This window comes from Citrus clementina, unplaced genomic scaffold (assembly GCF_000493195.1).
Source record: "Citrus clementina cultivar Clemenules unplaced genomic scaffold, Citrus_clementina_v1.0 scaffold_5, whole genome shotgun sequence".
Taxonomy (NCBI): domain Eukaryota; kingdom Viridiplantae; phylum Streptophyta; class Magnoliopsida; order Sapindales; family Rutaceae; genus Citrus; species Citrus x clementina.
The window spans coordinates 8,622,104-8,766,282 of record NW_006262201.1 but is presented as its reverse complement, the minus strand read 5'-3'; the positions used below and the strand labels follow the sequence as shown (position 1 = coordinate 8,766,282).

The 144,179-nt window shown below is 33.4% G+C and overlaps 7 protein-coding genes, 1 non-coding gene and 1 pseudogene across 10 annotated transcripts; all 9 read left to right on the top strand.

Annotated features, from left to right (window-relative positions):
• The first annotated feature begins 17,640 nt into the window (after positions 1 to 17,640).
• LOC112097852 (coumarin 8-geranyltransferase 1, chloroplastic-like) lies at positions 17,641 to 20,311 on the top strand. The gene is made up of 11 exons (XM_024183447.1): positions 17,641 to 17,827; positions 17,905 to 18,242; positions 18,356 to 18,439; positions 18,546 to 18,620; positions 18,882 to 18,965; positions 19,069 to 19,158; positions 19,403 to 19,501; positions 19,625 to 19,720; positions 19,824 to 19,899; positions 20,021 to 20,116; positions 20,213 to 20,311. The coding sequence occupies exons 1-11, from the start codon at positions 17,641 to 17,643 to the stop codon at positions 20,257 to 20,259; spliced, it is 1,272 nt and encodes a 423-aa protein (XP_024039215.1). The 3' UTR covers positions 20,260 to 20,311.
• A 12,520-nt stretch (positions 20,312 to 32,831) lies between these two features.
• On the top strand, positions 32,832 to 32,938 carry LOC112098767. The gene has a single exon (XR_002905875.1). It is a non-coding gene; the product is annotated as a small nucleolar RNA R71 (small nucleolar RNA).
• A 1,371-nt stretch (positions 32,939 to 34,309) lies between these two features.
• On the top strand, positions 34,310 to 38,994 carry LOC112097851. Its single transcript, XM_024183445.1, has 8 exons — positions 34,310 to 34,313; positions 35,118 to 35,617; positions 35,711 to 35,923; positions 36,205 to 36,375; positions 36,487 to 36,574; positions 36,968 to 37,735; positions 37,931 to 38,065; positions 38,180 to 38,994. The coding sequence occupies exons 1-8, from the start codon at positions 34,310 to 34,312 to the stop codon at positions 38,992 to 38,994; spliced, it is 2,694 nt and encodes an 897-aa protein (XP_024039213.1).
• Positions 38,995 to 42,008: 3,014 nt separating this feature from the next.
• On the top strand, positions 42,009 to 43,062 carry LOC112097850 (zinc finger BED domain-containing protein RICESLEEPER 2-like). Its single transcript, XM_024183444.1, has 3 exons — positions 42,009 to 42,452; positions 42,566 to 42,984; positions 43,032 to 43,062. The coding sequence occupies exons 1-3, from the start codon at positions 42,009 to 42,011 to the stop codon at positions 43,060 to 43,062; spliced, it is 894 nt and encodes a 297-aa protein (XP_024039212.1).
• Positions 43,063 to 55,677: 12,615 nt separating this feature from the next.
• LOC112097684 lies at positions 55,678 to 88,371 on the top strand (annotated as a pseudogene).
• Positions 88,372 to 94,306: 5,935 nt separating this feature from the next.
• On the top strand, positions 94,307 to 96,430 carry LOC18040394 (receptor-like protein 2). Its single transcript, XM_024183443.1, has one exon. The coding sequence runs from the start codon at positions 94,307 to 94,309 to the stop codon at positions 96,428 to 96,430; it is 2,124 nt and encodes a 707-aa protein (XP_024039211.1).
• Positions 96,431 to 99,511: 3,081 nt separating this feature from the next.
• LOC18041009 (beta-glucosidase 44) lies at positions 99,512 to 102,927 on the top strand. 3 transcript variants are annotated; one of them, XM_006431772.2, is made up of 11 exons: positions 99,512 to 99,767; positions 99,884 to 99,942; positions 100,102 to 100,177; positions 100,270 to 100,341; positions 100,431 to 100,518; positions 101,439 to 101,691; positions 101,774 to 101,889; positions 101,983 to 102,200; positions 102,315 to 102,346; positions 102,458 to 102,560; positions 102,653 to 102,927. In XM_006431772.2, exons 1-11 carry the CDS (start codon positions 99,539 to 99,541, stop codon positions 102,925 to 102,927), a joined length of 1,521 nt encoding a protein of 506 aa, XP_006431835.1. In that variant the 5' UTR covers positions 99,512 to 99,538. The 3 variants fall into 3 exon arrangements, with proteins under 3 accessions (XP_006431835.1, XP_024040391.1, XP_024040390.1); XM_024184623.1 differs by having other exon boundaries at positions 99,512 to 99,770; positions 100,431 to 100,508; positions 101,453 to 101,691; XM_024184622.1 differs by having other exon boundaries at positions 99,512 to 99,770.
• A 5,422-nt stretch (positions 102,928 to 108,349) lies between these two features.
• On the top strand, positions 108,350 to 130,098 carry LOC18041464 (UDP-glucose:glycoprotein glucosyltransferase). Its single transcript, XM_006431771.2, has 37 exons — positions 108,350 to 108,685; positions 109,179 to 109,628; positions 109,740 to 109,893; positions 110,461 to 110,632; positions 111,141 to 111,214; positions 113,430 to 113,526; positions 113,601 to 113,713; positions 113,970 to 114,085; positions 114,950 to 115,007; positions 116,093 to 116,245; positions 116,339 to 116,437; positions 116,544 to 116,708; positions 116,976 to 117,044; positions 117,866 to 117,957; positions 118,073 to 118,235; positions 118,993 to 119,127; positions 119,320 to 119,425; positions 119,518 to 119,612; positions 119,721 to 119,833; positions 119,973 to 120,183; positions 120,411 to 120,479; positions 120,918 to 121,075; positions 121,433 to 121,534; positions 123,451 to 123,598; positions 124,864 to 124,920; positions 124,997 to 125,127; positions 125,292 to 125,380; positions 125,516 to 125,862; positions 125,981 to 126,064; positions 126,611 to 126,675; positions 127,658 to 127,760; positions 127,877 to 128,035; positions 128,156 to 128,296; positions 128,436 to 128,479; positions 128,564 to 128,678; positions 129,005 to 129,157; positions 129,400 to 130,098. The coding sequence occupies exons 1-37, from the start codon at positions 108,525 to 108,527 to the stop codon at positions 129,577 to 129,579; spliced, it is 4,941 nt and encodes a 1,646-aa protein (XP_006431834.1). The 5' UTR covers positions 108,350 to 108,524; the 3' UTR covers positions 129,580 to 130,098.
• A 12,085-nt stretch (positions 130,099 to 142,183) lies between these two features.
• LOC18040691 (50S ribosomal protein L18) lies at positions 142,184 to 143,811 on the top strand. Its single transcript, XM_006431770.2, has 2 exons — positions 142,184 to 142,322; positions 143,172 to 143,811. Exon 2 carries the CDS (start codon positions 143,184 to 143,186, stop codon positions 143,565 to 143,567), a length of 384 nt encoding a protein of 127 aa, XP_006431833.1. The 5' UTR covers positions 142,184 to 142,322; positions 143,172 to 143,183; the 3' UTR covers positions 143,568 to 143,811.
• The last annotated feature ends 368 nt before the right edge of the window (positions 143,812 to 144,179 follow it).

Below are 144,179 nucleotides of genomic sequence, written 5' to 3'. Positions count from 1 at the left end.
ATGATATATATGGAGATTGTTTAATGGCAGACATATTCTTATAGCATTTCAAACTACTCATCGATATCAAATAATTCAAAGACAAATAAAAGAGCACACATCATTAAATTTTGTAAAGCAAATGCATTCATAGAAAGTGGAGACATGGATCATTACATAACACTATTTTGTTATCCATAGGAGAATATTGGGGATCCCAGGATCACTTGTTATTGTCATTAGAGACTGAGCGAATTAAAAAGTGCAACTGACCAGTTTGGGGTACTTTGGGGATCATTACATGACAATATTTTGTTATCCTTAAAAGAATATAGGAAATCCTAGGATCATTTGTTATTATCATTAGAGACTTAAGGAATTAAAAAGTGCAATTGACCAGTTTAGGGTACTCAATATCTCAAATACATAAACATTAAAGAAAATAAACAGAATAAACAAAAGGAGGTAGAGTGTTATCACTTTACTAGTAGTACGACTTTTCTCTTTTGGAGCCAAAGATGATTACTCCCGCACCACTCCCATATGTTGGGAGAGCCATCAATACTGATTCCCCAAAGTTGTTGTTCTTCTGTTGCTGGTTTAGTCTAGCTCTGGTATCCTAGGATTCCCTCACCTCCAGAGTTATTGGCGACTTCGGTCAAGAAATCGGCAATGGCTTGAGCTTCAATGGCCGAACGAGGCTGAAAGACCAACTTTTCTAAGCTGGGGTACCCATCTTCACTTTGAGAATTTGGTGATCCAAAGGTACTTCGATCTCATCTATGGGTTTCGAATAGGTGTCATTTGATACTCTTACTATCTTATATGGAGATAATTTGTCTCTGGTGAGGTACGACTTCAACTGAGTGTCAGAAATAATCTAATAGCTTTCTTTAGAGGCAACAATATAGCAAACCCTCGCTGCTTGCTGGTCTCCTTTGATGGTGACAACATCTGCGATCATTGGAATTTTCATAGCTAAATGATTTAGGGATACCGCTGCTTTAGTTTTCGTTAAAAATGGCCTGCCAAGAATAGTATTATAGGTAGTCCGACTATCAATAATAAGGAAGTCAATCATATGATGATACGATGGAGTACTCTACCAATAGTTATGGGCAATGTAACAGTGCCTTTTAGGATGACAATATTACCTGTGAAATCAATAAACGCGTATCGTTCGGAGTGATTTTTGGTGAGTCAATACTAAATGATCGAAGGCACTTTTGAAGATAATGTCTACGGAACTGCCAATGTCCACCAACGTTCTTACCACATTATCAGTAGCAACCTTTAATGTGATTGAAATACTAACTAGGCAACCCAAGAGGGAGTGAATTGTGTTTCTAAAAATTTAAGCTACTAAGAAACTTAATACAATTTAAACAAAGCAATCAAATTTGAAATGAACAAATTAATGTGCAATAAAAAATAAAGAGGTAGGGTAAGAGAGAGCAAACACGAGATTTTTACGTAGTTCAGCCAACCGTGCCTACATCCACGCCTCTAAGCTCACCAGCCTTAAGGATTTCACTAAATAAGCCTCCAAGGCTTCAACAACTCTTACAATTGATTTTGAAGGTGTCAATAGACCTTTACAACAAGAGATTATCCCCAATCTCTTAACCCAAGTATATCCCAACACTTACAATCTCTCAACTTAATCTCACAAAAATGATTACAAATAAATTTCTCTCACATAATGTGTTTGATCACAAATAAAAGCTCAATGTGTGAATGAATGAGATGAATACAAGAATTTAAAGCTCAATGAAAGTTGTATGGTCAATAGTTTACTTAATGACAATAGTTGGAATCGTTATAATTTGTGTTTAAATGAGCCTTTTTATAGTTTGAGCTGAAAACTAGCTGTTACAAATAATTTGCTCGAAGGCGGATCGCCGTTAACTCGAAGTCAGATTGTCGTTTTGACTTGAGCAAGTTACCGTTGGACAGAATTTCAAATTGTCAGATCACTATTATTGAAATGTCGGCTCTCCGTTATCGTCTAACGACTAGCAAAAAAGATGTCGGCTGACCATTTTCACGAAGTCAATTTGCCATTAGTGTCCAAAGGCTAATCTTCAGTTTTGTTCGATATCGATTAGCGGTTATTAAGCTGTCGGATTGCCGTTAGTGTCCAGAGGCTAATCTTCAATTCTATTTTATGTTGGCTAGCCGTTATCAAGATGTCGGTTAGCCATTTGCTACAGTGAACTACTACAATAAACTATTTTTTAAAATTATAAGTTTGCCCCAAAACTTTATAAACTTATACTATGACCTAAAACTTTATGAAACTTGTCAAATAAGTCCATTTCCAGAATTTTAAGCAATTACTTGTTAATTTCAAAGTTTTCAAAACTTTTGAATTAGATCATGAACTTGAAAACAACCAATTTCACGAAATCATTTTCCATTTGAGTATAAAACTTTTACTTTATGAAAATAATGATTTATTTAAAAAAGTATGAAAATAATTTGAGCTTTTAAAACTTAATTCATTTTTAATCTTGTTTGTTATCATCAAAATCATCATTATAGATATATTCATGTTAACATTCTCTCCCTTTTTTATGATGACAAACCTTACAAGATAAATAAAAAAATATGTACTTTTATTCCAAAAAATATTATGCAATTTTTACTGCCCCTAAATATGTGTTCCCCCTAAGTATATGGCCAATCAATTTTTGTCCAAAAATACCATATATCTTCCCTTTTATCATAAAAAAGAAAAGAAATTGAAGCGATTAAAGAAAGAAGTTCAGATATTACCCATTTTGTGGGAGCAAAAATTTTCGGTAGAATCTCCACTTAAAAATGAGCATATCCTCAAATACCAAAAATAGCTAAAACACTCCCATATAAGATTCAATTAATCAACCAAACTCCATATTCATCAATTTTGCAACTAGATAAGCAACATATCATAAAAAACATTACAATCATAATCAAAGCTCAAATAACCAACATGTATGTAACCATTTAATCATCAAAATCATCAAGTTAAATTAAAAATAACTATGCAATCCAAATATCACCATAAAAACTACATGATATCATCCAAAACATAAAACAAACGAGAGGAGGAATGTATGTGCGAAAAACATAAATGCAAAAACTAAGATGAGGGCTACGAGGAGGAACCACCAAGATGGAAACCAAGGGAAGCAAGGATGCGTCGCTGAGCATCAAGAAGTTACTGCTACTGAAATGTTTGAAATTGGGATTGAAGCTGTTGCTGCTGCATGAAGAGGGTATCCACTTTGTCGAAAAGCTGCTGTATGCGATCCTTAGAAATTGAAGGTGCCTCAGGGTGCTCTACTAGCTTGGCTGGCTCCTCATCCTGAGATTGGGCTGATGTAGCCCAGCAAGGTGCACGAGGTCTAGTGCCGAGTCGAAAATCAAGTAACTCATCCTCGAAATAAATATCATTAAGCATTTGGTTATCCTTCGAAGCTACCAAAGTATCTTCATCATAAAAAAGAATAGGATATTGATCCACTTCCCCTGCTTCTAGTGAAAGCCAATTCCCGAAATAATTTCCCTACCCAGTTTTTTATCTTAACATAGATAGGTTCGGTCAAGGGAACGTGAAAATGCCTAAGGATTCTACTGATAATGCTACCATATAGAAGAGACCGGTTAGTCACAGCAGGAGTAAATAACATGTGACGCATGATTGTGAATGCGAGTTTCACTTTTCTTCCACAGATGAGAGAATCAAGTAAAGCAACATCCAATCTAGTTACCTCATCACTGTGACCTTGTCTATGTGTAATCATGTGCTAGAGTATACTATGTAGAATACGGACCTGGAAGGGTAAAAGTTGGGACTGAAAAGACAATGAACAGACGTCGTCAGAGAGATCGCGTCGTCTGCGGATGTTCCTAATGCCGTCTAAGTGATGAAACCCAGTAAAATGAAGCTCCTTCTTAGGAGTGTACATGTCTAGCCCCTCATTAGAGATTCCAAGAATAGTACTAAGCTCAAAAACATCAAACTCGATCATAACACCTTTAACATCTGTCACTATCCTATCTTTTCAGGTAACTGAAAGCTCCATATCAGAGTAAAACACCCTAACTAGGTTTTCATAGACTTGCTCTTCAACATCTCATACTTCATCTCATTGCCTTAGCATTTGAGGAATAGTTCTACCACATATAGTAATATCAGAGAACTCATCAATATCAATGTAAAATAAAGAAGTTACAGTTTTTCTCATGAAGCTTGTGTGGAAACGTTGAGCCATGTGACCATTTGGAAAATGAAGGTTGTCGAAGTCCTGAGAGAGAGGCCTAGAGAAACTAAGATTGGTTGGAGCATCCTGCTTGGTTCGAGCACCCCTCCTAGGTTGTTGTCGTCGACCGGCCATTGTAGTGAACAAACAGGAATTTTAGAAATTAATGAGTTTGTAGGAAAATAAACCGATAGAAATGAAGTTAGAAGGCAAAGGAATTGTATCTAAGATTTCATTTAACAAAAAATTGAAGAAAAGTTGGCCAAATCGAGAGAGAAAAGGTGTGGCAGTTCTAGGGTTTCAAAATAAGGATTTTTCAATTTGGGACTGGGGTTTAGTAAAAATATTAGCTAATTGTTTTTCGGTGAAAAAAAAAACTCAATCACAACATCTCATTTTTTAACACGATCTCTTAGAAAATGATGTCTAATTTCTATATGCTTAGTCCTAGAATGATGCATGGGATTCTTCGATAGATTAATAACACTTGTGTTATCACATTTAATGAGAAAATGATATAATGCAATACCATAATCTCTAAGTGTTTGTTTCATCCATAATGCTTGTGCACAAAAATTTCTAGCCACAATGTATTCTGCCTCAGTGGTAGAAAGTACAACTGAATTTTGTTTCTTGTTAAACCAAGAGGCTAAGGAATAACCTAGAAAATGGCATTTTCTACTAGTGCTTTTCCTATCAACTTTATATTCGGTAAAATTGGCATCTGAATAAAATGTTAAGTCCATATGTGTTCCCCTAGGATACCAAAGGCCAAGACCTATAGTTCCACTTAAATAACAAACAATCCCTTTTACCACAAGCAAATGAGATTCTTTAGGACATGATTGAAATCTTGCATACAAGCATACACTAAACATAATATCAGGCCTACTAGCAATCAAGTAGAGTAATAATCCAATCATACCTCGATATGCTTTGACATCAACTTCCTTACCTTTTTCATCCTCGTCAAGCTTGATGGTCGAGCTCACTGAAATACTTTTTGTCTTTTCATCTTCAAGTCAGAATCTCTTGAATAAATCTCTTAGATATTTGGCTTGATTGATGAAGATTCCTTCTTCAGTTTGTTTTATTTGAAGACCAAGAAAGTACTTTAATTCTCCCATCATGCTCATCTCAAATTCTTTGCTCATACAAGATGAAAATGCCTTACACAAAAACTCATTAATAGAACCGAAAATAATATCATCAACATAAATTTGGACAATGAGAATATCTCGATTCTTATGTTTAATAAAAAGAGTTGTATCGGTCTTTCCCATTGAAAAACCATTATCCAGTAAGAAATTTTTAAGTCAATCATGCCATACTCTAGGTGCTTGTTTTAAACCATACAATGCTTTTGTTAACTTATAAACGTGATCTGAAAAATTTTCATTTTCGAAACCAGAGGGTTGTTTCACATAAACTTCCTCCATAATGTATCCATTTCAAAATGTACTTTTGACATCCATTTGGTATAAAATGAAATCTTTATAACATGCAAATGCTAAAAGCATCCTAATGGATTCTAATCTAGCTACAGGTGCAAATGTTTCATCAAAATCAATTCCTTCTTCTGGGTCGTACCATTGAGCCACTAATCTAGCTTTATTTCTTATAACCACACCGGATTCATCTATTTTATTTCTAAATACCCATTTAGTACCTATAATGGATTGATGTTTAGGTTTAGGAACCAATGCCCACACATTGTTCTCTCCAATTGATTCAACTCCTCTTGCATTGTCATAATCCAAGATTCATCATTTTCCGCATCCGCAAAAGATTTTGATTCAATTTGAGATATGAATGCAGCATGCTCACAAGTATTTCTAAATGATGATCTAGTGGCCTCCTAAAATTAAGTCTTTAGACCGCTACTCCTTAGGGAGTGTTTGAGAATGCCTTCCTTTTGCTCCGCATTTGTTTCTTCACGTTGCTCCTCTTGATTTTCAAGTGGTGCATCCTTTTGGCTATTCTTTGATGAATCTTCTTGTAGCTTTTTATTTGCATCATCATCAACAACAACTTTCTCCGTAGAGGAATGGTTAGATTCATCAAATGTAACATGCATAGATTCTTCCACAACCAAAGCTCGTTTATTGTACACTCTATAAACTTTGCTTGTATTTGAATAGCCAAGAAAAATATCAACATCAGATTTTGGATCAAATTTGTCAAAATTATCTTTTGTGTTTAAAATAAAACATTTGCATCCAAAAACTTTGAAAAAATCAATGTTGGGTTTTCTATCTTTCCAAAGCTCATTGGGAGTCTTATTAAGATAAGGTCTAATCAACACACGATTTAAAATATAACAAGCAGTGTTAACAGCTTCAGCCCAAAAGTACTTTGGCAAAGTATTTTCATTCAACATGATCCTAGCCATTTCTTGGATAGACCTATTCTTTCTGTCAACAACTCCATTTTGTTGTGGAGTCCTAGGTGATGAAAATTGATGCTCAATCCCAAAATCATTACAAAAATTCTCAAATGCATGATTTTCAAGTTCTCCACCATGATCACTTCTAATACAAGAAATGCATTAAAGGCATCATCCTTATTAGTTAAGAACAATACGCATGTGTATCTAGAATAATCATCCACAATTACAAATGCATAATATTTTTCACTTAAACTAACATATCTAGAAGGTCCAAACAAGTTCATGTGAATTAATCGAAGTAGTTTTGAAGTAGAGACATGATTCTTGTTTTTTTTAAAAGTTTTGATCTTTTTTACAAATTGGAAGCTTCACAAATTCTATCATTTTGAAAACTAGTTTTTTGGTAGACGTTTAACCAAATCATTTTTTGAGATTTTTTAAATCAAATCCATGCTAGCATGACCTAGTCTTCTATGCCATAACTAACCATCATCATGGAATGCGGAAAATCACTTATCGATAGTAGATGCACAATCTATATCAATGGTATAAACATTACTACATCTATTTCTAACAAATAAAATTTTACCATCACATGCATTTTCAATAACACATCTCGTTTTATCAAAAACAACTTTATAACCCTTGTTACACAATTGACTAATACTAATCAAGTTGTGTTTCAAATTTTCAACTAAACATACATTCTCAATTAAAGTTGAGGATACTTTACCGATATTACCCATTCCGAGAATCTTTCCCTTTGAATTGTCTCCAAATGAAACATCTCCACCGTTTTCGATTTTGGTAAAACTTAAAAACCATATATAGTTTCTGGTCATATGTCTTGAGCAACCATTGTCCAATTACCATTTATTCTTCCTCTTCTTCAAATCCTGTAAAGAAAATCTTAAGTCTTAGGTACCCAAACTTTTTTGGGTCTTTGAGTGCTAGCGTTGGTTCTTTTTGGAACCCAAACACATTTTACTTCATAATATGCATTTCTTTTAACTGAACGTTTATACTTCATGTGACCATCTTGATTACAAAGGTGACATATAACTTGATTATTAATAGAGGTACCTCCTTTGTCAAACACACATTTTTGTGAGTTAAGCAAGTTATCCAACATCTTTTGCCCATTTGTAAATTTTAAGACAACATCACTAAGTTCTATGTTCTTTTTCTTGAGCATTTCATTTTCTTTCATCAATTCATCAACATGTGATTTTTCATGCTCATACAAAATACTTTGTTTACCTTTAAATGATGCAATTTTATCATGCAACATTAGATTATCTAACTCTAGTCCTTTAATCTTTTCATGTAATGAGTCATTACATTTTTTTTGTAAAACGTCCTTTTCATTTGAAAGTTCTACCATGTTCTTTTTAAGGCATGCATTCATTTTACTAATTTTCATCCACTCATCATGCAATTCTTTAAAAGCATCATGTAATTCATCATATGTAAGAAGATCACTTACTTCATCGAGGTCATCAAATGGATCTTCCTCGATTGCCATGAGAGCTATATTTGTCATTTCTTGTTGCTTTTCATCATCACTTGTTTCCTCATCGCTGTCATTCTATGTGGTCACCATTGCTTTCTTCTTGAGCTTGTTGAGAAGATGACACTCTGATCGTATGTGTCCGGACTTCTTGCACGTGTAAGTAATTGGCTCCTTCGTCTTTTTTTTTTATTCTTGTAGTTTTTGAACCTTCTCCGTTCACTAGTTTTCTTGTAGAATTTTCTGAATCTCCTAGCTAGTATAGTCATCTCCTCATCATCCAGCTCACTTTCCTCATCACTCTCATGTTTTGAGGCTTTGAGAGCAATGCTTTTCTTCTTCTCCTCATTGCCTTTGTATGCTGTCAAGTCTTCCTCATATGAAATAAGAGAACCAATCAAATCATCAATAGGTAAGGTATTTAAATCTTTGGCTTCCTCAATGGCAACCCTCGTAGGTCTCTATTCCTTTGGAAGTGACCTAATAATTTTCTTAATTTTCTCACTATTTGAAAACGTTTTTCCTAAAAAGCTCCTAGAATGTTCACTATGTCTGTAAATCTAGTATATATAGAACACACACTTTCATTTTATTCCATTTTGAACAATTCATATTGTCAAGTGTATGTACTAATTTTAGATTCTTTAACTTGATTTGTCCCTTTATAGACAACCTCAAGTTTGTCCTATATTTATTGAGTACTCTCACAACTAGACACTCTATGAAACTCTTTCTTATCAAGAGGACAAAATAAAGCATTCATTGCCTTAGAGTTTAAATATATCTTTTTCTTTTCTAACTCACTCCATTGACTTAAAGGTTTTGGAATATCATAAAGGTTTTGGAATATCATCTCCTACTTCATTTTTAGCCATTGGCATGAATGGGCCGTCACAAAAAACTTCCCAAATTTCATAATCAAAAGCTTGCACATAAATTCTCATCCTAGTTTTCCAATATGGATAGTCATTACCATAAAAAAATGGTGGCCTAGTTGTGGATTGTATTTCCCTAAAGATAGAGTCATTTTGAGTTGTTATGGATATTTAAATCTAGACGGTTAAGTCTAAACAAGAGCACCAAGCTCTGATACCAAATGAAATTCTAACTAGGCAACCCAAGAACGGGGTGAATTGGGTTTCTAAAAATTTAAGCTACTAAGATCCTTAATACAATTTAAATAAAATAATCAAATTAGAAATAAATAAATTAATGTGCAATAAAAAATAAAGAGATAGGGGAAGAGAGAGCAAACACGAGACTTTTACGTGATTCGGCCAACTGTGCTTACGTCCACACCTCCAAGCTCACCGGGCTTAATGGATTTTACTAAGATAGCCTCCAAGGCTTCAACAACTCATACAATTGACTTCCAAGCTATCAATAGACCTTTACAACAAGAGATTATCCCCAATCTCTTTACCCAAGTGTATCCCAACAATTACAACCTCTCAACTTGATTTTACAAAAAGGATTAAAAATAAATTTCTCTTACATAATGTGTTTGATCACAAATGAAAGCTCAATGTGTGAATGAATGAGATGAATACAAGAATTTAAAGCTTAATGAAAGTTGTATGCTCAATAGTTTGCTCAATGATAATAGTTGGAATCATTATAGCTTGTGTTTAAATGAGCATTTTTATAGTTTGAGCTAAAAACTAGTTGTTACAGACAATTTGCTCGAAGTTGGATTGTCGTTAACTCGAAGTCGGATTGCCGTTTTGACTTGAGTAGGTTACTGTTGGATAGAATTTCAAATTGTCGGCTCTCCCTTATAATCCAGTGACCTGCAAAGAAGATGTCAGCTTACCGTTTTCAAGAAGTCGATTTATCGTTAGTGTCCAGAGGCTAATCTTCAATTCTGTTCGATGTTGGTATTGGGTATAAATACTAATGCTATTAGTGTCAATGTGCAAGTGTATACAACAAGTAATATAATGATAAGTATTCAAGATCGTTTCCACAGGGATTGATGTTATCAGACTTGCTACAACAATTTTAACAGTGCAGATTTTGTTCTAAATTAAAATAAAACAACTAATGAAACTAATATACTAATTAAAATAAAAACACAAAAAATAAAATGCAACAAAGTAAATTATCTCGTCAAACTCAAGGATAAAACCAATGGGAATATGGAGTAGTTGAGTGAATAAACTTTCTTAATGGTTTTGACTATTTTCTAATGGTTGGCTCGGTTACTGCAGTATCTACTACAGCACTGGGCAGAATCCTTATGCTTCCTCAGCCGTCGCATGTTGGATATCTTATATCTATATGCAACCTAACATTGATCAGTTGTTATGTCAACATAAGATATAACATTACACGCTTATGTTCCATTTACCCTACAAGGTGAATCTTTATGTCTAGTTCATCACTAATCTTAAATCAAGCATGACCTTTTTAGGACTCAAGTAAAACTAAATCCAAGAAATCCAATTTAATATCAAGTATTGCTTTGATAGGTTCCACTAAGATAGACCCTTTTGTGGCTCTTCCTTAGCTAATATCATTAAATGGGTGATCAGCCGAAATAATGAATAAAAATAAATTCTATCAAAACAAAATGCTACAACAAACATACAACAACTCATATTTTCAGTCAATAAACCATCAAGATTGTTTATCACTCAACTACAAATAAATTTAGTTCATGATTTGGAAAAGAAAAATAAAGAACAAGGTTTTGACCACGAAACACATCCCCATGAATAAATAGCAAACAAGAAAACAAGAGAAGAATAAGAAAGACTGAGCTCACAATTGATCTCTGTAATTTCTCCTCTTGTGTAGCCCTTAATCTCTCTCTTGAATCTTCTTTTTCTTTTGTTTCTTTGTGGTTTTTCTCCTTGGGTGACAGCCCCTCTTATTCCTTATGATGTGTGCTTCTTTTATAGCTAAAAATTACGGTACACGGAAGCCTAGGGTATGCATAAGTCAGATTAGGAAACTGCAGATCACAATTCTGCAAGTATCCCAAGCGGAATTTTCTCTGTCGTTGTTCCAGGATTGCTACAGCAACGGCTACAGCAACTGCATTGTTCCAGATTTGTTTCAATTCTTTTGTAGCTAAAATCTTTTCCATATTTTGCAAGCCTATTGCATAAACATTCCTTCCTTGAAATTTGGGCTTCCGGACACCTACAATTATGCATATGATTTAACACACAAATTATTCTAAATCAAACAAAATTTATTACAAATAAACTAAGATGAATGTTTATGCAAAATATAATAAAAATACAATGAAAACACATTATTTACTCTCTAAGTATTATTGATTTAAGTATAAAAGTGTCATGATAACTCTTATTTCATAGAGTTATCAGTCGGTTAGCTGTTATTAAGCTATATCACCGTTAGTGTCCAGAGGCTAATCTTCAATTCTGTTTGATGTCGGCTAGCCGTTATCAAGATGTCGGCTAGCCGTTATGAAGATGTCGGTTAGCCATTTGCTACAGTGACCACTACGGTGAACTGTTTTCCAAAATTATAATTTTGTCCCAAAACTTTATAAAAATTTTAAGCAATTATTTGTTAATTTCAAAGTTTTCAAAACTATTCAATTAGATCATGAACTTGAAAAATAACTAATTTCATCAAATCATTTTCCATTTGAGTATAAAACCTTTACTTTATCAAAATAGTGATTTATTTAAAAAAGTATGAAAAATAATTTGAGCTTTTAAAAATTAATCATTTTTTTTGGTTTGTTATCATCAAAATCATCATTATAAATATATTCATGTTAACAGTGATGACCAAAGCGTCGTCATGGGGTACGAGATATCTTCAGCATCTTTTTCTATGAAAAAAATTGAGATAGGATGGAGAGGTACCTCATGGTCATTGAAATGGATTCCTTGGCCAATGATAACAATTGGCAATGGCAATCTATTATAATTTTTATGGCTTTTGGACTGGCTGGCTGAAGTAGGTTCGCGTGCAACCATTCAAACATAAACTTCTTTCTTGGATCCTTGGGGTGCCTCACATTTAGGGTTGGTATGAGGTACATGGTTGCCCTTATCTTACTACATAGACTTCCAGGCTTGCCTCATATTTGTGACGAACACCTTGAAGTGCCCACTGAGAATTAGAGATTTGATTTCCTTACACAAACTGAAGCACTCAGCCGTGCTATGTCCGAAATCCTCATGAAACTCACAATACTTCAGGCTACGCTTCATGTTAAGGTACATGCGCATGAGCCTGGGTGGGTGAAGTAGGCCGCTATCTCAAATCTAGTAGAAGATCTGTTCTAGATAGTAGTTCAAAGCATGACGAGATTTATACTAAGGTTTTTCTAAAGGTTCTGTCAGTCTGATTGAGATGATCTGACGAGTGGTGGTAGGCGGGGCATCTTATCTTAGGGTACTTTAGGCTTCTTAGGTTTTTTCCTGTTTTTCATATCCTCTGCTTTGTCTTCTTGCCATTTTAGGTGTCACTTCTCATCCATCTCGATTTGCTGCAAGGCTCAAGAAGGGCTTCCCCATATGAGAGAGAGCGACACTTTTGAAAGGAATGCCACAACATTCTTAACTGCATGTTTTTTTCAAAGTGTTTTAGTGTGTGTTGATGACCATACATGCTCGTCCACAATACTTCTTGGTGGAAGCGGGCTACATAATTAGCAAAAGCTCATATTCCCCTTACTTAAAGAAGGCAAGCCTGATTGCTGCTTGATCAAGGGAGGCAGCATAACCAAATTCATGAATGAACTCCGTAAGGAGCTGGTCTAGGGAGAATAACCTACCTTTAAAGATTTAACTAAGATTTAGTGAGTCCGGTAAGTGTGTAAGGAAACATCTGACACATAGCCTTGTTGTCGACACCCTTGATAAGCATTTAATCATGATACAGTTCGGTGTGTTCTTTCGGATCTGAGGTACCCAAATACTGGGGTGCCTGAGCATGGCGAAAGTATCTGGGAGAGTTGTTGTCCGAATCTCCATAGTAAATAGCGAGTTGTACCCTACTGGCGTTAGAGTATTTGCGACATTTTACTTTTGAGAAAGTAGCTTTACTTGAGAATCCAGGTGTTTTATTTTTTTTTTAAGAACTTACGGGGTATCCTAGGTGCACCTTGAGATACCACTCCCATTTAAGAAGCTCGCAAGTAGCTAGAGGCTGTATAAGGCTCCTCCCTAGGGGATGTGGGTTGTGACTTAAGTCAGGTACCTGGGGGATCATACCTTATTTCATCGCCTTTAATTCGGGCACTTCAAAGTGTGGGACAATTCGCTTTTCTGCCCATGTTAATAGAATGTCTCGAGTAGTGGGAGGATCTACTGGTTCATGTATTTGAGAGCCTACGGCCCGAAGAATGGCATGAGCAAGTTCTTTAAAGCGTCATTAAGAAACGAGCTCCTCATTAGAGCAAACACCGGTAAATTATTTGACGGACTTGCCCTTATTGGACTGAGTTGTTCTTCTTGCTGGATTGTTGACCTCCACACTGCTGCATCTCTCACTCGTGCAAAATATGTCATCACGGCATAAGAGGGCACGTCAGGTGCCACAATTTATAAGTACACATCGCGATCAGTCTAGTAACCACTGTGGAGGCTTTTTATACACTCCCCACATAGACAGCGCTAATTGTTTTAAGTGGATTTTGAGTTCTTATTAGTGTTAAAAATTATATGTTTATTAAGGGATAAAAATGTTATTTTGTGCTATTAATGTAATTTATATTTGTAATTGTGTAACATATTGTGAATTTCTAATTATTTTTTAAAATATTTGATTTTGTGTATTTTTGTATGTTTATTAGGTAAAAATAATAATTTCATGCAATTTGAGGCTCCGAACAAATGTATGGATGTCAAATTTGGATTTTGGAAGTCTGAGAAATTATGTCATTGTTGAGAACGATCCAAGACTTTTGTTGTAATTTTTTATATTTTTACCACGATAAATGTGGTAATTGTAAAATTATAAGTTTTTATCATGTTAGGTATGGTAATTGTTAGTGGAATGTGTTCGATATGCTTGAGTGGATAAGTTAGGTTTATGTTTTATTAGTGAGATTATTAGTGGGACAAATGTAAGGTTAAAATATAATTAGATTTTTTTATTTGTGTGGTGTGGATTTACCATGTATTAGTATAAATAGAGAGGGGGATGAACACACCTCTAGACGCCTTCTCTTCTCTTCTTTCCCCCCAAATTCTTCTTCTCATCTCTCTTTGTAAGTTATTTTCAATCAATAAAATTAGTTTTATTTCAATTTTCAAATTCCATTTTTAATTATGTGTTTTTCAATTTTAGCAATTTCCTTTATTAAAAAAATGTTTAGCTAAATATTAATAGTTACGGGAAGGTGAAACTCTTAGGAAATAAATATGATTTGTTCAAATTCTATTTTTAATTTTATAAATTAAATTATTTTCTATTTAATTTTATACATATTTTATATTATAAAATTTTGATTTATTGTAGACAAACAAGGGAGTTTGGCACAATAAATTCTTGTTATCTTAATATAAGGTATAATAAAATGGTATTTTGACTTATTGTAGACAAATTAAATTTTGGCACAATGAATGCTTAATCCATCATAAAATTAAAGGGAAAATAATAATAATTTATATAATTAATCTTTTGGGCAATAAATCTAAAAAAATGGCAAAAAGAATTTATTAAGTTTTATTTACTACTAAGAGTGAATCCACATAGTTAAATTAAGTTGTTTATATTTAAGTTTTATTTTCAAATTTTAGATAAAATAAAATAAATTAATTAAATCTTTTTTCTGTGGATCGACCTCGGACTCACCGAGATATATTATAATTAGGCACTCTTATATTTTAGAGTAAATCAAATACTTTTAAGTCGTGTCAAGTTCTAAGAGATATGAATAAAAACCTCACCAAAATAATGAGTTTATATTTTTTTGGGATCAGGGTACCTCACTTAACCATGGTATAGGGAATATTTTAGATTTTAAAAGATATGAAAAAGTGTAGAAGAGGGCTGATAATGGTGTGAGGTGATTTGTTAAATATTTAAAGTTTGAAATTTTATTAGCAATCATGGATAAGATCATGTGCATGATGGCTAGCAAGTGGCAATCCATAAGGAGTGCAGCGACTGCTCAGTCGCGTGTCCTCATATGGACACGAGTCCACTACTTAAATTTCTTATAAATTTCAAAAATATCTTTTGTCTCAATCCCCAAAATAAATATATTCGATGATATTTACCCATTGCTGTCATCTTAATTACACTTAAAATGCTCGTGCTTCTTTACTTTATTTAGCTTTTTCATGAGTAGAATAGATTATTCAGCCAACTAGATGAATATTTTAATTTGATATTATCATCTGGCGTCAGTAAATAAGGAGTAAATTAAGGGCTTATTTGTTAAATATCTAAAATTTGAAATTTTATTAATATTATTTTTTTAAAAAATTAATTAATTATTTTTGTAACTTATGTCTAATTTTAAAAATTATCTTTATTAAATATACTTATTTCTTAAACTATAAAATCTAATTTTTTTGTTTTGATTTACAACGGCTAATTATGTTCAAGATATTTTTTATTTAAAAAATAAAATCTCACTTACATTCAGATATTAAAAAAATAAATATTTCATTCCAACATTTTTATTTAAAGATTTTTGAAAAATTCATATTCATTCAAATTTTAGATAAAAAAATAAACGCAAGCAAAAATTCAGGTGGCATTTACGTGTAATTTAAGTTGACAATGGAGGGTAACTAAATATAATCAAATACTTTCTTGTTGAATGGAGTAAAACTTACTTTTAGGTTTTGTAAAAACTCAAGCAATGGACCTTTGAGGACATGCGAGTGAGTCAGTCGGTTACTTGACTTCGCGGTCGCACACTACTATTCGTTAGATTTGTTTGCTGAATTGTTGAATTTGTTTGCCAAAATCCTAACGGATAGAAATTAGTTGGGAAAAAAAAACAGTGGTGAGAAACTTCATAAAAGGATTAATTTCTGGCATACCTGAGGACCTTGCACTTACAATTGTGAGGGCATCGGTTTGAGCCCCATTGACGCATGTAGGGGTTTATTTCCTTCCTTAATTGTGATATATAATTAAGTAGAGGCAATCTTCTCCATTTCATGCTTCGTAAGTGATCACTTAGCACTCATTTGGTTACACACACACATGTACAAATACACATACACATGCACACTAACTTCAAAAGTTTGGATATTTGACCAATGAATAATTGTATTGCCTTACATAATTTTTTTAATGTATAAAGACAACATTACTTTTAATGATATTGTGTTTCCCAAATGACATGTAATATAAATAGTGTATCCCATTATTTTTTAATAAATATAACCATGTTTTTTATGGTAATTTATAAATCGGTGTCTAAAAAAAACTACTATTGACATGTCTTAAAGAGAATTTTTTGAGAAATTAAAAAAGAAAAAAATATTTCTAGAATATTTTATTTTTTAAAAAAATTTGAATTTGTAATCTCATATTTTAAGGATCACATAATTTATCCAAAATGTTTAAAACTGTAAAAGAAATATAAAAAAAAGCCTATTTCAAGGAAATAACTTAATTACTCCAACAAAAATTAAAAATTTAGTTTTTTTATTTGATTTAAAGATTGATTTTAAAAAAATCATCCTAAATATTTTTTTCTAGTGATTGTTCTGGCAATCTTAAAGGTCAATTCAAAGGGTATAATAAATGTACAACCGTCTTTCCAACTAAAATTGCTAGATTTAAGGAGTTGCCTAAAATGGCACGATCCTAGATTTAATTGCGGAGTGAGTGGAATTTGGGGTGCAGTGACCATTGAGTACTGACAATAGTGATGGCGTCATTTCATTGTCTGTAACCATCAAGATAATGTAAAGCCCAAAACGAACATGTTTAACTATTTCAAGTCAGTGTTCGTTTAATTTTTATATTTTTAAAAATAATTTAAAGTATCTCTACTATTAAATTATTGATACTCTTACTACTTTCTTTTGTTTCTTTTAACTTATTTTTACAATATTACTCTATTACAATAATATTTCTTTTTTTAGATATTATTAAAAAGAGAAAAATTAAATTACTAGTTTAACATCAAAAAATAAAATAAAAAATACATTAATTTTTGTAGAACACTCTGCTGAGGAGATAAAATATTAATTTTTTTAAAAATTTAATAATTTAATTTTTTACAATTTTAATTTTTTTAGACATACATGAGCTTCAACAAAAATTAATATATATCTTTTTTGTTTTATTTTATTTTTGAGTTTAATTTGATAGTATAATTTTTTATTAATAAACAAAAAAAAACATTACTGTAAAGTATAATATTATAAAACCAAGCTAAAAAATTAATAATAATGGCACGAGGGTCAATATTTAAATATAAAAACATTTTGAGCTATTTTTAAAAATATAGAGATTAAATAAGTGCTAACCTCATAATATAGGGACTAAACAAATTTTTCCCTTAAATATAATAATTGAGTCAAACGTGGCTGCCGAGATTTATTTAAGATTATATGGGGTCCATACCTAGTCCGGCGGTGGAGCGTTATATATGGGTATTTTTTCAGAGACTTCCCATCCAAAAAACCAGAGCAAATTTAGAGTCGGACCTTGGGGGAAGAAACAGAACAAAGTCATCAATCATGCTTCAACTGCAGCGTCTAAACTTCTCTCCAAAATTTAATCCTTTGCAAAAGCCTGGTGAGTCTCTTTGTGACCCCAAATGCCATTACTGGTCTTCTTCTTTAGTAAATTTTTTGAACATTAATCATCTTCAGGTTGCCTTAAAACAGTTGCATCGCCATTGACGCAAAGACACACCATCGCAAATACAAGTCCGAGCAACAAGTCCCCATCAATCAAATGCTCCTCCCAAAGATCATTTCATTTACCAAATCAAAACAAAATTGCACTCAATAATGAGGGTATAATTAGCAATAGAGATCATCAGAAACCATTGAACAAACAGCTTGTTCCTTTGGCGTTGCAAGATGGTAATGCATTACAATCCGAGGATGATAACACAGCAGCTGCAGCTCCAAGCTTTTTCGAAGTTGTCAAGAAGAAGCTCATTGCAATCAACCATCTAGTTCGTTCATACACTTGGGTTAACATTGTGAGTTGCTTCTTATACAGAACAAATAATGATATGAAGTTTTTTTTCATTTTCTTTTTTCTTTTAATCCTTTCTAGATTCACAGAAATGAGATCCGAGTTTTGTTTTTGCAGGTTTTTGGGATTATATCAGTTTCTTTACTTCCAGTACAAAGTCTTGCTGATTTGACTCCAAGATTTTTCATTGAAATATTGAAGGTAGATATTATTTCTTAAGCGCTGAGAGAGAATTAATAAAAGTTACAACTGCGTATTGGGAAATGATAGTTTGAATAACATTGATTCGTCTTGATATATATTTCAGGTCATAGTCCCCACATTACTGATGAACACTTTTCTGACGGCCTTAAACCAGATATGTGATGTTCAAATAGACAAGGTATGTACACATATATATATAAGAATGATGCTCAGGTCCTGACGTCTGGATTTTCTAAATTTAAACTAAATCTAGAGTTGCATATATTGTTTGATTCTAGTTTAAATTCGAATTTTATAAAATCCGAACAATCCTATCTGACCATGACTCCATATATGTATATGCTGAGATATTATATATATGCTCCTTTGACGCTTCATATTCTTTGTCTATTTCTTTGTTTGTTTGTTTTTGCTAATAAATAAACTTAATTTGTTAAAGATTAACAAGCCGTATCTCCCGCTTGCTTCCGGCGACTTATCAATGGGAACTGTAATTGCGATTTGTATAGGAAGCGCAATCTTGGTAAGCAAGTACCCGCAAAAATTTTTACAATCCTCTAATAAATAGACTTAAGTCTATTTAATTTGTAACATTTTTAATTCATTAATTGATCCCAATTTTTCAGAGTTACACTTTGGCAATTATGTCGGGATCCCCACCACTTCTCTTGAACCAAATCTTGTTTTTCCTATGTGGATGCGCTTATTCACTGCCAGTAAGTGCCCCAGTTGCATGCTGCTGTAACGCAATTTAATAAACATTATATTGCCCCAAGGGTTTGGTAGAGAAATTTTCAAGCGGTCTTTTTACTATTTACTTGATTTCGAATATTAGAGTAAAAAATTAATTTAAATTTTATCGATCTGCTACCTTTAATTAAAGAAAAATAATTTACAAAACATAATATTAACCCAATCTAAATTAATAGTTTAATTGATTATTCTTAATCCTGATTGCAGCTTCCCTTTCTTAGATGGAAGTCACATACATTTATGGCTCCACTCTGTCTCGTGATTATGATGGGATTGACAGGATTACCTTTTTACATGCACACGCAGGTATATATACAATCGATTCATCTTGCAAATGATTATCAATTAGATTCCATGTCATAATTTTGTCTTTCTCTTTCCATTTTTGTAATTTTTGTGAAGTAGTTTAATTTTGATTCATATATACAGCAATATGTGCTTGGTAGACCTTTCGTAATTACAAGGCCGTTAATTTTAATGGGGGCTATAATGTCCATCTTCGCATTCGTAAACGGACTTCTGAAGGTAATAATTTTAACTTAATATTCCAATTTTATAAGTTTATCAATCCTGATAAATAGAAAATAAATGATTACTAATTTACCTTTTTATGTGATTATGTTAATAGGATTTGCCAGACGTAGAAGGCGATAAAAAATTTGGCATGAATACGCTGTGTGTCCTTTTAGGAAAAGAAAAAGTTGGTATATCATAATTATTATATAATATTTAATTAATTCCCATTACTTCAAAGAGAATTAAATAAATAAATCATAGTAAAGTAATGATTGGCTTACAAATTTTTTTTTTCTTTTCTCTGAAAAGGTGTTTCCACTTTGCGTCAATACGATGTTAGTGGGCTACGGATGTGCTCTTATAGCTGGGGCTTCCTCGTCTTTCATGATAAACAAGTTTGTCACCGTAAGAAATTTAGCCCTGTATATTTTTCATGAATGTGTTGATGATCTTGGTCACTTAAAAATTATTATTAATGATTTTTTGTTTAATTTCTTGCAGATAATTGGCCACAGCATACTTGCTTTGATTTTGTGGATTCAATCTAAAAAAGTTGATCTCGACAATTTTGAATCAACATTTGGTTTTTACATGTTAATTTGGAAGGCAAGTGATTGATTACTCTCTTTTACTTGTGATTACTGAGTTAAATCAACTAATCAATTTCCATTACTTAATTACTTCTTTAATTAGTGATTTAACTTCTGACATAAATATGTTGTTTATTTGCAGTTAACTTATGTTGAATACATCCTTATCCATTTTCTACGATAAGAACCAAAGAAATTAAGAAGGTTGCATTGTTTTTGGAATCTTCGTTTCCTGCTTACAATAATTGCTTGTGTTAAGATGTTGTATTTTCAACTAGCCATCAGTTTAATGAGTTAATTAAGTTTTTTTTTTAATTTATTTGCAATAAAGTGAGCTGTAATGAAAAGTACCCAATTTTTAAAATTGTAATATATGCCGTAATATGGCACCTTCAGATAATATTTTATCTCATAGCTTTAATTATTAATTTTTAAGTAATCTCGACAGAACGAGTGAAGATTTACTAATGAAAACAAAAAGATTTATTTCTATTTATATGTTATCTTATTTATTATTTTTATCTTACCGTTGATACCAAAATTTGGTTCATTGATGTGATTAGGCTGTGAAAGCTCCTTGGGATAGTGCTTTATGACTCCTAAGTTCAGGTGCTTTGATTTGCGAAATAAGAAAATTGTAAGGGGGTCGAGGTTGAAGAAGAGAAAGAGCTTCTAGTCTGCTTTCTATGCTTGAAAACTTCTTACCTTGTAGGTTCACCTTATTATAAATCAAAAAGTTGCGTCTTTGTTAATTAAATTGAATTATTTAATAGAAACACATCTTTTATAATTCTCCTTCGGATTATTTAGGAAAATCATTCTTATAGAGTCATTTGAATTAGAACGTCATCTGATCTCGCTATAAAATATTATTAAAATCTTATTGAACCATTTGTATTAGAATGAGATCTAATCACGCTGCTGTTAGAGCGCAATCTAACTCTGTTGGCTTGGACTAATAATGCTTATCTACCATCTCAATCCGCTTCGGCTACCCCACCATGTCCAATTGGTATCAGAGAAGATTAATGTGAGTCGCACAGCTTTTCTGGCCATCATATCTATTCACCACAAATTAATCATCCAAATCCTCCATCACCATTTATAAAGAAAAGAAAAGTGTAGAAAATCCAAAATTGGACACCCTAGCCACCACCACCGTGGCCATAAAAAAAAAAAATAATAATCTTGTGAGTTTTGCTTTCTCTGATTTCTGATCTACGTTCTATTGATTTGGTTGTGTTTCCATTAGAGATCCACTAATCTTTGTTAGATTGGAATGATAATTTGGCTTAATAAATGGTAAAAGAAAGTAAGCAAAAATACTCTAATTCAATAAACTATTCATGACGCTACCACTGGAATTGGAGTACCATGGAAGGTCTTTCCTCTTTCCATAAAAAATTTAGAAAATAGATAGATTTCTTTTTATATTATTAATGAGAGTAGATTCCAGAACTATGATCAGTAGACTTTTGAGTTGCACAATGTATGTATCAGGATTCTCAATTGACCTAGATTATAATGCAAATGTAGAGTGTGCCAAATCATTTTTCGGAAATTTTTTTTTTTTTTTTGTTTGAACCACGAGGTGGTCCTGAGTGGGCCCCAACTGTGGGAGGTACCTTTAAGCCCGTATCACAATCTAGACTAATCCCCGCTCGCACCGAGTCAGCCCGTAAGGGGTAAAGTATTGGCCAAAGTGGTGACTCCATACGAGAACAGAGCTTGAACCCCTGACCTCTCTTAAGGAGTGAGAGTGCCGAACCACTCACACCAACCAACTTTAGTTTTAGAAAAATTATTTATAATGCCTTTACATTTTCACTTCTATATATAAACGGCTGTAATTAGTTTACATAGTCAACTGTCTTGCAAGTGCGTATTAATTGCGTAGCTTTCCTCAATCTCTTCCGGATTCTATCACTAATGAACAAAACAAAATTTTCAGAGTTAGCAGGGGAAGAAAAAGAGCAAAATATTGACCATGCTTCAAATGTAGAGTTTAAACTTCTCTCCAAACTTCAATTCCTTGCAACAGCCTCGTAAGTTCTTGTTTCCCAAAATGCATTGAGTCTTCTTCATTTCCATGCTTGAATTTCTTTTAATATTTTACTGACCATTATATTAATCTACAGGCTGCTTTAAAACAATTGTATCTCCACTGACAAAAAGACACGGCGCCATCGTAAACAAATGTCCAAGTCCTCAATCAAATGGTTCTCTAAAAGATCATTTCAATAGGGTAAGCCTATGCTAACTTATTCTTTGTTTTGGGGAAAATTTGGGTGCTAACGTGGCCAGTAACTCAATGACACAGGGCGAGAAAAGTAAAAAAAGAGAAGCCACTTTGTTTGACTAGATTAGCTCACAAGAAACTAAGAGATAAGCTCCTAAAGGAAAGGATAGTTTTAGCAAAATACTCAACATCAAACGGTATTATTGAAAGCTAGATTTTGATGATTAAGGCCAACACAAGAACAGTGCACGGAATCATGAGAGAGACATAAATATCTTATTTTGGCTAAAGATGAGGAGCCAAAAAAAATAAAGATTCTACAATCAATGAGGAAAGGCCACATTAGCTGTCCTTTTGATATCACCAATAAAGCAAAATGATCACAGGGCTAAGAGACAACCATGTGCCCAGATATGGAGGCAAAAAAATGGCTGGAGGTTTCTTTACTCCCAAGCTCATTGATATCACCATCAAGAGATCACTAAGCAAAAATGCTAAAATAACCTTATTTATGGAGGACAAACTAATGAAAATTCGCTAGCTGTCCAAAAGTACCAAAATACCCTCAGGAACACTCCTATATAAGCTCCATATTTCAATTTTAAAAGCAATCTCTAGCTCTCTCTCTCTAGCTATATCTCTCTCTTTTTGCTCCATCTAACCCTAGCCCCCCCCCCCCTTTTTTTGTAAATTTGATTTCTTGAGAGGTTGCTTCATCTTCTTCTCTCTCCATTTTTACACTCCATTGAAAATCTTGACCACCTTATCTCTCAAATAAGCTTCTCAACTATTCTTCTCTTAGAAAACTCTCTAATTTCCATAATACTCACATCTCCTTCAAGTTATTATTCACTAAAAACAATCTTAATAAAGTTTTATTGACGCCATGAAGCAGATCATGTAATAATTCAGATACATTGTGGATTGGAGATGAATACTTTAATGGATGTAGGCCAAAAAGCTGAACTACATAAAATGTTGTGCATTCTTTATTGTTTATGCTTATTTTATTCTTATTGTGATAGCTTTGATACCCAAGTTGCATTTGATATATAAACTTACTTAATTATACCATGAGTCTACTGAGATTCGCAGATTAGCTCTCTAGAGCTATCCTTGCATTCACCATAGCTATTCCCTGAGCTCTCCAAAGCTTCCTATATCAACTTTCTAAATTAACTCTCACAAGCTCTATTGAGCTCTCCATGTTATTCTAAATTTTAAACACTCAATTCACCTCCCAAATCACCTCTTGGATAATTGCAACTCACCTCCCAAATCACATCAGCTATTTCTCTTTTCCCAAATGTGAGAAAAACATACCTAAACCAAGCTTAGCCCATTCTCCCCCTAAAATATAAATTTTATTTGTTTTAATCGAATTAACTAGATCCGGTGAGAACAACCACTTAATGATTCGAATCGGATCTTAACGTCAAAATACTTTTTAATATTTTTGCTGACCATCAATCCTCAGCTGCTTTAAAACAATTGCTCTAACAACTACCACAACACTGTTTCATTCCCGATTGTGCTTTACTTCTTTTGTGGCCATCTTCATTCCTCCTCTTATTCTTCTAATGCTTTAGCATCTTCTCGTGAATTTAAAACCTACAATTTAAAACTTGTTTTTAGCACCAATTACTATGATTCAAGCAAAAATTATTAAGTTCAATTAAAATGAATGTTTATGCAAAAGGTAATCAAAATGTAATGAAAACACCTTATTTGTTCTCTAAGTGACCTTAATTCAAGTCTAGAATTGATTTAATAACTCTCATTTCCTAGAGTTATCACACCCCCAAACTTAAACCATTGCTTGCCCTCAAGTAATGATATATACTAACATTTCCCGCAAACAAACATGCACACAACTTTAGCTCTTTTATCTAATTTACAAAGATTTTTCCACCTTCAGATCACAATCCCAATCATACAAAATGCCCATAGTAAATCAGTTCTAGACTTAAGCTTCTTTCTATCCATAGTGTGTGTGTGTTTCCTTTTAATTAAATTCTAGATATGCTGTAACATCACCAAAGGACTGCAGAAATTTCAACAATGATATATTTTATTCATAACAGGGGTAACATAAATTGCACATATTCAAACTGTGATTGTTCTAATATTGATAAACTGGGGAGTAATTAATCTCCTCACTGTAACATTGATCTTTCATGTGAATGTCAATCACTTGTAATGATGATACCCAATTACTTAAACCATGCCCATATCAGAGTTGCTGCAGCAGTAACTATAATGTAATCTTATCTAAAGGTATCTTTTACTCAAGGCTGAACATGGGGCTCATGAACAGACCTCGCTACTCAATGCCTTAGACAGAGGATTTTGTTTTTTTTTTTTTTTGCTACAGCATTGCTCATAACTCTTGCTACCTTTGAACATAATTCTGCATATGAGGTACATACTCAGATCTGGTTACTTAGCAACTTGAGCCATTGGAACAGATTGTATTTCATAGAAATCAGAGTTAATCAAACTTGCTTTTCCTCCCAAACTTAGGATCTGCTCTATTCTTCTGGCTTTGCTCTAGCAGTCTCATACAATTTAACCAAAGTCTACGTGTCAGGACAGAATTTCACTTTCATCTATAACTTATCTCTACTTGGCATTCTCATAATACTGAATAACACTCAATTTATCTTCATTAAGTATTCAAATCCATACACAAATACTAGATAACAGAGCTTCACACAACATAGACATAAACACATACATAAATCACATGCATTCGACACATAAACACATATATAAATCACATGCATTCAGCATCAACTCCCCCAAACTTGAGAGATGATGTGTCCTCACAAGCATACATAACAACAGCTCACACACTGCCAAACAAAAAAATCTTGCTGGGTTTTTTTTTTTTTAATAAATATAAATGAACTAGTAAAGAAAGAGTACTCCCCTGGGGTGGGGACTGCAGCACAGAACAGGTTGCTGTCAGCGCTTCTTGGATGCACTGCGCAGCTTATCCTTTGGTGAAGTTTTTGGGGAGGTGGCTGGCACTGTCTTTGTCTTTTTCACTGCGGGGCTGGTGAGAGGAGTGGTGGATGGGGTTGCTGTAGCAGGACCTTTAGAAGTACTGCTTTTTCTTTTGTAGAGCTGTCGCGGGCTGGCGCGAATGGGCTGGCTAGGAGTTTGCTGTGGAGGAATTTGAGTTGATGCATCAGCTGCTTGGCCCTCAGCTGTGATGGCCGCAATGATGGCCAGTAGTTGGTTGGCTTGTTCAGTTGTAGGCGTAACTTTGGCTACTGCAGCAGCTAGCTCGGCATCAACTTGCTCCAATTCATCTGCAGAGTCAGGAGGTGTTGTCATTTTAGCTTTGCCCTTGTCTTTTCCCTTGCCTACAAAGACTGGAATAGATGGTTCCTCTTCAAAGTCTTCCTCCTCTTCTTCTGGGATAATGTGCTGCTTCCTAGTTTTGGACTGAGTTGGGATGGTTGGTTCCTCATGTTCTTTCTCCGAATTGTCCTCTGTCTCTGAGGGTGAGCTATCAGTCTCAGACTTGTTACCTTCGTCCTCAGGCAGGTCAGATGGTTCAGCATTGTCTGATTCGACTTCTGCTGGTTCATCTGTAGTAGTGGCTTCTTCGCTGGCTTCTGCTGGAGCACCTGTGGTGCTGATATCAAAATTATATTGCTGGAGCAGTGAATCAGAGAAGTTCCTGTAAGTGCGTTTCATGTGCAAAGCAAAGTGGTGTAGTTGGTTGTCCAAGTACTGAAGATAACTCCAAAACCGACCATTTTCCCACTGCTGAGCTTCCACACATTGAGTTATACTGTTGCTGAATGCCTAGATGGTCTGTGCTAAGCCAATGGCTCGTCTTGCTCCTGTCACAGCAGCTGGTTCAGTGGTTGTTCCAGCATTCTCACCTGTAATTCTCTCAATTGTACGTGCTGTAATTGCACCCTCATTCTTAACATGGTCATCTTTGGCATCAAGTCGAACACAAATACTGGTGACAAGTGAAGGAAATAGCAAGGCAGCAGTTCGGTGAGTCTTGACTGCACATTCTTGAATTTCTTTTGCAATGATGCTACCCACATCAATGGGCAGCCCATGAACAAGGATATATAACAAAACCAATCTCTCTTGCGAAACAGTGGTGGGCATAAGCCTAGATTTCAAAAATTTCACCCACACCTTAGCAATAGGCTTTAAATCTATTCTATTAACTACCCGCCCTTCTTCGTTAGCCCATGATGCCCCTTCGATGGTAAGCGTTTTGAAAATGGTGTTCCACTTTTTCGGGGTTAACTTATCACGCAATTTATCATACTCACAAGTCACTTCAGCAGGTAAGTTATAAAAAGCATTGATAACACGGGAGTCTAGTGGGACAAGTGTATTTCTTACCCATACGTTGTGCTGATCAAGGCTTACCAAATTGGCGTAGAATTCTTTGACGACAGGCAGCACAGGATCTCGAGGGTGGTTGCAAAACTCTAGCCATCCTCGCTTTGCTACAGCATTATGAATGGTTTGCACAATTCCCGTGAGTTGGTCTGGAAATTAAAACCCTTTTTTCTTCCAAAATCCGACGCAGCTCTATGAGTTCTTCATATTTTTCTTCAGCGTGGTAACTCTGGAATCATGACGGATCTTTGAGGCGACTTGTTGTTTTCTTGTATCTCGGCATTGCTGTAGCAGTAACAAATCGAGGTTACTGTTCCTAAGAGTAAAAAGAGAAGAAGAGGTTAAGAATTAGGAGGGTTGGATTTTGCGAAGGAGATGGAGAATAGTGGCGTAGAGTACTAAGCACAGTGACTCCTTTTTATAGTGGACTTTTAATTGGAGATAAATACGGTAACTTGAAATAATTGAGGGAATAAAATAATTTGAATTAAATGTGCATATCCCAAAATAATCGGTCAGTGAATTTAAAGCTCTATTTTCGGAGATTTGTTTCCGCAATTTCTATCTATATCCATGCATCCATCTGTCACGATTTTATCTCTAACGGTAAGTGAAAAGCTTCAGCTTTTAATTTACTGTAACGGTAAGATTAGCTGTTGTAGCATCCATTTGCTTATTCTAACAACGAATACATACTCCCCACGAAAGCTTCTGACCCGTGATTCACCTCTGAATTCTGCCACCATACATTGTCACGTGTCAATATAGAATTCAATTGTCACCCTTACTAAATTCAAGTCTAACATTTAAAAGACATAGATATATCAAAGTAAAGTAAAAATAAAGTATGCCGTAATGGAAAAAGGACAAAAATAAATGGTTAACATGAAAAAGAAAAATAAGATTAAATAAAATGGCAAAGAGAAAAAGCTGTCTATAAAACCAAAGGATATCAATATCAAAATTGGTTTGAAGCGGCTGTCTCCTCAATGGGTTGCCTCCCATGAAGCGCTTGATTTAAGGTCCTTCAGCCTGACCTTCTGTTTTTTGCTCAATAGCTGGGTTCCTTAAGGAGTAACACCTCCTTTGAATATTCTGCTGCTGGATGTATGTAATGCTTAACCCTGTGCCCATTGACCTTGAACTCGTGGCCTGTTTGTTCATCTAGAAGATCAACAGCTCCATGAGGGTAAGATTTTAACAGCTTAAACGGGCCAGACCATCGTGACTTGAGTTTTCCCAGAAACAATCTTATTCTTGTGTTGTGGAGTATTGACCAGGGGTGAATTTTCTGTGTTGAATATGCTTGTCGTGCCAGTATTTTATTATCTCTTTATAGATTCTTGCATTTTCATATGAAAATAGTCGTAATTCATCAAGCTCACAAAGTTGAAGTTTCCTTTGCTCTGCTGCAGCATGCATATCCCAATTTAATTTCTTCAGTACCCAATGTGCTTTATGCTCTAGCTCTAGTGGCAAATGACAAGCTTTGCCATAAACAATTCGGTAAGGAGACATGCCGAGTGGAGTTTTGTATGCTGTTCTGTAGGCCCATAGAGAGTTATGCAAATGTAAAGACCAATCCTTCCTTATGGGGTTCACCACTTTTTCTAAGATCTTTTTAATTTCTCTGTTAGACACTTTAGCCTGACCATTGGATTGTGGGTGATATGTTGTTGCTATCTTGTGTCTGACTCCGTATTTCATCATTGCCGCAGCAAATATTTTGTTGCAAAAATGTGTGCCTTCATCACTAATAATTGCTCTAGGAGTGCCAAACCTGGAGAAAACATTTTTTTGAAGAAAAGTCACCACATTTTTAGCATCATTGGTAGATAATGCTGCAGCTTCTACCCACTTAGAGACATAATCTACAACAACAAGGATATATAAGTTCCCAAAGGATGGGGGAAAAGGTCCCATAAAATCTATTTCCTAAACATCAAAAACTTCCACTTCCAGTATGTTAGTCAATGGCATCTCATGTCTGCTAGTTATGCTCCCTATCCTTTGACACCTGTCACAACATTTAACAAATTCATAAGCATCTTTAAAAATAGTGGGTCAATAATAACCTGATTGCATAACTTTGGCAGCTGTTCTGTGACCACCGAAATATCCTCCATATGCTGCAGTATGACATGACTCCAGTATACGAGGTATTTCTTCTACTGCAACACATATTCTTATTACTTGATCTGAGCATAGCTTATATAGATGTGGGTCATCCCACTGATAACTTCTAACATCATGAAGAAATTTCTTTTTCTCTTGAAACTTCAGCTCAGGTGGTAGCAACCCACTTACTAAGTAGTTAACAAAGTCTGCATACCATGGAGATTCTGACTGCTGCAGCATCTGTGTTTGCTGTACTACCAATAACTGTTCATCAGGAAAAGTTTCGGTGATGCCCTTTCTTGTCAATGTACTAATGTCTGCTTCCAGCCGTGACAAGTGGTCTGCCACTTGGTTCTCAGTCTCTTTTCTATCTTTAATTTCCAGATCAAATTCTTGAAGCAATAAGATCCATCTGATTAATCTTGGTTTGGCATCCTTCTTTGAAATTAAATATTTGATGGCTGCATGGTCTGTGTAAACAGTTACTTTGGTACCCACCAGGTAAGCTCTGAATTTGTCAAAAGCAAAACTACTGCTAGCAACTCTTTCTCTGTAGTAGTGTAATTGATCTGAGTTTAAGTGAATTTTTTGCTTGCATAGTATATGGAATGGAAAACCTTATCCTTTCTTTGTCCTAATACTGCTCCCAAAGAATGATCACTAGCATCACACATCAATTAAAATGGTAAGGTCCAATCTGGAGATATAACTATTGGAGCAGTGATCAGAGCTTTCTTTAATTCTCCAAATGCTTGAAGGCACTCTTTGTCAAAGTGAAATGGTTTGTCATGCTCCAACAATGAACACAAAGGCTTAGCTACTTTGGAAAAATCCTTAATGAATCTTCTGTAGAATCCAGTATGACCTAAAAAACTCCTAATACCCTTTACTGAGGTTGGAGGTGGTAGTTTATCTATTACCTCTATCTTGGCTTTATCTACGTCAATACCATCCTTGGATATCTTGTGACCCAGCACTATTCCTTCTTGCACCATGAAATGGCACTTCTCCCAATTGAGTACTAAGTTGGTCATCTCACATCTTTTAAGAACTTCTTCCAAGTTGTGTAAACAATCATTGTATGTTTCTCCAAAAACTGAGAAGTCATCCATGAAAACTTCCAAAGTCTGCTCTACCATATCAGAAAATATAGACATCATGCATCTCTGAAAAGTTGCAGAAGCATTGCATAGCCCAAATGGCATTCTTCTGAAGGCAAATATTCCATAGGGACAAGTAAATGTAGTTTTCTCTTGATCCTCTGGAGCTATAGCAATCTGGTTGTAGCCTGAATACCCATCTAAGAAATAGTAGTACTGTTTTCCAGTAAGTCTGTCCAACATCTGATCTATAAATGGAAGTGGGAAATGGTCTTTCCTTATGGCTTTGTTGAGCTTCATGTAACCCATACACACTCTCCATCCAGTTACTGTTCTTGTAGGAATAAGTTCATTCTTCTCATTAGACATTACTGTTATCCCTCCTTTCTTGGGAACACATTGAACTGGGCTAACCCATGAACTGTCTAATATTGGGTATATGATTCCAGCATTTAGCCATTTGATGATTTCCTTCTTCACTTCTTCTTTCATAATAGGATTTAGCCGTCTCTGGTGCTCCACCGAATTGCTGGAGCACTTTTCTAACAGGATTTTATGCATACATATAGTTGGGCTTATCCCCTTGATATCTGCCATGGTCCATCCAATTGCTCTTTTGTATTTTCCCAACAAATCTACTAAACTCTGTTCTTGACCTGCATCCAAAGTAGAAGAAATGATCATAGGAAGTGTGTTGTTTTGACCAAGATAAGCATACTTTAAATGTGAAGGTAACAGTTTTAATTCAAAACTAGGAGGTGATTCAATAAAGGGTAAAGTGTTTTTACTTCCCTGTCTGAAAGATTCAAGTGTTCAATAAACTTGTTGTGCCTATCAGTTTGCTGCTTGTTCATCCAATCCGTGTGGATTGCTGCAACATCTTTCTCTTCAACATCCTCAAAAGTGGTGACTTTTTCAAGTACATTACTGTAGCATCTGTCCATTCTGTCTGCTACAACAAGATCCACTACACTCAAGAAATTGCAATCTTCTACTTCATCAGGGTTCCTCATAGCCTCTAGTACATTAAATGTGACTTGCTGATCATTTACTCTCATGGTAAGCTCTCCTTTCTGCACATCTATCAGAGTTTTCCCAGTTGCTAGAAAAGGTCTTCCTAGTATAATGGGTACCTCTTTGTCAGCTTTAAAGTCCAGCACAATGAAATCCACTGGAAAAATGAATTTGTCAACCTTCACCAGTACATCCTCTATCTTTCCTTCAGGGTATGTATGAGATCTATCAGCTAATTGCAGGGTGACTGTTGTTGGTCTGCACTCCCCTACTCCCAGCTGCTTAAATACAGACAATGGCATCAAATTAATACTACCTCCCAAGTCACAAAGTTCTCTGCCAACATATCTAGTCCCTATAGAGCAGGGTATTGTAAAACTCCCTGGGTCTTTCAATTTTGTGAGAATTTTACTGTGGAGCATATGACTGCTTTCCTGTGTTAAAGCAACTGTTTCAAACTCTCCCGGCCTTCTTTTTCGTGCCAAAATATCTTTTAGAAATTTCACATAATTTGGCATTTGTTCCAAAGCTTCTACAAAAGGCATATTTATGTGCAGTTGCTTTAGCACTTGCAGGAATTTGCTGAACTGCTTGTCTTGTTTTTGCTTCTAGAGTCTTTGAGGGAAGGGTGGTGGATGTCTAAACTGCTGGTTGAATTCAGGAGGTACCAAACTCTGTTTGTTTAGGGTGGTGTAGGTTGTGGCTATTGGTGTGGCAGCTTCCTTTTCAGCATGATCTGATTGTATTTCTTCTGCAGTTGCTGTAGCTTGACCCAATAATTCAGTGTCTTGATGAGGATTTTGCTGTAGCAGGCTGCCCTTTTGAGTTGGTTTTTGTGCTTAATTGCATTCCATCCCCTTTTTGGTTATCTCAACTGGTATATCAACATTCTTTCCAGATCTCAAACTGATTACTTTGCAGTGTTCTTTGCTCTCTCTCTCCTAGGATCTTCTGTGTTGCTAGGTAGGCTCCCTTGAGTTCTGCTGCTCATTGCTGTAGTTAGTTGTCCCATTTGATTCTCAAGGTTTCTCAAGGACATTGCTTGACTCTGCACAATTGCTTCATTCTTTGCAATATACTCCTTGATCAGTGTTTCCAATGGAGTGATTGGATCCTGACTGATTTACTTTTGCCCTAGACCCTGTTGATGAAAACCAGGTGGCTGTGTGTTTCTATTCCGTCCATTGAATGCTCGAGCATTTTGATTCTGACTGCTCCATGAAAAATTTGGGTGTTGTTTCCAGCCTGGGTTGTAAGTATTTGAATATGGGTTGTTTTGAGGTTGTCGATTGAAGTTACCTATATAGTTTACTGAGGCTGGATTTCTAGGACAATTATCAAAATCATGTTCTTCACCACAGTAGACACAAGAAAGTTCAGTAACTTGCTTTACTGTTGCTGGAGCAGCTGTCATGGCTTTGACCATGTTAGTCAATGAGGTTATTTGAGCTGATAAGGCTGTAATTGCATCAATGTTATGTACCCTTGCTGACCCTTTTGCTGCTAGTTGCCTTACTGAAGGCCACTAGTAATTATTGTTGGCAATTCTTTCCAGAATTTTATAGGGTTCAGTGTAAGATTTGGATAACAGAGCTCCATTTGCTGAAGCATCCACCATTAACCTTGTACTCGGATTCAACCCATTGTAGAAAGTTTCCAATTGAATGCAACAAAAGATACCATGATGAGGACACCTTCTGAGCAATTCTTTGAATCTTTCCCAAGCCTCATAAAGACTTTCATCTTCAAGTTGATAGAAGGAAGTAATCTCATTCCGCAACTTTGCATTTTTTATCGGCAGGAAATATTTCATTAAGAATTTATCAGCCAATTCATTCCATGTAGTGATGGAATCAGATGGTAACGAATTTAACCATACCCTTACTCGATCTCTTAAAGAATAAAGGAAGAGCCTCAGCCTTAAGGCATCTTGGGTTGCTCCAGCAATCTTGAAAGCATCACTTACTTCTAAGAACAATTTGAGATGGAGATAAGGATTTTCATTAGGCAATCCATTGAATTGTCCCACTGTTTGTAATATTTGAAACATCACTGGTTTCAACTCAAAATTTACTGCTTCTACCTTAGGTCTAATAATCACAGGGTGTACAACTTGCGGAGTTAGTACAATGTAATCTCTTATAGCTCTGTCTCTGTCATCAGCCATGTAAATAATATTGTTGTTGCCTAGCTGTCTCCCGTTAGCATGTTCATTCTGCTCTCCTTGAATGTTGACTGGTAGTAAAGGCCCGTGAGGATTCAAATTTTGCGCATCCTGTAAATTATTCATGCTTTGCAGCAATTTCTGAATTCCTTTGTTCTCTTCGTAGTTTCCTGACAGTCTTTTCAATCTCAGGATCAAATGGGAATGCCACAGATCTGTCTTTGCGCATGCATGTACCGATCTGCCAATAATTAGAATGAATCAAATCAAATTTGGCGCTATCAAGATTTACTTTACGCTTCAAAAATAAACAATCAATCCCCGGCAACAGTGCCAAAAACTTGTTGGTTAATTTCTAAAAGCAATTATATCAATGCCAATGTGCAAGTATACACAACAAGTAATAAAGTGATAAGTATTAAAAATCGTCTCCACAGGGATTGATGTTACTTAAAATGCTAAAGCAATCACAACAGTGCAAATTAATTAAAGGCCAAACAAATAATTGTCAAATGATTCTATCGTAACTAACAATTGTGAGAGATGAAAATAAAACAATATTGTAATGAAATAAACTAAGTTAAATGTGTCTAAGATTCAATTGAGGATATAGTAGTTGAATGATCAAACTCTCCTAATGGGGTGACTGTTGTTTACCAAATTAGCACTAGTTGTTACAATAAGTGCTGCAGCAATGGGTAGATTAAATCTGCATCTGCAGCTATCGCATGTTGGAAATCTCATACCTTTAAATCTACTAACAATGACCAGTTGCTCATATATTTATGGTATGGCATTATAACCTTTAATCTCTCTACCCTACAAGGTGAACACCTATGTCTAGAGTGTCACAAATCTTAACTTCAAGCATTGCCCTTATGGGACTCAAGATAACCTAATCCAGGAAACTCGATTTAAGAACAAGTAATACTCTAATAATGTCCGCTAAGGCATGCCCTTTTGCTGCTCTACCTTAACTGAAACTATTAAATGGGTGATCAACCGAAATAACAGTTGTATTCATAAGAACTACTAGAGTATAATGCTACAACATTATCATAACAACATAAAAGAACAGTCACGAACCCATTTGATTATTTATCACTCAATCACAAATAAGTTTAGTTCATAATCTGGATGAGAAGAATAAACATAAACATATTGGTCTCGGAATACATCAATTAACTTAAAGGTAAACGATAAATATAAGTTCAGCACAATGAAAATCAAAGTCAAATAATTCTGCATAATTGTCCACTGTTGCCGAAACAACACTCTTCAATTCTAATCTTCTTCTTCTTCATTCCTTCTAATTATTCTCACGATAATTCCTTGCCGCCTTTCTATGTGGTGCACGCCTCCTTTTTATATTGCAAATTAGGTTAAACTAAAACCCATGAGCGTGCATGTGTTTTAATTAGTAAACATGCAGATCACGACTTTATGGCTGACTCGCGCCTAAATTTTCTCCCGTATTGCCCCCAAATTGCTCTAGCACTCATTGCTCTAACAACTACCACAACACTGTTTCATTCCCGATTGTGCTTTACTTCTTTTGTGGCCATCTTCATTCCTCCTCTTATTCTTCTAATGCTTTAGCATCTTCTCGTGAATTTAAAACCTACAATTTAAAACTTGTTTTTAGCACCAATTACTATGATTCAAGCAAAAATTATTAAGTTCAACTAAAATGAATGTTTATGCAAAAGGTAATCAAAATGTAATGAAAACACATTATTTGTTCTCTAAGTGACCTTAATTCAAGTCTAGAATTGATGTAATAACTCTCATTTCCTAGAGTTATCAACAGCCATTGATGAAAGAGTTTGGCAATGCGTACTCACAGGATATACTTCACCTATCAAAATTGATGAAGATGGTGTAGAATTTCCCAAGCCAGTCAGAGAATGGATTAATGATGAACTTGATGCATCTGGATATAATGCAAAAGGACTTAATGCCACTGTGAGTGGAGTTGATGTGTTTCAGCACCAACTAATTTCTACATGCAAGACATCCAAAGCTGCTTGGGATATACTCCAGAGTACCTTTGAAGGCGACAATACGGTAAAACATTCTAAACTTCAGAAACTTAAATCTGATTTTGAAAACTTGAAAATGCATGAACATGAAACCATATATGAATTTAATTCTAGAATCCTCGTTATGGTTAATGATTTTTTTGCTCTTGGAAAACCTATTTCTGAAGAAGAAATTTGTAGAAAAATCTTAAGATCTGTCCATCCTAGATATCATCCTAAAATTTTGGCCATTGAAGAATATGCTGATATGTCTGTTGTGACTAGGGGTTCGCTTATAGGAAAATTGATGGCCTATGAAACTAACTACTTGAATTTGAATCCCAAAAAAGGAAAATGTATTACTTTTTAGGTTGAAACGGAGACTCCTATCACCAAATCAAGTGAAGATGATGATCCATTTTTGTACGTGGATAATTCTCTTGCACTCATTGCAAAGAATTTCGAGAAGATGTTGAAAAAGAATAACTTCAATAAACCAAAGAAAACTTCAACATCAGTCGCTACAACGGTTCAAAAAGGTTCTTCTAACTCTAATTCTAGATTGTTTGATTTTAACAAACTTGTGAGTATTCGATGCAGATAATGTGGAGGCATGGGACACATACAAGCACAATGTGCCAACTCTCTTATGAAAAAGAAAGCAATGCAATCCACTTAGAGTGATGATGATTCTAACAATAGCATTGATGAAGAAGACCTTGTTGGAGGACTTGTTGTCCATAATGATTGTATTAAACAGGAATCAAACATCAGAGATGCATCCACATCTGAAGCCTCTCATTTAGCTCCTTGCAATGAAGACATTGATTCCCATCTTGACACAATGTGCAACATGTTGCCCAGAATAATGATTCAGATAGCGACATCAGTGACATTGATATAAATGACAAGAAAACATTTCATGAAAGCTACAAGATGATGTTCGCTAAATGGGAAGAAGTCTACAATGAGAATGTGACATTGATGACTCAAGTATCCAATCTTTTAGATGATAAGGCGAATCTTGAGAGTGAGGTAATTTATTATAAGTCTTTACTTACTGACAAAGATGACCAATTGCTTGCAGTGACGACATAATTAGACAATACCAAAAAGTCACTTAAGATGATGAGTTCCGGAACTCAGAAGTTAGACCATATCTTGTCACTTGGCAAATCTAGCTCAGATCATCATGGTCTTGGATATCAACATGGTAAAAACTCAAATTCTCAAGGTGTGTTTGTTAAAGCTTCTTCACAAACAGTTTCTCCACATATAGTTAAACTTCCATATCTTTAAAAAGGTAAAGTTGTTGCTCATTCTTCACCAGTTCATCAAGGTAAGAACAACAAATTTATTCCCACTTGTCATTTTTGTCATGTGAAAGGACATATAAGACCTAATTACTTCAAGCTCATTAAATATATGAAAAAGGCTATGTTCTTTAATTATACTCATGGAAAACCTAAGATGATACCTAGACCTAAGGTTGAGACAAGTGAAAATAAACCTAGAACTACTTGGATAACGAAGACTGATTATAAAGCTTATGTTTCCTTTATTTCCTTGAGAACTTGCACTACTGATTTTTGGTATTTTGATAGTGGTTGTTCTAGACACATGACAGGTGATAGAAGTGCCTTGACCAATTATCAAAAAATTGATCGAGACAATGTAACCTTTACCGATGGTGTGAAAAGTCAGGTGCTCGAAAAGGGAACTTTGAATGTGGAAGGGTTTCCAAAACTTGACAATGTTATGCTTATGGAGGATCTCAAAGAAAATTTACTCAGCATTAGTCAAATTTGTGATCAAAACTTGTTTGTCAACTTTGACAGGAACAAATGTCGCGTTCTTGATGTTGATGGAAATTGCATTTTGGAAGGACATCGATCATATGATCATTGTTATAAATTGACTAGCTTAATTGTTTGTCATAAGACCACTCTTGATGACACAGAATTGTGGCATCAAAAGTTGGGTCACTTGAACTATAGATTATTGACTAGAATTGTGAAAACATGTGTTGTAAAAGGAGTTCCAATGCTTAATAAGAAACAACCTGGAATATGTGTCTCACGTCAATTTGGAAAACAACAAAGGGCATCGCATAAAGCCATTCAGGATAAAACAACATCAAAAATGCTACAACTACTTCATATGGATCTTATGGGACCAATGCAAGTTGAAAGTTTAGCTGGGAAAAGGTACGCAGTTGTGTGTGTAGATGATTTTTCTAGGTATGCATGGGTTGACTTCATTAAAGAAAAATCAGATACATTTGATGTGTTCAGAAAACTGTGTGAAAATGTTAAAAATGAACAAAATTGCAATATTGTCAGAATTAGGAGTGATCATGGAAGAGAATTTGAAAACTCCAGTTTTGAAGAATATTGTAATTTACATGGAATTTCACATGAGTTTTCCTCACCTATTACTCCAGAACAAAATGGTGTTGTAGAAAGGAAAAATAGGGCCTTGCAGGAAATGGCACGAGTGATGTTAAACTCAAAGAAACTTTCAAAGAGATTATAGGCTGAAGCACTTAACACTGCTTGCTACACCATTAATCGTGTTTATTTTCATCCAGGTACTAAGAAAACTCCTTATGAGTTATGGAAAGGTAAAACACCTAATCTAGGTTACTTTCATATTTTTTGGAGTATGTTCTTTATATTGAATGATCGCGAACATCTTGGTAAATTTGATTCAAAAAGTGATGAAGGTTTTTTTCTTGGTTAATCCAATAATAGCAGAGCTTTTCGTGTTTATAATATAAGAACTCAAAATATTATTGAATCTACAAATGTGGTTATTGATGATTATCAAGATTTTGCAGATTATTCAATTGAGGAAGAGATAACCAATCTTTTAGAAAAACCAAGTGTTGTTACAGCTACTCCAGAAGTTCGAGTTATTAAGCAAGGTAAATCTAGTGAACCTCCCTTGAAAGAAAAAGAACCCGTTGAAAAAGACACCTCTAAGGAAACACCAGAGACTGTGAAGAAGCAAGTTTCAAAACTCCAGGCAATCATGGACCTGCAGGACCCAATCAGAAAGGAACCATCATCAAGAATTAAGAAAAATCACCCATCTGAGCTTATTCTAGGTAATCTTGACGAACAAATGGTCACAAGGAAAAGGTATGCAAATATGGTAAGATTTACTTGCTTTGTATCTTTGATTGAACCTAAGAATGTTAAGGAAGCTTTAGTTGATGAATTTGGGGTCAAAGATATGCAAGAAGAATTAGAACAATTTGAGCGAAATGATGTATGGATGCTAGTACCTAGACCAAGTCACACTAATGTTATAGGAACCAAATGGATTTTTAAGAACAAAACTAATGAATTTGGTAACATAGTGAGAAATAAAGCTAGGTTGGTTGCACAAGGCTACACGCAAATTGAAGGTGTTGACTTTGATGAAACCTTTGCACCTGTTGCTAGAATCGAATCTATTCGTTTGATCTTTGCAGTTGCTTGTTTAATAGGTTTTAAATTATTTCAAATGGATGTTATGAGTGACTTTTTTAATGACATCTTAAATAAAGAAGCCTATGTTGAACAACCTAAAGGTTTTGAAGATCCTCATTTCCCAAACCATGTTTTCAAATTGAAAAAGGCTTTATATGGTTTAAAGCAGGCTCCTTGAGCTTGGTATTAAAGGTTGACCAAATTTTTGCTTGAAAATAGCTATAAGCGAGGGGGAGTAGATAAAACAGTATTTATTAAGCAACTCAATCCAGGGATTTTAGTTGCTCAAATCTATGTTGATGATATAGTATTTGGTTCTACTTTTTCTGATCATGTGTAAGAATTTGTAAGTCAAATGAAAAGGGAATTTGAGATGAGCATGGTGGGAGAATTGACTTACTTTTTGGGTTTGCAAGTGAAACAAATGGAGAATGAAATTTTTGTTAATCAAAGTAAGTATGCAAAGAGTTTAGTCAAGAGATTTGGTTTAGATTCTGCAAAGCACTTGAGAACCCCTATAAGTACTAATAGGGGTGGGCAAAAAAAGCTAATTAATTAAAAACTGAACCGAACCGGTCGGTTCAGTTCGGTTTTATGCAGTTTTTTTACCTCCAAAAAACTGAAATAGTAATATAAAAAATAGTAAAACCAATCGGTTTAGTTTTCGGTTTAAAAAATAAAAACCGAAAACCGAACCGAAATCTCAAATAAACCGATTGTTTTGAAAGCTAAAGCTAAAAGCCTAAAATCTAAATCTAAACTTCTGACTTCTGTCTTCTTCGATTCCTGACTTCCCGCTAGCCGCTGCTCGTCTTGACCTTCAGCCAAAATCAAAAATCGAACTCGTGAGTCGTGACCTTCAGCCACAGGCTCGAGTCGTGACCTTCAGCCACACTTCTGTCTTCTTCTGTCCCCTCTGCTCGTCACCACCACTGCAAGCTCGTCACCGCCGCTGCAAGCTCGAACTGGAACTGAACTTAAAATAATCGTCCAAACTAAAACCTAGTATAGCAAGTGTCACTGGTGTTCTTCACATTTTGAGATCACCATCCAGTTATCTGCGACCGTTAGATTTGCTTCTTTACGGTCAGATTTAAATCCGTTAGTGAAGTGAATCCAACTACAGCCACTCTACGGTGAGTCTCTTTTCTGGTCTCAGTTATCGGGTTTGTGAATTTCTGGTAATTTCTGTGCCTTTCTATGCTGAACTGTTATGTGAATTTATGGTATTAGTTGATGTCGCGAAATGACCAATCAAGTCGTGCAGCCATGAAATGAGAAGAGGAATCATCTTGGAGCATTATTGGAAGAGATTTTGTGAATATTGTGTTGCTGTTGTTGAGTGTCAATCAGTGCATCTTTCTTTCTTGCACAAATTGAGGTATGTTTTGGTAAAGGGATCTTGCACAAATTGAGGCATCTTTCTTTCTGTCGAACCTTAGTTGAGGTTCTACTTGGAAGTTTTGGCTGCACCAGTCATCTAAAGTAATTGTTTTGAAACTTTCTGTAAATTGTAGATGAAGTAGCAGCAATCAATAATTATCTATAATTGTATTGGTATTTTGATAAATTTTCAATAGATATTATTTAATTGAGAATTCGACTATTAATAATGTTAGCTAAAAACATTTTATTTTATTTTGATGGGTGTTGTTGTACTGGCTGAGCTATCTTTCAAAAAAGTTATTTTGTCTCAAATTTCCAACGTAAATAGCCCAACAAATTTGTGTCATTATGTATATTTTCTAATATAAATACGTTTCATAATTGTGCAACTTATCTTTCTGTCTTAGTTGATATGTTAAAAAAATTAAATGGAGAAAAAGAAGATCTCACCTTTTTTTTACTGGTCAAGGCAGCTGCTTCTCGAAAAAATACTGTCATTGATATCTTAGGTTTCTCGGAAGGCTCTTTTCCTTTTGTTTATCTTGGAGTTCCAATTTTCAAGGGTTGTATTTTGTCCCTTACCGGGCAAGTTGAGCTAGTTAATAATTTTTTCCCCCCATTGAAAATATTACATCATTTTGCTTTTGTTTTTCTCAGTGGTCTGTCAACCCATGATTGATTTTAACATGTCGAGCGCAAAAAGCACAAAAGCTCTATTGTCCTCCACATAAACTTGTAGCATTTAGATACAACCCTTAGATAATAAAGTTACTGTTTTCAAATCATTGTTCAACGCCATTGTGTACCACTGTTTTGACTGATTCAAGCTTTTAATAAAAAAACCCAACAACATGCCATTGCAAAAACATTTTATTTTATTTTACAAATTTTGACGGATGAGAATTTTCTTTCCATTAAATAACAACTAGATTTTTCATTCACAGCTGTCATTTGGCTGCTTAGATATTTATGTTTATGTTATTGCATGTGTTTGTGTAGAATGGAAAATTATGATGAGGAGGAAGTGCAAGAGGTGGAGGTTGATGATGGAAAAAAAAGGAAAAAATACCTTTGAGATCAAATGTTTGGGCTCATTTTACCAAACTGCCTTGTGGAAACAAAGGAAAATGTCATCATTGCCGTAAAACCTTTGCAGCTAATAGAGGAAATACCATTAATTTGAAGAATCATTTGGATAGATGTAGGTCATATGAAGGTGTGAAGGTTGAAGGGGATCTGAAGCAACAAGTACTTTTCCGTCAAAAGGGAAAAGATAAAGATGATGGAGTTGTTAAACTTAGTGGCAGGTTTAGTTAAGAGGCTTGTAGAATGGCACTTGTGAAGATGATTGTCAAGGATGAATTACCTTTTAGTTTGTGGAGGCTGAAGGGTTTTTAGAGTTCATACAAACTTGTTGCCCAAGATTTGATGTGCCATCGCGAATAACCATTACAATGGACATTCTTGAATTGTATCAGCATGAAAAAGGGTTGTTAAAAAGTGTTTTGGGTGCAAGCAAGCAGAGAGTGTGTATTACCACAGATACGTGGACATCAATTCAAATGTCTAACTACATGGTCATTACTGCTCATTTTATTGATGCGGAGTGGGTGTTGCACAAAAGGATTCTTAGTTTCACACCTATAGCTAATCATAAAGGAGATGGTATTGGGAAGCTAATTGAGGCATGTTTGATTGATTAGGGGATTGAGAGGTTGTTCACAATTACAGTGGACAATGTAAGTGTCAATAAAGTTGCAATAACTTATGTGAAAGAAGAAGTTAGCAAATTGGAGTGTGAATTCAATGGTTTTAAATGGTTTATATATGCATGTGAGGTGTTGGGCGCGCATAATAAATTTGATTGTGCAAGATGGGTTGGCGGAGGTGAATCATTCAATAGCTAGTATTCGCAATGCAGTAAAGTCTATTAGATCCTCTCCAGCAAGATTGCAAAAGTTTAAAACATGTATTGATAGGGAGAAAATCTCATATGGAGGGCTTATGATGTTGGATGTGCCTACTAGATGGAATTCAACATATTTGATGTTGCACAAAGCGGTTGTGTTTGAAAAAGCATTTGATAGGATGAAGGAAGATGATGGACATTATGTTAATTGGTTTGTTAAGTTTGAGAATGAAAAGAAGAGAGAGGGGCCACCGAGCGATGACGATTGGGCAAATGTGACCTTGAAATTTAGTAGCTCTCTTGATGTCACTTCCAATGATTACTTAAATGAAATGGCAAAAGTTCTAATTCATTTGAAGTCACTTACTACTTCTAGTGATGATTTGTTGAGGAAAATGACCCGAAAAAAATGAAGCAAAAGTTTGCTAAATATTGGGGTGATTCTTTTGATCAGGTTAACATGTTATTATTTGTAGCAAATGTGCTTGATCCTAGATGTAAATTGGAGTTTGTTATATTTTGTTTTAGTAGCATGTATGAATCTAGGAAGGTTGAAGAATTGAAATCTAACATTAAGGAGTTGTTGATAAAGCTATATAATAGCCATATTGGTGGGAGTTATGTGAGGAATAGTGGTGGTGTTTGTTTTAGTGATATCCATGATGGTAGTAGTGGTGGTGGTGGTGGTGGTGGTGGTGCTAGTAGTAGTATAATGTCAATTGATCTTTTTTCATCTTTCAAAATGATGAAGCAAAGTTCAAATGATGATATTAGTTCGAAAAATGATGTTGAAAAGTACTTGACGGATGCTAATGAGAGTACTAGTAATGCCCATTTTAATATTTTGACTTGGTGGAAGTTGAATGGGCATAGGTATCCGATTTTGTCTCAGATTGCCAAAAATGTTTTGGCAATTCCAGTATCTACTGTAGCTTCGAAATCGGCATTTAGCACAGGAGGACGTGTTCTTGATCATTTTATAAGTTCTTTAACTCATAAAACTACTGAGTCATTGATTTGCACTCAAAATTGGCTTCGCTCAACTCTATTAGGAGAACGGATAATACAACCTACTCAGGAGGAAACTGAATTCTATGAAGTTATTGAAGCAGGTAATATGTTACTACTATATTTTGATATGTTGTTTTGGTTATTTCACTCTTAACTAATCATTCTAGTATTTTTGTTTAATTTGTTAATGTAGAATTTGGTAGGCCAATAGTAGCTCAACAAGAAGAAGCAGCTGAGGAGTAATTAGGATTTGGGAGCTGATTGATGTTTATTGCTTTTGTAGTTTTGTTAAAGTTTAAAAAACTTTTTGCTTATTTATTTTGAATTGAACTTGTTATTTGAACATGTTATGTGTTCTTGAACATACTTAAAGACATATTTTAATTTTTTTTTGGTTAACTTTTTATGTTTGTGGTAGATTTATTAATTTAAGGTTTTAAATTTAAAAAAGCCCAAAATAGGCCCATAATCGAAATAATCGAACCGAACCGAATCGAATCGAATTATTTCAATTAATCGAGTATTTGATTATTTCGGTAATTTGATTAATCGCGATTATGATTTTAAAATAATCGTAATCTAACGATTATGAAAAATTTAGTAAAAAACCGAACCAAACCGAACCGCGCCCTGTTAGCCTAAAGGGCTATACATAATGTAATTTTGCTGATAACAAACATATGTATTAAGTGATTTAATAATTATTATATTTCACATTTTCACTAGTTTTTTAAGGATAATATTTATGCAAGTGAAATCAAGTTTGAAGACACTCAACGGACAACGACGACATCAAGAATATAGTTTAGAGCTCAACGAACAAATTAGTGCGATAAATTCTTGTAAAGCCGGTATAATTTAATTGATGCATGATTTAGCATTTGAGAAGCTCAAGAGATTAATTTAATTAAATATTTTTCATACACTAAAAGATTTTATTTTTATAAAGTAAAGTATTTTGTGGAATTGAGTAATTTGGACTTAAATGCTAAGATTTGAAATCTTTGATTTTAATAAGTATTAAATTTCAGAGTTGGACGTTTTTACAAACATTTAAAATGTTTTGAGCCATACTATAATTTATGAATATTTTGGACTAAAGTAAAAGGTTTTGAGAACTTTGAAAAATATGAGTATTATGTTGAAAAAGGACCTTTGTGCGAAATAATAACATCTTTGGGGCCATATCATAATTTCAAAAAGTTTGGGAAAGACAACTATTCTTAGGAAATTCTGAAATTGAACCTATTTGCAAAGTTTTATGAAGTTTTAGGCCTTAGTATAATTATAGAAAGTTTTGGGCCAAAGTGTGATTTTAGTGAACAATGTTACTGTAGCAAAATTCAAAAATAACGGTAATATCACTGTTCCTGAGCGGCTAGCCAGATAAATCAAACAGCTAACTGCTTGGGCGCGGAAATTTGCCTATAACGGCTAGTTTTCGGACTTTAACTATAAAAACTCAACTCAAACTTCATTCTAAAAACTAATGCAAGCAAATATAAGATCATACAACATATATTGAGCTTCCAAAACGTAAATCATCATAGATTGAATCATTGTTGAGCTATTATTTGCGTATCCACTCTTAAAGAGAGTTTTTGTTGTAATTTTCATTTCTTATCAAATTGTGAGTGTACAAGTGTGAGAAAAACTTGTAAGTCAATTGTAAACATTTGAAGCCTTGGGAGGCTTGGATAGTGAAATCCTCAAGCCGGGTGAGCTTGGAGGCGTGGACGTAGGCGGGGATAGCCGAACCACGTAAAAATCCTTGTGTTTGTTTTCTCTTCCCTTACTCTTTTAATATTATGCTTGATTGAATTTATTGTTTTTGATTTGATTAAGGCAATAGATAAATTGTTGTGCGAATTGTATTGCATAAATTTTAAAATCCCAATTCACCCCCCCTCTTGGGTTGCATAACTTGCATTTCATTTGGTATCAGAGCAAGGTGCTCTTGTGTAGACTTAATCGTCTAGAGTTAAAGATCTATAGCAACCCAAATTAGCTCAACCATCATGGAAGGTCAATCTACCACTAGACCTCCATTTTTCAATGGAAATGATTATCCTTATTGGAAAACTAGGATGAGAATTTATTTACAAGCTTTAGATTATGAAATTTAGGAAGTTGTTTGTGATGATTTATTCATTCCTAGAAAGAATGCTTTAAGTGAGTTGGATAAGAAAAAGATATCTTTAAATTCCAAGGCTATGAATGCTTTATTTTGTGCCTTAGATAAAAATGAATTTCATAGAGTTTCAAATTATTCTAATGCTTATGAAATTTGGAGAAAACTTGAAATTGTGTATGACAAGACTACAAACGAGGAGGAATTTCATGAAGTGTCGAATTTGGCACTTATGGCAATTGGAGATGAATCGGATGATGAACTTGATGAGGTAAATGATCTTCCTACTTATGATGAATTACATGATGCGTTTAAAGAATTGTATGATGAGTGGATGAAAATTGGTAAAAAGAATGCATGTTTTAAAAAGAAAATGGTAGAGCTCACAAATGAAAATGAAACTCTAAGTGCAAAGATTATATGCCTAGAATTAGAGAATAAAACATTGCATGATAGAGTTGGATTATCAAATGAGAAACCTAGTACTTCACATGAGCATCTAGAATTATATGTAGTTGACTTGAAAAATGAAAAGGTAAACAAAAAAAAATTACAAAGAAAAATAAATGGAAAATTAAATTACAAAATTTTAAAGAAGAGAAAAAGAAAAGAAATACTAACCTTTAAATGTAGATTCACTTTTTTTTTTCTTTTTTTTTTTAATAATAAAAAAAATACAAGAAAACAAATAAAAGAAATTATTCACAAATAATGAGCTTAATGAAATTGTGTTAAAATTCACAAGTGGTCAAAAGAACTTAGTGTTGTGCAAATTTTAATGTACTCGCAAGCGCACGAATCTATTGTAGTATAGACTAATGGTGATGAGTGTCGATCCCACGAGGAGGTGGATTTTAATTATATATAGAATTAATTTTGTAAATGGGTAGTTGGATTTATGGTGGAAATGATTTGGAATATGCTAATACTTAAATTAAAATGGCGAGAATAAATTCTAAAATTGGAATTGCAATGGAGAGAATAAATTGAAGAGAAAATCTATTAAATTGACGTACTTGGGTATCTGGATCCGTATCAACATGCATCATGGGCTAAATAATCCGTATTAATGCCAATTAAATCATGAGGGGGGAATCCACACCTCATGAACCACGCTCTAATCAATATGGTGCTAAGGGCTTATCGTGCCAAATAATAATAACCTTGTACTAGAGGGCCGGTGTAACCAAGGCGGTATCTAGACAAGACTATTATTATTTGTCGACGAGAAGTCAAAACATCCACAAAAATTAGAGGGGAAGAGAAAATAAATTTACCAAATTAAGCCCATGACACATGTTGAGACTTCACCTTCAACCCAAGCTTGAAAGAAAATTAGCCACTCATAGTTGAACTAGGGGCAAAATGGGAATTTATTAAAATACAAGGAAAATACAAGATGGAGAGGGAATTACAGAAAATGGATCCCAAAAATGGATTCAGAGATATCAAATTAGGGGGGGGAGGCCCCCTTTTTATAGATACATGGAGTAAATCATGGCCATCGGATTAAAAATAGTTTGGACGCTCAGGATTGCGCCACGTCATCAGTCAACAGTCCACGGTTTGACCACGCGGATGAACAGTAACACGGTTTGACCCGACTTTGAACAGTAACGCGGTTTGACCCGGATGAACAGTAACGCGGTTTGGTTGAAAATAATCCTGTGTGATGCATGCACCGTACGCGAGATTTTTCGTCCACTGATATGCTGCCACGTCACCATCAACAGTACATAAGAATTTTAGTCCAACAGGATCGTGACACCTCATCAGTCAATGCCACATCATCGGTCAATGCCACGTCATCATCCGTCTATGTGAACAGTGTCGTGAACAGTAACGTATACAGTATCGTACACGTGAATAGTACCGTACATGTGAATAGTGCCATTTTTCCTTTTATGCTCCTCCTAAGGTTTTCGACCGTCCTGAGTTCAAAAGTGATGTCCGTTTTGCCGTCTGATCTCTCCTTTATTGTGAAATGACTATAATGCCCCTAAAATACATAAATTACTTAATTAAAATAAAACACACGTAATTAAATCATAAGAATGTTAAATACATAAAAGTAAGGGTTGTTAGTAAGACTTGAAATGTAAAATGACGGTTTTCTCCTTTATAAATATGCATTTTCTAACACTCAACACTTAGAAAAATTACTAAGCACTCAAAAATGTGTGTTTGAGAAAGGAGGACTTGGGTATAAGCCTAATTTTTTTTTTGTTTTAATAGAAACACTCGTATTTATTCCATCAGATTAATGATAGCAATCAAATAAAAGTATAAGCATTATGGAAATTGTCATATGAGTTTCAGATGTCCAATTAAGAGAAATGTATATTATGGAGTCAAGTGTATTTGGGTTCCAAAAAGAACCAAATCTAACACTCAATGACCCAAGAGTATTTGGGTACCAAAATGCACAACTTGATCGTTTTCCTTGTAGGTACCACAATCAAGGAATGGCGGAGAGTTCCTTGATAAAAGCTTATGAGGATAATCACTTGATCATGGTGTAAGCAAAAATGATGAGACAATATAATTTAATTGTTTTGGTAACAATTATTGCCTTATTGATTATAAGTGATGGTCTTTTAATCTTAGTAAGTATCTAATAATTCATTTGGTATCATAACATTAAGTGCATTAACATGAAGTGGATAAGTTTATCTTGGCTATTTACTATGTTGAGTGGATCATGATAAATGGATAGTAGCTTGAATTTGTGAAAGTATACTTTTATATTTACATGATCGAATTATCATTGTGTATAACATTGAGTGCTTTATCATGATGCATGGTTATATATATAAGATTATACCTTGTCAACTCATCATGATGGATTTGTTTTGATTTTAATGATTATGTAATGCCTAAGCATGATAAATAAGTGATATGCTTTAATTCTCAATCTTTGAATACTTACATATTTCATGATTGTGTGATGTATATGCATGATAGATGAGTTATATGTTATTTCTTGTATTAGAAGTGATCATGGTGGAGAATTTGAAAATCATACATTTGAGATTTTTTGTAATGATTTTCCATTGAGCATAAATTTTCATCACTTAGGACTCCACAATAAAATGGAGTTGTAGAGAGAAAGAATAGGTCTATTAAAAAAAATGGCTAGGACCACATTGATTAGACATCATCTCAATAATACTCTCTATAAGCTTTGGAAATATAGAAAACCCAACATTAGTTATTGCAAAGTTTTTGGATGCAAATATTTTATTTTGAGCACAAAAGATATTCTTGGCAAATTTGATCCAAAATTTGATGTTGGTATTTTTCTTGGCTATTCAAACACAAGCAAAACTTATGGAGTGTAGAACAAAAGAACTTTGATTGTGGAAGAATTTATACATGTTATATTTGATGAGTCTAATTCTTCCTCTACGGAGAAAGTTGTTGTTAATGATAATGCAGATGAAAAGTTACAAGAAGATTATCAAAAGATAGCCAAAAGAATGCACCACTTGAAAATCAAGAGGAGCAACATGAAGAAACAAATGCAGAGTAAAATGAAGGTACTTTTCATATACTCCCAAAGAGTGGAGGTATGTTTCTTCTCACCTTAAGAACTTAATTTTGAAAGATCCATCACAAGGTGTAACTACTAGATCATCACTTAAAAATATATGTGAGCATTTGTAATAATGAATTTGATCACTTGTTCTTTAACTCATAACTATGGCTTTTCTTAATAGCTGTGTTGATTTTGATGATTACATTGTATTTGATGAAGTTTGATCTTATGCAATCTATAATTGGTGAATGGATGCATTTTTTTGTGCTTTATCGATGTATTTTTTAATATGCATTACTTGTTGTAAATGATATTAAAAAAAAATTTACTTCGAGAATTTTAAACGTATGAGATTTATTTTAAATTGTATTGAAATGTCACATTAGATCCTAAATGAGTTTAATTTTTAATGTGATTAGTAATTATGGAGTTTGTATAGTTGATAATATGTATGTCAATTTGGTAAACAAATCAAAACCTCTTTGCGAAGAGTAATTTTCAAAAATTCGGCATGAACTTGGGATAATTTGATTTCTTGATGATTTTCATGATTGATGATTATATGTGTGTTGCTTGATGAATTGATGGAGTTGTTGGTTTGTTATAATTGTTTAAGCTTATATGGAAGTGTTTTTAACCATGTTGTATATTTAAGGATTTGTTCATTTTAAGGGGAGACTCTGCCGAAATTTTTGCTCGCACAAAATTGGTAATTTCTTTATCGAATTATTTTTTATGCTATTGTTTCGATTGCATCTATCTATTTTTTATGAAGGGGGAGATAAATATGATATGTTTTTGGATAATATCATTTTGGTTAAATTTTTTAATTGGCCATATATTTAGGGGGAGCATACAATATGATTTTGGATAATATGCATTTTGAGCATTCTTTTGATGGCATGATGGTTCATGATCAGTTTATGGTTAATTGGATGTTTGATTATTATATGTTTCTTGATTAACCATTGACATATTATCGATCTTCGCATGAATTTCTAGTAATTTTGATGATGAAGGGAGAGAAGTCATGTATTTTGAATATGAAGACATGTAATACGTATTTTGTATTTCAAGTATTTATGCATGGTTTTGAAATATTAAGGGGGAGCTTACAAATTATCATAAATCAAATATTCAGGGGGAGTTTTTGTTTTGAATTTGATTTATATGTTTAATTATATATGTCATGTATTAAGGGGGAGTATAAATGTCAAAATACATGAGACGTTTGTCATCATCAAAAAGGGGGAGATTGTTAGCCTAAAGGGCTATACATAATGTAATTTTGATGATAACAAACATATGTATTAAGTGATTTAATAAATATTGTATTTCACATTTTCACTAGTTTTTTAAGGATAATATTTATGCAAGTGAAATCAAGTTTGAAGACACTCAACGGACAACGGTGACATCAAGAATATAGTTTAGAGCTCAACGAACAAATTAGTGCGATAAATTCTTGTAAAGCCGGTATGATTTAATTGATGCATGATTTAGCATTTGAGAAGCTCAAGAGATTAATTTAATTAAATACTTTTCATAAACTAAAAGGTTTTATTTTTATAAAGTAAAGTATTTTGTGGATTTGAGTAATTTGGACTTAAATGCTAAGATTTGAAATCTTTGATTTTAATAAGTATTAAATTTTGAGTTGGACATTTTTACAAACATTTAAAATGTTTTGAGCCATACTATAATTTATGAATATTTTGGAATAAAGTGAAAGGTTTTGAGAACTTTGAAAAATATGGGTATTATGTTGAAAAATGACCTTTGTGCCAAATAATAACATCTTTGGGGCCATATCATAATTTCAAAAAGTTTGGGAAAGACAATTATTCTTAGGAAATTCTGAAATTGAACCTATTTGTAAAGTTTTATGAAGTTTTGGGCCTTAGTATAATTATAGAAAGTTTTGGGCCAAAGTGTGATTTTAGTGAACAGTATTACTGTAGCAAAATTAAAAAATAACGGTAATATCACTGCTCCTGAGCGGCTAGCTGGATAAATCAAGCAGCTAACCGCTTGGGCGTGAGAATTTGCCTATAACGGCTAGTTTTCGGGCTTTAACTATAAAAACTCAACTCAAACTTCATTCTAAGAACTAATGCAAGCAAATATAAGATCATACAACATATATTGAGCTTCCAAAACGTAAATCATCATTGATTGAATCATTGTTGAGCTATTATTTGTATATCCACTCTTAAAGAGAGTTTTTGTTGTAATTTTCATTTCTTATCAAATTGTGAGTGTATAAGTGTGAGAAAAACTTGGGGTGAAGAGATTTGGGATATAATCTCTTGTTGTAAAGGTTCATTGACACCTTGGAAGTCAATTGTAAACATTTGAAGCCTTGGAAGGCTTGGATAGTGAAATCCTCAAGCCGGGTGAGCTTGGAGGCATGGACGTAGGCGGGGATAGCCGAACCACGTAAAAATCCTTGTGTTTGTTTTCTCTTCCCTTACTCTTTTAATATTGTGCTTGATTGAATTTATTGTTTTTGATTTGATTAAGGCAATAGATAAATTGTTGTGCGAATTGTATTGCATAAATTTTAAAATCCCAATTCACCCCCCCTCTTGGGTTGCATAACTTGCATTTCACGCCCCCCCTAAGTACTAATGCCAAGTTGACTATTGATGATAGTGGTTCTAGTGTTGATCCTAGTCTTTACAAAAGCATGATTGGTAGCTTACTTTATTTGACTGCAAGTAGACCAGATATATTCTTCAGTGTTGGTGTATGTGCTAGGTACCAAGCAAATCCAAAGGAATCACACTTAGCTGCTGTCAAACAAATCACTCATTTTGCTAGTGGAACAATTAATGATGGAATTTGGTACACTAATGACACTAATTCAAGTCTTGCAGGATATAGTGATGCAGATTGGGCTGGCAATACTGATGATAGAAAAAGCACCACTAGAGGATGTTTTTATCTTGGAAATAACTTAGTATCATGGCATAACAAGAAACAGAATTCAATTTCTCTTTCCATGGCTGAAGCTGAATATATTGCAGCTGGAAGTTGTTGCACCCAATTGCTCTGGATGAAACAAATGCTTGAAGATTATGGTATGGCTCAGGGTATTTTGATTGTGTTTTGTGATAACACAAGTGCTATCAATATTTCTAAAAATCTTGTTCAACGCTAGAACTAAGCATATTGTATTCGTCATCACTTCATTAAGGATTTAGTTGAGAGCAAGAATGTGTCCTTAGAATACATTGATATAGAAAAACAGCTTGCAGATATTTTCACAAAAGCTTTATATTCCAAACGATTTGAATCCTTAAGGAAAGCTTTAGGTGTGTGTTCCATGTAAGTCGAAATGTTTTTTTTTTTTTTTGCTTTGAGTCATGCATTTGTGCATTAGATATAGGACATGTATTTTAATTTAAAATCATTGTTTTTTTTTTTTGTTCTGTGATTTAGACGACATGCAATTTTTCATGTTTTTAAAGATTTGAAAGCCTTGAATAAGTTTTGATTAGAGTTATTTAACCTTTCTTCAAAAGCACATGAATGACAATTCAGTCTCTACTTTGACTCAAGGTTTTGATATTGACATGCTCTCTGTTGAGAATATTTAACTTGAGTTATGACTGTTTGCCTTGATTCTTATCTTGTCATAAGACCTCAAATATATACAGACACTGTGGTCAGAAATAGCTACTTATAACTCTTAAGAGTGAAGCTATCCTTGAGTAATCTGAGTCTGCGTATCATAAATATGACAGAGGACGAACTAGTAGAGTGAAAGCTCCTGACCATAGATTTAAACAAAAAAGGGGGGGCTTTGCTATCAAAAAAAAAAAAAGAGAAGGTCTGTAAATTAAAATGGTCAAAAATTGGACATCAAGATGATAAGGTTAATTTGACCAACTCTATGTTTTATATTTAATACCTTGACTCTGAAAATTGATGAATTTTTGGGAAAAATGTTTAGATTGATTTGTTTGCACACACACACACAAGCTTAAATTTCTTTAATCTTTACTTAATTGAGGAAATTAGAATCTTGATTACATGAATTAGTGCTTGTTGTGAAAAATTCTCAAACATTTGTTTTTTTCAATTTCATTATTAATGCATTAAAAAAAAGAAAAAAGAAAAAAAAATCATGATGCATGTGCATTCTCATGTTTCTTCATAATGATATTTTTTTAGGTCCTAAGAGTCACTTTTTTTTTTTAAGCAAAACTCATTTTTTTTATAATGCATTAACAAGCTTTTCCCTTTACAACTGAGCGTGTTGCGATCTTTTGGTCATAACTTTGTGTATAGAACTCTAAATTTGATTCTATAAAATTTTGTGAAAAGCTGATTCAATAAGCTTTCCAACGGTATATATAATTTTTTGTAAGAAACATTCGAATCCCACTACAAAAAAATACAAATCAAATATGAAATATTAAACTCAATAATTATATATAGGGAAATTATCATTCGTATACCCTATATTTACTATGTTATTAAAAATACTACAACACTTTGAGGGTATATCAATCGTCCACCTTTAGTTGACAAAATGTATTAGCTGACCACCAAACTGTTAGTTGCCGTTTGAAAGTTAACGAAATTACAGTGAATTGACGATTTTACCCTTGAAAATTATCACATGTATACCCTTAAATTCTCTTTTTATCACTTGTATACCCTGAAATTATCACTTGTATCATATGAAAAGACCAAATTACCCTTCTGACGTCATCATACTTAAACGGCAAGTAACAGTTTGGTGGTCAGCTGATACATTTTGTCAACTTAGGGTGGACGATTGATACACCCTCAAAGTGTTGTAGTATTTTTGATAGTGGAGTAAACTAAAGGTATACAAATGATAATTTTCCTTATATATATAGCAAAAACCACTAGTACACTTATAGCTAAATATCTTTACTATACTTACACAGTTACAATTTTTTTTATATCAACACTGATTTCATTTCTCACTGAATTCAAATAATGAACAACCATTGAGGGCAAGTCTATCACAAGCAAGATCCAATGACAACTATTAACAAATGAATAAAGAGTTACAAAAAAATACTAATTAAAAAGTAAAAACTAAGTAGATAAACAAAGATATTTAAAGCAACAAAATAACTAACCTAGGATTATATGGTAAGAAGATAAATTGTTTTGCACTCAATTCTTGGAAGCGATCAACAAGAGTTTTTGCTTTCTGTTTGAAAGTACTCTCATCCAAAAAAGAAAGAGTGGTAGGATGAATGAACCCAAACTTTTCATTAATTAGCCTGGCCTTCGTTTCAGCACAAAGATATCTAGTATATAAGAAAAAATGCTAGGTCAATTAAAGTGAAACAAAAATAATCGACAAACTATAAAGCATTATTGAAGTATAATACCTCATGTATACAACAATGTAGTTTTGTGAAAGCTCTTGCATATCAATAAGATCTTGAATTTCATCCAAAGTTCATGGAAGACTTGTGTTGGATTGCTTTTGCCACAAGAATGCTAAAGGGGGAGATTGTTAAGTCCAATATTTATAGAGTTGGCATTTTATGGCAAGTCTAGTTAAATTAAAAATTTATTTATTGCATATCTTGTAATAGGGATTAATTTATTAATTCCCTAATTTAGTGAGATTCTAATTTATTAGGAATATTTGTTTCCTAATTTAATTAGATGTCTAATTTAGCAAGTCAATTAATGGTGGGATTTTATAATTGGCGCATGAGATCTATTTAGAGCAAGAAGTTTGTTCAAACAGGAAGTTCATTAAATGCTCTAGATATTTCTTAGGAGACAAGCAAGGCAAGAAGATCAGATTTATTCCTATTCAGATTCATGGGAATTATAAGAGGAAAGAAACTCTTATTTGGAAAGAATCCAAGTCTTTTAAGACTTGCTATTTTGGTGAAACTCTAGTGTCTATATAAAGAGAGATATTTCACAATTGAAGTTTGATGCACAACACAGAGCATAAAATAGAGAAGCAAAATTCGGCCTCCTCCCTAGAGAATCCAGATTTGGAGCATCATGTTGTGTTGATTTGTTTTCTTATCTTCTGTTCATCTCTGCGGAGAGTCTATGTGGATCTTGGATTACTAGATATTAAAGAATTGAAGAATTGCTATTGATCACTTTGTGAAGTGCCTTGAGGATCGTGAATCAAGAGGGGTAGCAATGATTCAATAGAAGCAGATTCAGTCTAAGGTTGAGTAAACTGTATGGTGATAAACTGTAAGTGAGAGTCTTAAGTTTGGTAAATCCATAGGTTGTAACATCTCAACTTAGTGAATTGCTTTTCATCTTGGTGTGGCCTCGTGGATGTAGGATTGGTTAATCTGAACCACGTAAAAATCTCCGTGTCATTTATTTTATGTATTTTATTATGTTATTGGAAAATTAATATTTTTTATGCGGATGAACAGTATTCATGAACAGTAACAACGAACAGTCACGGTGAACAGTAGTCATGAACAATAACAGTGAATAGTACTTCCGGAAAAAATTAAGTTGTTAATTTTTAGTTTTTAATTACCTACATCTATTTCTAATAGATCTAAATTCCTAACAGATTTCTTTTCATATTATTAATGAAAGTAGATTACAGAACCATGATCGGTAGACTTTTGAGTTGTACAATGTATGTATCTCGATTCTCAATTGACCCAGATTATAATATATATGTAGAGTGTGCCAAATCTTTTTTCTGAAAAAGTATTCATAATGCCTTTACATTTTCACACATTTATAAAGGGCTGTAATTAATTTACATAGTCAACTGTCTTGCAAGTGCGTATTAATTGCATAGCTTTCCTCAATCTCTTCCGGATTCCATCACTAATGAACAGAATAATTTTTTCAGAGTTAGCAGGGGAAGAAACATAGCAAAATATTAATCATGCTTCAAATGCAGTGTTTAAACTTTTCTCCAAAGTTCAATTCTTTACAACAGCCTAGTAAGTTCTTGTTTACCAAAATGCCTCGAGTCTTCGTCATTTCAATACTTGAATTTCTTTTTAATATTTTCCTGACCATCAATCTTCAGGCTCCTTTAAAACAATTGCATCTCCGTTGACAAAAAGACACGGCACCATCATAAACATATTTCTAAGCAACAAGTCCTCAATCAAATGGTCCTCTAAAAGATCATTTCAATAAGGTAAACCTATGTAACTTATTCTTTGTTTGGGGGAAAATTTGGGTGCTCAAGTGGGCCAATAACTCAGTGACACATGGTAAGAAAAATAAAAAAAGAGAAGCCACTTTGTTTGACTAGGACAACAAGATAGCTTACTAGGAACTAGGAGATAAACTCCCAAAGGAAATGACAGTTTCGGCAAAATACTCAACGTCAACGGGTATTATTGAAAGCCAAATTTTGATGGTTAGGGCTAACACGTGAATAGTGCACGCAATCATGAGAGAGACGGAAATATCTTTTTTTGGCTAAAGATGAGGAGCCAATGAAAATAGAGATTCTCTAACTAAGCAATGAGAAAAAAACCACATCAGTTGTCCTTTTGATACGACCAATAAAGCAACAGGACCATAGGGTCGAGAGACTGCCATGTGCCCAACTGTGAAGGCAAAAAGGTAGTTGGAGGTTTCCTTACTCCCAAGCTCATGGATAGCACCATCAAGAGATCACTAAGAAAAAAAAAATACTAAAATAACCTTATTTGTAGAGGACAAACCAATGAAAATTTGCGAGCTATCGAAAATTACCAAAATACCTCAAGAACACTCCTATATAAGCTCCAGATTTCAATTTTAAAAGGGATCTCCAGCTCTCTCTCTCTCTCCTTTTGCTCCATCTAACCCTAGGCCCCCCTTTTTTTCTCAAATCTAATTTCTTTAGAGGTTGCTTCATCTTCTTCTCTCTCCATTTTTATACCTCCATTGAAAAGCTTGGCCACCTCATCTCTCAAATAAGCTCCTCAACTATTCTCCATAAGACCTACATCTCCCTCATGTTATTATCCACTATAAACAACCTCAATAAGATTTTATTGATACTGTAAAACAGATCATGTAATACTTCAGATACATTGTGGATCGAAGATGAATACTCCAATAGATGTTGGCCAAAAGACCAAATTACATAAAATATTGTGTGTTGTTTATTGTTTATTCTTATTCTATTCTGATTATGATAGTTTTGATGCCAAAATCACATTTGATATATAAACTTACTGAGTTATACCATGAGTTTACTGAGCTTTGCAGATAAGCTCTCTAGAAATGAGTCTATGAAGTACAAAATTTGTCAAAATTTAGAGATTCTTTGAAATTCATATAAAATTGATTAAAATCCTATCAAAAACTTTAGTTTTTTTTTTTAATTTAAAACCAACTAATTATTTTTAAATATTCACTCTAATTTTAAAAAAAAGTATGAAAGGGAAAAAAAACAAAGTCCATGTCGACTTATACAAAACGTGTTGGCCTATTCAACTAAATTAATATGAACATAGATTTGGAATGTTATATTTATTATGCACATGCAAATTTTATTGTTATATGAATGAAGATTCATGAAAAATTAATGATTTAGTTGCAATTAATAATCTAATTTGGTTATACTTTTAACAATTAACATCTTGTAAAATTGCTTTCAAGCATTGCTACGTTGTGACACTTCAATTAGTAAAGAAACTTTTTTTTTTTTTTTTGGCATTTCAACAATCAACACTCTCATTCGCTTTCGGCAATAATTTTCATAATGAAAACACTTTCATGATTCCCAACTCCGAAAACCCAACTACCATGTGCAAGTTTCTCCCATTTGTACAGCCATATGAAAAAGAGTAATGATACAGCCACAAACTCTTGTACAAATTTATTTTGTACAAACTGACGTGGCATTAATTCATTGGTTGAATGAAAATATAAATTAATAAAAACAAATCATGTGGGCCAAGTGATATTTAATTCAACCAATCTTATCATGCCACATCAGTTTGTACAAAATAAGTTTGTACAAGAGTTTGTGGTTGTATCATTACTCTATGAAAAATATTTAACTCAACATGCAGTAATTTGTGCTGTTGCATTCTTAATTTATTGCCATGGTAGAGATTTAAAACGCAACTTATGGGGTTAGGTCATTTTTGGTTTACTAAAACATTCTATTATTTTATTACCCCAACAATTTTAAAAGTCTGCCTCTAAAATGAAAACATGTGAGCTCCTCGAGTTCACTAGAGCTATTCCCTGAGCTTCTTATGTCGACTCTCTAAATTAACTCTCACGTGCTCTGATGAGCTCTCCGTGTTATTCTAAATTCAAAAGACTCAATTCACCTCCCAAATCACCTCAGTTCACCTCCTAAATAATTGCATCTCACCTCCCAGATCACGTCAGCTGTATCTCTTGCCCCAAATGTCAGAAAAACATACCTAAACCAAGCTTAATTCATTCTTCCCCTAAAATATAAATTTTATTTGTTTTAATCGGATTTGACCTAGATCCAATGAGAACAACCACTTAATGGAAAAAATCAAATCTTAGCAACTTGTTAATATCTTTGCTGGCCATCAATCCTCAGGCTGCTTTAAAACAATTGCATCGCCATTGACAAAAAGACACGGCGCCATCGTAAACATAAGTCCGAGCAACAAGGCCTCATTCAAATACTCCTCTCAAAGATCATTTCATTTAACAAATCAAAAAAATACACACAGTGAAGGTATTATTAGCATTACAAATCTTCAGAAACTATTGAACAAACAGCTCGTTTCTTCGGCGCTACAAGATGGCTATGCATTACAACCGGAGGATGATAATCAGCTGCTATAGCTCCAAGCTTTTTGGAAGTTTTCGAGAAGAAGCTCATTGCAAACAACCATTAAGTCCGTTCATACACTTGTGTTAGCCTTGTCAGTTGCTTCTTACACAGAAAAGTAATTATATGAGGTTTTTATTCCTTTTTTTTTCCCTAAATTCACAGAAATGAGATTCGAATATTGTTTTTCAGGTTTTTGGGATTGTATCAGTTTCCTTACTCCCAATATAAAGTCTTTGCTGATTTGACTCCAATATTTTTCATTGAAATATTGAAGGTAGATATTATTTATTAAGTAGACGGACAGAGAATTAATAAAAGCTACAACTAGATACTTGGAAATTATTATTATTATTATTTATTACAAAAGGTCTATCAAGCACCTATAGCTGTATGTGTGAATCAAAATTAAACTACTTCAAAGAAATTTAAAAAAAAAAAGGGAAAAATGAAAGAAAAAGTTATGACATGGGAGCTAATTAACAATTATTTGAAAGACGAATAACTTGTGTATATACCTTCATGTGCATGCAAAAGGTAATTGAAGTGTAAATCCCATCAGAACCACAAGAGAGAGTGGAGCCATGAATGTGTGTGACTTCCATCTAAGAATGGGAAGCCCCAACCAAGATTAACAATAATCAATTAGAATATTAATCTGGATTGGTTTAATATTATGTTTTGTAAACTTTTTTTTTTTAATTAAAGTAGGAGATCAACAAATTTTAAATTAATTTTTTAATTCTATCTTTCCCAGAATATTCGAAATCGAGTGAATAACAAAAGATACAACTTAAAGATCACTCTGTCAAACTCTTGAGGGCAATTATTAAATTATGATACAAAGCGTGCAATTGGGGCACTTAGGGGCAGGGAATAAGCGCGTCCACATAGAAAACGCAAGATTTGGATTGAGAGAAGTAGTGGAAATTCAGACATAAATCCCAAAGTAAAACTCTGCAAAAGTGGGATCAACTAATGAATTTAAAAAAGATTAAAAATTAAAAAGATTTGAAATGATTTATTAGATTATTGCAAAAGATTTTGCTGTCAGCTGCTTACCAAGACCGCACTTCCTATACGAATTGCCATTGCAGTTCCCATTGATAAGCAGCGGGAGATACAGCTTGTTAATCTTTGACAATGTTATGTTAGATTTATTAGCAAACCGGATTTTGCCAGCCCTGGTAGTAGCTCTACTTAGGACGCCTTGAAAAAGGAACATATTATCTTTTGGAAACAAATATTTCATAAACATTTAGCTTAATTATGTTTTTGAATCAATCTCGAAGATTCACAATTTTGTTTTGTAAATGAAAGGACTGCAGGAAGTAAATCAGTCAGAAGTATATTCTCCTTTTTAGTTTGATAATTGAAATGATGAAATTTCCAATATTAGGATTTAAAGATGAAACGGTTCATGATTTGTAGAGGTAAAATTATTTTAATTTAGTTAAACTGATATTTATCATTTTATGTAATTTAGTAAAATCTTGTCTTATTTATATGGTGACTTACTTAAAATCAATGTCCAAAATAGAAAGATGAAGATAATATCTAGACATATTAATTTAGAATTATTTAGGTTTCAGGAAAATATGGACTGTTGATTCCATTTTCAATTGTACATATATATTCACGTGTTTAATTAATGTTATTGGGAATATGAGTCACCATAACTTCCTTTTAAGTCCAAAACATGAATACGCTACTACAAAAATGAGTTTTACTGACACCAACTTAGTGTCAGTAATCACTTTTGCTGACACTTGTTAATTGTGATAGTAATGCTCAAGCCAGAACGTTTGGTGTCAATAATTCGTGTCATTATAGTATCATAAAAATAATGACACTATAGTATTAGTATTTGATAATACTATTTTACACGTCAGTAATTCGTGTCACTATAGTATTGCCAAAACAGTGACACTGTAATGTTAATATTTAATGATAAATTTACATGTCAATAATTTATGTGACTACAATACTTAGTGTCAGAATTTAGTGTTGTTATGCTAGTTTTGGTTAATAGTATATTTTTGTTTTAATTATATTTTCTTTTTTTTTTACAATTAAAAAAAACTCAAAACTTATTACGTATACCAAATCTCGCAAAACAATTTACATAATAAATATCTCAAACTCATCACTTAAATTAACATAATTCAATTACACTATTTGGAGAGAAAAAATAATAAGTACCAAACTAAGTTTTTGACAACAAATTATTAAATTAGTTTCAATAAACATTATCCAACAAAAAAAAGCGCAAGGTCACTCAATATCAATCCGCGGCTTCATTTGTCCTCATCTGCAAGTACATAAAATCAATTACTATACCAAAATATCAATTATTATAATTATAGCTCCAATAATAAATTCATAATTCTGGAAAAATCACTTACAGCTCTTGTAATCAATGAGTCCTATAAATCAATGGATTCCTATAAAGTGAAATAATTTTTACAGTACACTTATATTTAACAATATTAACCATAGCCAAAAAAACTACTAGAGACCATGAATAGTCAACACAAAATATATTGGACTCAACAATTATATTTCTAAGAACTAAAATGGATTATATGCATCTACAACCAATATTGAAATAAAATATTAGAAACTGCATTATTACTCTTCCAATTTAATAGTCTAGTGACCAAACGCTAATTACATGGAATGCTTTCACATTGTCAATGCAGTGGTAATTTAAGCTTATTTTAATTTCTAAGCCAGATCTGTTTATCTAATTAATGGATTTGGTCGTCTATGGCATGCCAAGACTAAATTATTAATCATGAATTCAGTTTGACGGTATCACAATTTCATAGAACTACTCTAGCAAATATTTTATTCAAATTTATGCAAGAAATAAATATAATACATGTAAACTCAATATTTTGTTCTTATATGAAAAACTTATAAATTAATAATAACATATGTATTAATTTGCAAACATTCCACTCACAATTAATCCTGAGCAATCCTAAATCACTAGAATGTTTTCTAGTTGATTAGCAACTGATAGTTCTCCTATAAATTAGAGAAAAATTTATAAGAAATTGTGCAATCTTTAAAAAAAAAAGGTAAATTCAAAACCGTATATAAAGACAATCCATATTTATTAACTCTCTATATCAAATTAATATGTATCTATCATCCGCATGTTTATAGGGATTATTTCCATATTTTTAGGGATTATTTCCATATTTTACAACTTTAGCTTAAAGCTAATCAAACAAAGATGAATGTTATAGTTTCATCCACTATTTTGTCAATCCCTCTTTTAAATAAATAAATAAAGTATATAAAGTAAGCTAAAGTAATAGCCAAGATTAAAGTCAATGAGGAAATTCTTTCAAGCTTTATAAATAAATAAATATACTATATTGTAATCCAGCTTTAAAATTAGGCATGCACGACACCAGTTTCTTTAGTAGTACATAAGCAATTGGTGCACCATATTAAGTAATAAATAAATATAATTAAATTTAAACAAGACATTGCAGTTCTAGAAAGTAGCCATATGCTTTAGCATGGTAGGGGCTTTGCTAAATTTTGAGATGCATATTTCTTTCAATTATGTCTCCCTCATTGCAAATTGTCTTTAGAAATATAATTTGTCACAAGAATTAAAGATATATGACAAGTGCTTTCCAGAACATCCTGTGAAAAGTATTATAATAAAAATTAGTAGAAACACTTGACAATTAAGAAAATATAGATAGAAAAATTATTAGAAGCCTCTTATCCTTTTCATACCATCCAGGCTTCCAATTTAGAGATTCCCACATATAGACTGGCCATTACTCTGCCTTTTTTGTTCTCACATGAATCACTTCTCTTGGCTTCTCCACCACTCTATCATCATTTCTCTTTCTTTTTTTGCCATTCAATCCCTGCATACCAACTCCCAAAATCAGCACAAAAACTTAATAATTTTATTATGTTTTTTTACATTTGCACAAAATAAATGATTCAACATGAAAAAGATAGAAATAAATAACTAGATAAAAGAAAGACTAATTAACCTTATTATTTTCACTTAACAACCCAATTTCGGAAGCCAGAGGTGGAGACAAATTCATAAAACTTTCAACAGTAAGCCCCACTGCCTTCTTTCTGCTTCTGTTATCATGGCTAATATTTATTTTTATATGAACATAATACATATAGAAAACAAGCACATACATGCTTAATACATAGTAGCCTACCTATATAAAGGCCAGTAAGAAAACACATACAATATTATAAAGAGCCAGATAGTTACAAGCTGATATTAAAAATTTGATGCATAGTGGAAATAAGAGCTTGTTAAGAAACAATGCAAACTCCTTGACAGTATTACAACATTTATTGATCCTAATAATTAGCTTTCCAGGAATTCAACTATCAGACCTTACATTCCTAAATTTTGTTTTCTGATCTTATTTCAACACAAATTCTAACAAACTTGTACATGCATTCATGTGCAATAACACTTCTCAAATAAAATATAATCATCCTACTAAGAAGTAAAACATGCATTCGTGTGGTCAAGGACTTTAACCATTATCTGTTAAAAAAATCAATGAAACTCTTAATCTCTTTAGTTTGATTAAAAATTAAACAAATGAAGATTAGTACCTAGTAGAGGTTCTGTACTGCTATTGTGAAGCAGAGGAAAGAGAAGATTTTGATAGAAACACTGGGAGAGTGAGTGGGGGAAGGAATTGGACTGCTAGTAGAAAGAGCCCTGTGAGGATGATGGTTCTGAACATCAAGAAGTTACAGCCCCACTAATCTTCTACTTCGAAGCTCGAGGGCTTGTTGCAAATCAGCTTGCTCCTCTATTTTTCCCCTCCACAACATGTCCTAAGTATTATTATTGAACATTCTTGCGTTACAAAGACCAACAAAAGCTAGAAATTAAAGAAAATTCAATTTGGTATTGGAATGAAATGAATGAAAATGAGCTTTTTTTTTCTTTTGGTTTCTTAATTCTTACCAAGTGGAAGGTCAAAAGGCTCTCTTGAATCAAGCCCAATTAGGGTTTCACAAGAAGAAAACTCCCCTTTTCCAATTTGTTGCTATTGCTTCCTGTAAATAAATAACAAAGTATCTTCTTTTTATTTTTTTAAATAAATAATAAAACAAAGTTACCAGAATCAAGCATTGCAGCAGCCACAGCTCTTTGAGTAGGTTCAGCTATCAACTGGACTTCCCCATTGGAGTTACGAAGCAGGACTATGCTGCCATCTATAGAGAACTGCAGAGCAGCACCGGATGAGACCACGGGTCTTCGCGTTGAGCAATCCATACAATTGTTTTATTTGCTAGGTTGCTGCTGTCAATGAGCCATATTCCAACATAGAAGCCATTGCCACTGGTGTAAAATTCGAAAGGAAAATGGCCAGAAGGAGAAGGCCAGAAATTTGGAGATGAGTTTGTGTAAAGGGTGGAAATAAAAAAGAAACTCAAAAATTTTGAATAACTAGAAATGAAATTAAAAGGAAAAATGAAAAGTACAAAGATTGAAGAGAGCAAAATGCCTTTACTAGTATGAAACTTTTCTCTCAGTAGTTTCAGTGCCTATAATGCCTCATACCCATGCCTAAAAGAAGATTGAATTACGCCTTTTACCTTGTGCAATTGACAACAGCAAACGAAGCTGGAAGGAGAACGAAACCAGAGGCAACAAACAAAGCAAATGGAGAACGGCTAGAAGCTATAGCGTCGATACGTTGGAACAGAAGTGATAGCGGTGGCGGAGAGGGCGTGGGTGTTTCGTAGCAGCGACAACATGGTCATTCTTTGTCTTTCACGATAGAGAAAAAGAAGTCAAGCAAGGGAAGGGAAATTAGGCTGCGGCTGCGGCGTGGGCTCTCTTGCACAATAAAAAAGGGGAATTAGGGTTTTGTTTTTTATATGTTAAGTTTTTATATAACATTATGTCTCTAACTTAAATCTATAGGGTTCAATGGTTTGTGGTCTATATTTAGAACTTTTAGAGTTTTAAAAGTTCCAGGTTCGAGTTGAATTCAAAACAAATTATAATTGTTTTTTTTTTAATCTCTGATACATTAGTATCAGTGATCTCTGATATTTTATTTACTGACACACTAATATCAATAATTTGTGACACCTATTTGTTAAAAGCGGAAAACAGTGCATAGTTAGGTAATTACTGACACTTTTTTTAAAGTGTCAGAAACAAAGTGTCAGTGAAAGTCATTTTTGTAGTAGTGATAGTAGCTGTTGGTACTGTTCACATCATTGTTACCATTCATTTGATAGTATTCATAGAATTGTTTTCTCAGCAGCAACCAGAAATTCATCAAAGCGTGCATGAAACACTTGTTGTTAAGACCAATTTATGCTCCTTTAAGAAAATTTTCTAGTTCAAAAAGGACATAAATAAAGCAAATTGACCAATAGGACACAATGACACTATTGTGAGGTCACACTCCAAGCACAACAATTTAAAATATCAAAAGAAAAATTGATGAATAAAATATGAGATAAAATGAGAGGTAATAAAGATGCCTTGAATGCTTTGTATATCTCCTTTATACAGAGAAACCCTCTATAATCCCTTACCTAATTCGATTTGAATTAGTCACCTTTTTCTTTATTTAATTTAAATAGTCATCCGTGTGTTTCGTAATTTAATTCTCAAAGAGATTAAGAAAAGAGTGTTTGGTTTAAGAGAAAATCTCAAAGAAAATGTATTTCTTAAATCTAGAACTTTTATTCACAACTAAATCTATACATCTTCATATTTATGCACACTATCAATTATAAAAATTTGTAACTAAACTATATTTGTTATCACTAAGCTAGCTACAATTTGGTTACATACACTTTGTGTGTTAACAACAATCTTAACAACTTATACTGAACTGTCAGTTGAGCTATCACTCTCCTTAACGCACTTTAATGATTTGGCATTGCCGACCTATTTCAATTTTTGCTTAAGCTTGCTTCTCTTTTCCTTTATATAATTCGAACAATGTGCAACAACCCCCTTTAAACTTAAGGGACTGAGGAGAACATTAAGTTTGGTTGTTGGAGAGTTGAAGTGATTAAAAGGAGGTTTGGTCATAATATCAGCATCTTGCTCCTGACTTGGTATATAGTAGATGTTAAGCTCCCCTGCAATCACTTTATTTATGATAAAATGCATATTAATCTCAATATGCTTTGTTCTTGAGTGATAAACAGGGTTTTTAGCTAGTTCAGTTGTACTAATGATATCACACCAAATGGTAGGTTTCTCTGTACAATGTACTCCTATTCCAAAAAATAAAAACTATAACCAACTCAACTCTACACTTTGTTGAATCTAAGGATTTGTATTCACTCTCAATACTTGATCTAGTAATGGCTGATTGCTTCTTTGATGACTAAGATATCAAAGTGTCACCTAGATTGATGCAATAGGCACTAATAGATTGTTTGTCACCTAAGTCACAAGCCCAGTCTACATCTATAAACCCTGCAAGCTTCATATCTCCATTTCTAACAAACTTGAGTCCATAATCTTGAGCGGCTTTCAAATACCTTGGAAATCTTTTGTATGCCACGAGATGTTGAATTGTAGATGCAGACACATATTGACCTAGTTTGTTGGCAATCTCAGGTCTTGTTAATATTAAGTATTGTTTTCCTTTAACAATACTTCTATAATGTGTTAGATATTTAACATAATGACCAAGATTATCTTCAACATAATGACCAAGATTTCCTTGAGCTTCCTTCTGCAATTTCAATCTTGTACTCATAGGTGTATCAATGCCTTTGTGCTCTAGTAACTGAACTTTTGATAAAAACATCTCTTATACATTTTCTCTGAAAGAGATAAACATAATTTGCATAATTAAGACTTCTATTCGTAGAAAATAATGAGTTTTCCAAGATTTTTTAATGCAAACATTATGCTAAACTTGACAATGAAGCTTTCTAACTTAGTGTTATTTGGACAATAATTAAGATATCATCAACATAGATGAGTATCATGATCTAGCACTCTTTGTGAAGAGAGAAGAATCAGATCTTGAGTTTATAAAACCCATTGCAACGACCATCCTTTCATTTACTCATACTAAGTTCTTGGAGCTTGTTTCAGACCATAGAGAGATTTTTAAAGTTTACACACAAAATATGGTTTCTAAGCACTAATTAATTGGTCCTCTCAAATCTATGATACTCAACATAGATGAGCATCACAATCATAGATAATTTGGCTCTCTTTAGGAATAGAAAAGAATAAGATCCTGAGTTTATAAAACCTCATTGCAATAGACATCTTTTCAACATCTCATACTAAGCTTTTGAAGCTTGTTTAAGACTGTAGATAGATTGATGAAGTTTACACAAAAATTCTAGTTTTTGACAATCAACAAAGCCTTCTAGTTGATTTATGAATACTTCCTCTGTCAAATCTCCATTAAGAAAACATTGTTCACATCAATTTGCGTTATCTTCCATTGATTCATAACTGCTAAACTTAGTATCACTCTAAGAGTAGTTGATTTTACCACAGGGTTGAATATTTCCAAATAATTCACCCCAGCAATTTGTTGAAATCCCTTAGCTACAAACCTAGCTATTTATTTAGCTAGACTCTCATTAGTATTATATTTTACTCTATACACCTATTTATTGCCAATTATTTATGATCAGAAGTTCTTATGATTAAAGACCATATACCATTCTTGATTAAGGCATTAGATTCTTCCTTCATAGCTCTAAACCATCTGGGTTCTTGCAAGGCTTCATACACATAATCTAGTTCTTTATGAACAAGTAATGTAGCATACAACTTAGGTTTAAAAACACTAGCTTTACTTCTAATAGTCCTATGATAATTAGTTAGTTGAGTAGTGGATTATGATATATTTGATGAGATAAGTGTATGAGAATCAAACTGATTTTGTGGTAAATCATATTGAAAGACGTTGCAATGTATAGTACAATTGTTTGTGGTGATGAGTAGGAAATATTATCTTAAGTAGGATTTTTTGAGTGATGAAAACTGCTGCTTGTAGAACTTACAAAGTTAGGATTGTTTGAGCTGCGATCAATAGAGATTGGAAGTGTAAGGAATGTGGATGAATGATAGACTTATTGAGAGTGAATGACTGATTTGAACAAGGATTAGACTCTTTTGAAGTAAAGGCAAAGTCTGTAGAGCAAGGAAATGAAGATTCATCAAAGATGACATGTCTGACTATATATATTGTCTTGAAGAATGTAGACACTTGCATATTTTATGGGAAGTACTATAGCCAATGAAAATAAATTTACTAGAATGATAACCAAACTTATACTTATTATAATCTCTTAAGTAAGGAAAACATGTGCAACCAAAACATTTTAGGATATCATAATCAGGTTTATAGTTGAATACTTTTTCATATTGTGTAAGAAATTCTAGAACTGTAGATGGTAACCTATTGATATGACAAATTGTTGTATAGAAGGCATCCCCCCAAACTTTAAAGGATAACTTAGATTGAGCTAACAAGGTGAAACCTAGTTTAAAAATGTGCTTGTGTTTCTTTTCAACTAACCTATTTTGGTGATGTGTATAGGGACATGAGTGTCTAAAAGTGGCTCCAGGTTGGTTTAAAAATTGAGTGAATGATCTATACTCTACCCTTAGTCAGATTGTAGTATTTTGATGGTACTGTTGAATGGATTCTCAACCTGCAATTTGAACAACTTGAAGACTTCTAAAGCATCGAATTTTAGTTTTAAAGGATAGGTCTAAATGTATCTATTAAAATCATTAACAAAGGTTATATATAGGCATAACCATCTATAGAAAGAACAGGTGAAGGACCCTACAAATCTATATAAATGAGTTCAAGAACCTTAGAGGTTTTGATTTCTATAATAGAAAAGTGTAACCTATGAACTTTACCCATCTGACATGTTTCATAAACATGTTAAAGTGCCTACTTTGTTGAATTACTTGAGAGATTAACAGATTTATCTTTCTTAAGTAAATGCAATAATATCTTATGATGAGGATGACCAAAACGTCTATGAAAAAGAGTAATTTTATTGATTGATGCATCACAAAGAAAACAACGGGTTCATAACAAATTTTAGAACTTGAATCATTATTTTGACATGAGAATTGAGATCAAATTAGTTTGTAATCAAGTGAGACAAGTCAGTTAAAGATCTGTTAAGACTATGACATGTCGGTTGAAGTCCCTAAGAAGGCTATATGATAAGGATATCGTGTTATCTGTGTGTGCAAGAAAGACATTTGACTTGGCACGTGATTCACTTAAAGGAGACGATAGCTTAAGCTGCCGTTTCATCACTTAGAATCAACAAGATGAAGACACGTGTCTTGGAGGCTGATCAAAAGTCAGTTAAAGCTGTTAACCAGCGCGGGAAGCTGCTGATCTTTGTCACTGAACACAGGGGAAACTTGCTGGTGATTGAGAGTCCATCTTGATCAAGCATTGCTTGTATATATAGCTCGATACTTTGGAATAACGATATAGTGTTAGTTGTTATCTTCTCTAAAAAGCTTGTACTCTGTAGACACTCATTCAATACAAACTTAGATTCACCTTTTCACAGTGGACGTAGGCTTCCATAACAGAACCACTATAAGCTTTCTCTGTGTTGTTCTGTATTGTTCTTTCTGTTCATTAATTCTTACTTTGATTTGCATTGGTTGTTCAGATTGTTTAAAGCGTTCATTAAACTGAGTACATATCATCTTTAATTTTAGCTACAAGAACCTTTCTTGAGTGGATCTTGGTGAGCCATTATCAGTTCTTTACTGGCATTTGGCACAACAGTTGAGATTTGCGTGAATGAAACATTAGCTGGGAATCGACCAAATGGTCACTTTAATAAGATTGGGTGGAAAAATCTTATTGCTAAGTTTTATTTAATGATCGGTAGAGATCATGAACAAAAAAAAATTGAAAAACAAGTGGGACATCCTAAAAAAAGATTGGCAACTTTGGACAAACTTGCTAAGAAATGAAACCGGTTTAGGATGGGATCTTGTAAAACAGACAATTACAGCTAGAGATGAATGGTGGGAGAGAAAATTGAAGGTGCAAATTTCTAACCTTTTTATTTTACAGTGTAATAGGAAATGATTTTGGGAGAAACTTAGACATATTTTTAACATATAATCCTTTTGGATTATTGTAGGAGATACCTCAAGCAATTAAATTTCATTCTAAAGGCTTGAGAAATTTTGTTCAAAGATGTTGCTGCTACAGGGGAAGGATCATGGGCGCCATCCATGGGTTTTGTACTAAATGATGGTGACGGTAGACCATCTAATGAATATGTTGATGAAGATAATAATATATATTTTTAGAAGGAGAATGTCAATATTGGACCAAATAATTTTGATGGACTAGAGAATATTGAGACTGACATTGATAATGGCACTCCTGTAGCATCTACACATTATAATGGAAGGAAAAGAAAATTATCAATTCAAAAGCGAGATGGAGATACAATTAGATTGTAACAATTAGATCGCTTATCTTAGGCAATAGAGAGTAGACCATCAACAGTTATAAGAAATGGTGAAAATGGTTGTAGCATTGTAGAAGTAATGGAAATGTTACTAATATGCCTGAAATTGAGATAAAAAGTGAGATGTATCTGAATGCCACTAAAAATTATCTTAAGAAGGAGAATAGAGAGATGTTTGTTGCAATCAAGAATTGAAATGTTGAAATTGAGTGGTTGAAGTTCATGAAAGACTCTTTCTAGTTTTATTTTATGGCTTGTTATATTCAAGACTATTGTTTGCTTTAGCTTTTTTTATTTATCTTCTTGTATTAAGAATATTATTTTGAACCGATTGGGATATTTTTATTTTATTTGGTTTTGAGCTGTGTTAGATTATATTTTATTTTTTTCTTTTCTTTTTAAATAATGATAATTTTTGTTATATATGTGTGTACCGATATGGAAGTCCCATAAAATGACGATGATAGTGAGCATAATTACATTGATGAAAGTGATGCTGAGTACAAATTGTTACAAATGGTACAAATTGGAGTTGCATTTATGTCAATCATTTTATTAAGCATAGTTTAAAGGAACAATGTAGAACATCCCATCATTCAGGTCATTCTTTTATATTAGAGGTGCTAAATGGACATAAAGATAGATGTCACCAACAATTTAGAATGGAAAAACATGTCATTATGAAATTATGTCAAGTTTTGAGTGAATCATATGGTCTTAAAAGAGGCGAGAATATATCTATGATTGAGTCATGCATTTAGGAATAGAATGGTTCAAGAAAGATTTCAACATTCAGGTGAAACTATATCGAGTTTGTTTGGAATAGTTTTAGATGTTGTTTATCATATGGCCATTGATGTTTTGAAACCATCATACCCACTGTTTAATGGAGTTCCCAAAAAAATTAGGAATGATGAATGATATTGCCAATATTTTAAAGATTGTATTGGGGCACTTCATGGGACACATATACTAGTTACAGTGCCTACGTCGAAGCAAATACCATATATTGGAAGAAAAAGGATTTCTACTTAAAACGTGATGGCTGCATGTGATTTTAATATGTGTTTTACATTTGCATGCACTGGATGGGAAGACACTGCCCATGATATGCGTATATTTTTAGAGGCGATATGTATAGAGAATTTTCACTTTCCTCATACACCTACAAGTTAGTTATAACATATTATTTATAATACATTTCTATGTAAGTTTGTTTAATTTTTTTCAATTATAGAATTTCTATTTTGCATGTAAGTATTACCTAGGCGATGCTGGATATCCTCACATGATAGGTTATTTAGGTCCTTATAAAGGTAAACGATATCATCTTCCAGATTTTCGATGTGGAAGCCAACTAAGAGGACAAAAAGAAATATTTAATCATGCCCACTCTTCCTTGAGATGCATGATTGAGAGGACTTTTGGTGTTTGGAAAAATATATGGAAAATTTAGCGCCAAATGCTTAGTTATCCTTTTAGTAAGCAAGTGAAAATTGTGATTGCTTCAATGGTTCTTCACAATTTTATAAGAATATATGTAGATAATGACCAAGAATTTCAACCTTTTGATGATGATGAGGAATTGCTTCCAACAAGTGAAAGTGAGAATCATAAGGAAGAGAACAATGAAGAACAAAGTCATGTTCATTCAATGTACGTGAAATGGACCAAGAACGTGATCAAATTGCAACACTTCTCATGTTCTGTTAACATTTTAGTTATATTATTGATTATTATCTTAATTTTGATAGTATTATTTGTTTGGCAGAATATATCAATGATGCAATTTTTAATTTTGAACATTGAAGAAATGATTGAACTAATTTTTTCTTGTTAATGGATAGCTTGGATGCATTTGTTTCAAGTTATATAATTATAAATAATATCATTTTTGGTAATTTAATTACACAAAAGCACTTTTAATTTTACAGAACCAAATAGTCTAATGGTTCAAAAGAGCTTTTTTAGTTGATAACCAAACACCCAATGGCTTTTTGTCAAAAACTCTCTAGTATAAGCTCTACTCCTATAAGCTCTATTCCATAAGTTGTACCAAACAGAGCCTAAAAGTGTGAGTGAATATGCAACGAAAGGGGTTTAAAGAGATTTATAGGGGATGCCAATAGTTCAACTCTATACATTAAGTTAATAAGCTTTTTCCTAAGCTCTAAGCCCTAAGCCCAAGAGAAGTTAAGACTTCCAAGCAAAATTTGACACTGAAAGACTTTCCAAATTTGATTTTATCATTTTGATTGCTTGGTTTTTCAATGCAAATGGGATTAAAATTTCTCTCGTATCATCGAGGTTTCTTCAAATAAAACAAAATTGTACGATTAGTAAAATGAGAATATGTTGATTGCCTAAACAATTGTACAAATGTATTCACGTGCATTACATGTATTGATAAATTAATGTTTCTTTCGCTCTTGATATTTCACTTTCTCTATGAGGGAGAAGGATAGTGGAAGCAGAATGATAAGGTAGAAAAGCACTATATATCATTTTAGTACCGAATCAAGTCAACGGGTTTAGGTTACAATTTAATCAAAGTGTAATTAGGTCTCGTTCTAATCTAAATGACTCCGGGAGATTTTAATAATGTGTTAAGTGAGATTAGATGGCGCTCTAATCTAAAGACTCTACAAGAGAGATTTTGATAAATAATACCAAAGTAAGTTATAAAAGAGAGGTTTTATTATTAATGAAAAGGTAGAAGATGCGATAATAATAATAAGATTTCTCTATTTATAATATAAGAAACCTACTTTCCTAAATTATTGTAAAAAGTGAAATTAAATTACAATTATAATATAAATAAAAGACTAAAACACATGCATAACTGACTCCAATAAAAATAGAAAATACCAAAAGACCTAAAATAATAAATCCGAAAGTCCTAAAATAACATCCTACATCATTCTATATTATTCAAAAGATTATTGCCGCTGTAGTAGTTGAAAACTAACCTTCTTAAAGGTAAAATAATACCATTTATGTAGGAGGATAAATGCATATTTGGTTTTTGTTATTTTAGTTTTAATGCCTATTTAATCTTTATATTTTGAAAATTAACCTAAGACTCTTTTGTCATTAATTATATTAAAGGTAAAAGTTACTTTTTTTTTATTTTGACAATAACAAATACTCTTAAAATTTTGATAGAAGATAAGGGACCAGTCAACAATCTTTAGCACATGAATGGAAAAAAATTATTTTTCTAATAAACCCTCAAAATGCTTAAAAGAATATTGACATGACTCAAAAGTGTTATTACTCCCAAGTATAAGAGTGTCTAGTTATAATATAATCAGATGAGTCCGGGGTCGAACCACATGGATTTTAAAATCTAGTAGTCAATTTGTTAAACAAAGAAAATTAATTGCAGAAAAAGAAATCACTAGGAATCAATTTAAAAATATGCTAAGGTTACATGATTCACTCTCAATATTCAAACTATAGTTTAAATACTCTCTTATTTTTATATTTTCCCTCACTTTGAAAAGTTAATTATTATGTCATTTAATTTTTAACTAACTATGTGTGTGGATAAATATGGAATTAAGTACATAATGTGCCACAACTATATATATTAATGTGTTGGCATTATGTTAAAATATCATACAAATCTAAGGAAATTTATGAATTAACATAACATAAAAATAACTAAAAAAAATAAAATAAACTTAAAACTCAATTGAGAAAGTAATTAATTTTATAATTTGAAATCTTGAGATTCACCATTCACCTCATCTTAGTAAAATTAGCCACTCATATTGAAAGAAAACAAAACACCATTTCTTTATTTGACAAACCTTTGAAATATATTACAAGGATATTGATTACACCAGAGAACAACAAAAGAAAGAAAGAAAGATTTCCTCAGCTTCACTCTGTTCTCTCTCGGCTACCCCTCTCGCCTGCGTCCCCTTGCCTTTTATAGGCAAGGGATCCATCCTTTTTATTATTATTTTTATTATTATGCTATTTTATTTTATTTTGATAATATATATATACATTGAGAGGTGTGATGATCAGATGGCAAGATGGCCACTTGACCATCACGAGCATGGTTGCTTACCCTTTTTTTTTTATTAATTACATCTCCTCAATTGTGCTTCAGCAGTTCTTTTTTGTTCCCTCTTTCAATTCCAATTCCATCTTTATTCCTAAAAAATATTTACGAGATAAAAATTAACATATTGTGAATTTCACATAAAAATATATTTGGGAGTGTTAAGATAATTTAAAAATAATGAGCGCATTAATCAACACTTTAAGTGAAAAACTAATAATTTTATCCTTATTGCATTCCAGTTTGCTACTTCAGTCACCTATTATAAGGCTAGAGTCTCTCAATATGACAGGAAGAGACAAATAGAGATCCAGGCTTTTAAGCAAAAAGCTAACAAGGCAGAGCGTGCAGAGAAGCGATCGGCTAAGCTCCATCAAGAAGTCCTAAACCTTGAAGAGAAAGTTGTTCTTGCTGATTCGAAGGCCACCCAGCTCAAGTGTGAGTTGTCTGAGGCAAGAATAGATCTTAATGTTACCATAAGCGAGCGAGAGACTTAGAAATCTGCATATGAAGAGTAGCTCAAGTCCTCAAAGTTGCAGATTTCTGAACTCGAAGACAGGGTCGACAACTTGGAGAGAAAGGCTGACAAGGAATACAACTCTGGGCTCGCCTTCAGCTATAATTGCATCATGTTCATCCTTAAGAAAGAGTACCTAGAATTGGGCATGAGCAAATTAGAAGAAGGTGTGAACAGGTACATGGAAGAGCAGAGTGAGGGAGCTAAAGGCCAAGAGGAGCCACCTGAGGATACTGATGTGGCTTCCTCATTAGTTGTTGTTGACGCTTCCCCTTCTACAAAACAAATAAACCCTCATCCTCATGATTTATAAGTAATGTTTCATGTATAAGATTATACGTTTTTTATTTGTTCATGTATTTTGAGCATTAATAAATTGTCCTTTATCGATTTTGTGCACCATGTTGTTGATTTATGCTCTGAGCAAACTTGCATAAACCTTGAACATTTTCTAAATTGATTGGCTGCTTGGCTTTGTCTATCTCGCCTTGAACAGGCTTCGAAGCTTTAAGTCTTTTATTTACATAGAATTCTTTTTGCAAAATCGATTACCTACTCGACCTCATCTGGTCGAGCAAGTTTGAGTAAACATTGACTTTAGTCTCACCTCAAGTAGGCCTAGGGATTTAGAGTCTTTTACTTGCCTTAAAAAATATTTTTAGAACAATTACCTACTCGTCACCACTTGACTGAGCAAGTTCTAGCAAATTTTAATTTTTATCTTTTCTCGAGCAGGCTTTAAAACTTTAAGTCTTTTATTTGTTCTAGAAAATATTTTGGAACAATTACCTGCTCGTCACCACTTAACTGAGCAGGTTCTAACAAATTTTGACTTTTTATCGCACCAGGCTTTGAGACTTTAAGTTTTCTATTTGCCTTTGAGAATATTGTACGAATTTATGCCTGCTCGTCTTCGTTTGATCGAGTAGGTTCTAGCAAATTTCACTTTTGTCTCGTCTTGAGGAGGCTTTGAGACTTTAAGTCTTTTATTTGCTTTAGAAAATATTTTGGAACAATTATTTGTTCATTACCACTTGACTGAGTAGGTTTCGACAATTTTTGACTTTTTGTCTCGCCTCGAGCAGGCTTTCAGACTTTAAGTCTTTTATTTGCCTTTGAGGATATTATATGAATTTATGCCTACTCGCATTCGCTTGATCAAGCAAGTTCTGGCAAATTTGACTTTTGTCCCGCCTCGAAAAGGCTTTGAGACTTTAAGACTTTGTTTGCCTAGGAAAGTATTTGCATCCATTACTGCTAGTCTTTGTAATAGTAAGGATTAACTGAATGAACTTCGTCGAGCTCTTATTATTCAGTACTTTAGAAACTATACGAAACAAATTGAACATTCACATCTAGTAATTATGACTAGATTGAACATTAATATAGAACATAAATTCAAAAGCTAACTCTTTACAGAGAACGCACACTGGAAATACTTCTTTAATTTCGCGGCATTCCACAATCGCTTGACCTCACGACCATCTCCATAAGCTAGCTTGTAGGTCTTTGGTCCTGCTACTCGTAAAACTCTGTCTGGCCCCTCCCAGTTAGGCCCAAACACTCCTTAACTCAAATCCTTTATGCTCTGATTAACCCTTCTGAGCACCCAATCTCCACTTCTAAATTGTTGTACCCGTACATTCTGGTTGCAATAGCGAGCAACCCCTTGCTGATATTCAGCTGCTCTCCTTGCGACTGTCTCCCTCTTTTCACCTAACAAATCCAAGTTCAAGTATATATGCTCGCTATTCTCCTCTTCATCAAAGTGCTATATCTGATGTGTGCTTATCCCAATCTCTGTAGGGACTACCACTTCATGACCAAAAGCTAAGGCAAACGGGGTTTCTCCGGTGGCGGTCATGTGAGTGGTCCTATAAGCCCAGAGCACACCAGGCAACTCGTTGACCTATAAGCCTTTCTTTTCTCCCAGTGGTAGTGTCGTTAGGATGCACCAAATTTAAAACCTTACTACTAGTATAAATAATTAGTACAGAACGAGTAAGGATCGATCCCACAGAGACTATGCCAGTCATATTTATTATCAACTCTCAAGCAAGACTTAAAATAAAATAATAATAGAAATAATTAATATAAATTAATCTAACTAAAGAAAATGCCAATTATAAATAAAAGGGGAGTTTTTGAATTTTTAACTAAATAGCAAGAAATAAAGAAATTAAACTATAAAAACAAAAATTTAATAAAAACTCCAATTAAAGGAGAAAGAAATAATAATGATGAAAACTTTGGTTAAATGATCATTTGTCAGCACCAAACATGCACAAAATATATCAATTCTATCATCAATTTATATTGAAACTATCAACCGTAGACAACAATAAGTTCTGTTAGTCTCAATCTTTCCTTAGTGTGTCGTTAGGCAAAACAAGCTCTTCACCTAATCTCTAACCATTAAATAATTTAAAGCAAGCTCTTTAAATTTAAGATAATGGACGCATTAAATAGAGAAAGATATGAGGTTAATTTAGGTAATAAACACACAACTCGGATTATTTAACCTAGGTTATGTTCTCCAATTGAAATCACTGATTCCAACCTGCTACTAATGATTAAAATATCAAGACAATTACAGATCAAGAATTTTAATCTAATAATAGAATTTATTCAAGTCCTATCTAATTGGTCACTCAAACAAGACGAGAATAAAATCATAAACATTAATTATAGAAGAACATAAACAATCTCAATTAAATAAATTGAATGATAGAATTTAAATTTAATTGCATAACATGTTTAGGGTTTTGAATTCACCCTCAACCAAATAAAAAATCTAGCCTAACATAATTGAATTAAGAATAAGAGAACTGATAAAACCAATCATAGAGATTAATTCAAGCGGCTGCCTTTGCTTCAATTTAATTCCTTCTGGCGTCTTCCTTGTTTTTTTTTCCTTCTTGCGGCTGCAATCTCAAATTCTCTTACTGCCAATTCTCTCCTCTAAATCAAAAGCCAAAAGTTGGCTTTTATAATGCCCAAGATTGGCCGTATTTTAAAGCAATTAATTTGCTTCCTTTAATTGCCATGCACATGCCATTTCAATTCTTTATTTCCAATGCTTTGTCCACCAATTGTTTAGGCAATTCACGTGCATGAAATATGGCCATTTCCTTTTTTTGTTCAGTTTGCTTCCCACATTAACCAATGAGCAAGCCAAAGCCACTTTAATGCTTGCACATGTTATTACCCTTTAAGATTCTTGATTCCAATTAAATGAAGCCACCAAATTGAATTAAATTCAATTCCCTCTTTAATCTCCACGTTATGGTCATAATCTTCTGAATATGCATGAATTAATTTTGTTGGCTTCGGTTTTCTTGGTTTCCAAAAATCTCTGATTATTTCCCTTTTCTAATTCCTTCAAGCAAATTTCTTCTTAAATGCTCTGATTTAATTTCTCTTTAATCTCAAAATATACCTAAAATAACAAAATAAAAAAAACTAAGATAAAAATTAACACAATAAAAAAATATAATTTACTAAATTAAAAATTAACTAAAATAACTAGAATATTTAAGATCAAAACAAGAAAAAGATGGAGAAATTAATAGCAAAATATATGAAAAATATACATTTATCACCCGGTCAAGCTTTTAAGAGCTTTTTATAACTTTGTTTGCTCGTTTGTTTGTGGATGAGTTGGTGAACAAAACTTCAGTTTTACATTTAAATTATTACAAAACTCTTTGAAGTTGTGATTATCGAACTGTCTCTCGTTATCCGTTATAAGCACGTAGGAACTTCCATACCTACATATTATGTTCCTCCAGATAAAATCGGTTGTCCTCCTCTCTGTGATCTTGCTTAAGGCTTCAACCTCAACCCACTTCGTGAAGTAATCTATGGCCACAATAGCATGCGTGGCTGCTCCTCGTCATTTGGGTAAAGGCCCTATCAGATTAATCCCCCACTGTGTGAAAGCCTACGAAGAAGACATTGTTGTGAGTTTTTCTAGTGGCTGAGCTGGAAAGCACGCAAAACTCTAGCAACTTTTACAACTATTAATCTTTTCTTGTGCGTCATGTGCATGGTCAGCTAGAAATACCCCTGCCTCAGTGCTTTAAATGCTAAAGACCTTGCCCCCGAGTGATTCCCACAAATTCCCTCGTGAATTTCTCGCAGCACATAATCTGTTTGATCATAATCTAAACATCTCAGCAATGGGAAGTTGTATCCTCGTCGATAAAGCCCCTCGTCAATCAACGCATATCTAGCCGCCTGGCACTTAAGTTTCCTTGCTTGCTTTTTGTCTGCTAGCAAAATTCCTATCCCAAATGTATAAGATAATCGGATCTATCCACGAGCCCCTTGTATCTACCCTCATCACTTCTTCTTTATGTTCGATGCTCGGGGAAGTTTTGATTTTTACTACAGACTTAGGCATTTTCACATCCGATGTTGCTGTCATTCTAGCCAAAATGTCTACTCGATAATTCTCTATTCTTAATATTTACTCGGCCTCCACCTGCCCAAAATTCTCATCAGTTGTTTCTCCTTTTGTCAAATACAACTCCTTCTTTTTACCTCTTGTTTGGAAGCTTTCATTGAGATAGTTAGTTATAAGTGAAAAATATTATGCTCAAAATATTTTCTTGATATATGAAAGAACGAGAGAGTTACAAGCTAATATACAACTATTAAGGTTAGCCAAATCTCTTAGTGTAATGGCTAGACAGGCTATCCTATTTATGACTACATACATTAAGGAATGAAATCATTTGTACATAAGGAATATTAATATTCTCAAGTGATACTTGCTCAAAATAAAGATTGTGTCTAGAATAAGGGATTGTCGATGCCAAATCTTACCGCTAATAATATTCGGTGAGCTATAGCTACTGATTGTATGGTTTATCAATTAGTTGAGAATTTGTATGTATCTTCACCCTTTTCTGCTCACAATGCATGAGCCAACTACAAACCGGCAATGAAAGCTTCATATTCTGCCCAGTTGTTAGTTACTTTGAATTCAAACTTTATGGCATAAGAAACTTCAACCCCCTCTGGCCTGCGTAATATCACCTCTGCTTCAGATCCTTGCTCCCCACAAAATCCATCCACTATTATTAGCCAGACCCCATTAGAACTTTCTTCACTAGTTGTTTGTTCATAACTGATGTCTATGTCTAATTTTGTGTATTCAACAATAAAATCCACTAGCATCTGTGCCGTAATAGTCGTCCAAGGCTGATAGCTTATATCAAACTCGCTTAATTTTACTGACCATTTAACCAAGTGCCTCTGTCGAAGCTGTTGATCTGTCATCACCACTACTAGGTATGCCTGAAAATATGGCCTCGTTTTGCGAGTAGTTGTTACTAAGGCCACAACCCATTTCTCCATTTTCGGGCTTTTGGTCTTTGCATATAACAATGCTTTGCTGGTATAATGCACCGGGTGCTAACCTCATGTTTCCTCTCTTATTAAAACTGAACTTGTAGCACACTGTGAGACTGCTAAGTATAAATACAATGTGTCACCCTCTCATGGTGTTAATAGTAGCGAGGCTCTGATCAAGTATTCTTTCAGTTGTTGGAATGCCTCCTCGCACTCTGTTATCTATTATATCTTTTTTCTTCTCCTCATAACCTGAAAAAAGACGTAGCACTTGTCTGTTGCTCGAGATATAAATCGATTCAGGGCTACTAATTATCCCATAAGACTTTAAATCTCCTCGAGTGTGCAAGGAGATTTTATCTTTATGATTGTTCTAATCTTCTCGGGGTTTTCCTCGATTCCCCTACGGCTCACCATGAATCCAAAAACATTTCCTGAACTGACCTTAAATGCGCACTTCTCCAGGCTTAGCTTCATCTTATACCTCCTTAACAGGTTAAAGGTCTTCTAGAGGTGTTTCACAGGCTCTTTAGGATTCTTCGATTTGGTGATTATGTCATCTACATAGACTTCCATTGTCTGGCCAATCAAAGGTTTGAAGATCATGTTTACCAACCTCTGATAGGTTGCACCTACGTTCTTAAGACCAAAAAGCATCACCCCGTAGTAAAACAAACCCCTGGTTAGTGATGAAAGCGATATGTTCCTCCTCCTACTTATGCATGGGTATCTAATTGTAACCCATAAATGCATTCATGAAACTGAGCTGGCCATACCCTGTTGTAAAATCAACCAGCTGGTTTATTTTTGGAAGTAGGAAACTATTCAATCTTTCAGATTTGTTGAGATCCGTGAAATCTAATGCACATTCTCCACTTCCTGTTGACCTTCTTCACTAGGACCACATTAGAAATCCATGAGGGATAATCAACTTCCCTAATGAATCCTGCTCGTAGCAGTTTCTCCACCTTATTGTTTATAGTATCGTACATTTCTTGATTGAAACATCTCTTCTTCTACTTCACCGATTTTGCATTTTTATATATTGCCAACTTGTGGCACACAATCGTTGGATCAATTCCCGGCATGTCCTTGTGAGACCAAGCAAACACATTTAGGTGTGCTTGCAAATAATTGACCAGCTTTCTCCTCAGCTATTCATTTAGATTCAAGCCGATCTTCATAATTTTACATAAATCGTCACACCCTATCATCACTTCTATTGTATCTTCACCCGGTTCTTGGCTTCCCCTTTTAAACTCCCCTTGTGCATCTAACAAGGTTATCTGTATGGTTTCTTTGGCTGTGGTTGCGTAACAGCTCCTAACTATCCTCTAGTCGCCCTTTAAAATTCTCGCTACAACATTTACCCGATATTTGATTGCAATGTAATAGTTAGACATTACTGATTTGCTAATCCTTAGGAAAGGTCTACCAAAAATCATTTGGTATGCATTATCCTCTTCAACCACTACGAAGTTCAACATCATAGTTTTTTCGAACGGTCGTGAACCAATCATCACCGGTAGCTCAACCACTCCTAAGGGCGTCAGCCTTCCTCTTCCAAACCCCTTTAAAGAAGTGTTGGTGTGTTCTAGGCTCAGGTTCGTGATTCCCATCTCCTCTAAAGCATATTTGAAAAGGACATCTACTGAGCTCCCCGAATTAACAAGTATTTTATTGAACTCTTTATTTGCAACATTTGCCTTTATTACCACAGCATCCTTATATGGGTATAACACTCTATCTTCATCGTTTTTTGTCCACATGACCGGAACTTGCCTTATCTTGGCCCTTTTTACTGCCGGTATGTTGTAGAGTACTTCTTAACTGGTCATGGCATACTTTCTATAATTTTTCCGAGCCTTATTTGAATCTCCAGTTAACATGGGCCCACCTGCTATAACCCTGACCATCGGCTATTCTTGACCCATCATTTCGACCTTTATTCCTGTGAGCTGCTAATCTACCAAAGGATAACTCCCATCAATAAACTCATTCATATATTAATTCCTTATCAGATCCTCTACTTGGTTCTTTAAGTATCTGCATTGGGCGGTCATATGACCATAAGTGTCATAAATTTGCATAATCTACTCCTATCTTGTTTATTTTCTGCTTTTGTAATTGGCGGTAGGGGACACAATAGGCCTTGATTCTTTGTGACATGGAACCGCTCCTCCAAGGGGACTCTTAAGGGAGTATACTACCTATACACCGGACTTTAGTTAAAAATTTACATTGCTCTATCACTGGGGAAATTGTTAGGATCCGAACTGCGTCTATTAAATTTGGTGTTTGGTTGATGGTGAGCTATTGAGATATTGTGGTAGGGATGGTTGTGTGGTCAGTTTTGCTCTCTCTTATGGTCTCTGCTCGAGGCGTTATGAAGGGGAATTTTGTCCTGGTGAAACTTATAAGGTTTCTGGAACCGTAAATATGGGGTTGGTCTCACACCTTCTCCCCTGCTTAGTGCTGGTTTCTCAACATGTCTTGTGCATTTCCCTTTCGGCTCCCTTTCCTCTTCGTTGTAGCTCCTCCAACTACTCAGTCTTAATCTTAGCTGCTTATTCCTCCTCAATCTCAATATCTCTCTTCGCATGCTCATATGCCATGGAATACGATTGCACAGCTAGGAACCTCATATTGTACCATAGTCTCCCTATTTTTACTCCTTCCTTTAGCCCCTTCAAAGCCTAGGGATGATTGAATGCCCCAAGGTCAAGTACAACACAGTGATATCTTTTCACGAATTCTCTTAGGGTCCTATTTTCTTCCTGTTTGATACCCATAAGTTCTATCATGTCATCCTTTGAGGCCACTGCTCCGCGAAAATGCTTGGCGAATTTCAGGGACATCTGCTCAAAACTTTTGATACTTCCCTAGGAAATTTACGATACCAATTTCACACTCGTCCCTCCAGTGTTAGAGGAAATGCTATGCACCTCTGCGCCTGTGTCAATCCTTACACATCAATCATGTCATTGAAACGTTTAATATGCACCAATAGGTCATTCCTCCCAAAGTACCTGAGATTAAGAAAATAAAAATCCTTAAGTATTGTGGTGCTCATGATCTCAGCTAAGAGCAGAGATTCATTATCAAACATTATTCTCCACTTGCAAGCTTTCTCATGCCCTACATCTCGTCTATTATCCGAGCCAATCTTCGTACTTCTCCCCCTGGTTCCATGGTGCAACTAGGGTTAAATGCTGCGACCTGTTCACGTTCCTGCTCTATGTCATGCAGATACTGCCTTAATTCCCTCTTTCTTCAATATTCACTTCCTCCCCAAAATTCTCCAAATTTTGACCTTTACGGACTGACCCCTTGTTCCGTAATTCTGCTCACCACGGGATAGACTTTCGACTTTAGGTTTCTGCTCTACATTAGACTTATTCATCACCGCTAGATTCTGCTCGCCGTGGTCTAGTTTGTCACTCGATTCTGGAACATCTTGGTTCTCCCTCTAGTTTCTTCTGTCAAAACCCCTCTGCCTCTCCCTCAACTCATGCAATATTGTTGTAAAGGTCTCTATTTGTCTCTCAATTCGTTCCATTGGCTCATACATTGCCCTTTCTCTCACCTCACTTGCTATTTCCTACAAAGTAGTGGACTCATTCACCCCAAGATCAACTCCATGAGCTCCATTTTCTCCTGTGTTCATTTTGCTCATCTTCTAGCCGGTTTGCTTGGTCAACGGCAACTTTTCATTTTATCCTCACAGACAGCGCCAAAATGTTGATGTAGAAATCTGGTCAAGCTCATTATGACGACTAGGTTGCTACATCAACACTTGAATTTGTTTTAATGGGGCACGGTACTGCTTGCAGTCATTTTAGTGGAACGTATATTGACGACTACGTACTCTCCACTCTGCTTATACCTGAAATCATGATTAAACAGTCAGGGGGCGTCGAATATTTTTCGGACGAAAACCCTCCAACGCTAAAGTCAGTTTTCAAGTTTCTGCAAAAACATTTGCCACGAATCTTTGTGGCTTAATTGTAGCTATTTGAAGTAAAGATTTTAATTCCCACCAGAAAAAAAAATTAAGAAAAAAGTTCTAAGATGAAAGAGGCAGAGTTTCCCCCTAATTCTCGAGTGTCCTCCCTCGATTTGAATTTGCAAGGATTTTAACCAAACGTGCAGCATCATCCTTTATTCATGGGTCTTAGTGGGTTGGTTGAATGCATGGATTAGGTAATGGGTGAACGTGGTTGACGTGGTAACTGTCTAGGTGTGGGCATCGTGCCTAATATTTTTGGACAACTAATTGGTCAACCTTTAATTGAGTATTTGTCTAGACTTGACTCTGGCTCTCCTCATGGGTTCTTTGACCGATCCCAATTGATCAACCAAATTACTATCTGCTCGAGACACCATTCCTCTGAGGGTTGCTTTTAGAACGAAGAGACCAAATTCTGCTCGTATGTATATCATGCAGTGGCATTTTAACCACCCTAACAGTTCGTTCATACACTTGGGTTAACATTGTGAGTTGCTGCTTATAAAGAGCAAATAATTATATGAATTTTTTTCATTTTTGCTTTAATCCTTTCTAGATTTACAGAAATGAGATCCGTGTTTTGTCTTTACAGGTTTTTGGGATTGTATCAGTTTCTTTACTTCCAGTACAAAGTCTTGCTGATTTGACTCCAAGATTTTTCATTGAAATATTGAAGGTAGATACTGTTTATTAAGTACTGAGAAAGAATTAATAAAAGTTACAACTATGTATTCGGAAATGATTGTTTGAATAACATTGATTCATCGTGACATATATTTCAGGTCATAGTGCCCACATTACTGATGAACACTTTTCTGACGGCCTTAAAGCAGATTTGGGACGTTGAAATAGACAAGGGATATATAAATATAAATGATGCTCAGGTCCAGACGTCTGGATTTTCTAAATTTAAACTAAAATTAGAGTTGTATATATTGTTTGATTCTAGTTTAAATTCGAATTTTATAAGATCCGAACAATCCTATCTGACCATGACTCCATGCATGCGTATGTTGAGATATTATATATATGCTCCTTTGACGCTTCATATACTTTATCTATTTGTTTGTTTGTTTTTGCTAATAAATAAACTTAACGTTGCAAAAGATTAACAAGCCGTATCTCCCGCTTGCTTCCGGCGACTTATCAATGGGAACTGCAATTGCGATTTGTATAGGAAGCGCAATCTTGGTAAGCAAGTGCCCGCAAAACTTTTTACAATCCTCTAATAAATAATGTTAAGTCTATTTAATTTGTAACCTTTTTTAATTCATTAATTGATCCCAATTTTTCAGAGTTACGCTTTGGGAATTATGTCGGGATCCCCACCACTTCCCTTGATCCAAATCTTGTGCTTTCTATGTGGATGCGCTTATTCACTCCCAGTAAGTGCTTCAATTGCATGTCGTAACGTAGCTTAAAATGCTCTCAGGAGTTAGTCGACTAAGTGGTTTTTAAACAGTTTTTTTAATTGACTATTAGAGTTAGAATCTTTAAAAAATTGTAAATGAAAATTAATAGTCTCTAAATGATTGTTTTTAATCTTGGCTGCAGCTTCCTTTTCTTAGGTGGAAGTCAAAAACATTTATGGCTCCACTCACTCTTGTGATTCTGATGGGATTTACACTTCAATTACCTTTCTGTATGCACATGCAGGTATACACATATAAATGATTTCTTCGTATTATAAATAATTATTTGGCTCCCATGCGATAATTTTGTTTTCCTCTTCATTTTGTTTCTGTAATTTTTTATGAAATGGTTTAATTTTGATTTTTGTATACAGCAATACGTGCTTGGTAGACCTTTCGTACTTACAAGACCATTAATATCTACGGTCGCTATCATGTCCATCTTCGCATTCGTAAACGGACTTTTGAAGGTAATAATTTCAACATTCAAATAAATGAATTCACTAACAGAAAATGGATCTAAATATTCATTTCCTAAATAATGATGCTGTAACTATCTATTTAATCAACAACCTTTATAAACCCAAGTGTCTCTTTCTCCATGCATATATTACTTAGATCCGATGACGCAAGCATAAAATAATTAAATAACTGAAGAGTAAAAGTAACTCCTTTCGAAAGGAGTCTTTATTTTACCCATTTCAAGTTTTATTATTCTTCATCCACTATAGTTTCATGACACTGAATGATGAAGCAGTGTGTTTAATTTGCGTGTCACTTTGGTTAATGGATTGCTTTCTAATTGGAATTATTAATAAACCCTTATCTTTTTCTAACTTTGCATTGGAATTCTCCCCTGCAATGAGAGAAAAATGCGATCCAAGCTTAGCGCTGCAATGAAATTATGTTAAGGCAAAAGGTCCCGAAATGAGATCCTTCTCGTAAGCTCCCCGTTGTCTTCAAGGGTTTTAATTGCACCATGTGCCTCTCCTTTTTCGGCTCATGCAACACCATTTATTTAACCAATTTTTAGAAAGCATCCCTCTTTTGCATTGAACCTTTATGTTCCATAACTCAGCTCTCTCATTTATTTGTGCCAATATTTGCTAAAGATCCTGATCATTGTGGTTACAAATTTCGAATTATTATTCCCTTATGAAATAATAATTATTAAAATATCTTATTGTAAATCTCGATTTACTCTTATTTTTATTTAAAAGATAAAAAAAATGACCTTTTGATAAAAATTTAAATTTTCTTAATAAAAATGAGAAATAAATATGTTTACAATAACTTAAGATATTTTAAAAATTACAATTTCACGAGGAAAATAATTCAAAATTAAGCACAAATTCTGGATTTTTTTAACATACAGTACCTAAATGTTTCCAACCTAGCTTCCTCTTGAATTCAATCTGGACGATTAATCAATCAAATTACCGGCAATTAATGCTGGTTGCGGGTTCTCAATGCTTTCATCTTGAAAGGATCAGCGATATTTTTTCCCCCAGGTGGTTGTCCAATCACCATCCAAATAATGGAGAGGAAATTCTAGCCAAAGATAGAGATGTGCAATCTGTTAGTTGGAAAATGAGTCCTCTAGATCAACTCATTAAATCTGTTAGTTGGAAAATGAGTCCTCTAGATCATACAGTACCTAAATGTTTTCAACCTAGCTTCATCTTGAATTCAATCTGGATGATTAATCAATCAAATTACCAGCAATTAATGCTGGTTGTGGGTTCTCAATGCTTTCATCTTGAAAGGATCAGCGATATTTTTTCCCCCAGGTGGTTGTCCAATCACCATCCAAAAAATGGAGAGGAAATTCTAGCCAAAGATAGAGAAGTGCAATCTGTTAGTTGGAAAATTCGATCCCATGCAGACCATTAATTGTAAGTGTATCAATTCTCATTAATAAATATTAATAAATAGTGGATGGTTACTAATTTACTTCTTTATGTGATTTATTAACAGGATTTGCCAGATGTAGAAGGTGACAAAAAGTTTGGCATGAAAACAGTGTCCTTTTTTCTTTTTTTTTTTATTCAAGGGGGCTCTAAAGGAGCTAACAAGCAATTAAACAGGGATAAGTTATCCCATACATATCATAAGTTATCAAAGATCTTACTCCAATAGGAGAGATAGAGAAAAGATGAAGACCAAGGGGGAGAGTCAATGCAAAGTTGGCGAGAAAATCCGCAGCAGAGTTAGCTTCACGATAAACACTGTGTCCTTTTAGGGAAAGAAAAATTCAGTAGATAATTTATTTATTCCCACCAACATCAAAAAGAATTAGATAATATAAATCATAGTACAATAATAATAATTGGCTTACAAATCTCTTTTTCTCTTTTTCTCAATTCTCAAAAGGTGCTTCCGCTTTGTGTTAATACGATGTTACTGGCCTACAGAGGTGTTGTGATATCCGGTACTTCCTCATCATTCATGAGAAGCAAGATTATCTCTGTAAGAAATTTAGCCTTGTATATTTTGTCTGAATGTGAATGTGAAGATGATCTTGATCACTTATAACTAATTAATGATTTTTTTTTAATTTCTTACAGATAATTGGCCATGTGGTACTCGCTTTGATTTTGTGGCTTCAATCTAAAAAAAATTGATCTTGACAATTTTGAATCAACATTTGGCTTTTACATGTTGATTTGGAAGGCGAGGGATTGACTACTCTCCCTTAATTGTACGTGATTATTGGGCTAAATCGGGACAAATTCCGCAATTTAATTACTTCTTTAATTAGTAATTTAACTTCTGACATAAATATGCTGTTGTATTTGCAGTTAAATTATGTTAAATACATCTTTATCCATTTTCTACGATGACAACGGGGGAAGGCTAAGAAAGGTTCAGATTCCTGCAACAGATATACGATAGAGGCATCGATTTTGGAAACTTCGTGGTTCTCAGCTTACAGTAATCGTTGTGTTATGTATTTAAACAGGCCCTTTCTTTCATGTGGAGTTGGGTGAATTAAGATTTTTTTCTTTTGGGAATAAAGTGAGGCATACTAAAGAATCACACCCAATTTTTTTATATTATAATATATGCCTTAATTTGGGAATTAAGATTTTTTTCTTTTGGGAATAAAGTGAGGCATACTAAAGAATCACACCCAATTTTTTAATATTATAATATATGCCTTAATTTGGCAGTTGGTACCCTCAGTTTACTAATATTTATTCCAACTTTTATTGTAATTTTTAGTAACTTTATTAACGAAAAAAACAACTAAGGACATAATGAACCATACCTCTAAATAAAAATATAAAAAGAGTAAAAAGAGTCCAATATTAAGTAAAGTCTGGAGTACAAGAAAAACGAGAAGAGAAAATAGAAGCCTATAAACTAAAGCAGAAACAAGAAAGGAACAAATCAACTTATTTCAGCGTAATAATTTGTGTTGAGACTAAAGCAACACCCAAAGCATCCCAAGTACGTAGCATTATTCAAATCTCTTGAAGTTTGTGTTTGTTTAAATTTAATTGACCCCAACATTGAACAAAAGTCCTAATTTCAGGTGATGTTATTTAACTTAAATTTTTGACCTAAAAGTTTAGCTCAAATTTTGCACTACTAGTTTCATACAATTCAATGATAGACGAATGAATATTATTAAATGCTCCTTTTTATTTTAAATATTTAACATCGATTAAATTAAAAAAATCAGAATAATTTTTTTAAGAAATAATTAAATCTTGACTATCCATAACTTATAAATGCATACTCCAAATAGAAAATGGTTTGCTTCCTAATTTTGCAAGAAAATCTACGTGCTTACTTAGCCTCATAAACTTTAGTAACTAGTGAGTTCCGAAATTGAAAAATTCTCCAACTTAGCCAGCCAACATTGATTGGTTGAAGCAAGTATAGTCTACAACCCCATACTCTTCTTCCTTTTTTTTTTTTTTTGTCTGAACCACGAGGTGGTCCTGAGTGGGACTCCAACTGTGGAAGACACTTTTAAGCTCGTACCACAACTCAGACTAATCACCATACTCTTCTTTGATTGGCACATTTTTCTCCATCTACCCATATATATCTTCAATTGACCAATACAGAGTCAATGTTTGATTAAGCGCTCTTTTGATTGGCACCAGTTGATCACAACAGAGTCAATGATTTTGGAAAATGACTGCAGCAGGAAGGCCACCTGGTCGAGAATCTTTCGTCCAATGTAACTGCATATAAAGTAGTTTTCTTTATCTCTTCACTTGTGAAAGGCATATTAATATTAAGTTCATGTTCATCTCCGCATGAACCCACATATTGGCCTTCACTTGTGCGTGAAAGGCATGGTCATCTCTTGTCAATGTTTAATAATAAAAAATTTTAACATAATTTTAAATATAAATCTGGGCCCTTAAGGCCCGAACCAAAAAGCCTGACCTGGGATGGGACCAGACCTTGACGAATTATGCAAAACCAGGCCAAGTCTGACCCAGCCCATGCATTTTGCCATCCCAGGTTCCAGAAGTATGTATGTTTGTGTGGTTTAACTCTCCAAGTCTCCTCACATCATTACTTGAAGAGTTTTGGGGAATGCTTGCAAGAAACAAGAAAATAAAGAAGATTGAGATTTCTCTTTTTAATTTTTTTCTAAAAATGTAGAGGAATGGGCGGTGGTACAAATAGAAAATCAAATTAGTTGGGGTAAAATTTATGACCAACATATACAAATAATGAAGAAAATATATAAAATATCAAAATTTTATTTGCATTCATATTTATATGTGTGCAAATATTTATGCTATTTTTAATATAAAATTTGAACTTGAAATTTTGAACCTAAATTCATTGTATTTAATTGGTCCAATAGGGGCAAATTTATAATTTAATTGAACTTTAAAAAAAATGTATTACGGAAATTTTGGACTTGGAGAGGATAGTTGGCCCCGCCTATACCTTAGTAGCTCTGCTATTGGGGAGTGGAGATGGACAAAGCCTCAATCAATTTTTTAAATTTAATTGGTTAGTTAAATGAAACTACTTGAAAACCACTCAACTAAACCCGTGGAGGCAAAGATTGACACTTTTAATCAAATTTAGTTTTTTTTCATCTTTTATAACTTTCATGAATAGTATATTTGTAAACACTATGATGCTAAATTTTACTCTGAAAACTCACTACAGTTATGAGACAATAACCAAGTTTTTTTTTATTACGACAATAACCAAGTTTATTATTATTGTTGTAGATGTTAAAGTTTAAGGTCATCAAAGTGTGGAAGATAAAACTTAAAAAACATGGTGGGAGAAAGATGACCTCTCCCTAAAAATAATTGTCGAAAATTTGGCAATATATATATATATATATATTGAGGGTTAAAAGCCACCCATGGTTTCTTAGAAATTTTGGTTTCATAAATAGTCACAGACCCTTTTTGATGATTATATTTTTTTTATTATAACAACTCAAAAATTGATTTTAAATAACCTTCTATAATAAATAAAAATGATCTAATATTAAAATAATCTAATACGTACAAACACACACACACACACATATATATATTATGAATTATTTTGTTTAATATTGACTATTATTTTAATATTATTAATATGTCAGATTTGTTTTAATTTAAAAAAAAATCAGTTCACAGACATTCAAAATTACTTAAAATTTTATTTTATATATTTTACTTACAATATTTTTATAGCTTATTTTTAATATCAGATTATATAAGCATAAAATTGTGGATTAATGGATTTAAGTATTAATAAAATCTATCAACATTTACTGATAATAACATAATATTAAAAGTTAATTGCCTCACATTATGTGTTATATTATTAATTATATTTAGTTTAATCTTTTATTTGAATTTATAAGGTATTTTATTTATTATATTTATCTTAATATTGTATTTATATTTATTATAAAAGTTTTTAACTATTATGAAAGGGTGTAATAGTTAAAAAGAAGGTTTGCATAATCATTTCTAAGATTAAAGGTGTTTATGTAATCAATTAAATAAACCTTTAGAGTATGGGTGGCTTTTTCGTGAATATTTATTATAAGCTTGAAACTCAAAGCCAATAGTTTCTAGATTGAATATTTGTGTCAAATTGTTGAAATTAAATACGTTGTTAAAGTGGTTTTGACAAAAGAGAATTATAATATCAAATATATAGAGTTGGAATTGAAGAATAAGACAGTGATCCTAACCTACTCCAATTGACAAATCAGTAGGCAAAATCCAAAAGTTAGTCTACCTTCTACATTAACTAATATTATACTTAGTTTTTCTTATTTCAAGAGAGTAACAATTTTCCTTAGCTACATGGGTTTTTTTATTAGCGTTATAGATTTATAGTTGTTATTTCCTGTCCTTATAGCTGAGTAGCTGACTCTTTTTACCTTTAGATTTGGCTTTTTGGATTTATTGATTGGTAATTTGGTTATAAAAAAAAAGGTAAATGGATACATTTAATCAATACATGACTAATATTGTGTTAACATAAATATGTTAATAATATTGATTTTGATGATAACAAATTTTAAATGTATTTTGACAAAAATATTGGAGCTATTTCTTAATAAACGAAAGCCCTTTTAATCGTTGCCTTATTTCTTCATAAAAGATGGATTTTCAAATTAAAAAGAGATTCTCTGCAAAAACTCATTTAAAATTGCAATTCTGGTTATAAACGGTGAACCGTTTATTTAAAACGGTTAACCGATTAAAGGCAGAGAGCAACACATTTCCTAAACCTCTAACCGTTTATGAAAAACGGAAAACACAAAAGATGGGGAAGTTACTGGAAATTAACGGTAAACCGTTTTCTTTTAAATGGTTAACCGATTAGCACCAGAGAGCAACATATTACCTAAGCTCTAGCCGTTTATGTTTAACGGAAAACACCAAAGATGGGAAGGCTACTGGAACCTAACGGTGAACCGTTTATTTTAAACGGTTAACCGATAACGTCCAGAATTGAAGGTTGTCCTCCTCTAGCATTGATTAACGAAAACTGATAAGACTAAATTGTTGTGCAGGTTACTAGAGCCAAACGGAAAACCGTTTATTTTAAACGGTCAACCGATAATACCTAGAGAAGCCACTTTATGCAATCCCTTAACCGCTAAATGAAAACGGATTAACTGATGTTCATTTTGCAGGTTACTGGAGACAAACGGCTAACTGTTTATTGCAAACGGTTAACCGATAATATCCAGAAACGTTACTTCATGCAAGTCCTTAACCGTTTAGCGTAAACGGATAACAAATGCTCATCTTGCAGGACTCTGGAAGTTAACGGCGAAAGGGCAATCCTAAACGGCTAACCGTTTATTTGAAATCTGGCCCAACGGTAACTTTGACCAACTGAAACGGTTAACCGTTTATAGTTAACGGCGAACCGTTTTTTGTTCGACATTTTGTAACGGCTAGATTTTCAGCTCCAGATATAAATAAGCTCATTTAAATTCAAAGAAGATTGATCACAACACAACCATTTGAGCTAATATCCGAGAATACAATCTTCATAGAGCTTAGAACACATTCTTGCTTCATCTATTCACATATTAAGCATCATTGTGTAATCTTATATATTGTGAGAGGCAAAACAGTTTGTAATCTTTTACTTTGAGTGATTGTAAGTGTTGGGATACACTTGGGTTAAGAGATTGGGGATAATCTCTTGTTGTAAAGGTCCATTGACACCTTGAAAGTCAAGTGTAAGCATTTGAAGCCTTGGAGGCTTGCTTAGTGGAATCCTCAAGCCCGGAAAGCTTGGAGGCGTGGACGTAGGCGAGGTTGGCTGAACCACGTAAAAATCTCAGTGTTTGAATCCCTCTTCCCTTATCTTTTTATATTGTGATCATCTTAATTGTTATTGCTTTGAATTTGATTTATAATTGCATTAAGATTTTCTTTAATAAATTGAATAATTTTTTAGAATCTCAATTCACCCCCCCTCTTGGGTTGCATACTTGTATTTCATATTGTATATTTGTTATAAAATATATCATTAAATAGAAATTCTTAAATGTGGATACTCTCATTTTTGTTTCATGTAGACATATTAGTAAGTTATATAATTTAAAAGAATTAGTATTTAATTCACTGTAAAGAAAAGTCATATAATTTAATAGAATGTATGTATTAATTCTTTTAATGCATAGATTTTAATAGTGTATCAATATGAAAAACATGAACGCATATATACGAGAGCAGGATTCTATCATTAAAAAGTAAATAAAGATAAGATGAGTAGAGGATCCATTTCTAATATACGGTATCGAAGCATTTTGGCTACGTCCTACATGAAATATTAAAGACTGAAAGGAGCAAGAGCCCCCTCAATTTTGAAAAAAAAAACTTCCAGGGAAAATAGGAGGTACTAATTGGAATTCTCAGAAAATGCTATGTTTTCGCTCCGTTGGTTTACAAATTTTCCATTCTTCAGATTTCTAGTTTTTTTATTCTCCCCATAGAACCACAGACCTGGTGACGCCATCAAGCAAGAGTTACCCACATCTATACTGTGAATCAATCCATCAAGCAGGCTATACTTCGCTTGTACACAAAGAAATGAAATATTTTAATACTTATTAGTCTATCAAACTCTCTCTCTCTATATATATATATGTATATATATTAATTACACATGCGAATTCGTCAAACTTTGAAGTTATAAATTTCCATAACAAATTATATTTTACTGAAGAGTTTGAAGATGAGAAACGACACATTACTAAATTATTAATTCCCATCTTTTTAATTTTTTTAATTTTTAGTAACTACCCACTTCTTGTTTCTTCTAATCTTTTTCTCTTTCATCATGCGATAGTTATAAAAAATTAAGAAACCTGAAGCATGAAACATCAGAGAAGAACAATAATGGACTCGTTTGTAAACATTATTGTGTTAGTGTTCTTATCCTTCTTTGCCACTCTTGATCAAGCCTGCAATCAAATAGATCAAGAAACCCTTTTATCTCTCAACTTCAGTGCATCTAATCCTCCATTGAATTGGTCTTTTTCCACTGATTGCTGCTTCTGGGAAGGCATTAAATGCGATTCCAAAGCTCGAGTTACTCATCTATGGCTTCCCTACAGGGGCCTTAGCGGCAGCATTTATCCGTTTATTGGAAACCTGACCCATCTCTGTCATCTCAATCTTTCCCACAATCATCTTTCGGGTCCGCTCGCCATCAATTCCTTTTCTTTCGTTATTCATCTTGAAACTCTTGATTTGAGTTACAATTCTTTTTCTGGCCAATTTCTATCATCCTTTTTTCAGCAGGCTGAAAATTTGATTACTCTTAATGTCAGCCACAATATGTTCTCCGGCAGTATCCCTTCTTTTACCAGCTGGAATAATAAATCTTTGAGCTCCCTCAGGATCTTGGATTTTTCCTACAATGATTTTAGTGGCCAGCTTCCTCCTGGACTAGGAAATTGCTCCAAACTTCAGACATTTCGGGCAGGTTTCAATTATCTATCAGGATCAATTCCTGATGACGTTTCTGCTGCTACATCACTTCAAGAAATCTCTTTACCTGGTAATCAACTCTCCGGAGCAATCAGCGATGGTGTCGGCAACCTCACAAGCCTCGGTATGCTTAACCTTCAATCCAACAAATTCAGTGGTTTAATCCCCCAAGATATTGGGAAACTCACCAACCTGAAATCTTTGCAGCTTCACACAAACAGCCTATCAGGTTTTTTGCCTCAATCTTTGATGAATTGCACTAATCTTATCACATTGAATTTACGGATTAACAACTTTAGAGGAGATCTCTCCGCCTATAACTTCTCTACCCTTCACAATCTACATACCATAGACCTTGGAAACAATAACTTTACAGGTAGTTTCCCATTAACTCTTACTTCGTGCAAAGTTTTGACTGCAATTCGTCTGTCTCGTAACAAGATAGTGGGACAAATTTCACCTGAAATACTTGCACTAGAATCTCTATCTTATCTTTCAATTACTAACAATAACTTCAGCAATATAACTGGAGCTATCAGGATTTTGATGGGCTGTAAGAATCTGAGGATGCTCCTCCTCTGTAAAAATTTTTTCCATGAAGCAATTCCAGATGAAAACCAGAGAGCAATCTCGTCATATGCATTTCAAAATCTTCTTGTTCTGGGTATAGGCGATTGCGAAATCAAGGGCCAAATTCCAACCTGGCTTGCTAGGCTAAAGAAGCTACAGGTTTTGGACTTGGGATCAAATCAAATCACTGGTTCGATTCCAGGATGGTTAGGAAATATGCCAAACCTGTTCTATATAGATTTGTCTTATAACTCCATTTCTGGAGAGTTTCCGAAAGAATTTTGCGGCCTGCGAGCCCTGGCATTGCAAGAGGTCAAAAACAGAGCTGATGGGAGCCAACTTCAGTTGCCTCTCTTTGTTCCAAAAACAAAAATTGCCCTTTACAATCAACAATATAACAAACTCTTCAGCTTACCTCCAGCAATATACCTGAGAAACAACAGCCTAAATAGCAGCATCCCCATTGAAATTGGTAACCTGAAGTTTCTTCATGTGCTTGATCTCAGTCTCAACAATTTCTCTGGTGAAATCCCTGATCAAATAAGTCAACTCACAAACTTAGAGGGATTAGATTTATCTGAAAACAATCTACATGGCGAAATCCCTTTGTCCATCATTGATCTACATTTCTTATCTTCATTCAGCGTCGCGAACAATGATCTTCAAGGACAAATACCTTCAGGAGGTCAGTTTCTTACGTTTCCAAGCTCAAGCTTTGAAGGGAATCCAAGATTGTGTGGTGATATTGTAGAGAGACAGAGTTCATGTTATTTTATTCATCCAAGAACGGATGAGTTGGCTTCGCCAAATGAATCATCAAACAACGAGCTTCGTAATGGCATTATTGCTGGAGTTGTTTTTGGTTTCATTATTGGGTCTGTAAGTGGGATGCTTTATCCCCTTCATAGGTTAAAGCTTTGGCAGACGCTATGTGCATGGATTGAGAGGAAGGGACAGTGAGAGATGTATGAGAGATGTAGCAATTTGAAGATTAAATTAGGAAAGATGATGAAATTCATGATTAACTTGTATTTATAAGCAAGATTGTCCATAGAAAATTTGAGCCTTTGGCCAAAAATGTAGTGCTTTATCATACGGGTTTTCAGAAACAAAAAGTTTAAATACCAGTCGCTTTGCAATTTTGGCAATGTTAACTCTTGAAACAAATCCTAAATTGAATTTGACAAAGATAGAAAACTTCGAGTTAATAACAAAGACAAACACAAAGGGAATAATATGAAATATTATTAATGAAAAGCTTCAAGATATTTTCATAAACTATGAATAACAAGACTATGGGTGTGTTTGAGATTGAGGTTGGGCAGCTGTAGTTTAAAAAGTACAGCACTAAAGTGTTTGGTAAACACCAGCTGTTGTAGTTTGTAAGTTATGTTGATATGATTTTTCACTTGTATAATGAAAAATCTATTATATCTTTAATAATTTTGTCAAAGTTATTATTTAAAATTTATAGTTACTACATATTATTAACTTTTGTTTGATAGGTACAGTTTTTTTTCTACAGCAGTTGTAACTTTTAAGCTACAGCACCTCAATCTAAAACGGGACATATATACTAGTAGCTAACTTAATCTAATCTTTCTCAAATAAAAGAAATAATTTAAAATTTTAATAAGACTAAAATTAAAAAGACGACTCAAATAAGCTTAATAAAACAAGAGAAATCTTAATAAAATAGTAAATACTAAATTGACTTAAAATCTACAATTCCCAATTTAATCTACCCTATATGCTTTCTACATCAATGACGGATTGAAGGTAATGAAGATAGGTGGAGGTGGTGATGGACTAGGAGGTGATGAGAAGACAGAGTAAGGGTAATGGTTATGCTTGAGAGAGAGTACAAATAGGCATATAAGTTGAAGAAGAGAGAATACAATTAATGCTGGGCTGATGAGATAAATTGAGGAGTCAAATAGAGTAATAAATTTTTATCCCATTGGATTATCTCATCGACCCTCATTTTTTAGTTTATCTTATTACTTTCCACTAGCCCCCCATCTCCCACCCCTTTCGGTACTTTGTGACCATCAGTTCATCATCTCCACCATTTCGTCAACAATAAGTTTATAATTATCACCCACCACCACCATCTATCTTTTTTTGGTTTTGATTTTGTGTGATAATTTAAGATTTTGCTCAAGTTCAATTTAATATTTGAGTAAGAATTAATATTTAATCCATATTATGAATCCTTTAAAAAAAACTAAGGGAGACATGATGCGAGGGATAAGAAGTTAATATATTGAGAGCTTGAGTAGAGAAAAAATATTTATTTTTAATTAATTACTTTTTATTTTCAATAAGGGCAATTTTGAAATAAAATAATAGTAATTAAAAGGTGGAGACTTGTGAGATAAATTAAGAGGGTTAAACATCACCACATAGTCAAATGTCATTACTCTATTGTGAACTATTACACCGATAAGCCCATATATATATAATATTAAAGCCCAAAGCCCAATACAAAAGTCCAATGCAGAAAATTCTAAAAAACGAACTTCCCTAAACATATGGAGAGACGCAAATTCCCCTTTAAAAAATAAAAAGAGGAGATGTCACCCAACTCAATCAAATTATTAGTAGAGATGGCGAATGGGTCAGACGGCACGTGTCCGTACAACACGAGCACGTTTCGATGGGGCATACGCCATGACATGTCACGCACGTAAGCTGGGCCGAGCTTAGAATTTTAGGCACGCGAGCCTTGAAAGTACTGCAAGATTAGAGGTGGGCTAAATACGACACGATGAAAAAACCCGTAGTAAGCACGTTTTATTTTTTAATGAAAGTAAACTTAAAATTTTATGATTTTATAAATAATTTGAAATTGAATTTTATAAATTCATTTAATTCTTGGTGTCAAAAAAATACTATCATTGATTTATATTTATAATTTATTAAATAAACAATTGATATCATGATTTTAATGAATAAAATTATAAATATAATGATTTTATAAATATGCATTAATATTATTGTGAACTGTGTCTATGACTCTATGTAAGTCCAACTAATAATTAAGTTAACTCTTAAGAAAATTTTATTATTATTATTATTATTAAGTATTAAAAAAATTCTAATACTATAAGGTCAAACTTAATAATTAATATTACATTCTCTTACTATTATTAGTTTATTATTATTGAATATGAATTTGAATTTTCAATTTTCAATTCTATTAAATTTAAATAAAGGCACATAGACCTAAAAAAATACATAAACTTGAAAAAAATACTCTAACAACTTGGCATGCACTCTTAAAAAATTAAAAAAAGAAAAAAGAAAAAAGAAAAAAGCTTGTGAGCTTTTTTCCTACGGCACGGCACGGCACGGCACATGTGCCGGGTTGGGCCTAAGCCAAAAAAATTAGGCACGATACGGTATGGCATGAAACACATAGTGGGCACGACACGGCACGGGCACAAGCACACATGAGCCTTACTTTGGTGCCTACTGACCCATTGGCCACCTCTAATTATTAGAAAAAAAGAAAAAACTCACACACTCCAAGATGACAATTTTAGGATAATTCTTTTTTTTTAATCATTAATCTCCTGACCAGGTTTAATGTCAGAAATTCAATGATCAAGTCAACATTTAGCTTAGGCTTTTGGTGAATTTTGCAACTTCAGAAAACCAACAAACTAGTAGAAGACAACAGGAAGATCCAGCAATGTATATATGATAATATTTTATTGAGTGGACATGTACTAATGAAAATGCTTCTCGAGTTAATAATATTTCGAATACGAAATTCATTTATTGATTTCGAATTTAAAATTAACATTTGTGCTTATCTTAAGCACTTTTATTGTTACCTAATATATCTAATAGTATTATCCACAAAATATCTATAAAGATTCTTTCCAAATAAAGCTAACAACAATTTTCTTTTCGATCCTTCCTTATCTACAGCCAAGAATTTATTAAATATTTCCATTTATAAATGGATACATTTTCTTCTATAAATATCCTAATGCATAAGCTACATACTAAATCCCATTATTTCTTCTTCTTTGCTTCTTCCTCATACACAATTAAAGCATGAAAGCTGCCTCTTTCATAAGCACTTATTTGCTCATTGCTTTTCTTTGCGTTACAAATGCAGTTGATCTAGATGTAAGGCCAGATGGTCTTGACACTGCAGGAATGAGCAGAAAAAGTTTCCCAGAAGGATTTATCTTCGGAACTGCGACGTCGGCGTATCAAGTTGAAGGCATGACTGATAAAGATGGAAGAGGACCTTGCATCTGGGATCCTTATGTCAAGGCTGGTAGTTGAATTTCTTATATCAAAATGTCCTTAGCGGAAAATATATCATTTTAAATTGTGTTATTGTAATATTTATATAGATATTTCACTCATTTCATATTAATTTGGTTTAAAAAGGAAATATTGCCAACAATGCTACTGCTGATTTGACTGTAGATCAATATCATCATTACAAGGTACATATGCTATTCATTTATATTGAACTAGCAACATACTTATCCTAAAAAAATTGAATTGATAAATTAAAACCAAATTAGTTTGGCATATTATTTCTTTCTTAATTTCTGTATAATTTTCATATTTGGTAACTTTTTTTTCGTAAATTATATGTGCAGGAAGATATTGATATCATGGCAAAATTAAATTTTGATGCTTACCGATTTTCAATTTCCTGGTCCAGGATCTTCCCAAGTTAGTATACAGTAATTGTTAATATTATTCTTTTACCCTTCATTTATTAATTAATTTGGCTTAATTTACCATTAAAAAATTCGGTCTTGTAGATGGAACTGGAGAAGTAAATCCGTTGGGGGTTGCTTATTACAATAGATTGATTGACTACATGCTTAAAAAAGGTAAATAAATAGCCCCAAAAAAAAAAAAATCAAAAGTTCATTTCATATGAAAATAGAAATAATATTGGATTTTATGTGTGATATCGTAGGAATTACCCCATATGCAAATCTATATCATTATGACCTTCCGTTAGCTCTTCAGGATAAGTACAATGGTTTGCTAAGCTGTGATATAGTGTAAGTAACCGTTATTGTTACATTTTTTTACCTTAATCTGTGCAATATGAATTAAACTTTTATCTTTGATTACAAGGGCTGACTGTAGATTATTTAAGGCCTTAGGCGTTTTTTTTTTATGGGGCCTCTTCTTATTTTGCAATTTTAATTCTCAAAGAAATATAAAATTCCATGTTTAATTCTTGAATTTTAATAGTAATGAAAAGATTTTTAAAAATTTCAAAAACAAAACCTAAAAAAATAGTCAAGAAGATATATTTTTTACTTTCATTAGAATTATTACAAAAATAAACAAACAAATAAAGAAGAACAATATTATTTTCAAATAGAATATTTAGAATGGCAGCACATAGAAAGTTGAAATGATGAATTGATTATCAGATAATAGATATGGACTTTGTATTTTAAGAAACTATTTTTTTTTCATTTTTAAATGTACTAATTTTCTTTGCAAAGAAAGGAGAAAGAAATTTTTTATCTATTGATTTTATATATTATAAGGTTCTAAGAGAAACTAAAAGGAATATTGAAAGTCAAATATTTAAATGTTAAAGAATCAAGTTTTCTTTAGGAAACTGAAAATGTAAAGAATTTAATTTTATCTTGGAAAGACTGATAATAAATAAATTAATGGTTAAATAATATTACTAATTATATCTCTTTAACATTAAGGTTATCAAATATTGATTTTCTATAAAAAAAAAATTATTAATTGCAGTATAGTTGTTAATTATAAAGATGTCTAATAAGCTTTTCTACAATTCATAATTTAAAAAAAAAAAGCCTTTGCTAATCAGAAAATTATTAAGAAACTACTAAAAAAATGAGGCCTTCAAGAAATATGGGTTTTAAGAAACCGCCTCGTTCGTCTATACTTAAAGCCACCCTTGTTAAATTCTTAATTAATCCAAATCTTTCAGGAAGGATTATGCAGATTATGCAGACTTCTGCTTCAAGACATTTGGTGATAGAGTTAAGAATTGGTTCACATTTAATGAACCAAGGGTTATAGCAGCTCTTGGATTTGACAATGGCATAAATCCTCCTTCAAGGTGTTCCAAAGGAATGGGAAATTGCACTGCTGGAAATTCCGCAACTGAGCCATATATTGCTGCCCATAATATGATACTATCACATGCAGCAGCAGTAGAAAGATTCCGCGAAAAATACCAAGTAATACATTCATCTTTCAGTCGCTAATTAATTTCAAAGTCACGACAAAAATCTCATTAATATGAACTTGTATCAATTTCAGGAAACACAAAAAGGAAAAATTGGAATTCTTTTGGATTTTGTTTGGTATGAACCTCTAACGCGATCCAAGGCTGATAATCTTGCAGCTCAAAGGGCAAGAGATTTTCACATTGGATGGTAAATTCTTAGTTCTTATTATCGATATGTGTTTGATCCCTTAATACATTCTTATTTATTTTGAGTGTTAATTAATCATGGATTATTTTTCAGGTTTCTACATCCTATAACATATGGTGAGTATCCGAGGACAATGCAAGAAATTGTGGGAGAAAGACTTCCGAAATTTACAGACGCTGAAGTTGAGATGGTGAAGGGCTCAATAGATTATTTAGGTGTCAATCAATATACAACTTTCTATATGTTTGATCCTCCTTGGCCTAAACCCAATATCACAGGCTACCAAAATGATTGGAATGTTGGTTTTGCTTGTAAGTATTATCTCTTCCCGTACATATTTTTTCATTTCCTTACCTAATAATAATAAAAATCTTTTGTTCCAATTGTGTAACTTTTTTATTTATATAATTTGTCAAAATTTGTAGATGACCGCAAAGGAGTACCAGTTGGTCCCAGGGTAAGGGTAGAATTGACTGAAAAGCTCAAAAGATGTCAGATCAAGATCATAATTAATGCCTAATGATCATTGAAAACACAAATTTCTAAATTCATAAACATTAATTTGCAGGCAAATTCTGGTTGGCTTTACATTGTACCATGGGGAATCTACAAGGCTATAACATATGTAAAAGAAAGATATCAAAACCCAACTATGATTCTTGCTGAAAATGGTATATGTATTAATATTTATGTGCTTTTTTGTAATTACTATCGATTCATTTTCAATGAATTCGGATAATGATCTATTCGCTGTTATATACAGGTATGGATGATCCGGGCAATGTCACATTCCCTCAGGCATTACATGACGCCACGAGGGTTAATTACTTCAGAGATTATCTGAGCTATCTGAAGAAAGCTGTGGATGATGGAGCGAATCTAATTGGCTACTTTGCTTGGTCATTGCTGGATAATTTTGAATGGTTATCTGGGTACACTTCTAGGTTTGGTATTGTTTATGTTGATTATGATAACCTTAAAAGGTATCCTAAAATGTCTGCATATTGGTTTCAAAAGTTGTTAAAAAGAGACCAGTAAAATTAAAGGGTTTGGATTTTTTTTTTTTAGGCTTTTAGCTATAGGTCTATTTTCGTCAATGTTAGTAAGTTGGTTTCCTAATAAACTTCTTAAACTCTCTTTTCTTTATTGACTTAAATCTTTTATAATTTGCTCAAGTGTAATGTTAATAACATGTAGGATTTCTTTTTGAGTAGGTTAAAATTTATTAGGAGTCTGAATTTATACGCTTTATAATTCAGCTCAGAGGTCTACCAATTGAATAGTGCTCTCACCTTCAATTTCAGATCTATCATGTAACATTTAAATAGGATGTTTGTTACTACTTGAATTCCTATTCCATGAGGATTGTCTGCGGGATTTAGAACTAAGAATTTGAAACTAGAGTTGGATGGCAGTATTTTTTAACTTGATGGGTTTATGTTCATGTTTTAATAGTGTTTGAGGAAAATTTGTATTTTTCCTTCGGGCAGTTTAAGATATTCTAATTATCCTTTAGTATTAAAATGCTAACTAAAATAGTAGTAAAACTAATACTCGAACAATATACTATATTGAAAGAGTCAAAGTATTATATAGTTGGTCAAACTTCAAACAATCATGGTCATGAGCATGAGACAGAGGATTAGGCTGGATTAAGATCCTTATAGGAAAAAACATATAAATAACTAATTTTTTATTCGAGTCTTGAGAAAATCTAAGTGTATCCGTTAAGCAATCTAATTAGGGAGGAAAAAAAAGGCGTTGGTCGTTAAGTGATATAATTTTTTATTTATTAGTCTATGAAATTTACATGTTAATTGTTGAAGACTTAATAAAATATAAGTTATTATTAAAATAATTAGTCTTTGCAACGGTTTAAGATAATGAAAATCTAAGTGTATCCGTCAAGCAATCTAATTAGGGGGAAAAAAAAGGCGTTGGTCGTTAAGTGATATAATTTTTTATTTATTAGTCTATGAAATTTATATGTTAATTGTTGAAGACTTAATAAAATATAAGTTATTATTAAAATAACTAGTCTTTGCAACGGTGTCAAACTTTCTGCAGAATTCTTATGTCATTGCTGTTTTCTTATAACTTACGTACTTCTTCTCAAATTAACATTTAATAAAACACTTCCAAGTAAGAGGTTCATTGGAGATCTATAACATCTTTATTCTTTGAATTAAGGCAGCATTCTTGAGGAATTTGAATCATAAGATTGGGAGTGTGAAGTTGGAATGAGAGTAGATTATTTACTTACAATGAAATAGGAATATGAAATCAGAATTATAATTCAATTTATGTATTTATTTTATCTTGATTTGAATGTAAATGGTTTCAAATTACAGTTTTATCCTTATTTAAAAAATTATAATTTTTAATTAAAAAATTAATAAAAAAATATATTTGAAAAATAAAATATTTATTTTATTATATTTGTAAATTAATAATAATTATTAATATTCTTAATTATGTAAATCACAATTTTTAATTTAATATTAATTATGTAATTTGATAAGAACAACACAAATGGAACATTATTATTAAAAATATAGTAAAAGATTAATATTTTTTTAGAATAAACTATTTATTATTATTAATTATTAATATTAAATAAATATAATACTATTATTTTTAAATAAATATAATCATATTATATTTAAATAAGTTTAATAATTTATAAATGTAATTTATAAAATAATATAATATTATTATTTAAATAAATATAATATTATTTATTAAATTTAATTATATTAAATTTAATAAAAGAAGAGTAAAAAAAGGAAGAGCTGAGAGTGGATTCCCACTTCCATTTCCCCCTATAGAAATGAGAATCTCACTCCCTACTTTAAAAATGGATGGGGTCTACGGAGTAGGATTACTACTCTTTCTTTAAAATATGTAAGTAAATAATAAAGTGGGAGGATTCCTCACTCCCACTCTAATAAGTAAACATAATATAATTTTTTATAAAAAGTCCGCAGAGTAAGCTTATAAATTTCTTTGGCAAAGAGTTAAGAAACAAAGAGTAACACTATCAATAGTTCAATAATCAAAATTGTTCATCTTTTTTAAAAAGAGATCAATACTTGGACTGATTATATATTATATATAAATGATTTTAGCAATATAGTTTAGAATAATTCTTCGTAATTACACGGAGAGTTTTAACTAGCTAGGAGTGTTAATTTGTGTAATTGTATTGTATTCGTGTCTATCTTATTTGTGCTGTATCAAATTTAAGCAAATATAGATATGACCATTTATTAATCGTGTAGAAACATCAAAACACGAATATGACCATTTATTAATCAACACGAATATGACCATTTATTAATCATGTTAATAGTGTTTACTCATTTAACATGTTTAATAAAAATAAAAATTAATTTAAAAATAACAAATATGTCAATATTGTTCTTAAAAATAGGCCATAAATAAGTTAATATGACATAAATGTGGATGAATAGGTTATAAGACATTATGAATATGACACAAGTAATTAATTTAATGGTTGATATATATATATATATATAAACATGTAATTATGATCAGGTGGTTCAACATGAATACGACATTGTTATTTATTTTGTCATGTTGTGCCATATTAATCAATTTATTAATCGTGTCAATATTTGTCAATATGAATATGAAAAAATCGTATTATATCCATATCGTACAATCGTGTCGTAACCTATTTTGCCATCTTTAGTTTTAATGGATCCATCTTGAAGTTAGCAGAAGAGAAAGCTCAAATCCTTTTGGTATTAGGTGAATAATTTTTTTTTTTTTGGGGTGAAGTGTTTACTAACTTAATACCAATTTTAATTTGCCTCAAGGATGAAGTTTTAATTTCCAAATAAAAACTTCATACTACAAGATAATGGGATTTCATGGGGTTTTCCCCAATGAATAGAAAGAGCAACAACAATGGAAAGTGATGTTGTGATTGGAATGTATGACACTGAAATTTTGGCAGGGTTTGAAAGTTTTAATAACATTGCAGCTGTTTCAAAAACCATTTTCTCTTCATCGTCGTCAGAAATCTTCTCCTTCACTAGTAATGACAAAAATAAACTAAAATCATCTTGATCATAAAAAAATCTTCTTTTTCTTCATCATGTTTCAAAAATGGCAGCATGACAGCAAAGATAAAAGCTCAAAATTTGAGAGAGAGAGTGAAAAAGATTAAGATTGAGTTACTTATGTGTGAGAGAGAAAAATTTAATATTTTCTCTATTGTTTTTTGAAAAATAAAAATCTTGAAAGGATAATGAGAAGAAAGAAATATGTAATTTTTGTTTTTAAATTTTTTTAAACATGTCTAGATATTATTAGTCAGTGATTCCAACGTCAGACGGTGATATGGAACTTTCAATATACTATAGAATTTCTCGATGAGATGTGCGTATTTATTTTAAAAAAATTAGTATACAAGTGGTAATTATATAAAATTTAACTACACATATCATACATGTATGAATTAATTTTATTATCTTTAATGTATTTTAGAATTTCACATCGAGAGAAAGGGAAAATAAGAAATCTAAATTCACAATTATTATTGTACTTCAGCTGGCATGGGATTTTTTTTTTGAAAAAACGATAGAATAATAAAACAAAATCATTTACTTAATGTGAAAAAGTGTTCATAATTTTTATGTAATTATGAAAGACTCCCCACTTGGTCAGATTGTTTATAGGTCAATTGATTAAAAATCTGAACTTGTTTGATAACGGGAAGGAATTGGGTTTGGTCTTTGAATTTCCTTAATTTCAATTCATTGACAGTAAAATAGTTTAATCTTTCATTTCTAAATTAAAAAAATGAAATAATTCAAAGAAATAAGAAAAAATAAGAAAAAAGAGTGACTATAAATTGGTTATTTATGTGAACTACTTAGGTATTTAAACTAAAACTTATCATTGTAGTAGAATATATATACATTTTTTACGAATAAGGTACAATATGTGCTCCTTTGATTTGATGTAAATTTTTTTCTTCAATAATATCAGGGATCTCAATATTACAATGCCATGTTTACCTATTTATTAGATAATGGATCTTGTAAAATTATTGAATTACCATTTAATAGATGAATATTACATCTATTGAGATTTCAACTGAGACCAAGATAGATATTAGAGTACTTAACACTGCTCTTTTTTCTTCTGTATCAGTGGAACTCTTTTAGAATACTATTAATATTTTTTTCTGATTATGCCCTCCTCTTAGTACGTAAGCCCAAGACCTCATCATTTAGTCAAGGAGGATGAGACAGTGAATAGAAAAGTTAATTACACTCACTTTCACCATAAGAAAATTCGGCAGAAATCACATACTTTTGATCAGGACTCGGGATCTCGTACCGAATTGAACGGTAATTGGTCCATATTTTTAGAATTGATTAAAAATTAGTCAAAATTCGACATGAAATTAATCTTGTTTTTTTCGGGGAGACAAAATCTAGGCGGCCAAGGCTGGACTAAGGTTATGGGCCTTCTGGGCTAGGTTATTTATTCGAGTGATGATACAACGATAAATTCTATATAAATTTATCTTGTACTAACTGATGTGACATTAATTTATTGATTAAATGAAAATATAAATAATAGAAATAAATCATATGAGCCAAAAAAATATTTAATTGAACAATGAATTAATGTCATATCAGTTTGTACAAAATAAAATTGTACAAAAGTTTGTGACTATATTATTACACTATTTTTATTTATTTATTTATTTTTTTAAAGAAAAGCTAGGAGTATTCTCTTAAATTTAGCCTTTTCTATGTAAAATTAATGTTGACCGCTTATAAGTTCATCTATTTGTATTTTATCCCATTTTCATTTCTATTCATTTTGGTCCTAATGGCACAAAAATTCTAATTCTGACCCTACCACTTGGGCTCTTAAAATTCAGTTGGGATCCCAATTCTACTTTCTTATTTATTTTATAGATTCATCTAACTGAAAAAATAGTCATTCAAACCCAAATTATTTAGTTAAATCAAGTGAATTCAATTTAGCCCACGCCTAAGTCAACAGCATGCAATCTTTTTTTTTTTTTCCCTCTACTTTTAAATAATTAAACAAAAAAAATTGATAACCTAAATAAAAATCCACACCTTATAATATTGTCCTCACTAAGCTACTACCAATGAATTTACAATCAAACCTTTAAAATTACGTACTAAGACCGCTCCTTCTGTTGCATCCCTGACAACAAGGTTTTCTATTTGCATATCCAAACCAAAAACATATATATGCTAAAATTAGTAGCAGAACTATAGGAGAGATGAGAGGGGTGGTTTGTGAGTGATATTTAACCTTTTAAGCATTTAAGTGTATTTCAAGTAAACCTTATGAGGAATAAGTGATATTTTCATCATGTATACATTCAATTTACTGAAACCCCCTTCGTTTGACTACAAAAATACAATTTAATCCATCACTCCAGTCTCTACTCGTGGCAAAAGTCTTGGTCTACGTCTTTAGTGATCGCTTCAGCCCAAAAACCCCACTCTGTTCACTTACTTTCGGTCTTGAGCGTTCAGTTTCATTCAGTGTTGGATCTTTTCGAATCGGCAAAAGCGTGAAAGCTTCCGACTTGCTTTACGGTTTCAGGGCAAATGGAGTATCGTTTTAGATCTGGGTTTTGCGTTTTGATCATTCTTGTCTGCGTAAGCCTTTGTGGGTTTGCTTCAGTTTGTGCGCAAATTCAAAAACCGAAGAATGTTCAGGTCGCTGTTCGGGCCAAATGGTCCGGCACTCCATTGCTTTTAGAAGCTGGGTATGTTTTTGTTCTCTTATATTCATTTATTTATAATTGGAAGTTTGATTTTGTTTTTCCTTTTCATTTAATGATTGAAGCGATTGTTTGAATTTGTTTTTGATGAATTCTTAAATGGGTGTTTTTGGTTTTGTTGTTTTAGTTAACCAAAGTGATTGTTGAATCAGTTTATGAGAGTTTAGTTTCAATGAAATGGGTATTATTTATCTCCGCGTTGTGTTACATTGTAGTATTGTTTGCAAAGAGAGTTTAGTTTCTATGAAATGGTAATTTATTTTCGTGTTGTATTACATTAAAATGTTGATTCATTGGAAATGTTCTCGAAACATTTGAATAGCTATTGGTACTTTGGTAGATACACTCTATGATCTTTAGTGAATATTTTGGTTTTGACCATGTTTTGTGGCCTTTCATGGTGTATTCTGAAATTGTTCCTGAAGCACAACAAGTTTCAAATTCTATTGTAACTTCTTTCTGTTTCAATTTGGTGTAGTGAATTGCTGGCTAGCGAAAGGAAAGATCTTTTTTGGGAGTTCATTGAAAAATGGCTTCATTCTGAGGAGAATGATACTGATTCCCGCACAGCCAAAGATTGCTTAAAAAGAATTGTGAGACATGGTAGCTCTCTTTTAAGTGAATCGTTGGCATCACTATTTGAATTCTCTCTGACACTAAGATCAGCATCCCCAAGATTGGTGCTTTACCGCCAGTTAGCAGAGGAGTCTCTTTCTTCATTTCCACCTTTTGATGATAGTAATTTGAAAAATGAGGTGGGAGGAGCTTCAGAAGCAAATGAAAAATTGGAAACTAAAAAATCAGATTTGCTGCTTGTTGGTGTAAATCCAAAGAGCCCTGGTGGAAAATGCTGTTGGGTGGATACTGGTGGGGCACTGTTCCTTGAGGTTTCAGAACTGTTAATGTGGCTTCGCAGCCCCTCTGAACTGTAATTACTGCTCTATTAATTTCTTGTAATCACATTTCAATTTTGTAATAATTCTGATAACTGTAATATACTACATTTTATTCATTAATTTGTTTATTGCTTGGAGAGCAGGACTGGGGAGTCATTTCAGCAGCCTGAATTATTTGATTTTGATCACATTCATGCCGAGTCAAGTATTTCAAGTCGTACTGCTATTCTTTATGGAGCTCTTGGATCTGATTGCTTTAAGGAGTTTCACATCAACTTAGTTCAAGCTGCCAAAGAGGTCCGCTGCATATTCTTTAAAGATTCTTTTTATTGTCATATTTTTTTGGACATTGATATAATTGATTTCTGGTGTTAGTTTTGTTGCTATATGAAATGGACTGTTTCTTCAAGAAATTCATGGACTTGTTTATTATGAAGTTAATTAAGGTTAATAATTGTGATTTTGTAAAATCTTCTATCTGAGGATGCTCCTGTATTGAATGAGAAGGCAATCGTAAATGGTTTCTGTCATCACATCTATGAGTATGGGAAAGTTTTGACCCATCATCATTTGGGATGACTTGGGGATTCTCTTTTCATTTGTTAAGCGATATTTTAGGGTTAATCCAATTGTACACAGCTGATATTGCTGATGTTTTGGTCTTGAAAATTTAAGTTTCTTACGAAAAGGAACAATGTATGTCACAGATGAATGGATGGTAGTTCTCAGATGATTCTAGAGTCTTCAAAATCACCTCATTTTAGTTGAATGCAATATGTTTTATTTACTTTGTCTATTTGAATTTGATATATGATTTACTTCATTTTGACAAAAAGTTTTCTTTGTGGTACTGCTAAATTCCAGGGGAAAGTTATGTATGTTGTTAGACCAGTATTACCTTCTGGCTGTGAAGCAAATGTTGGCAATTGTGGTGCTGTTGGTGCGAAAGATTCCTTAAACCTGGGTGGATATGGCGTCGAGCTCGCTTTGAAGAATATGGAATATAAGGCTATAGACGACAGTATGATAAAAGAAGGTTAGAATATATGAGTCATGCAATATCATTCTTTATTCTGATTTAAGCAAAAACCTAGAAAGGCCAACTTAATTTAGTATTGAAGCAAACTCGTACTGGTGTGCACTGTTATTTAAGTCATTGTATGGATATATTCTGTCAGTCTTGTGTCTGTTAGTTTATTGCATGATTGTCTAGCATTGCTGTTTACTTCATCCATTATTAATCTTCTCCATTCTTAGTTGTGCTTTATGTTTTATAAGTTGTATTTATACTTGGTATTTCTTTATTGTTGTTTGATAACACTGTTGGAATTTCTTGAGTATCATTATTTCAAGTCCACATATCTTAAAAGGAATTGTTGCTGATGAATCATTGACTTCGGGACATTATTTCCTAGCTTAGACATGAAAGGCTTCTTACTGCTGTGACAGAATAATTGTTCTTGGCTCAATGTATTGTTGGTTCTTACCATCGTTCATCGAGGATTTACTTTCCAATTCGTAAAAGTGTGAGGTTTGAGTTGCAGGTGTTACTCTTGAAGATCCTCGGACTGAAGATCTTAGCCAAGAAGTTAGAGGCTTCGTATTTTCTAAACTTCTGGTTTGTATTCTTACCATTCAGTGTACTTTCTCAGATTATTGTCTTATATTTTCATTTTTTCCATGGTATTTTGTATTTCTGTTTTCAATTTTTGTCTTCAATTTTGGCTTTAGTTAGTTGTAGAAAAAATGTTAAAAGATTTGGTTAAATTCTAGAAGAAAGACAGAGGAGGGACAAGAACCAAAATAACTATATTAGATGTAGGAAATGTACACACAGGAGGGACAAGAAGTCCATAAAGACAAAAGTCAAAAATCCCCAAGCCCAAGAACTGTAAATCTTAGAAGATGAAAATTCTAAGTAATGAACTTACACCATAGCTGCTTCCCCATTAATGAAAATAAAGAAGAAAGAGAAATCTTTAGACTTCGGAGAGATAGAAGCCCATAGAGAAGCCCAGAATTTAACTGTGTCCCAATGAAACATGTAATCCTCCATCACTTTGTTCTCAAAAATTCTTAAGTTTCTTTCGATCCATAGGACCCAAAATATAGCCATAACTGCGCAATCCCATAAGACAGAAGCCTTATCCCTACCTTTCAAGTCTCAAAAATTTTTTCCAAGAGAAAAGGAAAGCTTGTTGAATTCAGCTTATCGTATTTTCCTGGATATGCTCCCTCTACCTCTTAGTTCCCACCCAAATTGTGAATTTTCAGTTCCCAGCCAAATTGTGAATTTTTCTTGTCCAAAGAAGAGAAGTCAACTGCTTTGTTTCCCTTTTCTTTGCCCAATAAACAAAAATTAAGTCAACTTATACAAATTATTCTCTTGCATTATGTGATAAAAGATGAAAAAAGGCTCTGAAATGCGAATGTTCAACCCACCATAGAGAATCTTTATAAAGTTTGGCTGTTTAAAATTTTGACACAAAACTCAGATTTTTCTATCTGTTTGATTTTTTTTCCCCTTAAATTTTATTTTAGGTGTGATTTTAGGTGTTTATAGCTTCAGAGTTAAGGTTTTGGATCATTATCTTCTATCTACTTTTATTATGCATTAATATCTGTCTACTTCAACTGGTCTTAGAGAGTTGAGCTTATTAACTATAACTACTTTGGAAATGAATCAACCAGTGCAAATCTACAATTACATTAGCAATTGCTAGTGTTTTTTAAGGAATATGCTGTTGGTTATAACATAAAGTTGCAAAAGGACACTAATGATTGTTAACGAAAGTGTGTCTAGTTGATACCTTTCCGAAGTTGTTGTGGATAATTGTAGTGATTTAAAACATACTGTAGCTGGGTGATATTAAGGTATAACAAAAGTTGTTGGGTGATGGTGACCTTTGGTACTACAGGATAAAATAGCTCAAACTTGAGAAAATTATTTCAAGATTGATGGAGTATACATTCATGATTCAGTTGACACAGGACAATCATGCAGAATGAAGCTCAGACCACTGTTTGTATGGATTTAGGCTTTAACCAGAGTTTAATAATTTGACTTGGGCTTCATTTTTGTTGTGCGTATTTGAAAATTTTCTTTGCTGTAAAATTGTGGTACTCTTTTTTGTCTGGTGCGCTCTCATGATTCATAGCCTGTTAAGTTTAAGGATCTGCCGCTATCTCCTTACAAATCAATGTTTTTAACGCTAACTTAATAAGAGGCTTGGTGAATAGAATTTCAAATTTGTACATCATCTTTCTTTGTCTCTGTCTTAGAGTTCGAATATGGAGCTTCGTAGCTCATTGTTCTGAGCTGGATTGCTTGAAGATGCAGAAAACTGATCTAAATCAGATATAAAGTTTTAGGCCTTTGTCCTAGTACCCTCAGATCCAGCTGTTGAACTACCACTTCTAGACATAGGCTTCAAAACTAGGAAATTTCATGCTATTGATGCTTTTATTACAAAGTGCTGTGCCATCAAGACAAAAATTTGAACGAGGAACTGTTAGAATTAGTGAGGCTATAAAAAATACACGAATATTAATACAAAGTAGATGTAGTGGATAGTGATTGCATTAATGACTAGATGACTATGTACAGTGAAGACTGATTAATAAATCAGTTGGGAGAACTATAAAGACTTGTAATGTCTGATATATTGCCTCTCCTCGGTTGCTTTTGACTGACTGTTGTTGCTAATGGTGTCTGTTAGGCGAAACTACAGTGTGGTGATTGTTATGGGGTTATAATTGAGATGAATTTCTCTAGTGCAAAATTTGCACCTGTTTACAATAAAGCTAACGATTTCTTCTCAATATCTTTGTAGGAACGCAAACCCGATCTTACATCTGAGATAATGTCTTTCAGGGATTACTTGTTGTCTTCGACAACATCAGAAACGCTCGAAGTTTGGGAATTAAAGGGTATAAATAAGTCCTTTTTACTCTCAATATTAATTTCAGGCACTGCAATTTGTCTGATGCTTTCATTTCAACAGATTTAGGGCATCAAACTGCTCAGAGAATAGTTCATGCATCTGACCCTTTGCAGTCAATGCAAGAAATTAGCCAAAATTTTCCAAGTGTGGTTTCTTCTTTGTCTCGTATGAAGGTATTTTTTATGTTGTGGATACAGAAGTTATATATATATATTTTTAAAGGGATTGAGGAAAGTCCAAATTCATTTTCTAGCCCTTACCTCCCCCAAGATTCGAAGCCGGGTGGCCAGCTAAGTAAAGCTGTTTTATAACCACTCGGCCTTGCCCTTGGGGGCAGTACACAAGTTATATCTGAATGTGGAATTACAGTTAAGACATGTGAAGTATTTGCTCGATACCTAAATTATGGAATTTGTTTTCATGTTGCAGCTCAATGATTCAATCAAGGATGAAATAGTTGCAAACCAGCGATATATGCCTCCTGGGAAGTCCTTAATGGCTCTCAATGGTGCTTTAATCAATATCGAAGACATTGACCTTTACCTGTAGTGCTTTTCTTATCCTTCTAATTTCTTTTTTCTCTTTTCAAGCTGAAGATCTTACATATTCTTAATTTTTTGGAGCCTCTTTTTGTGGTCCATTTACTCTTGAAAGTAACGTTGTTGATTTAAGTTTTGAGGGAGACTCATACTAGTACATGATATCTTGTTAAATAAAATTGCATGATACTATATCATGCTATTGTTTTTGACAAGACCATATCACATCTGTTTCTTGTATGATTGTTGGATCCTACAAAGGAAGCTAAAGTTCTTTGATACTATACTTCATCCTAGTTGTGCTTATAAGAGACTCTTTTAGAAAAGGAAAATTAAGCATAGCCCATCATTGTCTAGTTGATACGATCAACTCTCATGGTTTCATTAGTTCCTCTGTTTCTTATTATATTTTCTTGCCAATAATTGTACCTGACGTTTTCTGCAATCTTATGCTTTTCAAAATTTTCGCCTTGTGAAAAACAAGGATCAGAGTTGCATTGTGATGATATCTGGCAGTCAAATTTTCAGGAATTGAAAGTATGAAATACGAACAAAGCTGCCTGAATAAAATAAGTAATTAGGCAATTGTTTTAGTGGGTTAAGTTTTTGACTTAAAAAATTCTGACTAGAGTCCCATAATGCAAATTATCCAATGGATGGGATTACTGATTCAGATAAAAGGAATCACTCTTAGATTGAGGCCAATTCGTTATTAAGCTTTTCTTTTCTTGAAGTTCTCTCAGGATTGGTCTGTTTGCTGTTTATGTACAAGGTCCGGTTTTTTGAAATACATTTTGTTGTCTTCATTATAATTTTGTGCTTTTCCTTATGATTTTAGGTTTTGTTTTTAATCTATTCCTTTTTGTATAGGTTGATTGACTTGGTTCATCAAGAGTTATCCTTGGCCGATCAATTTTCAAAGTTGAAGGTTATGCATGCTGATTCTGTCTCTCGTAATTTAGTAATCTGGAACAATATGCTTGAACAAATTAGTGTAGCTGAATTATTCACCTTGGCCTGTTAGAGGAGTCCCCTTTAAATAACATAGATGCATCATTTTAAAAAATGTCTCTAATTGTTACTAATCAGGCAACTTTCTCAAGCCTACTTCTAGTATTTTTTGAGCAAAAACCCTTTACGCACTAGCTTCTTATTAGCTTATAAACAGTAAATAGCTGAAGCAGTGAAATGAAGGAAAATAGTTTCATTGTTTGTTCCATTCTCAATTCTTCTAGTCATGGTTGAATGGATGCACATTTTATGCACTTCCCTTAGATGATAATGCATTAGTGTAGAGTCTGACTTGGTTGGTTTTAACATCAATGGGACAAGTTTCCTTTACTTCTTGCGCATAATCTCGCGACATCATTTGAGGTGCATCCTTGCTGAGGTTGCATCTTTCTATGGTCATCTTGTTTACGTTATGACTGCAGCAGTATGTTACATATTTCAAAAAGTTTATTTTTGATTCATGCACATTTTATGCACTTCTGTTAGATGTAATGCTTTTAGCATGCAGTCTTCGTTTTTAACATCGATAGGACAAGTTTCCTAAACTTTTTGCACGTAATCGTGAGACATCATTGAGTTGCATCTTTGCTGAAGTTGCAGCTTTGTGTGGTCATCTTGTTTTCGCTAATATGACAGCAATTTCAATGTCTCATTTTTCTAACATTTTGCTCTAATACATACTGAGGTAGTGTATGTGTGATTCATCTCTTGTAGGCTCTATTAAATTTTTTGTTAAATATTTGGTAAGAAATGATCATCCTTTAATAATATCCTGATTTCCACTTGATGACTTTTTTCTTTTTGTGTCAACCAAATCTTCCTAATGACGTGTTCTGTAGTTGTATATGTTTTATTTCTGAACTTGCTTGCAATGTGTTCTGGTATATATGTCTATGCTGAGCTTTTGAAGGTGAACTTTTTGAAATTCTCAAGGCAGCTTCTATCTTCTGTTACACCATTTTGATTGGGATTTTTGAATTTTTCCCCCTTTCCAACAATCAGATTCCACGTACCATTACACAGAAACTCCTATCAACTGTACCTCCGGCTGAGTCCAGTATGTTCCGTGTTGATTTTCGTTCAACTCATGTTCAATATCTCAATAACTTGGAAGAAGATGCAATGTATAAGCGCTGGCGAAGCAATATAAATGAGGTAGGTCTTCTGTTCAGTCTCTGTTTCCGTAGTTAAATTTGTTTCAGTATACATGGATTCCTGGAGAATTAATTCTAACAAATTATTCTGTAGATTTTGATGCCTGTCTTCCCTGGACAACTACGTTATATCCGGAAGAACCTGTTTCATGCAGTTTATGTTCTTGATCCAGCTACAGTCTGTGGTCTTGAGGCATGTTTTATATCTGTTGTACTGATTTTGTTTTTCTTTTTCCAACCTTTCTTTAGGATTATACTTCAAAAAGTTTTCGTCATAATCTATCTCTGGAGTTGTGCAGGTTATCGACATGATAATGTCATTGTATGAAAACCACTTCCCCTTAAGATTTGGGGTAATACTCTATTCTTCTAAGTTCATCAAGAGTATTGAAATAAATGGTGGTGAGCTCCATTCCCCTGTTGCAGAGGACGACAGTCCAGTCAATGAAGATATATCCAGTTTGGTATTTTCTTTGTATAGTCATTTATTGTTTTTTCTTGTCTTAATCTTACTTTAAGAGTTGTGCTATTGCCAGCAATATTGGTTCCTCTGCTGTCTGTTCATTAGATGTGTTTTTCATTCAATTAATTTTTTCAATAATTCATTTTGCCTATATATAATCTTAGAACTATTCTTCTTTGCTAACTATGTTTCTAATTGATAAGAGTTTTTTTTTTTGGGAGTGGTGGGGTAAGACTAATGAATAATGTCTTTGTTATTGGTTTTGCAGATTATACGCCTTTTCCTTTTTATTAAGGAAAGCCATGGGACTCAAACAGCTTTCCAGTTTTTGAGCAATGTATGAGTTTGTTTCTTTTATATTCTTGCGTTTATGTAAATTGGAATTATCAAGGTGTAATATTGGTCATTTTCATTCTATTGATTGTCTGTAGTTATATTTAACTTGTGCATGCCTGGCTTGTGTTTGTGGCCTCTTTTCTGACCTCAACGATGTGATTTTAAGCGGGAAAACTAGTTCGCTTATTCTCCTCCTCCCCCCCCCCCCCCAAGATTTTTGGTCATTCTTTTGGTGTTATCATCATTGCCATTGTATTATTGCTATTCTTGTTATATTATTGATCTTATTCTAATAATTTTTATTGCTTGCCTATGGATATTTGTCGATGGAAACTTCGTCTATGTAAAGGGAAAATGAGTCAATTCTTAACCCCCTACCTCTCTAGGATTTGAACACTGGGTGGCTAGCCAAATGAAGCTACCTAAAAACTACTAGGTTCCTCAGGAGGCCAATGTACTAATTGTAATGTGAAGAAAGCCATTATGAATTAAGTGACAAATTCTGTCTACGCTTATGATAATCTTTTTCATTGGTATGTTAAACCAACCATCTTGATGTATGAAGGCTAACAAGGCCCTATACAATATGTTAGTTTATATCTGGAAGTTAATGGTCGGAGGGACAGGAGTGTGGCTTGGTCTGTGAGGAAATATAGAGAGTGCGAACTTGAAAGTTATAAGTGATAAGTTGTCTCTTATGCTTTGTTAGTTTGAAATTCCTCTGTTATTTTGCATCATCTTACTGCTGTGCTTTTCCTAGCCTTTAGTTACTCGAGAAAACAATTGTATGACAGAGTTTCAAGTTATTTCCAAACTTGACAGGTAAATAGGTTACGAATGGAGTCGGCAGATTCTGCTGATGATGATGCTCTTGAAATACATCATGTTGAGGGAGCTTTTGTAGAAACCATCTTGTAAGTTTTCAGGAGATATTTTTTGTATTCTTTTCACATCCTTATATAAGCTTTAAGATTCTTTGCAATATTTATTTAACCTAGAGGAAATATTTTTTTTCTTTCTGTTTTGTAGGCCAAAGGCTAAAACTCCACCCCAAGATATGTTACTAAAGCTGGAAAAGGAAAAAACTTTCATGGACCAATCTCAAGAGAGTTCCATGTTTGTTTTCAAGCTGGGGCTGACCAAACTGAAGTGTTGCCTCTTGATGAATGGTCTTGTATCTGAATCTTCTGAGGTATTGCCGCCTACTACACTTGTGCTTTTCAGTGGACATCCGTGGAACTAAAATATTTTCTTGCTTCTCAAAAAAAAAAAAAAAAATTACTTTGCTTTATAACTTTATTTGTTTCCAATGTCTGTTATGCCCATTAGATTGGAGTTGATTGTTTCACAAATGTCATGAATGTGTTATTAACTTTCTGATTTCATAATGTTTTCCATTCTAATAGTTTTCGCTAAGAGGGTCGTTTACTTATTTACAAATTTATTAGTAATAATAACGCTATCATTAGTTGCTTACTCAGTTGGGATACTTGGTTTCTATCCCAATTGATGTGGGATCGTAGGTATCATTCTTTGATTGGTTTGTGACAATGATTAGTAATAAAATCAAATAATGGTATACACGTGACAATAATTGAGGTGACGCGTTAGTTGGGATACAAACTAAGTATCCTAACTGAGCAAGCATAGCATTATTGTATTAATAAATATTACATAGATGTAAACCAAACTTCCCCAACACAAGTGAGTATGATTTGAAAATTCCATCATACAAACTCAAGAGATTCTAACCGTTGAACCAACTGGCACCTGCTGTTTTGCTAAGAGTTCCTCTTACTGAGATTTTGTATTACTTTCGGTGTGTATTCCAAAAGTCAGAGATAGGTTTTCTCCAAAAAAAGGGGGCAGACATAAGTGTTGCACCATTGTTGAATTTAGTCTTTAAGATCTTTACGATCTCCATAATAATTTTGGGTTGCTTTTATCAGGAGGCCCTTCTTAATGCCATGAATGATGAGCTTCAAAGAATACAGGAACAAGTTTATTATGGGAATATAAATTCCTATACTGATGTTTTGGAGAAAGTCCTATCAGAAAGTGGTATCAATCGCTATAATCCACAGGTAAAGAGTCAACTCTGAGATTCTTTTCTCAATTACTTAATATTTTTCTAGGATATATTGGAGTTTGTCATATCTCTCTCTTGTGTTTACGCATGCACAGACAGTCACAAAATAGCTCTTTACTTTATATAATGCGTATACAATGAACATTGTTACATGTTCCTTATGAAACAAAAGTTGTGTTGTATGTAGATAATCACTGACGCCAAGGTTAAACCTAAGTTTATTTCTCTGGCTTCATCATTTCTTGGAAGGGAGACCGAGTTAAAAGATATTAACTACTTGCATTCTCCAGAGAGTAAGACTTTATGTCATAACTATTAGCTCCAATGTTGCATTTTCTTGATATCTGTATTATGATGTGTGGTTTCTTTGATCGAACTGTCTCAGCTGTGGACGATGTGAAGCCCGTGACACATCTTCTGGCTGTTGATGTCACATCAAAGAAGGGGATGAAGTTGCTTCATGAAGGAATCCGTTTTCTGGTTATTCAAATCCTCCAACGCATACTTGATTTTAGTGCCATGCCATATCAAATTTATTGTTGATCATCTCTGTCAATATGGATATTCTAATAATGTCTTGTCATCCAGATTGGAGGGTCCAAAGGTGCACGTCTAGGTGTGCTATTTAGCGCCAGTCGGGAAGCTGATTTACCAAGTATCATTTTTGTTAAGGCTTTTGAGATAACTGCATCCACATATAGGTTTGTGAAGTTTTTGAAGGCATTATATGCTATATATTTCCTAAATTATTGTAAACACTCTACTATGTTTTCCTTCAAGGTTTCTGATAATATGTCTTCAATGTGAATTATGTGATCGCTTATTTTATGTATTATGCAGTCATAAGAAGAAGGTGCTAGAATTTTTGGATCAATTATGCTCATTTTATGAGCGTACATATCTTCTGGCATCTTCAGCAACTGCTGACAGTACTCAAGCATTTATTGATAAAGTCTGTGAGTTTGCTGAGGCAAATGGCTTATCTTCCAAGGTTTACAGAGCCTCTCTTCCTGAATATTCGAAAGGGAAAGTGAGAAAACAGTTGAATAAGGTATATAATTAGAAATTGTCCATAGGCCTTTAAAATATTTGTTTTTGAGGGGGAAAAAATCCTTTTATCTTCATGAAAATCATTGATTGACTTGTATCTGCTGAGGCTTTTGCTTTTGATTGCTTTATTTTCTCTTGCACTGTAAGTTTCTTCCTGGTTCTTTGAGATTCATGTGCTTGATTAATATTGAAATTTCTCGTTAATGAAAAGCTATTAAATAAGTGCAGGAGGTACAGTTTTTGCATAGGCAGCTTGGGGTTGAATCTGGTGCAAATGCAGTCATTACAAATGGGAGGGTGAGACATATATATATATATATCCCTCTCTTTCTTCTAGTATTTATTTTTTGTGCTGAAAATTATTTTAATGTTCACTTTTGTCTGTTGGGTAATTTAGAAGTCCAACTGATTGGGTTGATATCTCATTTCCTGTTCCTGCAAATAATTTTGGCTTTTATTGTTCATCATATTTGCATCTATTTTAAGAGTATCCTTGACATCTCAAATTTTTTTTCAAAATCTCTCTCCAAAATAGTGTGTTATTCATCAAGTATGTGAGATGCTTAGTAAATTCACTAAGAACTTTGGAGAATTTGTTATCCACTTGATGAATGACACATCACATGCCACTCAATTTGGGATTAAAATTTTGGGATAAAGCTGGGAATTTGTAGCATCACTCTTATTTAATGATGTTGCCAGTTTATTAATCTTATCAGCTTTAATGTTTGATAGGTGACATTTCCTATTGATGAAAGCACATTTCTGAGTCATGATCTGAGTCTTTTGGAGTCAGTGGAATTCAAGCACAGAATAAAACACATTTGGGAAATTATTGAGGAAGTAAACTGGCAGGAGACCTATCCGGATATAGATCCTGACATGCTAACAAGGTTTGTTGGTTTTCTACTCCTTGTTGCTGTTATCTCTCTTTATTCTCTTGTTGCTTCCATGTATCAATTATGAGAGGGCAAAGGGCAAAGGGCAAAATATTTTGCAGCCATAAAAATTCTAGGAGTTGTAATAAGTGTTTTCTTAGAATTTACATCTTTAACTATGGCTCTCACCACCTACTAAAGATTTGTGAATCATTTTTCGATTCTGAATATTGACTGCAGATAGGTTATTCAGTTGGTAATCTGATTAGGAAGCAGATGTTGATTGTATTCCTTCATAAAGTATTATGTAAATGTCAGTATGTTTAAAAACAAATTTTTGGAGGCTGCTGATTTGGTAAATGCATCTTGCAGCAAATTTGTTAGTGATATTATCCTGTTTGTGACATCTTCAATGGCAATGCGGGATCGAAGTTCTGAAAGCGCACGTTTCGAGATTTTGAGTGCAGAATATAGGTATGGGCTTCTCAATGCAATTATTCACACCGAATTTAAGCTTAATCTTAAGTTTTTCCTTCCTCTGTTTCTTTAATTCACTGTCATTTAAACCATGGACTTGGAATATAAAATGTTCCACAGTTTTAGTTTTAATTCACTTTCCGATAAGACTATGGATTTAGAATATAAAACTTTCCGTAGTTCTATTTTAAGCAATTTCGGTTTTTTTTTTTTTTTTTTTGCTAGGAAGCAAAGAAACTTGTATTAAGAAGAAAAACATGTACAAAAATTGAAAAAGGTGTCAACAAAACGATCTATACAATAGAATACTGATTGAATTTTTTATGTAGACTAGGATCTATATGACTATAAGATCTCACAACAAAAACAAACCCAAAAACGTAGATTTAAGCCAACACCCCTTCCCAGTTTAGATGAATGAAGAAAAAAGAAGGATCTTGAAATTCCTCGGTTACTAAGGCCCAAAGAAAAGCTAGTAATCTCACTCTTTCCCACAAAAAGATGTTTTCCTCAGAATCTTCAAAAAACGTTATATTTCTTTCGAACCAAATTTCCCTAAAAATGGCCGGAACTGAACATTTCCACAACACTCTAGCTTTTTCACCTTTTCCAAAACATGAACAAACTCTGAACGTGGAGAATTACTAGAAGCTGGCATCACCCAAGAAATACTAGCTGCCTGAAGTAATCTATGTCGCGACTGAATACTTGATGACAATGCAAAAACTAATGATCTGAAGCAAATTTCAGTCCAGATATACTTCATATTCCATAAATTGTTGTATTATTGTTGCTGCTGCCTGGAAGTACAATAGAAAGTGTTTCTCGATTATACCAGCGAAGTTGGTTTATTAGTGACCACACATAATTTCTTTACTCTGATTAGTTGGTAAATTTTTCCAGCCTGCATGCTGCTGATAATGCCCTGACTTCCGAATATTATGTATGATTCATGATAAACTCAAAAAAGCAGGAAAAAAAAAGTAAAAAATAAAAAATAAAAGATGCTACCTACTTGTATTTTCTTCAAATATTGCTAGTTTGGAAATCATTTCTCAAGGAATGGTTTCTCATTAAGGCTTCATATCTAAATTCAAATTTTATTTTGCTACATAATAATTTGGGTTAAGCATCTTATAATCAAATTCAATATTCAACAAACAGACTCCATGGCAATAATGCTCATTACAACTTTTCTTGCATCTTGTAAAATCTAATTCAATTCTGAGAATAAAGAATTTTGAAAATAATGTTTGGTCATGAATTCATGCCATAAATTCACAATATGTTGCTAATCCATTACTTTCTGCTTTCAGATCCATTGACCTTTTATTTAGATATTAATTTGAAGACTGAAGAATGCCACTTCTTTTTTCAGTTGTCTTGTGACAAGTAAAGGCTGATATTGTCAATTGATCTCTCTGAAAGAAAATACAAGTAGAATTTTTTTTTATATTGTTTTCATCTTATATGTGTGTCAGTATAAGTGTTAGTGCATATAAGCTAATTTAATTATTTTTAGACTTGATGTAATACCAATGTTATGCCCTTCATGGCTTAAGCTTTTGGGTCAAGGGGTTTCGCTACATGGTATCAAAGCCAAGATCATGTGGTCAAACCTCAGATCCTCACCGTACCTTAGCTAGTGCCTCACCTAATCCACATCCATCCAGGTCTATTCTTGTGGGATTCACATTGCATATGAGGAGGGCCTGATAGACTTGACTTGATACCAATGTTGTGCTCTTACCTTGCAGCTAAGCTTTGGGGTCAAAGTGTTTGACTAACTGTTAGTTTTGTCTCATATAAATCATAATCTCCTTTCTGGGGATCTTATATTAAGTTTCTATTGATTCTTAATTTTTAAACCATGATCTTACTTTTCATTCTTCTCTAATTAATTATTTGTGCAGTGCCGTTGTTTTCAATAGTGAAAATTCTACAATTCACATTGATGCTGTGATTGATCCTCTAAGTCCAACTGGCCAAAAGCTTTCTTCACTTCTTCGAGTTCTGCAGAGATATGCTCAGCCAAGCATGCGGATTGTTCTGAATCCAATGGTTAGTCAAATTTTATATATAACCAACTTTGTACTTATAGTCTATATTGCCCGTGAAATAGAAACAAGAGAGCTGTTATGTTTCTTTATGATATAATCTTCATTATCATTGATCCAACACCAAGAGCTATTCATATTTAGGTTGATGTTTAAAAGGACGAGGTATTTCTGCATGTGCCCTTGCAGTTTCTTTGCATTTGAAGAAAGAAGAAAAAATTGAGATGTATATGTGAATTTTTCAGTGTGTGGGTTGTAAGGTCTGAGATGTATAATGTTCACAAACTGACACCTATCCATATGTTACAATTGACACCGTTAGTATACAAGTGACACCTTTGGTAAAAGATGCTAGTTTTACTTTCGCCTTATGTAGAAAGCTCAGCAAGGCACCCCGCTGAAGTTCTTCGACAGCTGAATTTTTGTTTCTCCTTTCCGCCATCTTGCATGTGAAAAATTATATCTTATTGCTTCTTATGTGCAAAACTCTTGCATCTATTTTTGGCCTTTTCGAATTAGAGGATCGTTCTAACAGTCTCATAAGTGAGATTTCAGCTAAATATCTCACTTTTTGCCGTTAAAAGAAAAACAAAAGAAATTGTGCAAAACAATGCAGATTATTTCATTCTCTGCACATTCTTTTCAGAATATTAAGATTTATTGAGATTCTTATAAATTATATTACTTGTCCGTTCGATATCTTTCCAGAACGAACCATGCTAATCTTTTCTAAATTTGGTTTAATTTATTGCCTTGTATTTGTTTTAGAAGTTTCTGTTACATGTGGTTTGTAATAAAATCAAACCTGCGTAGAAGCTTGAACTAATCTACTGATTATTAATGATATAGTGCTCTCTGCCTAAGAATTGTTATACATCACATTTAATCTGGATGTTCACCCAATTGTGTGAGCTGTCATGTCGCCTGGCTTTCAATTTTGACTACAGTCTTCCTGGATGTCGACAGGAATTCTGTTCCATTTGTGTTCAACATTGTTAGTTTCCTGGATCAGTTCTTGTTCTTTAGTTTAGACTGAGATTTGAAAACATTTAGGGGAGCAGGTCAACTCATTCTCAAGATTTGTAAATGTGAGCACACCCCAGTTTTGGTAGATGGCTTTGTAATTTATGTTCGTGTTATGAGATTTATGGGACAATTGCTATTGTAAAAGTATGTTGCATATTTTCTTTCTTCTAGTGCATGCTATCTATAATAGCCTTTCATATAATTCTGTGGTTTTAGGCTATAATATGCTTCTGTTTTTTGCAGAGTTCCCTTGTTGACATTCCTCTGAAGAATTACTACAGATATGTTGTTCCGACCATGGTATATCTCTGATTTGGAGAAAACCCAAGATTTGAGTTCCCATATCTGGTTTCTTAGTTGTGTTATCACTTTGCAGGATGATTTCAGCAATACCGATTACTCGATAAGTGGCCCTAAAGCTTTTTTTGCTAACATGCCATTGTCGAAAACCCTCACCATGAATCTTGATGTACCTGAGCCTTGGCTTGTTGAGCCTGTTATTGCGGTGTATGTTTCTCCCTCTTTGTAACATTCTGATTTTTAATTTTGTTTTGACACTACTTACTTTTTTGTACTTGTTCTGCACAGATGGAGAGACTCGTTTATTTTCTGTGAAACATCATTTTATTTGCCTAATGTACTATATGTTTTGTTTGTTCTTACTATCTTAGTCATGATCTGGATAATATTTTGCTTGAGAAGTTGGGTGACACAAGGACATTGCAAGCAGTTTTTGAGCTTGAAGCCCTCGTCCTTACTGGTGAGTTTATTTTTCTTGGGAATAGCATGAAATTTGGGGCATTCACCAGTTCTACATTCGGCGATCTCACAGTTACCAAGTAATGCATTTTACCTTTACTGTTGTGGTTGTTCAATGACTTGCCTTCGTATTTAGGTCACTGTTCAGAGAAAGATCATGAGCCTCCTCGGGGACTTCAGCTGATTCTTGGAACTAAGAGTACACCTCACTTGGTTGATACTCTTGTCATGGCCAATTTGGGTTATTGGCAGATGAAAGTCTCTCCTGGTGTTTGGTACCTGCAACTTGCTCCTGGAAGAAGTTCTGAGCTTTATGTCCTGAAGGAAGATGGTAATGCAAACGAAGACAGATCTTTGTCAAAACGTATTACCATAAATGACTTGCGGGGTAAAGTGGTTCATATGGAAGTAGTGAAGAAAAAGGGCAAGGAGAATGAAAAATTGTTGGTTTCTTCTGATGAGGATAGCCATTCACAAGCAGAAGTGAGTATTTGTTATGTTTGACTGAAATAGAATTTAGAAATATCAAGATATATAACAAGATTTGACAGATAAAAGATGGGATCTGTTGCCTTAAAATGGTTATTGCTGATATTTACAGGGACACTGGAACTCTAACTTCTTAAAATGGGCTTCTGGCTTTATTGGTGGTAGTGAGCAATCTAAAAAGGAAAAAGCTGCAGTTGTGAGTTCCCTCCTTATTTGTACATACACATTTTGGGCTTTTCCTGACATAAACATGTGAAACTATCTGTTTCTTGAATTGAAACCCCTCAAACTTTTGGTGTATTGAAATGGTTCCAGTTGAAATCATATAATTTGTTGTAAAGTTTCTCTGCTCTTTCATGTGACATCTTAGGAATTAAGTATTTTCTTGTATACTGCTATGCATTTCCTGCACCCCCTACTATCTTTGACCTCACTTTTGGTTTAGATGTCTTCAGTTTTCCATCCAAGCAGGTTGCTGATTTCTGAAATTTTTTCATAAATTTCTTTGAATCTAGAAATAGTGTAGGGGCATGAACCTAACTTTAAAGATTATGGAAATGTTGTTTAAAGAAGCTCTGTATTACTTTACATAAAAATAACCTTCTGCTCAAGATTGTTTTTCAGTCTTTCATGGAGATATAGTTGTATTATTTAGGGTGTCTCTATTATTGTGTAAGTTGGTTAAACATATGATGCAATTATTGGAAAGTAACAACGTTTCATGCTTGATGTCATCTCTCAGGACCATGGGAAGGTTGAACGACATGGGAAAACAATTAATATATTTTCTATTGCTTCTGGACACCTGTAAGTCTACTGTTTTATCTTGCTAATTATTATCTCTGTCAGCATTCTATTTGCACAATGTCTCACTGTGCACTTTCTCTTGTGGGTTTTATTTGTATTTGTGGTTCATGTTCAATTTTCACATTACATATTTGTTGTATCGTAATAGATAAAAGCTACAAAATGCATAAGTAACCTAACCTTCTGCGACAATGAGGTACCTTCTGCGACTAGTTATATTATAATATTCCATGTTTCAATGTGACAATGAGGTACCTTCAATTCAAATTTTGCTTTGCTGTCTATTATTTTGTCCTCATTAAGGTGGAAGCCAGCAACGAAAGCCGCTGAATGTTAATTATTTCTATTTTTTACAGTTACATACTTTTTCCGGTCATATTACTTGGTCTTCAAATAGTACCGCATAGCAAAGTGAAGAAATACAAATATGTGCAGTGGTTGCACAGATAACCTTCCTTTTGAATTGCACTCATCCTGCAATTTTGATTTGATTTGTTCTTTGGTTGTCTTGAATTTCATGTAATGATGAGGCTGGTCAAGGGCTAAACTTGGTGTAGGAAGATGCAACTGCATACAACTTAGCTAGGCATCAGAGTTAGAACATGACAAGCTGGTCTTTTTGGAAAGAAAATGGTGTACTATTTTAGAAATGTGCTATCTTCTGTTTTCCATATACAGTAGTTGGCCTGTAGATAAAACTATTTCTTGTGTTTCTTTCCAGTCGAAGAATATCTATTGTGAGATTTCCATTTAGGAAGGGATTTCTTTTGTTGGATGTGTCTAACAATAAGGAAAAGTCCATGCAATCAACACAAATCCTCCAAGAATACGTAGATTGTGTAGTGCACCCATCCACATATCCCATCCCATACAGCCCTGTCAGCATTATTTGTTCAGATACTTTTGTATTTTGGATTCTTTTGTTTTCTTTCTTAATCAGGTTTTGCTAAAAAAAATTATGTTTGATGATGTATTATGGCAGATATGAGCGATTCCTCAAAATCATGATTCTAAGTGTCTTGAAGAACACCTGTCGCCCGGTGAAATTCTGGTTTATAAAGAACTATCTTTCTCCTCAGTTCAAGGTTTTACATGTCTTATCTGCTTTCTTGTTAACTTTTTTACTTTTATTATTGATCTAACAAACAGAATAACTGGATTGCTTAACTTGCATATATTCTGGTTATTGACACTTCCCCAGGATGTGATTCCACATATGGCACAAGAGTATGGTTTCGAGTATGAACTTATCACCTATAAATGGCCTACGTGGTTGCATAAGCAAAAAGAAAAGCAGCGAATAATATGGGCTTATAAGATTTTGTTCCTTGATGTCATTTTTCCCCTCTCATTGGAAAAGGTATTTGTGTTTCTTGGATTGGGGTCATTTGACTAAGTTTTTTGCTTCTTTATTTGTTTATAATGTAACCTAAAATATGTGGTATGTGTTCTTAAATTTTACCATTGTGTACTTCTGCAGGTTATATTTGTTGATGCGGATCAGGTTGTCAGGGCAGACATGGGAGAACTTTATGACATGGATATAAAAGGAAGACCTCTTGCATATACTCCCTTTTGTGACAACAACAAGGACATGGATGGGTATCGATTTTGGAGACAGGTAAATACCATTAGTATTTTTTTTTGTTTAATTTTATTTTGCTTTTCTGTTTTCCTTTTGCCTCTGATTCTCATATCTTGTATTCTCTAAATATAGCTTTGCCTGCTCATGTTTTCCCTTAATTTTTGTTATGGAACAGGGTTTCTGGAAAGATCATTTACGTGGTAGACCATACCATATAAGGTAGGTGGCTATTATCAGTTGAATTGCCAATTACTTGAACTCCTGAAAGAGCTTTTGGCTTGAACTATGATGTACTTCCTGCAGCGCTTTATATGTTGTTGACTTGAAAAGATTCCGTGAGACTGCAGCAGGAGATAATTTAAGAGTTTTTTATGAAACTCTTAGCAAGGATCCAAATAGTCTTGCCAATCTCGATCAGGTAAGTTGCTCAGTTATATTAATGATGTGGCATATCTTTTTCAAATTCAGTTTTAACATTTTGTGCCTTTAAAATTCTGGTATGACACTTCACAATGAAATAGCACTGCATTTCTGGTTTGTTGAGTATTTAGACTTGGCCCTTATTTCAGCTGGGCTTTTGGCCTGCAAATTCTCAAGAACCCATCCCATTTTTTTGTGCCAGACTGACCAGTCCCCTCAAGCCGAAGCATGTGCTATGAAGTGGGACCTTTACCACCACATGGTTCTGCTTTTGCAGTATTATCTTTTGTTCCAAATTAATGTGTTCTATATATTGTATTTCAGGATCTTCCAAACTATGCCCAGCATACAGTGCCCATTTTTTCACTTCCACAGGAATGGCTATGGTGTGAGTCATGGTGTGGTAATGCCACAAAATCTAAGGCAAAAACTATTGATCTTTGCAACAATCCAATGACTAAGGAACCCAAACTTCAGGTAAATATAAATTTAAAAATATTAGTATTAGGACCTTTTTGTCTTTCTCAAATGCAATATGAAATCTGAGACTAATAATCTTTGAGTTGCTGAGATCACACCTGATGTATTGACATGACGACATTTGGTAAATGATTGGTCATAATTTATGTATGGGATGCTGATCTTGACCAAGGCTGATGCACAGACATGAACACACATGCTCAAACTCACATATATCTAATCATCTGCTGTTCTATCAGGGTGCCAGAAGAATAGTTTCTGAATGGCCGGATCTCGACTCAGAGGCTAGGCAATTTACTGCAAAAATCTTAGGTGAAGAGGTGGTTACCCTAGAGACACCAGCACCTGTTGGTCCTATGCAAACTTCAGGAAGCGATGCTTCATCCAAAGGAGACCTGGAATCTAAGGCAGAGCTGTGATACTGAGATACCGGCAATTCGACTTTAGTTTATTTCAGAAGTTTTGGTGGAGATTTCTGATATTTGATGTGTTTCCCCTTTATACAACATTCATCAAGTTGGTCACCTTGGGCTAGTATGCAGTGTAGATTCTTGACTCGGCACTTCTAGTTGCAAGAACCCTTGAAGATGTATGCCTTTTCCAAGCAAATTTTTTTTTGTAGGTTGCTTGCTGCTGGAATGGCTTCTAAAGTTACAAAGATTAAGTTAGGGAAATTATAAGTCAGTTATTTATATCAACTCAGACAATTGATCAGCCCTTACAATTTGTATACAAGGAAGGTCTCCTAAAAATGCTTAAGAGTTAAAGAGAGAAGCTGTACCATTTCACTTAGATTCTTTTCCCCCCTCCAGTTAATATTACCACAATCATATGTGGTGGAACAGAATGTTAAAGATTTTCTCAATTTGTAACATTTTATGCAAATGATTGAATAAGTATAATTCCTGAGAATTGAGATCTTAAATACCTTTTTTTTATTTAATATCATTTGTTTATGCATTTCTGGCCGGAGCCAGTGTTTTTAAACTTGAACCTTTTGCCTTATACAATATGGCTAGATTGAAAAAAATTGGTCTAGTTGCACAGCATTTGTGTGATTAAATTCTTGTTAAGGAATAAAGAACTCTAACTTACATATACTTATGATTAAAATTTTTATACAATTTTATGATTAACATTAAAAATATAAATAATAGAAATAAAAAATGTAGATTGGCGAATAATATGTGGGTATTTATTGGATTTTTTTTCAATACTAAACCCATCTATAACCTGCAACGGGTTTCAATTTGAAATATCAAACCTGCTCAAAACTTGCAAAATTACTCACAGCAGGTGGGTTTGCGAGTTGGTGGGGTAATTTTGTCATCCCTACAATAGATTGGATGGGAAAAATTATTGAAAGTGGTTTCAGTTTGTTGGAACATTTCTGAAACGAAAGAATAAAATTAGCCACCTACTTGTACCGGACCCAAATCAAAAGATCCCATATTTGATGCCCAGGATGAAGTAGACTTTATGGTTATGCAATGGATGTGGATTCGATGGTCCCAAAGATCAGTGACACATGCATGTTTTCGACCATAGCCAAGGAAAAATAAGAAGCTGTCAAAAAAGCCTAATCCAAAATGGGTGATGCTGCTTAAATTTATGAGATCAAAACTAAGTGAGGAAAACAATAATTTTTCTCACTATATTTCTTTCTAATCAATACAGTTACATATTTATAGGATAGTCTTTCCTAAAATAACTTCTAAATTAATTCCTCTAATCTTGCTAGTTTAAAACTCCTATAATTATGCTAATTACAGCTAACTAAAAGATATTTTCCACACTCTCCCTCAAGCTGGCTCAAAGATATCTATCATTCCCAGCTTGCTAACACAAGAAATAAAATTAGGTCTTGGTAGGCCTTCGGTGAGAACATCTGCTAGTTGTTTTCTGCTGGCAACATAGGTAATACAAATTTGACCACTTTCAATCTTCTCTTTGATGAAATGTCTATCCATTTCAATATGTTTAGTTCTGTCATGTTGTACAGGATTGTGAGCAATACTGATGGCAGCCTTGTTGTCACAGTAAAGTCTCATTGTCTCCTTTTGAACCATATGTAATTCCATCAAGAAAATCTTCAACCATATTAGCTCACATATTCCTTGAGCCATTGCTCTAAACTCAACTTCTGCACTTAACCTAGCCAATACAGGTTGTTTTTTACTTTTCCAAGTAACCAAATTCCCTCCAACAAATGTACAATACCCAAATGTTGATCTTCTATCACTTATTGAGCCAGCCTAATCTGCATCTGTATAAGCTTCTACTTGAAGATGATGATTCTTGGAAAAAAGTAGTACTTTACCAGGAGACCGTTTCAAATACCGTAGAATCTTCATAACAACTTCCATATGAACTTCACAAGGAGAATGCATAAACTGACTTACTACGCTAACAACAAATGCGATATCAGGTCTAGTATGAGATAGATAAATCAGCTTACCCACCAATCTTTGGTATTGACCTCTATCAATTACATTACTTTCAACAATTGTTCTCAAGTTGTGGTTAAGATCGATTGGTGTATATGCTGGTTTGCATCTTAGCATACTTGTTTCTTGAAGAAGATTGAGAACGTGCTTCCTTTGAGAAACAAATATTCCTTTGCTTGATCTAGCAACCTCAATTCCCAAGAAATATCTTAGAATCCCCAAATCTTTAATCTCAAACTCTTTGGCCAACATTTCTTTAAGTCTTCTTATCTCATCACAGTCATTTTCAGTAACAATGATGTTGTCAACATAAACAATCAGAATAACAATTTTTTCTTCTCCAGTGTGTTTGAAGAACATTGTATGATCTGCCTGACTTTGAGTATAATTATAGCGTCGAATTGCTTTAGTAAACTTTTCAAACCAGGCTCGGGGTGACTGTTTTAGTCCGTACAAGGACTTCTTTAACTTGCATACTTTCTTCTTGCCAAAAATTTCTTCAAATCCAGGAGGCAACTCCATGTACACTTCATCTTCTAGGTCTCCATGGAGGAACGCATTTTTCACATCAAGTTGTTCTAAGTCCCAGTCGAGATTAACTGCCAAAGAAAGGAGGACTCTGATTGAGTTCATCTTTGCTACTGGTGCAATGGTTTCTTGGTAGTTGATTCCATAAGTTTGCGTGAATCCTTTTGCCACAAGTCTTGCTTTATATCTCTCTACTGTGTCATTAGCTTTGTGTTTGGTCGTAAAAACCCATTTGCATCCAACTGGTTTCTTTTCAGGTGGATGGTTCACAAGTTGCCATGCGTCATTCTTTTGTAATGCTCTCATTTCTTCATAAACAACTTCTCTTCACTTTGGAATCATAAGAGCTTCATGTATGTTTCTTGGGACAGAATCAGAAGATAACAGACCAGTAACAAAGGCTTTAAAAGAAGAGGACAGCCTGTGGTAAGAAACAAAGTTTGAAATTAGATGCAAAGTGCAAGACCTAACACCTTTCCTTTGAGCAATTGGAAGATCAAGATCAGAAAACTCAACTGAATCAAGATTTTTTTGAAGGTTAGGTACAAAAGAGTTACCTTTGTTTTCCAAATTTTCAGCGCTCGGCAAAGGTGATTGTTGGAGTTGATGAGGTTGTATCTTGTTCCTTCTTGAGTAAACCTTTAGTTCATAGTCTCTATCTTGCACACACTCAAATGAAGTTTCAATTGGTGAAGACAAAGGTTGGGATTTATTAGGATTAGGATGATCTACACTAGATGATGAAGATTTTGGCATCTCGGAGGAAATGTGTTCTTGAAGTTCAGGGACATTTAGGTATATATTTGGAGCCATAGGCTGCGAAGAATCCTCTAGAACACTAGGAAATAAAGACTCATTTGGAGCCATAGGCTGAGAAGAATCCTCTGAAACGCTAGGAAATAAAGACTTATGGGTATTAGAATTAACCACATCTAGAGTAGACCAAAACAGATCTTTATCTTTGTCATGTCTAGTCTCCCTTTGAAGAGAAGTTTTGGGAAAGAAAAAAGTATTCTAAAAAAAAGTAACGTCCATTGACACAAAAAAATTTCAAGTTGGAGGATAGTAACACTTGTAACCTTTTTGGGTAGGAGAAAATTTAAAAAGACACATCGAAGGGCTCTCAGATCTAGTTTTCCTCGATTTTGGTTATGAATATGGACAAATGCTACACAACCAAAAACTTTGGGTGAGAGAGGGCAAAACAATTTTGATAAAGGATATGAATTTTTTAATGTGTCAAGTGGAGTTTTAAAATTTAAGACCCTTGATGGCATCCCGTTTATAAGATAAGTGGCAGTAAGAACATCTTCACCCCAAAAGGTTTTAGGTACTGCCATGGTAAATGTTAAGGCTCTAGCAACCTCAAGTAGATGTTTGTTTTTCCTTTCAGCAATCCCATTTTGTTGGGGTGTATCTACACAAGAACTATGATGTACAATCCCATGATTTTTCAGGTAAGAACCAAGTATTGAGGAAAAATACTCTCTTCCATTATCAGTACAAAGAGTTTGAATGTTGGCTTGGAATTGGGTCTTAATCATTTTATGGAAATTTTGAAATGTTCTGGCGGCTTCAGATTTTTCTTTGAGCAAATAGACCCAACTAACACGAGTATAATCATCAATGAAGGTAATAAACCACCTGGCCCTAGAAATGTTATTGATACATGAAGGACCCCAAATATCACCATGGATTAGAGAGAAAGGTTGTGACTCCTTATATGGTTGGGTAGGAAAATGAACTTGATGATGTTTGGCTAACTCGTACACTTGATATTGAAAGTCCTGGTGGTTTTTGTCCTTGAATAAACTAGGAAATAGTTTTTTCAAATATGAAAAATTTGGGTGGCCTAACCTTTTTATGCCAAAGTTTGATTTCTTGGTTGGAACTCGAATTAGAAGAGCTCAAGTGTGTGTAAGATAGATTACTTGAACTTGCAAATTCACTTTTGAAGTAGTAGAGTCCATCAATCTCCTTATCAGTGCCAATCACATTTCCCGTGCGCATGTCCTGAAATTCACAGTAGGAAGGAAAAAACTTAGCAACACAATTCAGATCTTTGGTTATTTTGCTAATTGAAAGCAAATTGCAAGAAAGTTTTGGAACATGTAAAGCATAATCTAGGGAAAGATTTTTTGAGATAGGAATACACCCTTTTCCGGCAACAGAGGAGAGTGTACCATCAGCAATCTTAATTTTCTATCTGCCTGAACAAGGGTTATAGGAAGTATATAAATTGGAGTGGCTGGTCATATGATATGTGGTTCCTGAATCAATGATCCAAGAGTATCCTGAAAGTAAAGCAACATTTAAACTGGTAGAATGAACCAGGGAGCAAGAGGATCTAAGATTGACTCTAGTCGATCGCAAATGGGAGTAAAAGCAGAGATAGACCAGTTAAAATAACAATAGTATGACTAACAAGATTGAAAAAGAAAAAACCAATGGGCTTAGATAATTCAAAATTATACTGATATCCTCAAAGGAAGTGGTAAACTGATCCACAAATGTTGAAAAAGTATTAGTCCCAAACTGATTCAGCCTAAACCAGCCAGATACAAGTTGACTTGGCATAGCTTGTTTCAGATTCTAACTAAAGTAGTTGCAAGTCTAAAAGATCCTTGAACAGTGGTTGGAACAATGCTAACTTGAATTGAACAGAATATGTTGGTAAAGTTTCACTCCTTCAATTCCAGAAGTGTGGATCTGTTCGTAGTAGCCAAAGCAATACACACCATCGAACAATTTTACGACAATTAAGACCGATTTAAAGAATCAAAGAGACAGAGCTCTGATACCATGTGGAAAAGAATAATTTTTCTCGCTATATTTCTTTCTAATCAATATAGTCACAAATTTATAGGATAGTCTTTCCTAAATTAACTCCTAAATTAATTCCTCTAATCTTACTAGTTTAAAACTCCTATAATTATGTTAATTACAGCTAACTAAAAGATATTTTCCACACTAAGATTTCTGCAACTGAACAAAGAGATCTCTCTATTATTGAATATGCTAATTTATTGAAAAATCTATGGCAAGAGATGGACCATTATCAATGTTTTCAAATGAAGTGTAGACTGATTGAAAAAGATAAGATTTATGAATCTTTAGTTGGACTAAATAAGTTGTTTGGCCCCATTCGAGTACAAGTACTGGGGAATGAAGAGTTGCCATCATTAGATGAGATCATTGCTATTATTCGGGGCGAAGAAGGTAGAAGAGGATCATAGTTGAACCTCAAGTAGTAGAGAACTCAGCCATGGTCACAAGAAATGTTGTAGTAAAGAACTCTGGTCAAAATCAGCAACCTTTGGTGAAACTGAGGAAACTAATTTGTCCAAAGTGACAAATTAGGATTCGTTATGGTGTACCTACAGAAAGAAGCCTTGAAATACCCAAGAACGATGCTAGAAAATTCATGGAAAGCCACCAATTCCAATAGAAATTCAACTGTGAAGAATGGACAATTGAGGGGACAAGGACAAGCTCATATGAACTCCACACAATCTGTTGACGAAGGTAATTCTCATGAACATGGCAAGTTCAACAGAGAAGAAATTATGAAGCTGAGGAGTTTGTTGGGAACACTAGAGAAGCCAATAGAGACAAGTACTTATTTTTTAGCATTCAAAGATAATTTTCCTTTTCCATATGCACTAAATGTCTCATATACAACCTTCTCCAAGTATTCGGTCATTGATTCAAGTGCCACTAGTCGTATGACCCACTCATCACACAAATTCATCTCTTATGACACTTATCGAAGCAATAGAAAGCTAGCTACAACTGATAATTCCTTATCAATAGTTGCTAGCCAAGGAAATGTTTTAATAAATCAAGCCATCACACTTAAAAATTTCCTTGATGTACTAAATTTGTCTACTAACCTTTTGTCCATTCACAACTTCCAAAAGATTTGAATTGTAATGTGATTTTTTATCCTTCATACTGCTTATTTTAGGAACAAGGCATGGGAAGATGATTGGACATGCTAGAGAGAAAAATGAGTTTTAATATCTCAAAGAATCAAGTGGGCGAACTAGAATTGGGAATTACTTACCTCTATCATATCTTTCTTTTATTTTCAATAGAGACAAAATCTGGTTTCATCACTTCCACCTTGAGCATCCTTCATTTAGCATTTTTAAAGTAATATTCCCATTATTGTTTAAAGGAATGGATGTAGAAAACCTTCATTGTGATATTTGTGAACTTTCAAAGTATAAACTTTTTCTTTTTCTTGTTAGTAATAAGAGAACATCTATTCCTTGTGCACTCATTCATAGTGATATGTATGGTCCTTCCACAGTTTTTAATGTCTCAGGACCTCACTAATTTATTTCATTTATTGACGATTGCAACTGTATGTCGTGGATATGTTTTCTACAAAATAAGTGTGATGTGGATTTCATTTTCCCTATTTTCACAACATGGTCAAAAGTCAATTTGAGTTGGAATAAAAGTGTTTAGATTATATAATGACCATATAATCATCATGTATTAACAATCCCCAAGAAAATAGGGTTGTAGAAAGAAAAAAAATCACCTTTTAGCCATTACTAGAGTCTTTCTATTTCAAAGAAATGTTCCTAAAAACTATTAGCGAGAAGATGTTCTAACTGCAGCCCATTTTATAAGTTTTTTTTTTATAAATATTTTCTAGACTTCCACACTATTAATCATCCTTTTCCCAAACTTTTTGGTTATCTTTTGTTCGTATTCACTCTCATAAGAAGAGAAAACTAGATCCACATGCACCAGTGTGTATTTATTGGTTATTCCTCAACTGAAAAAAGGGATATGTTCTCATCTTCTGACAAGAAAGTTCTTTATGTTTGCTGATGTTACACTTGTTGAAAAAGAAAGATATTTCAATCAACTTTATCTTCAGTGGAAGACATCACTTATGGAAGATAAGGACAAATACTTATTTTTGCTGCTAGAACTTGACTCTCATTCTTCTCCCTCACCTATAAACTAAAAAATCCTTTAGCTCTTACTCATGTTGATTCTCAAAGTTCTATAAATCCTAATTTTGTTTATGTGGAACTAAAAAATCTTTGTATTCCCAACTCTAAGCTTTTGGGACAGGATAAACCGATTCAAATTTTTACTCACTCAATATTGGCTTATTCAAAGAGAGAAGTACCTATCATTCAACACTATGCAAGTCCAAGAATTGGAACCACCCCCTGGTAATGAGGTAACTAATCACATTGTACCTTCTAAAGAAAATATTTTTAGTTCTAATGAAGATAATAACAATGATCTTCCTATTGTTGTTAGAACAAGCACCTACCTAACAACCTTTATATCCTTGTCTCACTTTATGTCTTATCAAAAGCTTTCACACACCCACAAAAACTTTCGCACACATTTAAACTCCATAACCATTCCTAAGAAAGTATATGAGGCATTAAGTCATATTGAGCGGATAAATGTTATAACAATAAAAATGGAGGTCCTTAAAAAAATGATGAAGGAGTTAATAGAGTTACTAAAGGAGAAGAGTCTAGTGGGTTGCAAATGAGTTTTCACTTAAATATAAGGCAAATGGATCCCTTGAAAGCTATAACGCTAGGTGATAGCCAAAAAGGTATACTTGAACTTATGTGATTGATTATTTGGAAACATTTACTATAGCTGCCAAAATGAACACTGTGAGAGTATTATTATCTTTAGCTACTAATCTTGGTTGGAGTCTACAACAATTTGATATTAAGAACACCTTCTTACACGGTGATCTTGATAAAGAGATTTATATGGAAATTCATTTTGGGTTTGGTTTGAATTTAGAAGGAAAGAAAGTGTGCAAATATAAAAATGCCTTGTATGGTCTGAAACAGTGTCCTAGAGCTTGGTTTAGGTGATTTAACTAAGCTGGCCATACTTTGTTTGTCAAACATTTAGCTTCAGGGGGAGTAACAATATCATTGGTGTATATAGATGAAATTATGGCAACACAAAATGATTTCGAAGGAAGGAAGCTTTAAGGAGATGCTTAATTAAGGAATTTGAGATAAAAGAGCTCAATAGATTGAAGTATTGTCTTGGTACTGAAGTTGCCCACTCAAACCATGAAATCTTCATATCACAACGAAAATACGTGCTTGCTTTGTTGAAGGAAACATGAAAAATAAGGGGTAAGCCAGTTGAGAGCCACATAGAATCGAACCATAGACTTGGCGAAGCTCATAAAATGGATAAAGGAACATGTCAGAGGCTTGTAGGGAAATTGATTTGTCTTTCTCACACGAGGCCAGACATAGCTTATGCAATTCGTGTTGTAAGGCAATTTATGAATAATTCTAAAGATGCTCACTTTCAAGTTTTTATATAGGATCTTGCAACATTTGAAAGGAACAATACAGAAGGGATTTTTTTTAAAGAAAGGAAAAAGGATGACACTTGAAGTCTATATTGATGCAGACTTATATAGGGTATATTATTGATAGGAGTCAACACCAGGTTATGGAACCTTCTTGAGTGGCAACCTTGTGACTTGGAGAATAAGAAGCAAAATATAGTTACTAGATCAAGTGTAGAGACGAAGTTTAGAGCAACGACGGTAGAGATTTTTGAGCTACTATAGCTAAAAGTTGTCCTACAAGACTTAAAAGATTCAATGAGAAGCACCTATAAGCCTTTATTGTGACAACAAATAAGCTATTAATACAACACATAATCTAGCTCAACATGATTGCACTAAACATATTGAAGTTGACCTAGGAAAATCTAGATAGTGGCCTAATTTGCACTCCATTTGCATCCACTAGTGGCCAGCTAGTAGATGTGTTAATATAAGGTTTGACTAGCAGGGTGTTTTAGAGTATAATAGGCAAGCTAGAATGGACAATATTATCCATTCACCAACTTGAGGAGGAGTGTGGGAAAACATCTAGCTATATTTTACTTAAATTATTGATGTCTTAAATAGGATATCTTGATAGTTGTCAATATCTATTATGTATGGATTTGATTTAGTTTCTAATTTGTAGGGGTTTGATTTAGTTTCCTTTCCTGTTGTCCTCTACCGTATATATTAACCTAAAATTGTATTGTTTGAAAATTAGTAAAACATTACTAAAATTCTCCACAACATTTTTTTCATACTAAAAACTGTCCACTTGTAGAAAAATTGAACTCTTTATTAATAAGTGAACACAATCTTCCTACATATAGTGATTATTATTTGTGGAAGAAGTATATATTTCCTCATACAAATTGTATTCCTCCTTGAATAAGCTAAGGAAATTACTTTATACTTAAATAAGAATTCTCTTCAATAAGAAAATATCCTTAAAATCTCCTAATAATTAGGATACAAATCATTATTAGAAGAAGGAGACATATTTCCTAATAATTTTCATTTTGGTGAGTTTTTTAATTAGGCAATGAAAAATGATCCACCGTATATCCACACAATCATGTTGTCTTTACCTTCTTTACTCCACCAAAACCTCACTTACATAGGGCTTATGAGAATTACTTCACCGGAATTATCTAGACCAAGAATTATCTTCAAGAGATTCCACTAGTAGGAACGTGGTTTACCTCACCCTTTCTATCTTTCTGTAACATAGATTGGACCAACATATGACCTTGGCTTCAATATGCCCTAAACCAAAATTTATCCTCCCATCAAAATTTTCTATTTCTATCTTTCATAGATTTTTAAAACCCCATTGTTGACATATTTGCTCTATATTGCAGCCTTAGATCTAATACCACTTGTTGTGGAACTTTTAATCCCACTCATGATCTAGTAAGCAAATATATCAAAACAAGTAATAAATAGAAAATGTAGACAATGAAGAATAAAATGATCACACAACATAAGATTTTATGTGAAAAACTTCTATACTGGAGAAAAACCAAGATTGCCAAGAACAAGAGAAAAATTCACTATGTGAAAAACTATTACAATCACTTTAATATTTTTTTCACACCCAAAAAGCCAATACACCTCCTCTCTCAATAAGCCTACCATTTATCTTAAAACAGATATTGTGTGCTTAGTTTCTCTGAACTCCTTATTAGTACATAAGCCCAACCTCTCTGTATATAGTGATTATTTCTTGTATGAGAAATATTTATTTTCTTATATAAATTGTATTACTCAATAAGTTAAGTTTTAAAAGAAAATTACTTTTTTTTAAAATAGGAATCCTTCTAAATAACCAAAAAAATCCTACAAAATCTCCTAATGTGATACTAATCCTTATTGAAAAAGGAGATATATTTCCTAACAATTCCCTACATTCTTCAACTAATAATCTTAATGTAAAACCTACAACATCCAAGATTTTATATTGGATGAACACTAAATCAAAGTCATTGGCAACATTTGCAATTAATTTGGATTCATGTTGAACTGAGTTTTGTACTGAGCATTTTAAATATATGTGAATGGTAGATATTAGAGGATAAATAATATGTAATTGAATTTTAATTGTATGCTGTTATAAATATACACATGACAAAAGATTATTAAAAAAATAAGCTTAGTCCAACACTAAATCTAAATTTGTATATACATTATATATCTCCAAATTCATAATTACATGCTTTAATAGAGAAAATAGAGCCCGATGGTATACAAAAGCTCTAAAGTTTAATATCAATCCCATCTTGGAAAAGATTTCACTTGCCACTCATTCTCAAGGCATTAATGGAAAACAAAGCACATGGTGCTTACAAATTATTATTCCATATTGATGTTTTTGCTTAGTACAAAATTACCTCTTCCCATTTATATTCTATAAGTATGTCGTATGTAATTTTCCAATTAATTTTTTGGGGCTATTTACACTTTAAAAGTTACTTTGAACACTCTTATTTTAATAAAATTAATTATTACAAAAATATCCATGATATAATTTACTATTAAAGATAATTTATTATTAACAAATATAATATAATTACTTTAAATGCCAAAACACACTCATTCAAAAAAAAAATGAAGTTATTGTACAAGAAAATTAACGTCAACAATCATCATCCATTAAGTATAGCAAAACCCAATGAAAGTTTGGCCATAAAATGTGAGTATTAACAAGGTGATGTCAATGGATTATGAATTACAGCCATTAAAAATGACTACAGACCACACATTAAGTTAGAAAATTCTTTTAAGTGAAATTGTATGTTGACCAAGTTGATTGAGAAAAGTATTCATCCGTGATTCTTTGTCTTCTGCTCTTCTAAGTTGTAGACATAGCATTAATTAAATGAATGAAATGTTCATTATTAATACCTTCATAAATTACTTTAAAAGAAAATCAGAAGAAAATATTATTTTACTTATCTAGAAGATCTTAAATTAACTATTTTAAATAAATCATTAAAGTATGAACTAATCCATAAAAAAATTGAGTGCTTTATTTTATTTTATTTTTTTGAAGACAAATTGAGCATTTTTATAATTGTACAGAACAAATAAAGATAATTAATTTAAGTAGTTTAAATAAGGGTGTTTTTGGCATTTGGAAGAGTGTACAAAGTAAAATTTAATTTTTAGATTTAATAAATGAGTGTTCAAAGTAATAGAGTGTTGAAACTAATTTTTAGAATGCAAATAGCCTCACTCTTAGTATTTGGTACTTCTTGAAACCATTTAAAAACTATTACAATATTTTTAATTCATTTTAGTAAATAATCATTTTATAATTTCATAATCATCCTTAAAAATCAATCAAATAAAAAATCATGAATGATTGAGAAAGGTCATTTCACTAAATGATTAGTGAATTACTCTTTAAAAATGGATATAATCAAGAGCGATATGACATTTCAGAAAATGGAACTGAAACAAGGTTTAGTAATAGTAAGTTCAAAATTACTAGACTGTTCTTAAACCCATTTACAAGTATAGTGAAATTATTATTTTTTTTTATATCATTGAGTTTTGGTATAATTTTAGATTTCATAGTAAACCGAAAACTAAACCAAACCAATTAATTTTCAGATACTAGAACCAAAACAAACCGAACTCGCTCTTCGTTGGGCTTTTCTCTGTGCATATACAAACGATTGTTGGACCGGGCTTTGAAGATTGAACACCAGCATCAGTATTCCCACGGGCGAAAAAACAGATCACAGCCTCCTCTGTTAAGCCATTTGCTTCAATTTTCCATTTCTATTTATAGTCTTTTTATCGTCAACATCATCCTTAACCTCAAGTAAGATTTTTCTTTTATTATTATTTTTGCTTGATTCTTTGAATTTTTCCAATTTTGAAGTTGGTTAGTGATGTTTTGAGCAAATTTGGAATCACCTTCGTTAATTCGTTTGCATGTTAATAAATACCACAAGCATTGTTGAGGCGGCGTGTAACCTGTTTGAATCAATTTCTCTTAGAGATTTTTCTGTTTATTTATTTTTCTAGTCTATTGGTTGTGGATGCTTTTGTGAAAGTTGATAATGAACCAGATGGGAATTCTTCAGTTTTGATCTGGGTAGTATTGTTTTTATGAAGATGTTTGATGAAATAGGGTCCCAATGTTTAGTACTTAGGATTGTAGTTTGATGTACAGCGGTACAAATAACAATTGGCAATTAATGGTAAGGTTAGGATTTTGATGCTGTGGTTTTTAATCCACTATTGTTGTAGAATGGAATCACTTGTTGTCAAAGTATACATATAGGTGGGATTAGTAACAAGTACAATGGTGGGTTGGTGCTCTCAACAATTCTTGCCCCCATGAGAGCACCAGTTCGAGCCTCCTTCCCACTTCCACAAAATGTGGATTAGGGGTGAGAGTAAGTTTCCAAGCTAGTCTCGGTAGATTTCTGGATTTTGCTATAAGTGTATGTATCTAGAGTCTAATAGACCTCAAATTATAATATATGTATAGATTATAACCATTCACCAAAAAAAAAAAAAAATGAAGCTAGAGGCTAGAAGCTTGGCAGTTTTGAAAGATAATTGAACATAATTTTGTATTTTGACTGCCTCTAGGCTCCGGATACCAGTAGGGTAATAATAACTGAAACTTAATTGTTTTTTAAATCTGCAAATGGGATTTCAGGATCATTAAACGATGACGGTTTTGAAGAGGTATGTGCTGCGATTGTTCATATCATTAAAGTACATTACAGCGAACGTAGTGGACAGAAATAATGGGCGGATAGTTGCAACAGCATCTACAGTTGAACATTCAATCAAAAACTCTCTTGAATGTGGTCGGTCTTGCAATGCCAAGGCAGCATCAGTTGTTGGAGAGGTGTTAGCTATGCGGCTCAAAGTGGAGGGCCTTGAACAGGGCCAAGGAAGAGGGATACATGTTGATGTGAACAAAGAAGTTGAGAAGAAAGGTTTTAAGAACCGCACAAAAATATGGGCGATTGTCAATGCCCTAAAGAACAATGGAGTCAAGCTCATTCTTCAGGATAATGATGATAATACTTCTGGGCCAAGTTTCTGATAGCTTTTAAGCCTTTCCTCCCTTTTTCTTTTCATTTTTTCTTTTATTTTAAATGTTAATCTTGAATGTAGCTTATGCATGTTTTATTGAAATTTGAATGCCACCACCAATGTGATAGAAATGAGGTGCCATAGGGAAAAAGAAAATTAACAGAATGGTGAAAGAGTTTATTTTATCGTTCTCATTTGCCATTGATATTGCAGTGTACGGATATGAGGCATGAATCCAGCTAAAAAGTAGTAGAAATTATTCACTGTGCAAATTTTACTTCACTGTTTATCCATGCTTCCCAGACTTCTCAACTTTGTTGCAAATGTCAATTCTGTTTTGAACTTCATGGAAAATCTTACCGTCCATTTCCTTCTGAACTCTTACATCTAGATCCTTTTATTCGATTTAAAGAACGGCTAAGTATTGCACATTGGACGCTGAGCAATGTTTTGCAGATATCTTGAAACATAGAAGCAGATAGCACTTTTTTTTTTCTTTTTTTTTTTTTTATTTTTCAGTTGCTATTGCATCTTTTGCCTTCTATTGCCTATCGAGACTCATTCAACTGATTTTTCATGCACAAGTACTGGAATTAGTACATAGCCAAAACCACATCTCTGT

What these genes read in the sequence shown, in the direction of transcription:
- LOC18041009 (XM_024184622.1), top strand. Translation starts at nt 99,539, where the DNA reads ATGAAAGCTGCCTCTTTCATAAGCACTTATTTGCTCATTGCTTTTCTT. An exon ending in GAGTACCAGTTGGTCCCAGG is followed by an intron (nt 102,347 to 102,457) that starts GTAAGGGTAGAA and finishes ATTAATTTGCAG; the next exon opens with GCAAATTCTGGTTGGCTTTA. An exon ending in TATGATTCTTGCTGAAAATG is followed by an intron (nt 102,561 to 102,652) that starts GTATATGTATTA and finishes TGTTATATACAG; the next exon opens with GTATGGATGATCCGGGCAAT.
- LOC112097851 (XM_024183445.1), top strand. An exon ending in TGTTTGATTTTAACAAACTT is followed by an intron (nt 35,924 to 36,204) that starts GTGAGTATTCGA and finishes CATGTTGCCCAG; the next exon opens with AATAATGATTCAGATAGCGA. An exon ending in TGATTCAAAAAGTGATGAAG is followed by an intron (nt 38,066 to 38,179) that starts GTTTTTTTCTTG and finishes AAGATTTTGCAG; the next exon opens with ATTATTCAATTGAGGAAGAG.
- LOC112097850 (XM_024183444.1), top strand. Translation starts at nt 42,009, where the DNA reads ATGGTTTTAAATGGTTTATATATGCATGTGAGGTGTTGGGCGCGCATA. An exon ending in ACTTAAATGAAATGGCAAAA is followed by an intron (nt 42,453 to 42,565) that starts GTTCTAATTCAT and finishes TCTTTTGATCAG; the next exon opens with GTTAACATGTTATTATTTGT. An exon ending in TGGAAGTTGAATGGGCATAG is followed by an intron (nt 42,985 to 43,031) that starts GTATCCGATTTT and finishes TGGCAATTCCAG; the next exon opens with TATCTACTGTAGCTTCGAAA.
- LOC18041464 (XM_006431771.2), top strand. Translation starts at nt 108,525, where the DNA reads ATGGAGTATCGTTTTAGATCTGGGTTTTGCGTTTTGATCATTCTTGTC. An exon ending in TAGTTCAAGCTGCCAAAGAG is followed by an intron (nt 109,894 to 110,460) that starts GTCCGCTGCATA and finishes GCTAAATTCCAG; the next exon opens with GGGAAAGTTATGTATGTTGT. An exon ending in TTCCCCTCTCATTGGAAAAG is followed by an intron (nt 128,036 to 128,155) that starts GTATTTGTGTTT and finishes GTACTTCTGCAG; the next exon opens with GTTATATTTGTTGATGCGGA.
- LOC18040691 (XM_006431770.2), top strand. Translation starts at nt 143,184, where the DNA reads ATGACGGTTTTGAAGAGGTATGTGCTGCGATTGTTCATATCATTAAAG.
- LOC112097852 (XM_024183447.1), top strand. Translation starts at nt 17,641, where the DNA reads ATGGGGTCCATACCTAGTCCGGCGGTGGAGCGTTATATATGGGTATTT. An exon ending in GTATAGGAAGCGCAATCTTG is followed by an intron (nt 18,966 to 19,068) that starts GTAAGCAAGTAC and finishes CCAATTTTTCAG; the next exon opens with AGTTACACTTTGGCAATTAT. An exon ending in CTTTTTACATGCACACGCAG is followed by an intron (nt 19,502 to 19,624) that starts GTATATATACAA and finishes TCATATATACAG; the next exon opens with CAATATGTGCTTGGTAGACC.
- LOC18040394 (XM_024183443.1), top strand. Translation starts at nt 94,307, where the DNA reads ATGGACTCGTTTGTAAACATTATTGTGTTAGTGTTCTTATCCTTCTTT.